This window comes from Phaseolus vulgaris, chromosome 10 (genome assembly GCF_051622355.1).
Source record: "Phaseolus vulgaris cultivar YP4 chromosome 10, ASM5162235v1, whole genome shotgun sequence".
NCBI classification, from domain to species: Eukaryota; Viridiplantae; Streptophyta; class Magnoliopsida; order Fabales; family Fabaceae; genus Phaseolus; species Phaseolus vulgaris.
Genome location: NC_143507.1, coordinates 42,518,226 through 42,662,404, shown reverse-complemented (window position 1 = coordinate 42,662,404; position 144,179 = coordinate 42,518,226). Strand labels below are relative to the sequence as shown.

At 31.1% G+C, this 144,179-nt stretch overlaps 9 protein-coding genes, 1 long non-coding RNA gene and 1 pseudogene across 23 annotated transcripts in view; 8 read left to right on the top strand and 3 right to left on the bottom strand.

Moving 5' to 3' along the window:
• LOC137818073 (disease resistance protein RPV1-like) overlaps positions 1-39,283 on the top strand; it is a 40,664-nt gene extending 1,381 nt beyond the window's left edge. Inside the window, exons 2-4 of the mRNA XM_090296182.1 lie at positions 38,038-38,175; positions 38,803-38,864; positions 39,096-39,283. Coding sequence (XP_090152308.1) covers positions 38,038-38,175; positions 38,803-38,864; positions 39,096-39,283 — 388 coding nt within the window. The remainder of the gene's footprint in view (positions 1-38,037; positions 38,176-38,802; positions 38,865-39,095) is intronic.
• Positions 8,628-12,422, bottom strand: LOC150024822 (uncharacterized). 3 transcript variants are annotated; one of them, XR_016516390.1, is made up of 5 exons: positions 11,774-12,373; positions 11,495-11,562; positions 10,176-10,356; positions 9,298-9,410; positions 8,628-9,167 (listed from the first exon to the last, which is right to left on the bottom strand). It is a non-coding gene; the product is annotated as an uncharacterized LOC150024822 (long non-coding RNA). The 3 variants fall into 3 exon arrangements; XR_016516389.1 differs by having other exon boundaries at positions 8,628-9,410; positions 11,774-12,422; XR_016516391.1 differs by lacking the exon at positions 10,176-10,356 and having other exon boundaries at positions 8,628-9,410; positions 11,774-12,379.
• Positions 14,403-21,034, top strand: LOC137819715 (uncharacterized). 6 transcript variants are annotated; one of them, XM_068623665.2, is made up of 11 exons: positions 14,461-14,747; positions 15,077-15,239; positions 15,621-15,664; positions 15,967-16,141; positions 16,723-16,766; positions 17,777-18,757; positions 19,159-19,290; positions 19,819-20,109; positions 20,243-20,305; positions 20,623-20,764; positions 20,854-21,034. In XM_068623665.2, exons 3-11 carry the CDS (start codon positions 15,623-15,625, stop codon positions 20,898-20,900), a joined length of 1,917 nt encoding a protein of 638 aa, XP_068479766.2. In that variant the 5' UTR covers positions 14,461-14,747; positions 15,077-15,239; positions 15,621-15,622; the 3' UTR covers positions 20,901-21,034. The 6 variants fall into 6 exon arrangements, with proteins under 6 accessions (XP_068479761.2, XP_068479765.2, XP_068479763.2 ...); XM_068623660.2 differs by lacking the exon at positions 15,621-15,664 and having other exon boundaries at positions 14,403-14,747; XM_068623662.2 differs by lacking the exon at positions 15,621-15,664 and having other exon boundaries at positions 14,448-14,747; positions 17,789-18,757.
• Positions 23,010-28,576, top strand: LOC137819717 (developmentally-regulated G protein 2). Its single transcript, XM_068623667.2, has 12 exons — positions 23,010-23,134; positions 23,220-23,301; positions 23,514-23,581; positions 24,759-24,835; positions 25,057-25,237; positions 26,076-26,132; positions 26,736-26,810; positions 26,942-27,061; positions 27,341-27,511; positions 27,645-27,758; positions 27,883-28,053; positions 28,231-28,576. Exons 2-12 carry the CDS (start codon positions 23,232-23,234, stop codon positions 28,324-28,326), a joined length of 1,200 nt encoding a protein of 399 aa, XP_068479768.1. The 5' UTR covers positions 23,010-23,134; positions 23,220-23,231; the 3' UTR covers positions 28,327-28,576.
• Positions 39,284-40,476: 1,193 nt separating the features above from the next.
• LOC150024821 (disease resistance-like protein DSC1) lies at positions 40,477-45,890 on the top strand (annotated as a pseudogene). The gene is made up of 3 exons (XR_016516388.1): positions 40,477-40,690; positions 43,222-44,547; positions 44,642-45,890. The product of XR_016516388.1 is annotated as a disease resistance-like protein DSC1 (transcript).
• Positions 45,891-56,083: 10,193 nt separating this feature from the next.
• ELF4-L4 (ELF4-like 4) lies at positions 56,084-57,873 on the bottom strand. 5 transcript variants are annotated; one of them, XM_090296738.1, is made up of 3 exons: positions 57,627-57,873; positions 57,021-57,070; positions 56,084-56,906 (listed from the first exon to the last, which is right to left on the bottom strand). In XM_090296738.1, exon 3 carries the CDS (start codon positions 56,869-56,871, stop codon positions 56,527-56,529), a length of 345 nt encoding a protein of 114 aa, XP_090152864.1. In that variant the 5' UTR covers positions 56,872-56,906; positions 57,021-57,070; positions 57,627-57,873; the 3' UTR covers positions 56,084-56,526. The 5 variants fall into 5 exon arrangements, with proteins under 5 accessions (XP_090152864.1, XP_068478652.1, XP_068478650.1 ...); XM_068622551.2 differs by having other exon boundaries at positions 57,165-57,629; XM_068622549.2 differs by lacking the exon at positions 57,021-57,070 and having other exon boundaries at positions 57,627-57,766.
• Positions 57,874-64,420: 6,547 nt separating this feature from the next.
• Positions 64,421-72,352, bottom strand: LOC137819761 (P-loop containing nucleoside triphosphate hydrolases superfamily protein). 2 transcript variants are annotated; one of them, XM_068623741.2, is made up of 8 exons: positions 72,191-72,352; positions 69,642-71,188; positions 68,316-68,504; positions 67,902-67,997; positions 67,653-67,815; positions 67,413-67,542; positions 65,574-67,340; positions 64,421-65,461 (listed from the first exon to the last, which is right to left on the bottom strand). In XM_068623741.2, exons 2-8 carry the CDS (start codon positions 71,068-71,070, stop codon positions 65,036-65,038), a joined length of 4,200 nt encoding a protein of 1,399 aa, XP_068479842.2. In that variant the 5' UTR covers positions 71,071-71,188; positions 72,191-72,352; the 3' UTR covers positions 64,421-65,035. The 2 variants fall into 2 exon arrangements, with proteins under 2 accessions (XP_068479842.2, XP_068479841.2); XM_068623740.2 differs by having other exon boundaries at positions 67,653-67,818; positions 72,191-72,350.
• Positions 72,353-95,195: 22,843 nt separating this feature from the next.
• On the top strand, positions 95,196-104,029 carry EER4 (Transcription initiation factor TFIID subunit A). Its single transcript, XM_068621545.2, has 9 exons — positions 95,196-95,796; positions 96,934-97,152; positions 99,889-100,455; positions 100,530-100,604; positions 101,385-101,463; positions 102,213-102,277; positions 102,379-102,414; positions 102,516-102,754; positions 103,648-104,029. The coding sequence occupies exons 1-8, from the start codon at positions 95,266-95,268 to the stop codon at positions 102,699-102,701; spliced, it is 1,758 nt and encodes a 585-aa protein (XP_068477646.2). The 5' UTR covers positions 95,196-95,265; the 3' UTR covers positions 102,702-102,754; positions 103,648-104,029.
• A 2,872-nt stretch (positions 104,030-106,901) lies between these two features.
• On the top strand, positions 106,902-108,985 carry LOC137818764 (transcription factor MYB1). The gene is made up of 3 exons (XM_068622366.2): positions 106,902-107,573; positions 107,860-107,989; positions 108,197-108,985. Exons 1-3 carry the CDS (start codon positions 107,444-107,446, stop codon positions 108,720-108,722), a joined length of 786 nt encoding a protein of 261 aa, XP_068478467.2. The 5' UTR covers positions 106,902-107,443; the 3' UTR covers positions 108,723-108,985.
• A 13,486-nt stretch (positions 108,986-122,471) lies between these two features.
• On the top strand, positions 122,472-124,038 carry LOC137818759 (transcription factor MYB1). Its single transcript, XM_068622358.2, has 3 exons — positions 122,472-122,672; positions 122,832-122,961; positions 123,258-124,038. The coding sequence occupies exons 1-3, from the start codon at positions 122,540-122,542 to the stop codon at positions 123,871-123,873; spliced, it is 879 nt and encodes a 292-aa protein (XP_068478459.2). The 5' UTR covers positions 122,472-122,539; the 3' UTR covers positions 123,874-124,038.
• Positions 124,039-140,124: 16,086 nt separating this feature from the next.
• On the top strand, positions 140,125-142,652 carry LOC137819258 (ubiquitin-like protein ATG12). Its single transcript, XM_068623051.2, has 5 exons — positions 140,125-140,259; positions 140,335-140,393; positions 141,814-141,882; positions 141,964-142,026; positions 142,308-142,652. The coding sequence occupies exons 1-5, from the start codon at positions 140,226-140,228 to the stop codon at positions 142,365-142,367; spliced, it is 285 nt and encodes a 94-aa protein (XP_068479152.1). The 5' UTR covers positions 140,125-140,225; the 3' UTR covers positions 142,368-142,652.
• The last annotated feature ends 1,527 nt before the right edge of the window (positions 142,653-144,179 follow it).

The following is a 144,179-nucleotide window of genomic DNA, read 5'->3' as shown; positions in this document are numbered from 1 at the left end:
AATTGGTGTTCTTGGTTGCCTGTAGTGCTGGAGAAATTGCAGTTTTCAGCACTGCTTGGGGGATCCAAATATATGTTGATAAAAAGAAGATGTTTTTCAGCTAGTTTTTGCTGTTTTTGGATTGTACTTAGGTAGTAAAAAAAGGGTTAGGGTTTGGAATTAGTATTATTGGAGGAGAAGAAGAGGATGAAGGTAGCAAGAATATGTGTCCTTGGATGGACCAACATCATGGTACTAAATCAGACACCATGTGTATTTAAAGTACAACAAAATCTGTTGTCACTATAACAGTCTCAACATTCAACCAAAGTTGAAACTGAAGATTAAAGTGAGATGATGAACTTTCTTATCTGGGTTTGAGTTGGAATGGAGTGCTGGTGTGATTTTTGTAGCTTCTCTTGAAGCCACTAGACTATGTTTTTGTTTTCAGTTTGGTTCAGAGTTTTACTTCTAGCTCTAATCATCCTAATTATAATTATGTGTATGTTTTGTGTTTGGTGGGTGTGAGTATATTAATCATCTTAATTTTAATTAATTATAATTAATTATGCAGTCTGTTTGAAGAATTATGTAGTGTTGAACCCCACATCCTAATCATTTATAAGGATGTGTGTGTTTGGAATCCAACCTCCTGCAATAACATATGATGGCTATATTATATTGCATACTAACTTAGAAGAAAGAGTCGCACGGAGAGCCCTCAGTGGGGAGAGAGCGTGATTGGCGGGGGGGAATGGCACAACGAGAGAGCACACATAATGAAAATCGTGGGACCCGATCAAGTCATAGGAACACAAACTCTCTCTCTCTGTCTTTCGACATAACATCTCTTTGAATTGCATGTTCTAGTCACAACATAGCAATGGAAAAATATTCAAAAATTAAATAACTAAAATGAGTTAAGTTATAAATAAAGATCATTAATTAGTCATATTATTATAATTGATATATTAAGTCTAATTTTTTATAATCAATATTAAAGAATAAGCCAAAACCCAACCCCTTACCTTCCTCATTTTTATCAATATTAATCTTAAGGGAAGGGAATATGTTTAGAAAATCCAAGTGTTATATATCCTAAGTATGTAGAAATTAAAAAGGGGCAATAAATAAATCAAAATTCGCAAACTTAGCTTGATGTTTTAAGTTAAAGATAGTGTTAATTTTTTAAATAGACTGATATATATGTGTGTGGATGTGTGTTTGATATAAAGAATATGAACACATGCGTGATATGTTTCATATATCCCACATCCTACCTCTTTTATGCATTTGTTATAGTGCATGAGATTATTATATAAAGTGTAGGAAAAGTGCCAAAAAGAAGGAAAGGGAGGAGAGATAATGCAAAAGTACGAAAAGGATAGGTTTCATTTAGGATATTTGGCCATATATAGTCAAATTCATAAAATTCCGTTAAGAATATTTCGCCAACCATACCAAAGCTTCCTCCACCAGGGATAAATTAACAAGCCCTTTACAGCACACAAAATTAACGCATAAACCATCACCAGGGATAAATGAACCTGCTAAGACAGCAAAGAGAAACCAGAAAAAAAAAAAAGCCAAGCCAAAGCCTCAACAGCACCAAAAAACAGTACCAACAGCTAATGAATTTAGCAAGGATGCCTTTCCTTAGCAGCACCAAACCAGGAACAAACAAAGGAGGATCAACAAACAGAAACAACATCTCAAGCTGCTTTATCACAGTAACTGTTCCAGCTTCAAAAAATTCTCATGCTGTTCTTATCATTATTCATAACTCATTTCCACTATCCCTGTGTTTTGGAAAAGTCCACGATAGATTAACATATTATGATTAATAAAGCTACTTAAATCACTCCAAACTAACAACTTAAGAAAGATGGAGAAAAGAAAGCAATAAGATAAAAGAGGGGAAAGACCTGGCGTTCTGTGCACAAAGGGGGATTGAGTGGGGCTCCAGTGTCGATAACACATACATTCGTTCGAATTGACTATGGAATTATACTTTTTAGATTTACATCAGATGACAAAATGTCCTTTTCATAATTGATTGGCACAAAAAATTTCAAACCAATGATTAAAAAATTATATAACCATCAAATGGTTTATTTAATTATTTTGAAATAAATAATTTATTTAATTATTCATTTTATTAAAATAAATATATACATATATCCAATCTATTTAAAGAATATTAACACTATGTTTAACTTAAAACATCAAGCTAAGCTAATAAGTTTGAGAATTTTATTTTATATATTGTCTCTTTTTAATTTCTACATACTTAGGATATATAACACTTGGATTTTCTAAACATATACCCTTAAGAATAATATTGATATGAAACTAGTGACTATATTCTAAAAATAGGAAGATAGGGGTTGAGTTTCGGTTTATTTTTCAATATTAATTATCAAAAATTAAACATAATATATCGATTATAATAATATTATTAGTTAATGATCTTTATTCATAATTTAACTCATTTTAATTATTCAATTTTTGAATATTTTTCCATTGTATGTTGTCACTAGAACATGCAATTTAGAGAAGGGCAAAGACATGTCACGTGAAAGAGAGAGAGAGCCAAATTAGTTTGGGTGCCTATGACTTGATCGGGTCCCACGGTTTTCGTTATGTGTGCTCTCTCGTTCTGCCTTTGCCGCCGCCAATCACGCTCTCTCCCCACTGAGGGCTCTCCGTGCGACTCTTTCTTCTAAGTTAGTATGCAATATAATATAGCCATCATATGTCATCGCTGGAGGTTGGATTCCAAAGACACACATCCTTATAAATGATTAGGATGTGGGGTTCAACACTACATAGTTCTCCATACAGACTGCATAATTAATTATAATTAATTAAATTAAGATGATTAATATACTCACACCCACCAAACACAAAACATACACATATTTATAATTAGGATGATTTTTTGTTATAATTATAATAACATCCACAGAGCTAGAAGTTAAACTCTGAACCAAACTGAAAACAAAAACATAGTCTAGTGGCTTCAAGAGAAGCTACAAAAATCACACCAGCACTCCATTCCAACCAACTCAAACCCAGATAAGAAAGTTCATCATCTCACTTTAATCTTCAGTTTCAACTTTGGTTGAATGTTCAGACTGTTATAGTGACAACATATTTTGTTCTACTTTAAATACACATGGTGTCTGATTTAGTACCATGATGTTGGTCCATCCAAGGACACATATTCCTGCTACCTTCACCCTCTTCTTCACCTCCAATAATACTAATTCCAAACCCTAACCCTTTTTTTACTACCTAAGTACAACCCAAAAACAGCAAAAACTAGCCGAAAAACATCTTCTTTTTATCAACATATATTTGGATCCCCCAAGCAGTGCTGAAAACTGCAACTTCTGCAATTTCTCCAGCACTATAGGCAACCAAGAACACCAATTATGCAGCCAAAAACAAATTTTCCAGCACTATATAAATTCCATCTTAGCAGCTGATATGCTCTTGCTACTACCTCAAGCACACCCTCCCAAAACCTTTCCCTTAAAAGACCTCTATTGATGCTCACAAATCCCTTCAGAACTTCTAAAAACTTCTGCATAACCTTCATCAGTGGTAGCACAGCTCTACGGGACTTCTGAAACAACCAAGTAAAAAACGAAAGCCAAAAATCAATTGTCATGTACTCACACTGGCCTACTTTTCTTTCATAACACTCCTGGTATTGCATTTTTATTTTATTTAAAGCCATTCAAATTCAAAATTTATAAGGATTCATCAATGTTTAATTCTCCACCTTTATTAGTATCAAACACTCTACAAAACACATGTTTTAAAGTCTAAAAAAAACACAATTGTTATATATTTCTTCGAGGATTATCTTACCAATACATCCAATAACTGGAAGATCTTCTGACTTTATTTGTAGCAATGTTCTGCATGTGGAAACTGTGTACCAATTTCATACGCCTCTTTAGAATTAACTTTATGTTTGAGATTCAACACAATTGACGACACAAATTTAACAATCTCTTTAACAAGCATGGCATCATCCCTGAAAAATTCAAATAATATATATCAACTACACCTCAATTATAATTATTTTGAAAGTTCAAGTTTTTAACGCTCAACTTTTTGCAAGTTCAAGTTCGAACTATAAAGAAGAAAAAAGCACAAAAAGTTAGACATTTTTTATTGAGGAAAAAACTAACCGAAAAGTAGATGAATGAAATCCTGCTACATTTGCAGATTCCTTCAAAGCAAATCTCCAGGTTTGCACAGTGGTAAGATTGTATTGTCTTTCATGAGCAACAAAGGCCTCTCCATAACTTCCCCTCTGATGTCGCACATCTGAAGGATCTATTTTGTAGAAAATAGGTAGCAAGATGTGTCCATATTTTCTACTACACTCAACAATTTTCACAAGTTCTAACAAACACCAGCTTGAAGAAGCATAGTTTTCTGAAAATATAATCAAAGAAATAGATGATACTTCAATTGCTCTTAGAAGTGCATCAGATATTTGATGTCCTTTGGGAATGTTGTAATCAACAAAGAAAGCAATCCGATTTAGAGAAAGGGCCTCGATCAAATGGCTAAGGAAACCTTCACGTACATCTGGACCTCTAAAGCTAACAAAGACATCGTAATTTGATTGAAGGGTGTCAGTGGAAGAAGCAGAAGATGTCAGTGGACACCACAAACTATTTTCTACTGTTGGCTTTGCCGGGAAGAGACAAAGAAAGAGAAGAAATGCGATTATATTAGAAACGTGAGAAGAATAACTGTAAGGCATTGGTGATATCTTTCTTCACCTCTGAGCCTTAACAATATATATAAAAAAAATGATTGGCAAACAAGAGGCAATTCTGAAATAGTTAGTTGGTGGTGAAGATAAGAAGGGCAGTGTAGGAGGGAAAAGTCGAAAAGGAAACTTTGGGACTATAGAAGTTGTTGTACAAGGGTTTTGGGACTATGGACTCCTTCTTATTCCATCACTTTGGGAGTATGGGTTGGGATTATATACAGAAAAAAGAAGAGGGAAGGACCATGAAGCACTAAACTTATAAGAGTGAAGAGTGGTATTGAGAGTGAAGAGTGATGAAATGAGAGTGTGAAGAGAGAAATGAAGAGTGAAGAGTGATGAAGTGAGAGTGTGAATAGTGAAGAGTGATGAAGTGAGAGTGTGAAGAGTGGTATTGAGAGTGAAGAGTGATGAAATGAGAGTGTGAAGAGAGAAATGAAGAGTGAAGAGTGATGAAGTGAGAGTTTGAAGAGTAGTATTGAGAGTGAAGAGTGATGAAGTGAGAGTTTGAAGAGTAGTATTGAGAGTGAAGAGTGATGAAGTGAGAGTGTGAAGAGTGAAGAGAGAAATGAAGAGAGAGTGTGAATAGTGAGGAGAGAGATGAAGAGTGAGTGTAAAGAGAGTGAAGAGAGAGAGTGTGTGTAAAGAGAGTGAAGAGAGAGAGAGTGAGGAGTGAAGAGAGAGTGTGAAAGAGTGAGTATATATAGAAAAAGGAGTGAAGAGTGATGGATTCACAAGGAGTATGTGGGGTTTAGGTTTGCTTTTCCATCATGCTGTGGTAGTTTGAACAGGGTGCAGGTTTTATTTTTTTAATCCCAAAGAGAGGAATAACAGGAGCCAGTAAGCTGTGTTTGGATTCCCAAATAGAATAATAATGTACAACATTTAGTAATTTCAATCATCTTTAAATTTAATAATGAAAAAAATAATAGATAAAATTTATATCTTGATGGTAAAAATATTTTTTTAGCTGGGTGTCAAATTCCATAATAATATCCAACAATTTGTTCTTTAGAATAGTATTTTGAAACTTGTTTGAGCACTTAGCCTACTTCAAACACGTTTGTTTCTACAATTAATGAACTTTCAGAATATGGAATTCTTAAGTACAATAATTGTTTTTTAAATTTATTTGATATAAATTACTTCAGTCATGTCAACATGCATGCAGGAAATTTTTTTTTCTTAATCTATAAGGAAACATAAATCTGTGTTTAAAATAAAATCTATTGCATAATTAAGACATCCTAAACATCGTTTTCATTGATTTTTATCTTTAATTCCATTAGGAAAGACTTTTCCACAAATTCTAAATACCTATTGATAGGAGTTACTGAACTTTTATACATATATTGTATATCCTAAAAATGTAACCTTTGAAATTTTCTTAATCTCTTTTGCATAAATGACCTAAAGAAAAATACTTATATGGAATAAAAATATCATTCATAATATTTTAGAATTCATTAACTAGGTGATTTTTTTTAAAATAAAAAAATAATTAGTTGTTATAGTTAATAAATTAAAATTATTTTAGAGATTAAAAAAAGTTTTAGTTTCTAATAAATGATTTTTGCATTGGTATCTAATTAGTTATATAAATATTTGATAAAAGCTTTTAATACTTGAAGTTTTAAACATGCAGGAATTTTTCTCATTACTGTTTTTATTATCTTCAAAAGCAAAATTATGTAATTAAAAAATCACTTCAATGCTCTCTACATTATCCATTTCTTATTTGTAAGATGTTTCTTTTTATTGACCCATTTAAAATATTTTTCTTAATTTTTTTATTTTATTATAGCTAATTTTTTTGTTGTTGTAACCTAAATTTAGTTATTGTATATATTAAAGTCGCTACAACAATTTGTTCTTGAGTTGTTATTTCAACAAAATTTTAGATCAATTATTTTTCTTCTAAATTACATTAAGTATACCACCAACATTTTAATTGACATATTAAATATTATAGTTATGGTTGTATATCAAACCCAAACATGTTTTAGCTTTATAGGCAACCAGACATTTAAAATGCCATATATAATATACCTTGTTAAATTTGAATGATATGATAAGTGGGTCTTGGATAATAACTTCTTAATTTTGGTAATTTTTATTTTGAAATTTTATTTTATTTACATATAAATCCATTTTTTCTAAGGTTTTCACAAATAATTATTATAAATTTAAATTTTCTAAACTTCTTTTAATATTTTCAATGTGTAATTCAACATCACTCCTAAATGTTATGTTTATAGCACTTTCGGGAAACATAGTTTAGTTTATATATTGGTTTTAAGGGGACATTAATGTCATATTTAATTTTGAAAAACCCAATATAAGTATGCAATTTTTATTTTCTATTTTATTTAGTTCTTTTTTACATAAGGTCTAAAACATTATTCGAATAATTTAGTTATTGATGCAATTTTTTGGTATATTTTTTGCTTACAACTTTTTGTTCACCACCTATATGTTTATAAGGGTTGTTCCTACTTCTAAATCTTTTACTTGTATTTTTTGTCCTATAAAGGATGATATCTCTTTATTATTTACTCTTCAAAGTTTTCTAAAAGTGTTAAAATTTTGTTCCTATAAATGATGATACTTTTCTATTATTTTTTTTTATTGTTCAGAGTTTCCCAAAGTGTTAATTCTAAAGAGTTTATTCTTTTTCATTATTAATAGGTTGATTTAATAATTTATTGTACAACAATCTAAAAACCAGTCAAAAGAATACAGGTTAATTTTCTTATCTCCTTAAGTCTTGATAAAATATCTTAAGATTAAGAAAAACTATTTTTTTGTCTTTGTTATATTAAACTTCAAAACTCTTTGTTTCATTCTTCATCTATAAGTGGGTATCTAGCAAGAGTATTTGTGAAATAGTGGATAAATAAGGAAGAAATTCCATTTTACTAGGCACTTGAAATCTAGATTTACTTAGTTTATTTTTTGGCAGTGGACTTATAGCCTAGAAGAACAATTAATATTTTTATACACAATAATAAATTAATATAAATAATTTGAAAGAGTCCAATATTCTTTCATCTAAAGTTTGGTCAAAATATTTTATATTTAGTTTTATTGGTTTGAAAGTGTACTCTTCAATGTCATCATTTATTATTAAGATGAAACTTCAAATCTGGTCAGAAAATAACAGCAATAATACCTATAGTCCTACATCTAAGTTTTATCCATAGTCAAAATAATGCAAAATGTTAAGATGCAATGCCCGTTTCCTTTTACTTTCTGCTTCTCTTCAAGTCATAGATGCACACTTCACAATTGAGATAAAAAAAAAACTATTATTTGATGGGGGGATTGCTACAACAGTTGGGTGATAAAAACATAGCTGCCTTTCTTTGGATTGAGGAGGGGAGGGAGTGGATTTGTAAGGATTGGAGAGGATATGTGAGGTTGTTTAGATTGAGGGATGATAGAGTGGATTTGTGAAGATGGTTTATTGTAAGTTTACAAAATTGTCCTTATTAAAAAAATATTTAAATAATAAATTATGATTTTTTTTTTTTGGGTTTGAATTAATTAAATATTTTTAATGTATAATATTCATAATTATTTATATTTTTAATAAAAAATTAAAAAATATAATATAGAATATTTTGGTGTTAAATTGAAATAAATTTATTAAATACATTAAAATTTATGAAAATAATATTCATTTGTTAATTTATATAACTATATATATTGTTGATATTATAATTTTATTTTATTATTTTATTATTTATAATTATATGTTGTTATTAATAGTATAATTAAATATTTTTGAAATTATAAATAATAAATAAATTTATGTAATATTTAATTTTATATATTAAAATAAAATGCATGCACAAGGGTATTTTGGTAAAATGCATTAATCCTACTAAATCCCCACAAATTTCTTCATTTTGTGAAGAATGAAAAAAACCCTTCACCCTCACCCCCACTCTCAAAACCATGGAAACAAACACAAAAAAACACCCCCTCCCTCCTCCCACTTGGAAACAAACACACCCTTTCAATCCTATGTTCCTTTTGGATGTTTTATCAACTCTGCTATTTTTTCCCATCCAACAGGCAAATCAATGAAATCACAGGTAGTGTCATCTAACAAATTATGTCTTCAGTGGTGCCTTCTTCTCTCTGTGAGATATCCGAGCAGGTGCATTGGAATGTGATTTGAATCACACACGCACACAATCTCTCAACATGGCATATGTAACAGAGAATATGAACAATGTTGATGTATCAGTCAGACAGCAGAAAACAAGATGAAGGGTGGGTAGTGCCTTGCACTAGTGCACCAGACCAGAACATATTTGACATCCATCACCAAACTTCTGTGAATATGGTTGCAGAAATCTTCTACAGTGCAGCCTCCTCTATCCTAAAACATATTTTGCAAGAGAAAGTGATATCCTTATTATAGAATGTAGGATTAAAAATCAAAGAAGCCAAAGGTTTTCAAGCTAGTTATAAGTAAGTAGAATAAGGGACACAGAGATTATGCAAGATACAGCAGAAAGAACCACAGGATCAGAGAAATCAGGCTGCTGGGCTTGTGGTTTTGTGTAAATCTAACCAGACTCATTTCGTCCCACATCCTTGCAAGTAGTCTGTCTAAGTTCAGCTGACAAAAAGACAAATTTGTGTTAGATACATTAGTAGCAACATGCAATAAAAGGGTGAAAAAGAAAAATAAAATAGAATTACTAAAATCTTATGGTGTCTCGTTCTTCTTCGGACAGTGAAAATATTAACCCACTTTCAAATTGCAGCTAATGACAATAGAATTGGGTTGACCAGCTAATGTGTCCACATCATCAATACCCTCCACAGGTAGCATTTTTCGAGACACTAACAGCCTACTTTAATAGACCACAATTAAGGAGGCTTAGGGGTGACTGCAAGCAAGGCAACTTTCCAACATACACCCAGGGTATAATAGACCTAAAGTGTGACAGTAGATCTAAAGAGAAGCTTTTATGTCATGTTAGATTAAGGACTATGGGTGTAATTCAAAAGGTCAGGATAATCCAAGCCTTATAAACATATAATAGTCATCTCTTAATGTGAGATCTCAATCAACCTCCCAAAGCTAAAGTTTGGTGGTTGCACTTTCCTATGCTGAACTAAACCTTTCTTGACAGCCCCTTTGTGGGTAACCCTTCTCTAGACAGTGGCAACCAATTCAAATAGGCTGCAACAAAGTATGCCTAGCAATTAAGGATACTCTCCAACAGATCACATTCAGCTAAATATACACTAGATACCTCAGTTTGCTGCATTAGTCAATCTCACAACAACACTATTTGCATGTTGCTTATCAATGAAAAGAAAAAAGAAAACACTACCCTATCCCTTGAATGATAAAAATCATCAATTTTAGTTTAACCTGTCTCCCTCGTCCCTTGCCTTCAGAAGCACCTTCAATAATTCCAGGAAGATCAAGTAACTGAATTTTAGTATCGTTATAGTGTATAATCCCAGGAATACAGGTCAGAGTTGTGAACTCATAAGATGCAGCTTCAGAGTGTGTGCCCGTTAACATTGTCAAAAGAGTAGACTTCCCCAAACTGGAGTATGGAAAGCCAAAAAAATGGAAAGGGTTAGCACCAAGCCATTTAACTAACCCAAATAAAATTTAAGCAGATGCCTAAAACATGTATACACACATCCTACTTACATAGGCAAATTTCAACTTACAGAAGAAGTCTATTTTATTTCACTTTCTTTCATATTTTCTCCTCCTAGAAGTACTAAGAAAAAAATGTATTCAGACAGACATAAAGAGGATTACAAAACGAGAATCCTCCTAAAGAAAAGAAAAGTAAAGGGAAAAACATAAAAAAAAACCTGAAGGAAACAAAAAAAAGAGACGAATTGAAGTCAATAAAGAACTTGTACCACTCAAAAGTTAAGGGGGAGTTTAGATAGAAGAATCCGGTATCAACTCTCCCTCCATAAACACTGTTTTCATACAAAAACAGAACATTACTATAAAACCTTATTCTTGTTCTTCCTACTGATTCCTTCAAAATGAATAGATAGGAAGAATTTTGGAATCCAAAAAAAGCAAGACTGGTGTAAACAAGACCAGAGACAGAAGAAAGCCCCCAGTGGCCTCTCGCTAGGCATTTCTTACTGTTCTCTATTCTAAGAATGTATGCTAATGAAGTGAGGACAGCAGTATAAATTCTTCAGTCGCTCAAACAGTACAGCTAAAATAATAAAAGTGTAGGTTAAGTATTTTTTTTAACCAACAATAAAGAATAATATAAATGGGAGTACTGATACTCCAACCCATTTACAAAACGCCTAGTTCTTAGTCAAAATCTGCACATATACAACATACTATAATACAAAAAAATAACACAACAACATAACACATGTCAAGGATATAAGCTATGACATCTCCACAAAAGCATGTTGGTTCCTTACTTATACCCAGCATTCGAGGTTGAATCACACTCAGCAAAGGCTAAGTGTCTTAATCTAGCAAAGGCTGAAATACTGTCATAACACAAAATTGGAGTACGAACTTTCCCTCCTTTTCTAACCAACATAATAAAATAGACCTCACAATCCAAAAAGAAGTTAAATATCTAATATCTAATGCTAAAATGTATGAAATCAATATCATATTGTTTGGATTGTGAACTATATCAGGTACAGTGACACAATACGATAAAAACAGTAACTATAAAAACTTACTTGCGGAGGCTCCAATAATTGTGTCCTTAGTTTTGCTATCTTCGCCTTGAGTTGCCCAAGATGATACTCTGCACAATACAAAAATCAAAATACATTCATAATCACGAAATTATTAAACACAAAAAGAGGTAGAAGATAAACCCGAACCCAAAATTAGACCACAAGACCAAAGAATTATTTAAAAAGGTAAGAGAAAAAACAAACACCCAACCAAAAAATACACTTTTTTCGGGAATTCTATGGCTAGTAGAATGAAATCAGAGGGTACTAAATGGGTACCTGTGGCTTTGTTTTTCTGGGTCCCAGAAAAATATTTCACAGTCAATACAAACTACCTCTGCCCGCTCTTTGGCAATTAAATTCCTCATATTTCTTCTTTTTGTTCCCCTCTGATATTTATGCTTATTATCTTCCACCCTTCCACTTCCAGGATCACTAATTGGGCCGAACCCAAAGAGGGATTAAGATTAACACTTTGGACAGCCTCCACCGCCTCAATAAGGTTTGCCAGAACCACTTGTACAGTATGGGAAGCACGTGACCTCTGACTAGCCGTTGAAGGGACCTCCACACTTTTTACATTCTTAGAAGATTCCCCATACAGGGTTGCATCGGAGAGAAGGTTGTTCCGGTCATATTCCCCCTTCTGCACCTCCTTTGCTCCTTGTTCAATGTTTTCTTTTACACTGTTGTTTTCCGAAAATACCGTATCCTCCACAAATGATTCATTTGAGGAAACGCTATCAGAGTAATCGGAGTTACATTGAAAGAAGACGTGTCGCGGTGGCTGTCGCCGTCGCGATGGCCGTAATGCCTGGTGAGGTGGGTTAAAGAAGAAGGATCAGTTATGTAAAATTGTATTTTTTTCGTAATAAATGGTGGTTCTTTTTAAAATTGATTTTTTTTTCCTAATAAATGTGGTTCTTGTAAAATTATCAAAACTACTATCTTGTAAAATTATCAAAACTATCTTTTCAAATTTCAAAACTAACTAATATTTTTTTCTTTTATAATTTATTTTTTAAACTAGATATATGCCACGTATGTTATATATATACACCTTTTTAGATCTATTGAAAGTATTAGATAACTCATAGTTTTTTTCCAGTTGAGTACCAAAATAATGCTTTAAGCTTGTATTTAATACTATTATTAATATTTTTTAATGATAATAATAATATTAAAAAAAAATAATAATAACATTTTAATATTAATAATATTGATAATATTAATAACATTGATAATATTAGTAAGATTAATAATATTGATAATATTAATAAGATTAACAGTATTAATATTAATTGGAATAGTGATTTTATTATTAATAATATTATTTTTTTAAGAAATAACTCTAAATAATATTATTAAAAATATTCATAATATTAAAATTAATATTAATAATATGAAAAAATGTATAATAATATAAAAAATAAAACTAAGCTTGATATTATGTTGTTAATAAAAATATTTCTAATATAAGAATTTATAATAACAATAACAATCATAATATTCATTATAAGGACCATAGTAGGTATAAGTATAATAATATACAAAAAAAAATGGTCTGTAGTAACTGAAGATTTCTTGAATACTTAAATTGAACAATGTTTTATTTTTTAAAATTAGTAAAAATGGTTAGTGTAAAATATATTTTATGATTAATAATAAATAAATTTATTTTTAACTATATTATTAAATTTAGAATGATTGAAAATAAAATGTTTAAAACAAAGGAAAGAACTTAACAAATCAGTTCATATTATATATATATATATATATATATTATATTATATGAAGTGTAGACATAAACTTTCCAATTTTAACATATGCTCCATAAATTATTTAATTTAAAAATTACTACTCATAATATTTTTTTAATATGTATATACAGTTATTGGCTGTGGAAAAAAAATTATTTGATAATATTTTTTATATGTAGATTTATTAAAAAATAAGAAAATAAATTAATGTATCTATATATATTGATGTCTACAAGTATTAATTTTTGTAGTAATATACTTATTTATTAATATATTTTAAAATAATTATAAATTATATTTCACAATAGCAGTAAACACAGTATTAATGCTTTTATTCACACGTTTATTTTAATCATATGTTGGAGTACCTTTTATTCAACAAGAATATTCGTTTATTTTTTACTTTTCGCCATTTATATTATTTATCATTATTCATTGAGTGTAATAAATGCACATTACTTCACTCTTACATTTTACTAACTGTAAAGTTAATTCACAATTCACATCTTTTCATGGTTGAATATAAGCCAAGATAGAAAATATAAATATTCAAATAAAATGAGAACAGATATAATAATTTAACCTTTTTTTTAAAACTTTTTGCATTAGTCTTTGATGGACAAATACATAAGTAATAGGAAGCAATAATAGAATATACAAATATGCATATATTTAAATAACAATACAAAACACAATTTATTAAACCACTTAAATAGTTTAATGGACATAAAGTTAAAATGCTTTGAAAATAATTACATATTTTTTATTATTTTATATAGAAATTAAAAAATATAATTTTAAGTTTAATCTTTCAAATTCCTAACTGTAATCTTCATGCATATCTCTTTGAAACTGTCATTAATTAACATAAAAAAGAGTAAGTAATGAGAAATAATTTTCAAGATCTATAGAACATGTTTCAGTCTCAGTTTCAATGTGAAGGAAAATGAAATTGTTTGAAATTCAAAGGTATGAGTGAACAAAGAAAGGGGAAATTTATGGGTTGATGAAGAATGAAAGGAACCTTTTTTTTCATCAAAAAACGAAATCAACTTTACCAAGATATGTTTTTTGAGAGATGTGTAGAGACAGATGCAGAGTGAGGAAAGGAAAATAAAAATCCGGATTCCACATTCCCAATTCAATTTAGTTCACAAAATAATTTTGGAATCCGAAACTGAACTCACTTGTTCACTCACTAACCCACCACAGCGTGATGGAAAAGCAAACCTAAACCCATACACATACCACTCTTCACTCTCTCTCTCTCTCTCAACACACACAATTAATTGCAAAATTAAATTAAATAATATTGCAATTAAAAAAGAAAAAACCAATCCACTGTGTTCAATTTCATTTGGCTTTTACGTATCCAAGAAGTTTCTAAGAGACGATTCCTCATCCCCGAAGAGGATTCAAACCATTTTTCAACTGGTTCACTGAGTGGGGTTTTGCTGCTTCAGCCACTGAGTCGAATCGTTCTATACTCTATGGTCAGTCCAATTTTCAATTTTTATCATGTGGGTTGCTTTTAATTTAGTTTTTCATTGACCCCAATTGTGCATTTCTTTGTTTGAGAAATATCTTGTGACGTTTGTGAATTGGGGTTTCAGTTTTGTTGTGTGTGCGTTTGTGAGTGTTTAATTGGTTGTTTAGCCTTCAGGGGCATGCTTTATTTTTCTGAAAGTTTTGATTTTTAAAGGTTTAAGGTGTTTACTGTAGCAATTTTTCAGTTTCTGTTATCTGGGTTTGAGTTGATTTGTTTGAAATATGGAATTTTTTGTAAGTTGTTTTCTTTCTGTTTTTTTTTTTGGTTTGGCAGTTTGTGTACTTGAGGTGCATGTGGTTGATACTCCATGGAAACTGTGGTTGGAATTGAGGATAATGATGATGGGAAGTTTGAAGATAGTGGGCTGGATAGAAGCAGTTCTGCTCTGTCTTCACCGAAGCAAATTTCTAACCCAATTGTATACAAGCTTGTTCGGGTATATGTTTAATTGTTCATTTATTGACTTTTCAGTTTCTCATTTGGATATGCAAGTTTTTAAGGTCTTTGAGTTTGATACTTTGATGACAACAATCAAGATGGAATGAGTTGTCATGGAACCTTAGTGGTTTTCCAGCATACTGGTATACTTAGCCATATAATTCACCTGTTTATTAGACTAAAAACCTAAACATTGTCCCGGAAGTGTTCTAATATTTCGTTCGTCTTTGATTTATTCAAAGATGGAATGTTTGTGGCAACCCTATATGTACACCTTTTTATCAGCATGAGTGATTGTTGTTCTAGCTGCACCACTTTTTTATTGCCTATTATTTGCTATAGCATTTATAATACCTCGATACCTTTTTCTCTTTTCCAGAAATGTCCAGCGATCTCCACTACAAATTAACAAAATTCCTGACGGTTTCCCATCTATCTTTATAGCATAGTTGTTCTATAAATTACTTTCCTTTGATCACTTTTTTTATGTAAGGAAATTAACTCACTTTACACAATCTTCTGTAATGGCTAAAATGAAAATGTAGAAAGTTAAAAATGGAATGTGACTTTGTGTTAACATTTAGTTTAATTAGACCAAAGAAAAGGGGAGGTTTATTCATAAGAAAATATTTTATTATATGGTTCTACATTTTCTTTTGTGATTTATACTTTTGTTCAGGCTATATCCATAATTCAACCAGTTGTCCATCTGATATAATCTTTAGGTTGAAGGTGATGGAAGGTTAGTGCCTGCAACAGATGATGAAGTAATGGAGGTGGGAGATTTTCTCGAGTATGAAAACAGTGAAATGCATGTTGTCGCTGACACTGGACAGAGTTTAGAATGCATATCGATTGAAAGATCATCTTCTGGGAAGCTTCGATTGGAGTGCTCTGAAGGTGCATACTCAATCTTTCGTTGTTATAATTGATTCTCAACATGTTAAATGTCACGCCAAAGCAATAGCATTTGTAGTAGTGGTTATATCAGACTATATCATGGGATTTCTTTGCTGTGTTACTGCAGCTTTATCTCTGCCTAAATGGATTTGAGTGTTACCTATTTCTTTCTTTTAGTTGTTCTTAAGACCAAAATTTGTGTTGATGTCTTCAGTTTTTTTAATTTTATAAACAGTCTCTGTTTTCAAATTTCTTAATTTAGGGTCAATGATCTCCGGGGTTTAAAGCTGTTGAACGCTTGAGACTTTGTTTCCCTATGAAATTGCTTTAAGTGTTTTTTGTTCAGTTGACATGTTCTTGTTATGTTTCTGTGAAATTATTAGTCTGTTTGTAACTTTAAAGGGTATAATGCCTATTGTCTAATTTAAAATGTTGATGAACTCTTGATGTTCTCGTTAGTTATGTGCCATACTTTTTTTTGAGTTTAAGCAAATGCCGTGATGGTTAACCTATTCCTTTCTCTTTCAAGGTTTTTTTTCTTGTATTTTCTTTCAACTAATGCTGTGGTGTTTCACAATTAGGCTCTGCAGAGGCTGATTTGGGGAAACTTAATGCAAAATTACAGGTAATTGGATCTCTTTTGTTTTCTCTCATTCATTTCCTCTCTCTCTAAGGATTTCAACATTAGTGAAAAGAAAAACTAAACTTCGAACTATGCTTTGATCTATTTGAATAGATGAAAGAGTTGGTCTGTCCAATATGATATTTTCTTCTTGTTAAAGAATACTTAATAAAGATGTTATATGTTTCATATCCGTTGTTAGTTATGAAATGTAGAGCAAGTGATGGCATATTAATTACTTGATTGAATTTTAATCATTTGTGTAGTCATCATGGCAAGCTTTCTCCTGGTATAAATACATTTGTGCTTTCTTTAGACTAGATGTAGTGGGTCTGAGATGTATTCTCAGATATTGTAATCCTTTTATGTATCTATAGTTAAGGCATGCATGTTCTGATTCTGAAGATATTAGTTCCTAGATTCTTCTTCACTCATGTTAATCATGCACTGCCAGTGTGTACTTCCCCTGTTGCAATTTTCTTCATTATTGACTGATAAAATTTCTTCTTCTATTGGAAAAGTAAAGAAAATGATAAGTTTGCCTTGTATGTGGTAATGCAGTAAGATGTAGCTTAAACAATATCTTTCTACATATGCGAACAAATGACTTAGGTTTGTCCAATTAAGAATTGTTGCTTTGATTAATGGCTGACACTTTAGATTGGCAGAACTACTGCAAATATTTATACTTGAATATGTTTATGTATATTGTAAGTTTGAAACCTTTCGTCCTGGACAGAAGAAGGAAGTTAAAATAGGTTTCATTGAGCATTGGTTTTTTTCCTAATCATGAGTATATGCTCTTGTTTGGATTTAACATTTCACATGAGTCTTTTACCATTGATTTTTTTATCCTTTACAATAGGTATGTGGTTTTCATCTAGGAAGTGATTAATTGCCCCATATTTTCTTAAAAACGTATGGTCCCCTACCCTGGATCATTGCCACACATTTTGGTATCTTCAATATTTTGTTTCCATGGGGTCTTTCTTGACCTCTAAAATTTCTTGTAGTACATTGAGCAGATTTTGCAAAAGGTCAAAGAAGAGGAGAAACAACGCATATCATGTGGATCACCTGTTCATTCTCATGTAAATGTAGACAGCCAGTGTTCAGCTGATAAATGTCCTGTCATGGATGGGAAGGTTCAATCTGAAACTCCCTACCAGGAAAATCCTTCTATAGCATCGAGTTTAAATTATACTCATAGCAATCAATCTGGGAGTATGGATCAGTGTTCTAGACCTTCAGAAGGAGTAATAGAAAGTGGGTCATCTGCTTCTGCTATCCATTCCAATTTGAAGCCTGACCTTTCAATGTCAGATGGAGAAATATGCTTGGACAAGCTATCAATCAGAGAACTTCATGAACTGTTTAAGGTAACTTTTGGTCGAGAAACTACTGTGAAAGACAAACAGTGGCTGAAAAGGAGGATTGCCATGAGTTTAACCAACTCTTGTGATGTTTCAACAACAAATTTTATTATTAAAGATAACCAAATAGTTAGAAAATTTGTAGAAGAAAGTTCTGGAAATATGAATATTTCATCCTTAATTTCTTCGGAAAATATGACTGAAGAAGAGGATATCAACTTGAAGGATTCATCTGCTGTAAATGCTTGTGGAATTGATGATAACCAAGTTATTTCTGAAATAAGACTGAGAAATCAAAATACAGAATATGGATTGGAAGATGAGAATAATGAGACAGAACAAAGAGCTGCAAAAAGAATTCGGAGACCTACGAAGAGATATATTGAAGAGCTCTCTGAAAATGAATCTAGAGAGCAGAATCCTAGGTTGCCAATTTCTAATAAAAGCATGGGACTTGGACAAGTTTCTTCAGCATCATATGTCAGGCCTGGTAGAAATACTTTTTCAGAGGTGAGAACATATGGCATGAGGTTTGACTCTCTTGGAGGTTCTGATGTTCAAATTCCTTGTGTGTCTTTGATTCGGAGAAGTCGTCCAAGGAAAGATATGGCATCTCTTATGGTATGTGATACTGTTTCTTGCATGTATATTAAGCTTAACTCTGTAAGTAAAGCATGATTCTATCTTGTTCCCGTTCTTGTTCTACTATAAGATAAAGAAAGTAATTCAGCAAGTTAAATGTATCTTTTTGTTTGAGTTAGATCATAATACATGATTTTTTCCCCTTTTCTTCATTTTTTTTGGTTGAAGGAAATGCTATGTTATCTTCAGGCCTTGCTGTGTATGATAGCATGCCTAGGAAATGTCTCTTTGCTACATGATTTTCCAATGTTGCCTTTCTACTCCTGCTGCATCTTTCCGGTGCAAGTTTGTTGATAGTTCTGGAAATTATATTGTTATGATTGTTTTCAAAAGTGCTTTTATTTTCTGATAATCAGAAAACATTATGCTCTTTGTTTCAGAAATTCCATCCAACTGCCACGAGTGAGACTGCAAAATTGAGTAATAAGCTCATTGAGCATAGTTCTGATGCTGTTGGTGAGATTCCAGAAAAAGTTTTCAAGCCTAGAATGCCTGCTAAGTTTCATCAATCAGTAAGAGCAACTTAGCCTCTGCTAATTATTGAAAGTATAGTTTATTGAAATTGATTGCGACAAGAAAGATGAATTTTATAGGAAGGAGATGAAGTAGAATTAATACACCATGAAAGGGTCAGCAATTAGCTAACTCATGGGAATTGGGAAATTATAACACCTGGAGAAATTGCTAATGTGTTGATTTTGTTAACTTCTAATGTTATATTATTAAAATGTTTATTGCTTCTCATATTTGTTGCTTATGTATATTTCTTTTCTTGAATGCTTGAACTCAAGATGGTGGTGATTACTATTACTATAATGCTTCCTGTTTTCGTTTGTAGTTAGTCTAGTGCTTCCTTGATGTGGGATTGTGACATGACATGCAATTGAAGCATTGGCTTAATGAACTATGCAACTTTTCACAAGTTTTACCTTGAAAAAGAGATGACTGACTTCTTTTGTATGACATTGTTTCGCTATTTTATTCTATGCATAATAACATCATGACTTTTTCGCTCTGTTGTGGGTTGGTGTGTTTGATAGCCTTCTTCTGAATCTGAGAAAGAGAAGCAGTGTCCAGTAGTAGGCACAATTGAGCCATGGCAGGAATTGAGGCCAAAAAGGGCAGATCTACCTGGCCATACTTCAGATGACAACATAGTTACTGTTCCCACTGCAAAAGGAGGGATGAGGAGGAAGCATCATCGGGCATGGACTCTTGTTGAGGTCATAAAATTGGTTGAAGGCGTGTCACGGTGTGGAGCAGGGAGGTGGTCTGAAATCAAACGGCTCTCCTTTGCATCATACTCATATCGTACATCTGTTGATCTTAAGGTAATATTTTTAAAGTCCATTAATAAGCCCTCTCATGTGCACTTCTGATCATGTTAAAGGTGGTAGAGTATATGCAAGGCTATATCTTTTGTCTTTGTGCATGCCCACATTGAAAACACATTTTACCTTGCAGGACAAGTGGAGGAATTTGCTCAAAGCTAGCTTTGCAATGACACCTGCACCTGCTGATGAGGGGGTAAGAATTTATGATAGTAATTATTAATTTGACATTGTAGAGGTGGGTTAACTCAGGTTTCTTCTTCAACCTCATGTCTTGTGCTGTGCCTATGCATGCATAGAACTGTATTAGCATGCATGCTTGACATTTATGATGCCATTAATGTTTAAGTAATGCTCTTCACCTGCATGCTTGTGGGGGTTGCAAATTCATAAAGTTCCTGTTTACTATCTTAATTGTCCTTAAGTTACTTCACTGAAGTGGGAATTATTACAGTTACAAGTTATAGTTGATCTACTATTACTATTATGAAGAGTTTTATGTTGATGTTATAGATAAATTCGCGGAAGCATGGTACGGCACCGATTCCTGAGAAAATTTTACTGCGTGTAAGAGAGCTTGCTGAGATGAATTCTCAGGTTCCTCCAAACATTAGCTCAAACAAGGTAGCAGCTGGTGCAGGGAGTGTGCATGAAGGTAGATCAGGGTACTTGTAAATAAATACCACATTCCTTATCAGTCAGCAATTTTTTTGGTTTTGAAAACTGATTTCTGCACTTTGTTAGACCAATCCTTTCTTGGATGCATAGAGAGAGTAGATGCAATCTTGTAGACAGCTGAGAGGAGATTGATTAGATGTTTTATGCCTTCAACAAACGTTGAATAGAATGATGTCAGGTTTTGGTTCTAGCCGTTTTGATGGTTGTAAATTTTGGTCTTAGTTATATACCTTAATTTTAGTTAGAATCACGTTGTTTTCTGTTCTAATGCTCTGTTAATACAATAATAGTTTAACCAGTTTCACAACTAGCTGAGCTATAATATAGAAAAATATGTGCCATTTTTTTAATGTTTACACTTTTCGTGTTCATTTAGAAAAACAATAAATTGTAACAGTTGATGATATAAGAATTAATTAGAATATATTGTCAATATCTAGTTATAGATTGTTATAAAAATTATTTAAAAGCCAATTAATTTTTTTAAATGGCTTCATATTTTAGCATATATTGCCAGCGGTGCATAATCTCTTCAATATGTCAGAACATTATTTCAGCTTAATTATTTTTTGTCCTATTTATTTTGTTTGATTCCGTTCCCTTATTTATAAATGGTTCAATTTTATATTTACATATTTAATGTTGATCCAATTTAATGATATTGTCATTGATTGACACAAATTATTAATGTTAATTCAGAGTAAAGGTATAAAATTGTATTGATTTAAATACGAAAGGACCAAATTTATCAAGTTTTAAAGATTATCAAAACTAAAGTACAAGCAAGTATCAAAAACACTTTTTTTTCTTCCTTTTATAAATTAGGTTATATTTTATAATATTAAAGGCTTTAATCGATATTTTTATTTAGCTTAAATTTCAAATGTATTAGTTTAAGATGATTTGCTCTCCAAAAAAATATATTATGAAATATTAGTTTTATTATTTGATAATGTATTGTTTGTTTTGTAGAAGATGGTTAATATTTTCTTAGTTGGAATTTCACTTGAATCATAATTTCATGTTTTTGTAACAATATATAAAATTACGTGATCAAAGATAAATTATATAATTATGTGAGCTTAGCATTTTAAAATAAGAAAATTAGGAAACATTTAATTGTGTTTTATTTATAACTTTAATTTTTAATTAATATTAAAATTTTGTTGAATTATTTACGAGAATATAGTGAAACTATAATTTTATACATTGATTTAACGAATTCTCTTCCTCTATCTATTGTGTGATATGTAAAGTAAAAAAAGTGTGATGCCTTTTTATTTTAACTAATCAATATTATATATTTTTCCTTTTCCTAAATTATAAAAATTAACATCACAACAATTTCAAAATGTTTAGGCAATTGCCTCTACACCCTGAATCTACACTTTAACACTCATACCAAATACCAAATGATCAAAATGTTTTTTTTATAGTTTTTAAATAGAAGTGAGATGCAAGTAAAAATGTATTTAAGATTTGATATTCTGAATTTTATTTTCAAATTTCGATTTCAATAACACTTTTCTAGATTTTAAAATCTCTTTTTTGGAATATCTTTCTGGATGTTGTTTTCAATACTTTTATTTCTGAAACATACAAAAATGTACTTCAGATTTCCTTTTCTAGTATTTTTTAATTACGAATTTTCAATTCCAAAATAAGAATAATTTTGAAATTTCAAAAATTGATTTAATAATTGTCAAATATTGGGTATATTCATACATTTCTCATCCACATCCATATTAATTAAGAAAAAAAACTTAACTTTAACTTTTTAAATAACCTCAACTTCACACCTCCATATCTCTCTTCCAGTCACAACATTTTCAGATGATTGACGAGAAAATTCATTGTATTTGACGTTCCTCAATACGAAAATATTTTTTTTAAGTTTTAGATTTCATTTTTGCACCTTACTATTTTTTTTTAGATTTTGGAGCTTCCAAAAAAATGAAAAAAAAGGGACAAAAACACAACTACAACAAGTAAAAACATTACAAAAATTATCTAAATCACCAACGTTTATTACTAACCACCACAAACAATCACCACCACTTGAAAATAAAGAAGAAAACACAACACTTTCCACCATACTTAAAATGATATTATTGAAATTAAAAAATATATTTGAAAATGCAGGGGTGAGGGAAAAGATATGGAGGTGCAGGAAGAATTTGGCTGATGTTAGGGTGCCCAATAAGAGTTCTGAAACAAAAAGGTTAGTCCAATGAGATGGTGTTAAAGCTGGGCCTGAAATAATTCTTCAATCTTCTCTTCTCAGACCTACTCTTTTCTCTCTTTCTCTCTCTGGGTTTTCGACGACATCGTGTGACTGTGTTTTCCGGTCAGTTAAGATCGTACCTTGTTTCTGTCTCTCTTGTTTGATTCTTCTGCATTAGCTTAGCTGATTGCCCTTTTGATGGTTACAGCGGAAAATAAAAATGGGTATCATTGAGAAGATCAAAGAAATTGAAGCCGAAATGGCTCGGACCCAGAAAAACAAAGCCACAGGTACCCATTTAGTACCCTCTGATTTCATTCTACTAGCTATAGAATTCCCGAAAAAAAGTGTATTTTTTGGTTGGGTGTTTGTTTTTTCTCTTACCTTTTTAAACAATTCTTTGGCCTTGTGGTCTAATTTTGGGTTCGGGTTTATCTTCTACCTCTTTTTGTGTTTAATAATTTCGTGATTATGAATGTATTTTGATTTTTGTATTGTGCAGAGTATCATCTTGGGCAGCTCAAGGCGAAGATAGCAAAACTAAGGACACAATTATTGGAGCCTCCGAAAGTAAGTTTTTATAGTTACTGTTTTTATCGTATTGTGTCACTGCACCTGATATGGTTCACAATCCAAACAATATGATATTGATTTCATACATTTTAGCATTAGATATTAGATATTTAACTTCTTTTTGGATTGTGAGGTCTATTTTATTATGTTGGTTAGAAAAGGAGGGAAAGTTTGTAGTCCAATTTTGTGTTATGAGAGTATTTCAGCCTTTGCTAGATTAATACACTTAGGCTACAACTTTTATTATTTTAGCTGTACTGTTTGAGCGACTGAAGACTTTATGCTGCTGTCCGCACTTCATTAGCATACATGCTTAGAATAGAGAACAGTAAGAAATGGCTAGCAAGAGGCCACTGGGGTCTTTTTTCTGTCTCTGGTCTTGTTTACACCAGTCTTGCTTTTTCTTAAGAAGTAATGGATTTTTCTGGATTCCAAAATTCTTCCTATCTATTCATTTTGAAGGCATCAGTAAGAAGAACAAGAATAAGGTTTTATAGTAATGTTCTGTTTTTGTATGAAAACAGTGGTTATGGATGGAGAGTTGATACCGGATTCTTCTATCTGAACTCCCCCTTAACTTTTGAGTGGTACAAGTTCTTTATTGACTTCAATTCGTCTTTTTTTTTTGTTTCCTTCAGTTGTTTTTTCATGTTTTTCCCTTTTCTTTTCTTTTCTTTAGGAGGATTCTCGTTTTGTAATCCTCTTTATGTCTGTCTGAATACATTTTTTTCTTAGTACTTACAGGAGGAGAAAATATGAAAGAAAGTGAAATAGACTTCTCTATAAGTTGAAATTTGCCTATGTATAAGATAATAATAAGATTTTGGAGAAGCTAATATGAGAGTTTCTACAAATTAAGTTATGCATGAGTTAATTTTAGCTTGTGAAGAGATTTATTTCAGTTTTCCTTTTTATTTTCTTCTCCTAGAAGTGTTTAAGAAAAATTTACTCAAACATACTTTTCCTCCCAACAAATAATTAATATGATAACTAAGGTACTTGGATTCTGGTTACTGAATCATTTACTTGGGATCTGGTTAGTGAATCTCTTACATTATTTATGTATTTCAACAAGCCTAGGTTTATCGTTATTTTTGTCTGCCACAGTTGCTGTTCCTTAGTAAACATTTTTTTAAGGTGTGGTATACTATCTTATTATCAAATTCTTTAATAGGGTTCTAGTGGAGGTGGAGAAGGATTTGAAGTTACAAAATTTGGCCATGGACGTGTTGCGCTGATCGGATTTCCAAGGTCTGCCTTCTAAAATAACCCTTTGCCTTTAGTTTTGATAATTGGTGTATTTTATTTACTACCATTATCTAAACTGATTACAGTTCATTGGGCTATATTTCGTTGAATCATTGTAATTTGGATGTGTGTATACATGTTTTAGGCATCTGCTTAAATTTTATTTGGGTTAGTTAAATGGCTTGGTGCTAACCCTTTCCATTTTTTGCCTTTCCATACTCCAGTGTGGGGAAGTCTACTCTTTTGACAATGTTAACGGGCACACACTCTGAAGCTGCATCTTATGAGTTCACAACTCTGACCTGTATTCCCGGGATTATACACTATAATGATACTAAAATTCAGTTACTTGATCTTCCTGGAATTATTGAAGGTGCTTCTGAAGGCAAGGGACGAGGGAGACAGGTTAAACTAAAATTGCTGATTTTTATCATTCAAGGGATAGGGTAGTGTTTTCTTTTTTCTTTTCATTGATAAGCAACATTAAAATAGTGTTGTTGTTAGATTGACTAATGCAGCAAACTGAGGTATCTAGTGTATATTTAGCAGAATGTGATGTGTTGGAGAGTTTCCTTAATTGCTAGGCATACTTTGTTGCATTGCAGCCTATTTGAATTGGTTGCCACTGTCTAGAGAAGGGTTACCTACAAAGGGGTTGTCAAGAAAGGTTTAGTTCAGCATTGGAAAGTGCAACCACCAAACTTTAACTTTAGGAGGTTGAGATTAAGAGATATGACTATTATATGTTTATAAGACTTGGATTATCCTGACCTTACAAGCCAATTGTGTGTGGTTGAATTACACCCATAGTCCTTAATCTAACATGACATCAAAGCTTATCTTTAGATCTACAGTCACACTTTAGGTCTATACCCTGGGTGTATGTTGGAAAGTTGCCTTGCTTGCAGTCACCCCTAACCCTCCTTAATTGTGGCCTATTAAAGTAGGCTGTTAGTGTCTCCAAAAATGCTACCTGTGAGGGTTGACTAAAAGGCTGGGTGAAGCATTTTATAGTGCCAGCTTTTGAGATGGTGATTCTGGTGGTTGAGGTCTTACATTAACCAGAGATATGACTAAAGTAGTGTTTATACGACTTGGGCAGTCTTCATCTCAAAATTTTTTTATCGAATTGAGTTAGACTCTAAGTCCAGTTTTTTATGATGGCACTTTGTTCTTTTCACTTACTGTTTGGCTTCCTTGTTATTAACAGTGTAGGATTTTTGTTTTCTGAATGTTCTCTCAGGTTATTGCTGTTGCTAAATCTTCCGACATAGTGTTGATGGTTCTTGATGCTTCCAAAGTAAGTTTCGTTTACATTTCCTAATCCAGTCTTTTACACTTTATGTCGTTAGTATTTCTAGTTGATAAAGTGGCATGTATGTAAATGCAGTAAATTATTATTTAAGCTAGAGACAATAAGTAGCTAAGAATGTCTAGTCTCAAACATTATCATTTAAGACACCCAACAGGCCCTCCTAGAACTAAACTAGTTGCTTTTTTTCATTATGCAATTTTTCTCACTGGCACTGCCACTTTTAATTTTTCTTTGTACATATAAATTCATTTGCACATCTCTTCTATCCTATTACATCAGATAATATTAATCCATAGTGTTTCCTACCCTGTGTTCCACGGAGTAAATAATAAATGCATGTTCTTCATATTCTCATTTTTCCTTTTTCTTTTCACTCCTTTAAAAGGCCTCCTACCATGCACAGGGTACACCAGCATACCACAATGCTAGTGTGTCTGCTCACTATTTTGTTGTCCATTTTCTGGATCAATGTTGCATGCAAAATTGATTCAGTCACGTTTAGATAGATTAATTATATTTAAATTTAAAATTTAAAACTTACATCTTTCAATCCATGACCTTTTTTTTTCTGTGTTTCCAATGTGTCAGAGTGAGGGCCATAGGCAAATATTGACCAGAGAGCTGGAAGCTGTGGGCTTGCGGTTAAACAAGAGACCTCCTCAGGTATGATTGTGCTCCAATACGTTGGGATGTGTCATGAAGCATGTATTATATACAGCATATAGGACCAAGTTGGATATATATGTTTTTGTCATCATTTTCTCATTAATTTGGAGCTTTATGTTTCTTGGCAGATATACTTTAAAAAGAAAAAGACAGGGGGCATTTCATTTAACAGCACTTTGCCTTTGACTCATGTGGATGAGAAGCTTTGTTATCAGATCCTGCACGAGTACAAGATTCACAATGCAGAGGTATATATCAAACTGTAAAGTAATCAGTTGCAATTCCTTTCCGAGGACCTTTAGTTGTGGAACAATATGATCGTGCAGTTGTAATTTTCAGCCTGTGTAGGGTAGTCTTGATATAACTGGCTTTTATCAGTATTGGAACCTCACCATGTTGATAAATTATGTAATATCCATTACTACATTTTTTTTGGTGACTTACCACATTTACTATATGATATAATGGAACTTTGTTTTCTATTACCAACCTATGTAAAGGGAGGTATCTGACAATTTGACTTTCAGGTCCTTTTCCGTGAGGATGCTACAGTGGATGATCTCATAGATGTCATTGAAGGAAACCGAAAATACATGAAGTGTGTGTATGTCTACAACAAGATAGATGTCATTGGTATTGATGATGTGGACAGATTAGCTCGTCAACCCAATTCTGTTGTCATTAGCTGCAATTTGAAGGTGGGTTAATATTTTCACTGTCTGAAGAAGAATGAGACACCATAAGGTTTTAGCAATTGTGTTTTTTTTTCTTTTGACCCTTTTATTGCATGTTACTACTAATGTTTCTAACACAAATTTGTCTTTTTGTCAGCTGAACTTAGACAGACTACTTGCAAGGATGTGGGACGAAATGGGTTTGGTTAGAATTTACACAAAACCACAAGGCCAGCAGCCTGATTTCTCTGATCCTGTGGTTCTTTCTGCTGTATGTTGCATAATCTGTGTCCCTTATTCTATTTATAACTAGCTTGAAAACCTTTGGCTTCTTTGTTTTTTAATCCTACAATCTATAATAGAGATGTCACTTTCTCTTGCAAAATATGTTTTAGGATAGAGGAGGCTGCACTGTAGAAGATTTCTGCAACCATATTCACAGAAGTTTGGTGAAGGATGTCAAGTATGTTCTGGTCTGGGGCACTAGTGCAAGGCACTACCCACAACATTGCGGTCTTAGTCATAATCTTCGTGACGAAGATGTGGTTCAAATTGTTAAGAAAAAGGTCAGAAACCCACTCTTCATCTTGTTTTCTGCTGTCTGACTGATGCATCAACATTGTTCATATTCTCTGTTATTGCTACTCGCTAAACACCTATACATATGCGATGTTGGGATATTGAATGTGATATTATGAAATATATGTGTGTGTATAATATATATGTATCTATGTGTTGTTCAGGAAAAGGAAGAGGGAGGAAGGGGAAGATTCAAATCACATTCCAATGCACCTGCTCGGATATCTGACAGAGAGAAGAAGGCACCACTAAAGACATAATTTGTTAGATGACACTACCTGTGATTTCATTGATTTGCCTGTTGGATGGGAAAAATGACCAGAGTTGATGAAACATCCAAAAGCAACATAGGATTGATCACTTACTAAGTGGGACACCTATATTTTTTGTCACCCAAGTGTTGTAACAATCCCCCCTCGAAATAATAGTTTTTTTTTATCTCATTTGTGAAGTGTGCATCTATGACTTGAAGAGAAGCAGAAAGTAAAGGAAACGGGCATTGCGTCTTAACATTTTGCATTATTTTTACTATGGATACAACTTAGATGTAGGACTACAGGTATTATTGCTGTTATTTTCTGATCAGATTTAAGTTTCATCTTAATAATAAATAATGACATTGAAGAGTACACTTTTAAACCAATAAAACTAAATATAAAATATTTTGACCAAACTTTAGATGAAAGAATTGGACGCTTTCAAATTATTTATATTAATTTATTTGTGTACAAAAAATTAATTATTATTTTAGGGCTACAAGTCCATTACCAAAAAAATAAACGAAGTACATCTAGATTTCAAGTACCTAGTAAAATGAAATTTCTTCCTTATTTATCCACTATTTCACAAATACTCTTGCTAGATACCAACTTATAGATAAAGAATGAAACAAAGAGAGTTTTGAAGTTTAAGGAGATAAGAAAATTAACATGTATTCTTTTGACTGGTTTTTAGATTGTTGTACAATAAGTAATTTAATCAACCTATTAATAATGAAAAAGAATAAACTCTTTAGAATTAACACTTTGGAAAACTCTGAACAATAAAATAATAGAAAAGTATCATCATTTATAGGAACAAAATTTTAACACTTTAGAAAACTTTGAACAGTAAAATAATAAAGAGATATCATCCTTTATAGGGCAAAAAATACAAGTAAAAGATTTAGAAGTAGGAACAACCTTTTTAAACATATAGGTGGTGAACAAAAAGTTGTAAACAAAAAATATATCAAAAAATTGCATCAATAACCAAATTATTCGAATAATGTTTTAGACCTTATGTAAAAAAGAGTTAAATAAAAAAAAAAAATTGCATAGATATATTGAGTTTTTCAAAATTAAATTTGACATTAATGTCCCATTAAAACCAATATACAAACTATACTATGTTTCTTGAAAGTGCTATAAGCCATAACATTTAGGAGTGAGTTGAATTAGACATTGAAAATATTAAAAGAAGTTTAGAATATATAAATTTATAATAATTATTTGTGAACACCTTAGAAAAAATGGAGTTATATGTAAATAAAATAAAATTTCAAAATAACAATGACCAAAATTAAAAAATTATTATCCAAGACCCACTTATCACATCATTCAAATAGAAAAAAAAGAAGAGAATTTAACAAGGTATATTATATCTAGCGTTTTAAATGTCTGGTTGCCTATAAAGCTAAAACATGTTTGGGTTGATATACAACCATGAGTATAATATTTCATGGGTCAATTTAAAGGTTGGTGGTATAATTTATGTAATTTAGAAGAAAATTAATTAGTCTTAAATACTGTTGAAATAACAACTCAAGAACAAATTGTTGTAGCAGCTTTAATATATACAATAACTACATTTAGGTTACAACAAAAAAAATTAGCTATAATAAAATAATGTAGAGAGCATTGAAGTGATTTTTTAATTACATAATTTTACTTTTGAAGATAATAAAAACAGTAAAGACAAAAATTATTGTGCAAGTCTTAACCTATATGATTGATCAGATATTGAAACATTTAGCATTTTAATTAGGGAACAAATCTCTACATTAATTTTCATAATGGATAAATTGGAAGACTCACTGTTAAAAAAATGAATTTTTATAACCATTAAACGAGTTTGTTCAAAATGATGAATAAAATAGGCAAGAAATATAACTAATAAACATGAAAGAAATATACAATAAATTATAAAGTCTAGAAAGAGATATATGCTTTGATTTTATTATACCCTCAAATTAAAATAATTAAACTTATTACAAGAAGTCTCTAAAACCAAAGTAAACCTAATTAAAAAATATATAAATATAATAAAAAAATTTGAAAGAATTAAAGAGAAAATAAAACTTCTTGTATTAAAAGCCTTTATCAAAGTATAAAAATGGATATAATTAAGACAACTACTACATATAAATTTGTCCTTATAATACCTTTTGAGCACAGTGAATGGAACATAATTTCATTAAGCTTAAAAAATGCACCTAATTAATGAATTCTAAAATATTATGAATGATATTTTCATTCAATATAAATATTTTTCTGCAGTACATTTAGGTCATTTATGGAAAAGAGATTAAAAAAATTTCAAACCAAGGTTACATTTTTAGGATATATATATATATATATATATATATATATATATATATATATATATATTTCGAATTTGTGGAAAAATCTTTCCTAATGGAATTAAAGATAAAAAAACAATGATAAAGATGTTTAGGATGTCTTAATGATGTAATAGATTTTTTTTAAAGATAGATTTATGTGTCCATATAGAAGATTAAGAAAAAATTTCTTGCATGAATGTTGAGATGACTGAAGTAATTTATATCAAATAAATTTAAAAAACAAATTATTGTACTTAAGAATTCCATATTCTCAAAGTTCATTAATTAACTGTAGAAACAAATTTCTTTGAAGTAAGCTAAGTGATATGATTCCAATAGCACAATATGAATGATTCTTTGACATTCTTAGGAATCAACTTGAGTTGGACATGAGATAGGCACTTTTTGATAGAATTAGATCAATGTTCTATGTTCAAGAACTCACCAAAACTAGTACCAAAACCCAAACTCACATGGAAGATCCATGTATTGCCAATTGAATCAAAACAACAACTAGAAAAGAAGAAGAAGCAAAGAGGAACAACAAAAAGTAAAAAGGACCGAAGCAAAAAGCAATGGAAACTAGAAAACCGAAACTGAAATTGCAAAGAAAGCAAGCTAAGACATGAATATAAAAGGAGAAGGAAGGAAGGAGAAGAGAAAGCTCATGAAGATGGATGGCTTGGTTGGATGATCACGCCACTTGGATGGTGAGGGCTCCAAGATGAGTGTGCTATGCTGCCACTTGAGGTAACCAAGAACACTCAAGATAAGACTAAGTGAGGAAGGCACAAAACTCTCCAATTCTCTCTCAAATTGAGTAGAGTTTCTCTAATTCAAAATTCAAATATGAAAAATACAAAGAAAACACCTTAATTTATAGGTTTAGAGGTGCTGAAATGTAAAGCTAAAACAAATGCAAATTCCCCCCCAAATGACATGAAAGTGGCGCCAACTATAGTCACGAGGAAGGTGTGACTTCCTTTCTAGTTTGGCACCACTCCTATTTACGTCTACACCTCTCTACTAAACGCACACCCCCCAAGTTTCCTACTATCTTCCTAAACTAAAGACCTAAAGATGTTTTTACAAAAGAGGTTTCTCATGTTTCCCTCTAAGCACCCTCTAACACAAAGAATTTATAAAAAGGGAAAACAAACGTCCATTAGCCCCTAAAGCCTTGAACATGCTCCTTGTAAGCCTTTGAGGTGGGCTATTAACTCCATGAGCGTCCTCCACTTGAGCCTCAACCTCTTCTTGCTCTTGATGATTGGCCTCCATGTCCACTTGAGCTTGATCTCCATCACTAAGTACTCAAACAAATTTCAAAATACCATTCTAAAGAACAAATTGTTAGCTATTATTATTATGGAATTTGACACCAAGCTCAAAAAAATCTCATTTTACCATCAAGATATAAATTTTATCTATTATTTTGTACATTACTAAATTTAACGATGATTTACATATATATATATATATCCAGTCTATTTAAAGAATTAACACTATCTTTAATTTAAAACATCAAGCTAAGCTAATAAGTTTGTGATTTTTTTTATATATTACCTCTTTTAATTTGGATTTTTTTAGACATTTTCCCTTAAGAGTAATATTGATAAAAATAGGAAGGTAAGGGGTTGAGTTTTCGCTTATTCTTCAATATTGAGTATAAAATGTACTAAAAGATTAGACATAATATATCAATTATAATAATATGATTAGTTAATGATCTTTATTTATAACTTAACTTATTTTAGTTATTTAATTTTTGAATATTTTTCCTTTGGTATGTTGCCACTACAACATGCAATTTAGAATTGGAGTTGCAAAGAGATGTTACGTGAAAGAGAGCCAAATTAGTTTTGTCTATGACTCAGTGGGTTCCACGATTTTCATTAAAGTTCATTTTGTAATATGGTATGAGTGACTCACACTCACTCCTAGTATTCCATTTTTATTTTATTTAAAGCAAACTTGGTATGTGTGTGTATGTGTATATATATATATCTGGTTTGTAAATTCTATGAAATAATGAAGTTGGATGACCCAATGTCACACAAAAGTTGGTAGTCAATGGTCAAAAGCTGAAGCCTTATTTAGGTGATGAAATTGAAAGGATCATCATAGAGATTTTGTTGAATGAGCTATAAAGAAACAAATGTAAAATTATATGACGTTAAACAAATGTTTGCTAGGAGGCAACCCAATATTTTAATTACTATGTCTTCTTTTTTGTGTATTTTGTTTAGTTTTTGTTTAAGTTGTGTATTGTGTGGTGAAATCAGGTTTGATGACTCCAGAACAATTTGGATAGTATGTTGCATGACATGGGGACAAATATTATTTTTTTGGAGGCGTAGGTCCAACAAATGAAGCTGAGAATATTAATTTGAATTGTAGGGAAATTATATAATTTATTAGCCAATATAACATTACTCTATGAGTGTGGTGATGTATAAAATTATCAAACAAAACTATCATACCATATTACAATGGTGTGAAATCAATTTTAACTTGTAAAGTGATTTTTAACTCAAATTATTGGTAATAAACTAGTTGTAAACCAGTTTTTTTAATTGAACGGTTTTGTGAAATCACGAGAAAAAATGTTGTTGGTGAAATTATAAAAAAATCTCAACAAAATAAGCATACTAAATTATAAGAAGAAAATAAATTTCAATTCAAACACTTATAGAGATAAGTGTGTATACAAATAACAAACAAGGTGAAATTAATCATTGTAGCTATTAATTTTATCTTCTCAATTTCAATGAACAATATACAAAGTAATGAGAATGGAGAAAATAAAGAGATAAAAAAGAATGGGAAGGGAGAGATGCAGTGAAACTAAAGAAAGAGAAACAAAAGAGATATGTAATGAGAAGAAAAATAAAATAGATACGATTAGAAAATGTGAAAATGCATCTAGTGTTGGAACAAATACTTGGACCACGTGTTCTGTTTCTGTGTTATGTACAGACATCAACTATGCTTAAAGTTAAAGAATTTTTTATTGAATTGAATGAATAAAGATGGTGAGCCGTTGGATTATTGAGAGGGTAATGAATTAGTGGTTGATGATTGCGCAAGTTCAAGGCCATGGCTATTGGTCACCCCTTTTGGAACGGTTCTTCAATTTTTTATGGAACGTATGCCACATTATGCTATTTTTCTCCAAAATTAAAATAAATTTTATTTAATATAAAGAAGTGGTCATTATATTCTAATATTTGATAAGGACAAAATATAATAAGGACAAAGGTATATTTTAATCATTCAAAATTAAACTAAATATTATTTAATATAAAGAAGTGGTCATTATATTCTAACTATAGACATTCTTTACTATTTGTATTTCAGAAACTAAAACCATTTGATGAAAAAAATATTTAAGATGTCACTAAAATAGAATTTGTTTGATGTTTATAATTTTAAGTGATTATAAATATTTGATAATATTGAATATTATTTAATAAACGTATTTAAGATCAAGACTTTTTTATTTGTTGGAATTAAGAGATTTATAGGATTTTTGATCATGATGAAGTTATTTTTTTGCTTTTTACCAAAATGGGGTCCGTTTTAAAAAAATTACAAATTTAGGCAAGTCGTGTCAATTCGGCACAACTTCATATGCACAAATCGTTCCAATTTGACACGACTCTGCCATGTCATACAGAAGTCGTGTGGCACGATTTCTGCCACGCCATATATATATATAATTTTTATTTTATTTTTTAAAAAATTTGTATTGTTTATATATTGGGTAGTAAGTTATGTAATGTTACCAATTAATTTGATACATAACTTTCTAAGAGTATTAGTTTTAAGGAACAAAAAATTGGATAATCGTGTATGGATCATGTCCGGCGCCATTAAATATCAAAATATCAAAAAATTTGCATACATGAGACATTAAATATCAAAATATACTTTTTAGCTAGTGGGAAACCATGTCCGGCGGCAATGTCCTCAGGAGTTAATGTCTCAAAGTTTGAATAAGCTGATTATCCAATTTTTTGTTCCTTAAAACTAACATTCTTAAAAAATTATGTATCAAATTAATTTTTAACATTACATAACTTACTTTCCAATATATAAAAAATAATTTAAAATAAAATTATATATATATATATGACGTGGCAGAAGTCGTGTCAAGTTGGCACGACTTCAGTATGACATGACAGAGTCGTGTCTAATTGGGACGATTTGTGCATATGAAGTCGTGCCAAATTGACACGACTTCAGTATGACATGGCAGAGTCGTGTCTAATTAGGACGATTTGTGCATATGAAGTTGTACCGAATTGACACGACTTGTCTAAATTTGTAATTTTTTTAAACGAATCCCATTTTGATAAAAGGAAAAATAATAACCAATCATGGTCAAAATTCCAGATTTATAACCATTCAAATAATATGTTGAAACAACTGATATACTTTTTGATTCAAAGATAATATAAATAAGTTGAAAGTGTATTTAATATGAATTATTCGATATTTGTAATTAAAAATTTTAAACTTCTTCTCATTACTAAGAATTAGAAATATATAATTAAAATTTTCTGATAAAAAATAAAGTGATTACTACCCTGTTAAACACATATACTCTCTGATAAAAGTCATAAACAAATTATAAATTTTACATTGGAAAAACGAGTATTAGTTGAAAAAGAGTTACTGAAAAATAATAATAAATTATAAATTACGAGAATGATCATGTTAAATAAATATAGTAAGATTATGGATGGTTTTTATGTTAAGGGTTTAGTGAAAATCTTGTGTGAATAACTATCTAAGAAGACTCACTCTTTAATGAGGACCATATGTTGACCCATAAGTAGTAAAGTCAAGATACTCTTTTGGAAATGTACCATGAGTACCTTGAAGTGGGTTGGTTATAGAGTGACGACAGCCATGGTAGAGGGCTCAAGATGGGATCATAAAGGTGGACAATTCATCTAACGTATACTTGATATTGAGCTATCAATAACATATAATAAGGAGGCTAACATGGACTTGCTTGAACAAGTCCCTACCTAAGATAATCCAAGGAAGAGGGTTCTCAAGAGAATCTTCAAGTGCTTCTATCTATATAATATATTAATATCACATATGATAATAGTAGTAGTAAAACAAAGATAACCCCTCTTGCATATATGGGGATGAGTTTGATGAAGAAGAAGATGATCCAAGACTTCTGTTTTGGGGCGATCAATTTGGAGGTAAACCTTCTTCCGTTTGAGATCATTTGCTTTCTATTGCAGTTCTTCTCTGCCTCGCGAGGTTCCTGACCTCGGCACTGGTGGCGGATAGGCGACAGAGCTCCTCCTGAGTGGCGGCGAGGCACTCCTCACTTCCGCTCTCTCCGCTGGCGGTGGCAACGACAACCTCCGCAAGAAGGTCTCTCACCAGAGACATGAAGCTCGCCCATTACCTTCTCTCTACAATAAACAACTCTTAACGTCGTAAGCTGAAAAGACCAATTTAAATATATTTTAAAAAACATAAATATTAAATTAATTTTTTTAATAACGAAAATATCCTTTCCATGTTTACCTTTTGATTTCAGTTTGGTGTTGTCGAAATGACGAAAATATCCTAGGTTTTTTCCCATGTCCACCATTAAAACCTTGCTCATTAAAAAAAAAACTTTGTTCCTTGCTAGCTTACCACAGCATGATGAAAAGCAAACCTAAATTCCACGTACTTCCCCCTTCTTTTTTCTATATATACTTGTGTTAACTCTTCACTCCTCACTCTCTCTCTATGACATACCACTCTTCATTCACTCTCTCTCTCTACTCTTCACTCTCTCTGTGACATACCACTCTTCACTCTCTCTCTCTACTCTTCATTCCTTACTATTTCTCTCGGTGACATACCACTCTTCACTTCACTCTCTCTCTCAATACCACTCTTCACTCTTATAATCCCAAACCCATAGTCCCATAGTGATGGAATAACAAGGAGTCCATAGTCCCAATACCTCTTCACTCCTCACTATTTCTCTCTGTGACATACCACTCTGCACCCTCAATACCACTCTTCACTCTCTCTCTCAATACCACTCTTCACTCTTATAATCCCAACCCGTAGTCCCAAAGTCATGGAATAACAAGGAATCCATAGTCCCAATATCTCTTCACTCCTCACTCTCTCTCTTCACTCCTCACTATTTCTCTCTGTGACATACCACTCTTCACTCTTCACCCTCAATATCACTCTTCACTCTCTCTCTCTCAATACCACTCTTCACTCTTATAATCCCAATCCATAGTCCCAAAGTGATGGAATAACAAGGAGTCCATAGTTCCAATACCTCTTCACTCCTCACTATTTCTCTATGTGACATACCACTTTTCACTCCTTACTCTCTCTCTCTCTCTACTCTTCACTCTCTCTGTGACATACCACTCTTCACCCTCAATATCACTCTTCACTCTCTCTCTCTCAATACCACTCTTCACTCTAATCCCAACCCATAGTCCCAAAGTGATGGAATAACAAGGAGTCCATAGTCCCAACCCTTGTGAACATCTTCAGTAGTCCCAAAGTTTCCTTTCCGACTTTTCCCTTCTACACTGTCCTTCTTATCTTCACCACCTACTAACTATTTCAGAATAGCCTCTTGTAGCTAATCATCTTTTTTATATATATTGTTAAGGTTCAGAGGTCAAGAAAGATCACCAATGCCTTACAGTTATTCTTCTCGCCTTTCTGATATAAACGCATTTCTTGTTTGTCTTAGTTTGTCGATTCCACTGACACCTTCTGCTTGTTCCACTCACACCCTTCAATCAAACTATGATGTCTTTGTTAGCTTTAGAGGTCCAGATGTTCGTGAAGGCTTCCTTAGCCATTTGATCGAGGCCCTTTCTCTAAACCAGATTGCTTTCTTTGCTGATTACAACATTCCCAAAGGACATCAAATATCTGATGCACTTCTAAGAGCAATTCAAGTATCATCTATTTATTTGATTATATTTTCAGAAAACTATGCTTCTTCAAGCTGGTGTTTGTTAGAACTTGTGAAAATTGTTGAGTGTAGTAGAATATATGGACACATCTTGCTACCTATTTTCTACAGAGTAGACCCTTCAGATGTACGACATCAGAGGGGAAGTTATGGAGAGGCCTTTGTTGTTCATGAAAGACAATACAATCTGATCACAGTGCAAACATGGAGATTTGCTTTGAAGGAATCTGCAAATGTTGCAGGATTTCATTCATCTACTTTTCGGTTAGTTTTTTCCTCAATAAAAAATGTCTAACATTTTATGCTTCTTTCTGTGTATAGTTCGAACTTGAACTTGCAAAATAATTATAATTGAGGTGTTGTTGATATATATTATTTTGAATTTTGCAGGAACGATGCTAAGCTTGTTAAAGAGATTGTTAAATGTGTGTCGTCAATGATGTTGAATCTAAGACATAAAGTTAATTCTAAAGAGGCGTATGAAGTTGGTACACAGTTTCCACATGCAGAACCATTGCTACAAATAAAGTTAGAAGATCTTGGATGTATTGGTAAGATAATCCTCGCGAAAAATATAACAATTGTGTTTTTTTATCTGATAATTTTTTGTTGTAGTCTAACATAAGAGAAGACATGAAAATAAGCTCTTTAAAGTAATTGTTTTACTTATTTTTCAACAGAGGGAAAAATGATTTTTCAATTCACATGTTGTATTAATAGGTTGAGGGAAGAATTCCTCATGTAAATTTATTCCTATATATGAGAATTATAAGAACAATTAGAAATTTCAGGTGAATACATAATTGATCGGATTAGATAATATAATCAATTAAGGGCGTGTTTGAATTTTTATAAGAACATTTAAATTAATTTTCAGTTTTTGTTGAAGATTATGATAATATATATTTTCCAAATTTAGTTAAAAGTAAAATTCTCTTAATCTCTAGTTGATTTACAAGAATTATTTTCTTTTTCAAAACATGTGTTTTGTAGAGTGTTTGATACTAATAAAGGTGGAGAATTAAACATGTTATAAATTTTGAATTTGAATGGCTTTAAATAAAATAAAAATGCAATACCAGGAGTGTTATGAAAGAAAGTGAATCATACATGACAATTGATTTTTGGGTTTCATTTTTTACTTGGTTGTTGCAGAAGTCCCATACAAGGATTAGGGTTTGGAATTAGTATTATTGGAGGTGAAGAAGAGGGTGAAGGTAGACAACAAAATCTGTTCTCACTAACATTGAACCAAGGTTGAAACTGAAGATTAAAGGCAGATGATGAACTTTCTTATGTGGGTTTTAGATGGTTGGAATAATGGAGTGTTGGTGTAATTTTTGTAGGTTTTCTTAAAGGCACTAGACTATGTTTTATGTTTTGTGTTTGGTTCAGAGTTTTAGTTCTAGCTCTGTGGATGTTACTATGATTATGCTGTCTGTTTTAAGATCTCTGTAATGTTGAACCACACATCCGAATCATTTATAAGGCTGTGTGTGCCTTTGGAAAGCAACCTTCAGCGATGACATATGATGTTTATATTATATTGCATGCTAACTTAAGAAAGAGTCACAGGGAGAACCCTCGGTGGAGCGTGATTGAGGGCGGCAAAGGCACAACGAGAGAGGAGACATAATGAAAACCGTGGGACCCGACCATGTCATAGGCACATAAACTAATTTGACTCTCTTTCACGTAACAACTCTTTGAATTGCATGTTTAGTCAGCAAAGGAATTGCCTGTTTAGTCACAATATACCAATGGAAAAGTATACAAAAATTAAATAATTAAAATCAATTATGTTATAAATAAAGATCATTAACTAATCATATTATTATAATTGATATATTATATATTATGTCTACTTTTTTAGTATTTTTTATACTCAATATTGAAGAATAAGCCAAAACTCAACCCCTTACCTTCCTCATTTTTATCAATATTACTCTTAAAGGATATGGATGTATGTTTCATATATCCCAAATCCTACCTCTTTTCTTTTGCTGCAATTTATATGGTCCTTATTAGTTTCTACGATAAAATATAGTCAAATTAGATGGTCCTTATTAGTTTCTACAATAAAATATAGTCAATTAGATGCTCCTTATTAATTTCTACAATAAAATATAGTTTCTAAGATAATACTTTCCCTCCCCTCACTCCTTGTTATTTCATAATAACTCACTCTTTAAATAAATTTAAAATTTTAGAAAATTAATATATATATATATATATATATATATTTAAATTATATTAAAACTATGTTAAAATTGTGAGAAATCCAACAAATGTTTCTTTAATTTGACACTTCATCGATATATATTCTATAAATGTTTTACGAGATACGTGTGTTGCACACCAAGACGCTATTTATTTAAGGGAGAGTTTGAAACTCATAATTCGTTGTTATTGTTCACTTACTATGTCCTATAATAACTCACTCCTTGTTCCATAATAACTCACTCCTAACACCGTGGTATCCACTCAGTCCTCCAACTTGTTTTGTAATAATTTAAAATTAAAAAAATGTTATATCCGAAAATCATGAGAGAATCACCTAAGAAAAAGTAGAAAAGGAAAAGTTCTCTATCATTCATTTATGCTTTATGCTAGACTTATAATACGTACGTAGAAATAAGTACAAAAACACAGGGATAGTGAAATGTGTTGTGAATAGAACAAGATGAGAATTTTGCAATCATGCAATCAAACAATAAATGATTATGTCATGTCCACTTTGCAATTCACTATTTGTCTTATTATCCTTTTTTCAATTCAGAAAACATATCTATCTACTAAACTAAAACTGACTCTTGCCGTCAACACAACATTGAAGCTCTTTCAAGGAATTGCACAGCTTTCAGGCAAGAGATTAATCTCTCTTCTTTTTTTTCCTTTTCATTCACTTTGCATGCTGCTACTTCTCAAGGATCTTAATTTATATTTTCTCTCAATTTGACTGAGAATAATCACAGTTTCTTGCATCTATTAAGTTCAGTCCTTTATGCGGTTAATTAAGAGAGATTTATGAGGATTTCTTGAGGTTAGACTTCCATAACTTTCTTCTTCAATCTCTTACTTCACCTCAGTTACTTTATTTCTCTATTTCTTCTACTTATTCTTAATTATCAACAAAATATAAACACACCTTCATTTTTTCATTTTAAACGTAGTTATATTAGTTACAACCTTTTACATAAAAAAACAAATGATGACATTTTTTAGTCTTAATTATAAAAGGCCTATTGTCAAATTATTAGTTATTAATTTTCTTATACTTTTTAATATATTATGAAAACGGATGCATTGGTTAGACTATTAATAATATAGTCTAACTTTTTAGCTTATGAATCCATTTATACTGATATAATGATCTGTTTTTGATATGCCATAATGTTATTTATTTTTAACTTTGTCTTTTTCTTTCTATGCCATACACGAACAACAAAATTATATTAGTGAGTGTTTATATTTTTCCAGTAAAAGAGGAAGAAGGTTCTTTATATTTTTTTCAGAACTGGATCAATTTTAAAATTGAATTGGGTGACATTAGGGGTGCTCATGGATTGGACAAAATTTAATCTAGATCCAATCCAAATCTCAATGGCAATTTCTTCTTGCACTTCTACATTTTTTTTTCTGCACTCCTACATTCTTCAAAAATACCGAAATTATCCTTTACAGTTTTAGGTGTTTCCGAAATAGTGGTTCCATAAGCAAAGGGTATTTTCATAATAGAAAATCCCGAAGACAAAAAAACTCATTCCAAAACAAAACACATTTTTTATTATTTTCATATTGATAAATTCAGAATTCATAAAACATGTTCCAAAAATATTTCAGAAAGAATAATCCGGAAGTCATTTTTTAAAGGGGCCAAAACAGTCTTCTCCAAAAATGATGGGGTGCAGGAAGAAATTTGTAGAGGTGCAAGAAGAAGTTGCCAATCCAAATAAATGGATCGGATTTAAAATCCATTTTAACTAGATCAAATTTATTTGGATTTTTTTAAAATTCATTTAAAGTGGATTAAATCTAGATTAAATCCACTTTCTTAATTAGATTAAATTCACTTTGTCAATTACATTAAATTCATTTTGATATGGACACAGACTAACTTGGCTCGAACTGGGCCTAAGCCAACTCAACCTAGGCGTGGACCAACTCGGCTCGACATTGGTCCGGGTCCGCTCGGCTCGACATCGGTCCAGGCTCAGAAGACTCGACATCTGCCTGAGCCCGGACAACTTGACATCGGCCCATGTCCGAACGACTCGACATCGGCCCGGTCCGCTTGACTTGACATCGGCCCGGGACAGCTCGGCTCGACATCGGTCCCAGCCCACACGACTCGACATTGGCCCGGGCCCGGGCGACTCCACATCGGACCGGGCTTGGACGACTCCACATTGGCTTGGGCCCGCTTGACTGGACATCGGCCAGGGACCACTTGGCTCGACCTCGACATGGGCCCACTTGGCTTGTCATCAGCCCGGGCCCGCTCGACATGACATCGCCTGGGCCCACTCAGCTCGACGTCGGCCTGGGCCCGCTAGGCTCAATATCAACCTTGGCCCGCTCAACTTGACATCAGCCCGGGCCTAGACAACTCAACATCGGTCTTGGCTCGTACGACTCGACATGCGCCTGGGCCTACTCGGCTCGACATGGACACGGGCGCGCTCGGCTCAACATGGGGCCGAGCCCGCTCGACTCGACTTCGGCTCAGGTCCGCTCGACTCGACATCGACCCATGCATGCTCGACTCTACATCGGCCTGGGCCCGCTCGTCTCGACATCGGCCTAGACCTGCTCAGCTCGACATCGACCCGGACCTGCTCGGCTCGACATCAGCCCAGACCTGCTCGACTTGATATCGGCTTGGGCCCGTTTGGCTTGACATCAACCCTGGCCTGGTCATCTGGATATTGGCCCGGGCCCGCTCGACTCGATATCGGACCCGAAAGACTCAACTCGACATGGGCCTAGACCGGCTCTACTAAACATTGGCCTAGGCCAACTCGGCTCGATATCGGCCCCAACCGACTCTGGTAGACTCAATATCGGCCACTCAGCTCGACTTGGCCAAGGGTTGACTCGGCTCGACTTTGGCTTGGAACGACTTGACTCGACTTTTGCCCATACTGACTCGATTTGACTTGGGCCCGGACGACTCGTCTCAACGTGGACTTGAGCCGACTCTGCTCAACCTAAGTCAGGATTGTCTTGGCTCAACCAGGATCGGATCAAGTCACAATCCAACCCAAAATGCAATTTAGATAATCAAAAAATGTATCCAATTTATATCTAATCTATATCCAATTAAATGGATTGGATTTAAAATCCAAAAATATGGATTTAGATTTGAAATAAATCCATTTAAATGGATTAAAACTAATATGAATTAAGATAATTATTGATTGGATTTTGTAATTTGGATTTTTTTTATCCTTCTCTTATATGAGATGATAATTATAAATTGGTATCTTTTTGACTCACGTTGTCAAATTGTCAATTGTCAAAGTATCATGTTTCTTCTATTGTGGCTGATAATTGTTTTTTTATATTGCAAAGGTGTAGGGAGAAGAAGAAATTAATATGCAGAGTGTAGTCAATCCAATGTGATTCCGAGTTTCTCATAGAATCAAATATGTTGAATTCATTTGTCTGGTGTTTGTAACATCTTCTACTTGTTCCAATCACACTTCTCAAATCAAGTACGATGTATTTGTTAGCTTTAGAGGTGTAGATGTCCGTCGAGGTTAACTCCAAAGGGCTTGTTGGAATTGGTAAACGGATTGCTCATGTTGAATCATTGCTGCAATTAGAAGCAACAGATGTTGGCATGATTGGAATTTGGGGCATGGGTGGTATTGGTAAGACAACTATTGCACAAGAAGTATATAATAAACTGTGTTTTGAATATGATAGTTGTTGTTTTCTGGCTAACATAAGGGAAGAGTCAGGAAGGTCAGGAAGACATGGAATAATCTCTTTGAAGAAAAAGCTTTTTTCAACATTATTAGGAGAAGAACATTTGAAAATTGACATACAAAATGAGTGGCAGAAGTTAGTTGAGAGAAGACTTCATCGCTTGAAGGTTCTTATTATTCTCGATGATGTCGCTGACTCAGAGCAACTAGAAATCTTAGCTAGAACACCTTGGTTTGGATCATTGTAACAACCAGAGATAAACAGGTTTTTGCTAAAGAGTTTGCTAATGTGTACCAAGTTGAGGCCTTAAACTTTGATGAATCTATGCGACTTTTCAATTTAAATGCCTTTAAGCAAAAACATCTGCAAGCAGAGTACCAGGAGCTGTCAAAGAAAGTTGTTGATTATGCGAAAGGCATTCCTTTGTTCTTAAACTTTTGGGTCACCATCTTCATGGGAAAGATAAAGAGATATGGGAAAGTCAATTAGAAGGACAAGTGCACAACAAAAAGGTTCATGATATTATTAAATTGAGTTACAATGATCTTGAGGAGGATGAAAAGAAGATTTTTTTGGATACTTCATGTTTTTTTATTTTTTTATTTTGTGATAATATTGATGTTTAAAAATTTTCTACTACTTTGCTTGCAGGGTAACGAGGCTATCAGAAGCATAGTCATCAACTTGTTGAGAATGAAGCAACTACATTTAAAGCCACAAGTATTTACTAAGATGAGGAAGCCCCACTTTCTAAATTTGTACACTGCAGGAACTCGTGATATTCTCCTCTGTGAACCGTGGGGCTTGTATCTTCCTCAAGGGCTTGAATCTCTTTCGAATGAGCTAAGATATCTTGGTTGGACGAATTATTCTTTGGAATCTTTGCCTTCAAAGTTTTCTGCAGAAAATCTAGTCGAGTTGCACTTGCCATATAGCCGGGTGAAAAAACTATGGCAAGAAGTGCCGGTAAATATTATATACTTCTGTACCTTTTAATCTAAAATTAACATTAGTCCATGCAGTGTCTTCAATAATCTGTTTGTTTTGACTGCTGCTACAGGATCTTGTGAATTTAAAGGTCCTTATCCTGCATTCATCCTCAAACATAAAGGAGCTGCTAGACTTTTCAAAGGCCCCAAACCTTGAAGTAATAGATCTTCGATTCTGTGTAGGGTTGACCAGTGTTCATCCATCACTTTTTCTCTCTAAAAAATCTTGAGAAGTTAGATTTGGATGGATGCACGTCCCTCACAAGCCTTCGAAGCAATATCCATTTGGACTCTCTTCGTTATCTCTCCCTCTACAGCTGCATGGAACTAAAGAATTTCTCAGTGACCTCAAAGAATATGATAAGGTTGAATTTAGAACGCACCAGTATCAGGCAACTTCCTTCATCTATTGGATCTCAAAGCAAGCTTGAAAAGTTAAATCTTGCATTCACTTACATTGAGAGCTTGCCTGAAAGCATAAAAAATCTTGAAGGGTTGCGACATCTAGATCTACGATACTGTGAGAAGCTTAGGTCCCTACCAAAGCTTCCTCCATCAATTGAAACACTAGATGTCCGTGAATGCGTATCACTGGAGAGTGTAACGTTCCCTCCTATTGCTGAACAATGGAAGGAAAATAAGAAAAAGGTTGTCTTTTGGAACTGCTTTAAATTGGATGAGCATTCTCTCACGGCTATTGAGAGGAATGCTGAAATCAACATGGTGAAATTTGCACACCAGCATTTGTCTACATCTGGTGATGCTCAAGGTATTTATGTGTACCCAGGAAGCCAAGTTCCAGAATGGTTGATGCATAAGGCCACACATGATGATTACATAACTATTGCTCCACATTCTTCTCACTTGGGCTACATCTTTTGCTTCATTTTACCGGAAGTGCCGTATGGGGAAAGGGTCTTGAAATTGAAGATTAGTACTGAAGGTGAAGGTGAAGATGAAGGTGACAGTATGATTGTGTACTTGGATAGACCACATCATGGGATTAAGTTGGATCATGTTGTTCTCGCTTTCTACAAAGTCGTGCCAAACATCAACCAAGGTTGAAAATTAAGGTTACAGTAGCATCACTAGCACTCTCATCCGAATACATACAGGTGCAGATAAGAGGGTTTGGGGTCAGCACAATCAGCAATTTTCTTCAAAAACAAGAATTGGGTAATGCTGGAATTCCAAAGGAACATTAAGAAGTCTACCCTGTTGCTGTGTGGAACAGGTGAGAGGGAAGAGAGAATATTAAAGAGGAGATATGTGAGTTTATGTATATATCATTAATTTTCAAATGCTGAGATTCTTCTTATAGTTTCCGGATTTTCTGTAGGGTTGTTTTGACTGGGATATATTAAATATTTAGTTTATAAGGATTAAAGAGTTAATGTGTGACATTTTTAATTCATTAATTCCTCACCCATTATGTATTAAATCAATTTTGAATTATGTAATCTTAATTTTCCATGTAGAAGGTTTTGTTACAAATATATAAAAAAAAGTTTAAAAATAATTTTTTTAATTTTTAAATGAGACCAATAATTTTAAGATTATATGTCAAAGATAGGTCGAACTCAACCATTTATCAGATGAATCAAAATGGATCTGTGGAATTGGTCAATTTAACTACAGTAATACAAATTATTGCAACCAAATAACTTTTTTAATGAAGAGATTAAAACATAATATTATCCAATGATTATATATGATTTTATATAAATATAGTTTTTTAATTATATGTTTAATTTTTATATGAATTTAAAAACTTTACTATGCTACTCGGTAAGTTTCATATGGATTTGTTTTGAAATTGAAAATATTCAAATTGAATCAATATAATTAAAGAATGATTGTTCGTTAAAATGCATTATAAATTATAAAACCTCTTAATTTAATAAATATACATTCCAGAGAGATATGAATGAAAGTATAGAGAAAGTAAGAAAAATAGTTTAGAAAATTCAAAAGATACATTAACTTGTACTGTGAATTTTTCACGAAAGTAGACTCCTCAAAGATGAAAGTCAAGTAAGAAAGCTCCTTACTAGCTACTCTTATATTGTCTCTTTTTTTTTAATGAAATTCTCTCATCAAAGTTCTTGTTAGAACTACATTCTTATTCTACATCAATCTTCTTATACAAATATTAAAAGTCTCAACTAAAACAAAAATGCAGAAAGTATAGAAAAATCTTAATAAAATTGGAATATTTGGTATACTATTTTTGAACAAAATTGTGAAAGTATTTAGTATTGATCATACTGGTCCCAAAAGCTCTTAACTAAAATGGTAATTACTTAGATGTCAAAAGCAATCTTAATTTTTTTGTGAAATGTGTGTGGATTGACAATAGGGATGACAATGCAGGACGATTCATGCGGACTGGTTCGCAGCCCGATAGATAAAAGCATGGGGCAGGCTCAGTAATTTAACCCGCTAACCTGCTTAAGCCCGATGGACTGGCCCGTTGACTCACACAAAAAAAATGTAAAATTGTGTTATGTGTGTTGTGTGCTGCTTTGTCACTATATAAGATAAAGACTTCTTCTTTCTGCACCTCCACGTTTTTCTTCCTGCACCCCCATCATTTTAAATATCCCAAGATTAACCTTGACCTCTAATTTGAAAAGGAGCACCATGCTGGACTTCCTTTGTCACTGATCATCTTTATCATTGAATATCAATCACTGGAGGAGGGTTTTTGTAGTTGTTCGAGGCAAGATTGAGGATTACGCTATGTTGTCGAAGTGTTGTTTGGGTTGTAGAGGTAAGAGTAAAGTTTTTTTTAGGAGCATGGTGGTTATGGAGATTTTGGGGTTACCGGATATCAGGATCCGATAATGTATTCCGGATTCATGAATCCGGAATTGATTAAATTGTGTTTTTTGGAAGAAAATTTTGCATAAATTGTTGATTTCTGGAATGCTGAATCCGGAAGTCTAATTCTGTTACGGATTGGTGAATCTGGAATGTTTTTTTTTTTAATTATGAATTCCTGAATCCGGAATGCATATTTCTGTTATGGATTGGTGAATCCGGAATGTTTTTTTTTTTAATGAAGGATTTCTGAATGTGGAATGTATATTTTGAATTACGGATTGGTGGATCTGAAAATTTACCGGAAGGGTCAATCCAAAAAAATTTCGGATTCCATATTCCAGAATGTAAAAAAATAAGTACAGTTTAAGTGCATTTTGAGGTTTTTAACAAATAATAGGGACAATATGGTCTTTGCATGATATTGTGGGGGTGCAGGAAGAAAAATGTAGGGATGCAGGAAGAAACCGCCTAAGACAAAATGTGATTGGAACAAGTCCTTATGATGCAGAAGATTTTGGTAGTACATAGTTAACTACTGACAATAAACTAATTGTGGAGTATGTCAAGTATCTATGTTTGAATACATTCAAAATATAGAAAAAGAAACAAACCAATAATATTTTTTCAAATTGGACTGAATTATTTGATCCATCATTTCTTTCTCCGATTTATTGTGGGAGTATGATTATTTTATTTTATACCATGACCAGACTAAACCATTAATTTTAATTTACACAGATTAACAATCGAAAACATGACATTTTGTTATCATTGCATATCAAAACCGAATATGATTGGAATAAACCCTTATAATGTAGAAGATTTTGGTAGTACATATTGAATTATTGATAATAAATTAATTGTGGAGTACTTATGTCAAACATGTTTGAATACATTCAAAATATAAAAACGGAAACAGACTAATAATTTTTTTCAAATGGATGATTGAATATACTTTATTTTATACGATGACCCCATTTATTTTGTACGGTGATCACGAAACATTTTAACTTTATTAATCTACAAACATCTCTTTCATTTATATGCTTGTTTGTGAGTTTGAAATTGAGAAGATGATACTGAAAACAATATGTAGCAATGGATGAGGAATGCCTCAATTTTTCAGTAACAATAAAAAGGTAACAAATATTTTAATTGAATTCCTTTAAATTCAATTTTTCAATAGTAACATAAATTAACAAACAATTTTATTGAATTTCTAAAAGAAACATTGTACGAGGGTTGGCCCGTGATGTGACACTGAGAAATTAGCTCGCGTTCATTACACGGGGTGAGCCGGCTCTATCGCAATCCTTTAAAAATTTATACTTAAAATGCATGAGTGCTCAGAATGCATGAGTATTGTGTTTATATAGGAGACACTAACCGCATAGTCGAACCAAAATTAATCATTGTCAAAGTAATCAAAAGAAGATATCTTTGTATATGTGTATACTTACTTGCACTCAGATGGGTCGTCGATCAAGCAATCTTCACCGAAGAAGAGCGTCTCGTGATTGTTAACTACTGATCTATTCTGTCTTCTTAAAATGAAATTCTCTTTTCAAAGTTCTTATCAGATGGACAGTCTTATTTTACACCAATCTTCTGACACAAATATTAGTAGTCCCAACCAAAACAAGAATGGAGAAAGTATAGACAAATCTTAATAAAATTGTGACATTTGGTATACTATCATCAAATTTTACTTTTTTGAACAAAATTGTGAAAATTTGTAGTATTGATCATGTTGATCCCAAAATCTCTTAGTTGTAACCGTACATACTTGGATGTGACCGTGATGCCAATACAACCTTAATTTTGTCAAATGTGTGTGGGTTAACAATAGAGACGACAATGCAGGATGGGTCATGCGGATCACCCCGCACCCCGCTTGCAAAAAGCGCGGGGCAGACTTAGTAATTCAATTCGCTAGCTCGCTTAAGTCCGTCCTACATAACCCGCAGTCCACGTCGGCCAACAGTTGAACGAAGCAAGTTGGGCCCGCTAACCCACACAAAAAAGGCAAATTTGTGTTTTGTATGTTGTGTGTTGTTTTGTCACTCTCACAACAAATTAAAACAAATTGTAATAAGCACTTATGATGCAGAAGATTTGGGTAGTAGATATCGGATGGTTGACAATAAACTAATGGTGAAGTACTATGTAAAGCACCTATGTTTGAATACATACAACATATAGAAAGAGAAACATGTCAATAATATTTTTTCAAGTTGGACTGAACTAGTTGAATTGAACTAATTGAACCATCATTTATTCCCCCGTTTATTGTGGGGTAAGATTATATTTTATTTTGTACAATGACCATATTGATTGAACCATGAATTTTAATTTACACATTTGAACAATTGAAAACATGACATTGTGCTGTAATTTTTTATCAAAACAGAATCTGATTGGGATAGGCCTTTATAATGCAAAAGATTTTGGTAGTACATATTAAATGGTTAACAATAAATTAATTGTGGAGTATGTCAAGCACCTATGTATTCGAAATATAGAAAGACAAACAAGTCAATAATTTTCTTTCTACATTTAATTTTATTAATCTACTTACATCCTCTCACTTAGTTTTTATTAAATATTATTATTATTATTTCTTATAATGCGTAATAATTTTTTAGAATTATTTTTAGATCATATGTTTATTCTATATTTTTCGACATGATCTTAATTTGCAAATTGAATTGGAATGGATGAGGAATGTACTAACCTGCATCTTTGTGAGTTTGAAATTGAAGAAGATGATATTGAAAAAATAATATGTAGCAATGCATGAAAAATGTACTAGCATGCCTCAAGTTTTTTAGTAGCAATACAAAAAGTAGCAAATATTTTGATTAAATTTCTTTATATTCATTTTTCAGTAGCAAACATTATTATTGAATTTCTATAAAAAAAAAACATTTTATGCGGATAAGCTCTTACGCAATGTGAGACAGAGAAATCAATTTGTGTTCACAATGCGAGGCGGGTTAACCCGGCTCACATTTTGCGGGCCACGGGGCAGGTCACGGGGTGGGTCAACTCGCATTGCAATCCCTATTTCCAAGGTGGCTACAAAGAATAATTTTCACCACTCTTTTCTCTTTTAAATCCTTAAATAATTTATTGTTAATGGACTTGCATACTCTTTCTATATCGGTTAGATCGAGCATTCACCACTAGGTCTTTATAGTTGATATTCAGGATACAACTCCTTTTACTTAAGAGCGTAGCATCTCAAATGTCATGATTCGATTGTGACTTAGTTCACCTGACCTTCGCCACAGAACAATTAAAGTTACTTCAACAATCTTTCCCTCAGTAATTGTCCCACTGGGAATCAAGACCATGACACTAGCTCTGATACCAATTGAGCGCTTACTACTAAGATAAAAGTTATAACTCATAATCAAAGTGCAAGTCTTTCTACTTAAGAGTCTAGCAGCCCAAACATCATGATTTGATTGTGACTTGTCCTACTTGACCTTCAATACGAGACCATTAATGTCACTTGTAATAATATATATCTCAAAACTAACACATTCCTCATTTGACCTTCATGAACACTTATTGTGTAGGTAATTATTATTTTTTTAATAGATAAAAAAAAAAGTACACATTTTTATTTTTATTTTAGTTGTATTTACTACCTTTGTAATAGTGCATTCAACAACTCAACGAAAGAAGACTTGTTAAATCCTTGAGATCTATAGGGAGACAAATGTGGCTTCAAAGTCTTCAAGTAACTATAACTTTTTAAACAACTATATCAGAAGAAGATCCAGTCACAAGAGTCTTACAATTACAAACTATGCCAGAAATCTTACTAAAATATTCCTTAACTGTTTTTTATTTCTTCATTTTCTGCATCTTAAATTCTTGAATCCTTTTCTCCTTCCATTTTCATCACACTCTGCTTTAAAAAATTCTCAAATTTTCATTGGGTATTTTGAGCATCATTTACTTTGATCAACATAGTGGATGATGACATACAATAAACAATGTTGTTCTTACTTTTGACCTTCTATGTTGCTTTTTTTTAACAAGAGTATATAGGTGACACTGCTTACTATCAAACAATGGAAGTGTAATATGAATGGATGAACCTTCAGAATCCATTCTAACAATATTATATTTGTGTGTTTACTCAATCCTTCAGACTCTTTAGAAAATAACCCTGATACCCATTTGTTGATTTTTATGTTTAAAAAATATATGCTAGAATGATAAAAGGAGCTTCAATAATATTTTATTTATGAACTCTTTCTATATACAGAAAAAATATAACGAAAATCAAATACTAATAATATCTCAATATTAACTTCTTAAATTTAAATAACAATCTAATATTTTTTTATCTTTATCTAAACATTTTTTAATAAGTGAAACATAACAAAAAAAAACTTCTAAAAATTAAGTCAAATTACATATATTTAGGCATATATCTTAAACAAACTTGGTATTTTTAAAAGAATTTCTCTTCAAAGCCTATTTTAATTATAGGAAAAAGGTAGTAACAAAGAAAAAAACTAAAAGCAAAGAGTTTGAATTCTGCAAGAAACGGTTGAAAACAAGTTGCAAGGAATCTAACAACAAAGTCAAATATTAAAGTTTTGAGACTGCAAAAAATGTAGTCGAAATGCAAAAATCTAACAACAATAAAGCATAGTCATTTCCAAGGCGGCTACAAAGAAGAATTTCCACCACTCCTTTTTCTTTTAAATCTTTAAATAATTTATTGTTATATAAATCTAAGCTTCCTGATACTGATTGAAAGAAAGTTTTATATCACTTATCCTCTTATATCTCAAAGTTCTGTAAGTTTTTTTTTTAAGTTATCTACAAATTTTTATTAGTTTTTACTTTTCTATCTCACAAGTTTATTTAAATATACGTCACATTTATCTAAATATGATCATGTACATCACTTATTGTTATTATATGTATATATGTTTGTAAAAAAAATTATTAAATAAAAATTAATTAGTTATTATATTCAAATTATATATTATTTTAGAACTAAAAAAATATTAATATTTAATTATATTATTAGAAAATTATTAAATAAAAAATATTTTTTAAAAAAAAATTATTATATTGACTAAATTAGATATTATTTTATAAATTAAAAAATTATTTATCAATAATAAAAACTAATTTAGATATCGGTAACTTTTGAAATCTTTAAAATAATTTAATTCAATTCATATAATAATTAATTATTTTTTATTTTTAAAATTAATTTTTATTTAATAATTTTATTATAGTATTGCTTACCAAGATTTTAGCTATCAATTTTAAAATATAAAATAATTAATAAAAAAAACTTTGATAATTAATTAGATATTAATTTAGAAATTATTTATAATTAATAAAAATTTATTTAAATATTAATATTTTTTAGTATCTAATTTAATATTAATTTAGTATCTAATTTAATATTTAGAAACTATTTTTTAGATATTAATATTTTTAAAATAATATCTAATTTAATTAATAAAATAATTAATTATTTTTTAGTCTCTAAAATTATTTTTTATCTAATAATTTTTCTGTAGTGTGTAAAGTAGAACAATGCATAAAAAAATTGTTGGGATAATTTTTTTTTGGTGTATTACTGTTTGGATCATTAGCTTCATCTAAAACATTAAGTCTGTTTTAGAAAGTTGGAAAGATAATTTTAATATTTTAGTGAAATATTACGTGTTTCAAATTAAACAAGTTCATAAATGTCCTCATTCATGCAGGCAACAAGAAGCACCAGGACTTTGGAGTTGTTGGTAGTAAAATAGTCTGAGTTTTAGTTTTCCTTTTTTTTTAACAAATACTATAACTATACGAGTATTCGTTGTACTTTTGGACCACTCTACAACTTTGAGTTATTAGACGTAGCTACATAATTATTTTTAAAATTATAAATTTATCTTCACAATCTTTATAACAAAGGTAATTGTTTACATTGATGTAAACATTTATTTTTAATCAAAAGGATGATAATAAAAACAATTAAGGTTTGGCTTGTGTTCTATTATTTTACTTCACTAGTTCTTTTTATCTAATTTCCACTTAGAAAAAATCTCTCTATTTACTTATTGCTTAAAAACTGGTTTCAACAGAAACAGGCAAGGCAAAATAAGAGAATGAAAAAATAATAATCTTTTAACTGTTTTTCTTTTCTTTCAAAACTTGTTAAATTTTAGATGAAGAATTGATTGTTGAATATATTGCATTTGTTTAGATAATAGTTTTTTTTCCTTAAAAAGTAAGAATGTTTGATTCCATCAACCAAAGATGCTTTCATTATTGCTTGTGTTTTTTTAGTCACTAAAGGTAATAATGAAATAAATAAATAAATAAAACTGATAGTTGAAGCAGAGGGCTTGTAAAGACTAAAGAGAATTAAAATCTTATTTGAATTACATTAAAGTTCTTTCTTTAACTCTCTCATAAAGCTCTTTATTAATAAAAAAAATTGTGTGCAGATGGATCCTAGGCTCTCACCAGCACATCAACCTCCAAAGAAGACTTTTAAATTAATTATTGCTACTTTTTTATGTTTGGTACACAAGTATAACACGTTTTTTTAACAACGGTTTAAAATAGATTTTGTTGATAATTTTTAAATTATTATTTTTTTGGAGATGTCGTTAAGAAAACTTATAGAACAATTTGGACTGTCGTCATATAGTTCTATAATAACGAAGGTTGGTTCAAAAATTATTGTTAGTTATATAATTTGATAACAATAACGATTGAATAAAAAATGTTTTTATGTAGTTTGATACGATTGAATAAAAAATCGTTGTCATAAATTATCTAAATGTGTAAAAAATTATTTATGAGAGTAATATATGATGGCGTTCTTGTAAATAATTGATGTTGTTAGATCTTCTTGGGGTAAAAATTGTCATTGTTTTGCATGTTTTATTTTAAATTTTATTATTTTATGTTTTTGCTTGTCTGATAATTAATCAACCTATATGTAATATATATTCTACAACCAACCATAATGAATAATATACTATGAAACCATAACGAAAAGTAAGAAAAATAGAAATTAAAACAAAATATCTCAAGTTTAAAGGTAAAATTACAAAAACAAGTTTACAAATTTTGAAATATCATCTAACTTAATGTGTTATAGAAGTTGATAAAATATGTTCTTCGTGTGGATCTAATGTAGTGTATGGATTTAAAATCAAATGGTTGAACATCCATGAAATACTATAACAAATAATAACTTGAATTAGTACATAAAATACACATGGGTTATTTAATTATGAATTAGTTAAATAATAGTTTAGTCCAATCTCTTTCAATTGGCTTGAAAAATGGTTGTCTCCATTGCATTAGATAATATTCACACTCATACCCTTCAATTTGTTTATTGCACTCAAATTCAATACCGATATAATTAACATAATTAATTAACAAACCAAAAACAAGCAAACAACTACAACTATATTTGGACCAAAATTAATAACCTTGAGTTGCAACCATATCAACTTTTGCGATCTTGCACTTGGTTTGCCCTTCAAAATATTATATCTGAAATACACACTGATAAGACAAAAAAAAAACACTAGTTAGAAAAGACTAATATAATGGAAGTACATAAAAAGATGATAATTACCATTCCATTGTTTGTCTGAGATACGTTGGAGGTCTTTTGTACAATGAACAAAATCAGTAGTGTGATAAGTCAGGAATATGACAAGTAGTTGTTAGTGACACCTGAACTATCCCAATACCAATACATTCAAATAATTCAACATTACAACAATAAATATATAAACAAAAATAACTCAAAAACAATCCATCCACAAATATAATTTTTTTTAAAACAAAAAAAATAGAGGAAAAAGAAAATGAATCCAGGAACAGTGAGCAATGACAGTGGTTGAGGAGCTGTTAGCAATGGGTAAGGACTGATGACCAATGCCAACAGGAGGTGAGAATCAATGATAGTAAGATCCACACGGCATGATAGCAAAATGGCAACAACGTAATACCTTCGTGATGTTCCAAGACAACTAAGAAAGATTTAAAATGACCTATATGATGACAGTTAAATGAAAATCATTGTCGTATAAATGAACAGCTATTTTTAGTACTAATCGTTGTTATTCTGATCTACAACTACAGAATCTCATTTAATTGTCTTAGTATAGATTGTTATATTTACAAAAGAACCACAAGTCAAATATAGACCACAGTCTCAAAAGAACCATCATTATTTTCTATCATCAGTAACAATTTGCAGCAGTGATAGAATGCCACCTTTGCTTATTTTAGTATTCTTACCGCAACCATCATGTCGATTACATTATAAGTCCACCCAAAACCCAAAAAAGTGTTCATATCGAATAATTCCAATGATATTTCATGTGATTAGGAACAAAGAATAGTCGTGGTCGTGTTTGGTGAACAGAATCGAGTAAATCGTCTATGGTCGCTTTCTTTCAACACCACCAAACATCTCAAAACAAATAACGAAGAACAATATCTCAAAGTTGTTATTCATCGGTATTATTGAACATGCTCTTGTTTCCCCAGACATGATGAATCTGAGGAAAACAAATGAGCAAATCATTTTGAAGTGATAAAAGATCAGCATATAAAATCACTAGATTTTAATCCTTGCAGAGTGTTGGTTAAAGACCGCAATCATCAACATATGATGGCATTAATCAGGCAGTAAATTAGTAATTGGATCTCAGGCATCAAATATCCAATACAAAACCAAAAGGAGATCAACTAACAACAACTCACCAAATGATCAACATGCAGAACAAATGAATAACTATCCAAAATTTATCACTAAATATCAATATCAGTGAGATCTAAGAAGTTCAAGCTTGGAAACTTGACTAAATGGTCCATGAACATGCTTCATTTCACCAAGCTAACAGGGTTACACAAAATCACAATGGTATGGTCCTCAAATTGATGCTACTTTCATAGATCAGATGATTAACTAAATCTCTGGCCCTCTAAACATAAACCCAATATGGAAGACTTGGCACAAAAATAACCTGAGAGGATGTTACTCAGTTCTACCGAACAAATTCCTTCTAGAATCAGAATAAACTTGTTGATTGCAAGAAAGATCAAATTCAATCAATTAGCTGGATCTAATTCTCTTCTGGTTGACTTTTCCATCAGACTTTAAAGTCCCACTGGAGTCCCCTTCAGAAGAAGCTTCTCTGGACTTGGTAAAGGAGTTAGAAAGATCTGCATAGAGATCAACCACCCTTCTGATATTGCTATTCAGTTCTCTGATCAAACCCACATTTCTACTTAGATTATCAGGCATCTTGGACTCGTGGTTTTGGTTTATCTCATTGATCAGCAACCGGTTCTGATTCAAAATATCTTGAGCTTGCAATAAGCTCTTCTGAAATACCTGTAAAAGCCTGCTATCGACTTGAGTTGAATTCCCTAGCCCTCCAAATATATCACCGTCCATCTCAATTACACCAAGGATTCAGTTAACTAGTAATCCTGCAAAAAATAACAATAATAACAAACAACAAGAAGTGAATGAAAAGCCAAAACGAAAAACTCTGATCAATACATGAAGAAGAAAAAGAGACAAAAGTGTGTGAGAATTCTTACAAAATTAAAATACAAGAGACAATCAGATAGGAATAGGATGCTTAATCTACCTGATTGCAGACGAGAAAAGCAATTTAAAAAGTTGACCCAGTTGGAACAGGAATTTTGGGAAACACAATTATCAACAACACGCATACATTTTACCTATTCTTTCCTCTATCTCCTAAGCAAGCAAGGAAAAGGGAAGGAAGGGTTTGCATAAGATTCCACAGACCCATCAAAAGACATCATCAGGAAGAAATACTTTTCTCTCTCACTGCCCTAAAGCAAGGGACCCTTTTCCACAAGAAAGAACCTTTTCCTTTTACTGTTACCAATGAAATCAAGATGGTACAGAGGAGGACACAGTGACACACAACACAACACAAACAAACACCTAACCACCCTAGTAGTGGGAATCCCAAAAGCCAAGTCAATACCACAATAAGTCTTCCCCTTCCAATAAAATAACACCACCCCATATAAATATAAATATATATAATAGGTTTAGTTGCACAATTTAAATTAAATTAGATTAAACACAGCTGAAGGATGAATCGAACAGACCCATCAGACCCAGAAACGAAAAGATGGAAACTTTTGAAGAACCCAGAAACGTGATCTTACCTTGAGAAAGAGGAGCATCCCAGTTGTGGTAAGTGACGTGAAAAGGAGAGGTGGAATGTTTGGAATTTTGTTGGGGTTGAGAGGAAAAAGAGATATTTTGAGGGGAAAAAGAAAGAATGGAATATGTGGAGTGAAGAAAGACCCTGAAATGATGGAGAAAAAAACAAGGGGAAGAGATGATCGATGATATGATAGCGTTAAAATAAAAACCTCGTTTACATCAACAACAACCGCAGTGAGTGTGTGTTGTGGGCACAAACTGAACAGCGCAGCACTTAACGGGGACAGACAAGTTTGCTCTTGCAAGTTGCCCCACACTCAAGCCTTATGCCAACACCACACATGTAATGTGTAACATGCAACATGTCATTTACATAATTTTAGTGTAAGATCATTTTTAGTTTTTTTATTTTATTTTATTTTAAAATTTAATATTTTGTTAAGCTTAGTTTAAAAGTTTATTTGCATAGTAGTGTTATAATACCAAGATGTTAGCATGAAAGATGGTAAAATAATCCATCAATCCTTCACTCGTCCAATTCATTAATAAGTAAGTTTATCATCAAAAAATAAATAAAAAATAGATTTGATTAAATTATCATTTCAATTAATGATGGTTAATGATTTATTTATTATTTTTCAAAATTTAATGGATTCTCTTCTATATATTTAATTGATTGAAATCAATTCGACTTCTTTTTGTAATTAAATATTTCTTAAATTATTCTAATCAATTTATTGTAACAAAAATTATAGTTTATGCCACTTGCATTTTATCACCCCGAAAATGATGATAGGATAATGACAAAGTTAAAAAGCCTTATGTCCATTTCAAATATTAATGATAATAATAATGAAGATGTACCTAGATATAATAATAATAGTAATAATAATAATTTAATAATTAGAGATAAAGACTTGTAACACTATCATCAATTAATTAATAATAATAATAATAATAATAATGACAGTAATAATAAACGAGTAATAATAAACAATGATCAATATCTAAGTAAAAGTCTCTTCTTTTTAACTAAAAGCTAAATTCAACAGCAAAAACTGTTAGTTTTAAAAAAAATAATGAAATAGTGTTATTACAAATTGCATTAAAAATCATTTCAACTCATACGTTTTATTTTCAAAAATACACTTGTAAACTAAAACCTTGCTTGGGAAACAAAAATGAGAGTGAGTATAAAATTGTTTAGAAAGCAATGAAAAAAAGTTTAAAATTGAGATTAAATTAGAAGGTTTTAGAAAATATATTATAAAAAAGAGAGAGAGAGAGAGATATATTTATTAAGAGTCTTATTAAGATACCTAATTTAAAATGTAAAAAAGAAATTGATTGACTTAAATAATTTTGAGATTATATAATTCAAAAATTTCCCAAACCACTCAATCTAAAGTTTTCCTCATAAAACTTCGTGGAAAAATATTTTTAATATTTTTCACCTTCCATAAAAGTGTAAAAAGAAACTATGAGAACAGAAAGAAAAAAATTCATACTTTAAATATTTATATGTTTATATGTTTTTTAAAGTATAATTATTACTTATTATTAATAACGAAAAAATATGAAATACTTTACTATATTTTTTTAAGATAGCAAATATTTTACTTTTTATTTAAAAAAAAAAACATGGTCTGAGAATATCAATTAATATAACTATTATTGTCTTCTCTCTTCTTAATCAAACGTAACATTTAAATATAATTGAATAAAACAGTCCTAAGTAACCTAATCTACAATATTGCGTACCAATGAGCACACTATTTAAAACAAAAAGAGTAAAAAAACACTCAACATAAAAAAATAGGACATGTTTGAAAGTAATTAAGGTTTTGGGAAGGGAAAGAAAGACATGGTATTTTGAATTAAGAGAGCCATACAATGTTCTTAAAAGATAAACAAAATATTATTACAACATTAAATTCATGATATTTTATCATTTTATTTATTTCATTTAAAAAATAAATAATAGTAATATATATATTTGTTTCTCCAAATTTTTTCTTGTAGGGCGTATTTAATCAAAGTAATAGCCACAAGCATAGTTGAAAGGTGGTTGGAATTCTTTTAAGTCCTCCCTTCTAGTTTTTTATTTCTTTAGATACTTTATTGATTCACATAGATCCTTGAAGAAATGCTATATTGAAACATTTCCTCAACTAATAGACTATGTTTGTAAATAGCAACAAGTTATTAGAAATTCATCTAAAAAACCAATAATTTGTTGTGGTTAATTTTTTAATATCCACATTGTTAAATTCATTCTCATTAAACTTTATTCATTTATATAATGTTAGAGTAGTGTTTTTTTTTATAGAAATGTTACTTAATTAACATTAGTTTGCTAGAAATGTTTGTTAATTCCATTAAGCTCTATAAATAAAGCATACTCACTCTCTCATTATTATATTTTCAGCATGAATTAATGTGAGATTTTTTAAAGATATCCCAATCATTTTGCAAAAAGTGACTATGTATGAGCATAACTCTCAAAATCAACAATGACCAATAGAACCTATGTTTATAATAAACAAAAAAAGACCATCTCTTATTATTCTTTTCCATTCAACCAATAACAATGTAATTGTTTTATGGGAACCAATTTCTTCATTTTTTTAATGATGTTTGCTTCACCAAGTTGAGGTCAAATAATTTTTTATAAGGTAGGAGAGATTTTTCATGAAAAGAGTATTGATTTGATTGTAAAAGAAGAGAAGAAAGAGATTAAAGTTGTTGTAGTTGTTGAAGATCCTAGTTCAAGAAGTTATTTCTTTGCCATATGTAAGCACCTCTCACACTCATTGTGGCATAGCATTTATATTGGTCACCATCAAACAAACCCCATTTTATGAATATTAGGTTAGGCTTCACTAGCCAAAGTGAACCTCGTCTGTTTAGAGCCACATTATTATTTTTTAATTTTTTGTCTTTTCAAAGATATTTATTAACTTCAATGTGATACCCGTGCAATGCACGAGAATTTTTTTAAAATATGATATTTGCATATTATATATATATATATATATATATATATATTACATTAAATTTGTTTTTCTCACCTGTAATATATTAAATTATAATATTAGTTATACAATCATTTATAAGTTAAAATTAAATGAATTAAGAATGATGGTAAAGTTTATCATAATTATAAATCAAAATTAAATGAATTAAATCATTTATAAGTTAAAATTAAATGAATTAAGAATGATGGTAAAGTTTATCATAATTATAAATCAAAATTAAATCAATTATTACTAAATAATCTAAAAATAGATAATTGACCAAAAGCAAAAGTATTATTATAACCAAAATTATTGATCAATTCAAGATGATGATGGTTGGAGAATATCAGATTTTCATGAAGATTTAAATTATTATTAAATTTGTTTTTCTCACCTGTAACGTTAGAAAATTAATTAATTAAATATATTAAATATGAAAATAATAAAATATTACTCTACATAACAAAATGAACTCTTTAGATGAAGTTAAATTGATCTTCATATATTAGAACAAACACATGAGAAATAACAATTTTTTTCATTAAAGAATGTTCATACGGGATATATATGGCTGTAACAATATGTTACAAACATCTTCAAATATTTCTTTCTAAATCACATTAGAAGATGAATTACTTGTATTTCCATTATCATCCAAAATCAAGATTTTCAACCATTTCTTTGATTTCACTCTAGAAACCGCAACATATAATTGTCCGTGTGTAAATACTAAACGTGATAGATATAGGTCAATTAAGCGTTTGACCTTGGATTTTATTTATTGTCATATCAAAGCACAAAAATATTGGAAATTGTCTTATCTAAAACTTAAAAGGCAGGCCTAATTCAGAAGGAGTCAAGTTCATTTTAGGAATAAATATTTTATCACCAATATTTTTTTCAGTAATAACTTTGGCACCAATAACATTCTTCCCTAAGTCAATTACTTGTAATCTTGTTCCATTGCAAAGTCCATTGACTTTATCAATATTCTTTAGAAGCATTACCGGAACTCCAACTTTTAATTTAAGACAATGATAGGAATTCCCAACATTTGATATCATTAAAAAATTCTACTGTAAACCACTCAACTTGAGCATTTTCTTATTCTTCATATTCGCAAGATTTGTCTGAACTTAAATAAGTAACTTCTTCTCGAGGGATTAATGATAAGATAAATTGATTTACTTGTTCCACACATTCTGTGGTAGGATACACTATTGCACCCTCATAAAAAAAAAATCTATCAGAGGTCAGATTCTGCATGTAGCCTGGACAAACAAATTCAACCAATTGCAATAAAGGTTGTTCAACATGTTCAATTAAAAAGTCTTTTGGTATTTGAATAGTTGCTTCTCCAACCTCATTTAAGTCCATATCTTCATCTCCAATATGAAGGATCCAATCAGCGAACTCTTTTATTTCTATTATAGTTTGCATTGATTTTTCAATGCTTAATCTTATATTCTTTGTAAGTTTCAAGACTTTACAATGTTTTCATAACTTAGAGTAATTTATTGTTGTCTTCACAATGTCATATCTTAATCATTTTTTACAATAGGAAATATCTACCTAAAATCTCCTCCCAATACAATGACTTTACCACCAAAAGGTTTATGAGAGTTTTCTTCACTTTTAGCCCTCATGAGGTCCCTTAAAGTTGTTTTTTCTGCAAGAAGTAACAAATAAGTTATACTGCTAGAAGCTACATTCAACCTAATCAACCCTTTTGATCTAATAGGGTAGACAAAGTTTTGAAATTTTATTTATGTATGACATAAAATAAGTTAGGATTTGTGTTTATTTAGTAGGACTTTTGGATATTTTAGAAATTGTATTTATTTCAAATTTTCACTTAAGTAGGATATTAAATTATTTAGAATTATTATTTAGTAATATTTTGAATAATTTAAGAATTTAATGTAATTCAAAAAAATTAATTGAGTAAAATATTAAATCATTTAGATTTTGTATTTATTTAGAATTTTGAAAATTTTAGAAATATTTAGGCTTCGCTGGCGAAAGTGAACCTCGTCTGTTTAGAGCCACATTATTATTTTTTTAATTTTTTGTCTTTTCAAAGATATTTATTAACTTCAATGTGATATATGAAAAAGGCATTACACAGTTTTCAGTTTATCTATTTTGGTTGAATCAATATCATTGATGTTCTTTTATAGAAGTCAAATTCTCTATTTTAGGTTGTATAATATTTGTTCTCACTAAATTAGAATCACACATACCTTTACAGAACATTCAACATGTTGAATGTCCACATAAGGTTTGGGTTCAACAGTGTCCATTTCAAAAGAAATCTCTCAACATATGTGAACAGAGGAATTTTAATCAGATGCATATATACCACAGAAATGGGATCATAAAATGGAAGTAGTCAACACCCGAATGAGGATTCTGATTCATTCAAGATCTTAGATCACTGCCATGAAATTTGGAAGTACCTCCATGCCATGATTTTCTCAGTTGCTGATCATTCTGTTTGATTTTTAAATTTAGATTCTGCACGTGAGGAATACGGAATAAAAAATATGTAATCAGGGGATCTTATAAATGACAAATCAACAAATTATTTTTTATAGGGAAAATTCACAACAATATCTCTAATTATATTTAAGCTAAACTGTATAAGATTCTCAATCATGCTGCTAATTTACTGAGATCTCGATCTAATTCACGTGCAATACAATACAATGTATGCAATTCACTTCAGCATATTAAGAACTTGGTTGGTTTGAAACTGATTTTTTTATTTTAAAAATAAGTATGAAAAAAAATAGATATTATTTGGATAAGAATGCAAACAACAGAACTTAGTCCACAATAGCAACCAAAAAGTAGTGTGTATTATTATGCAGCCAACCTAATGAGATAGAGAGAGAAGCATTAATATTATATTTGACACCATAGCATGCTTCAAAATCTAACGTTAAAATTCAGAAGTAGGAAGATGAAGGAGCCTATAAAATTTATAGGTTTGTGACATTGGAGTTGAAGATGGTGCACGCGCCGTGCCATGTGCCGTCACCTCGTTAACAAATAATAAGGTAGCCGCCAGATAAGGTCACTCCAAACACGTGCCCCTTGTCCATATTGTACCACCAATATTTCTGTATTTCATTTACATTTTCTATCTGCTAATCTACTTAATTTATTGTATACATATACTGTAGAAATGAGGGAAAATACTAAATATTACTGCCATTGATACCTTCTATTTTATATCCTGACTACAAAATATAATGTATGGGTAATGGGTAATAATAATAATATAAATGTTTATTAATGTTTGTATTCAGAAACAACTAACCAATGTGTATTTACCAAGCTTCTTTAATGCGAAATTCAGTCAAGTCAACCTGGATCTGCCCAATGTCATGTCCTGCAAATAGGGAACCCATGATATAGATGATTAAAAATTTATGCCACTTCAACTAGGAATTTTCTTTCATTTACCTTACCAACATTGACTAAATTGCATCAAATGTTTACCAGCCAAGTAATAAGCAACTGCTTCTGAGTTGTCCCAAATGCTACTGGCGCAGGTCTTGCTACTATCAATTTGCAATTTTTTCCTTTCATCGGTTCAGCCCTTTTCTTCCAAGGAAAATCCATCATTAAGTGCTCCTTTGATTCAGATATAGTTATTTAGAAAAGTCAGACATTATCAGCATGTCAAGAGCACCCCATCAGCATAAATACAGTATACAAACGCTGATGTTGGTATGATGTAACTCATGTAACTTTCTCAAGACAGAAGATTTCAACAAAATAAATTAATTAATAAATAAATTATAGAAGTTTTCATACAAGCAGATTTCAGTGTATAGGAAAGTAACATAAGAACATGGGTAACCCCTATATTTCCTTTCTTCTCCTTTGGAAGTGAAACACTTGAGTTTGTCATGAAATGATGAAACACAAACAATTTGCTAAAAAAATGTTGTGAACCCATCTATGTACAAAGTCAGTAGTTGACAGCAAACTGCCTCCTTAGATCCCTAAAATCATGTTTTTTCCTGTCGTTCTGATACAAAATTGAGTATTCCCCCCGCTTTCCAGCGGGTTGTCTCCAATCCATTCACTCCATATAAATAAGGGTTGGCAAATCTCTGCAGTCTTCAACCCACAAATCCCATCCCAGCTATGTGCCCAAATTTGTCAGAACCAACACAAGCATCTGTCCAACACATCCATCCATTGCATGCACCTCCCTCTTCCAAGGCTGAGAATCTTGTGGCTCATACAGCTTTGCCGAAAGCCCCGATATCACGGCCGAGACAAGCTTTTGACTCTGGGAGATCACAGTTTGAGGAAATCAAACAATCCACAAATCTCCGCGTGATGCAGAAGAAGAATCTGCAGATAAGGAATGGTTATACGTCTCTCTTTCCCATGGGTCCAGATGAGTTCTGTTTCTTCTGTATACCATACTGCCAAGAATCTCTGGATTTGTCACCCCCGTGATCAAAATCATCGAAGGAATTCTCCATTGAAAACCGTGATTGGCGATGGTTCCCGTTTCTAGAGCCAATTGGAGCACCCATATTCTCGTCATCTTCAGATGGTGCTCCCGACCTGGACTCCATATGCATATCCATTGATCTATATCTTGGTCCAGCCGATCTCATGCCCCTCATATTTGAAGAAGGCTTGGGCAATGATGTGTAAACAGGTCCCTTGGACACCAGGAAGTCTTTAGGAAGAGAGTCCATGTCCATATAGCATTTTCGAGATTTTGCATCATTAATCAATGCAGCCCAATCTTCAGATTGCACCAGAGCATTCGCATTTCCCATGACCTGTCAATGGTAACAAACTATCAATAATATTATCAATTAAAACATGTTTTTTCTAATTAATAAATACACAAATTTATCACTGAAGAAGAATGCATTAGAATGGTATCCATACCCAGAGGGCCCTTCTTGCACGTGTAAGGGCAACATTCATCCGCCGAATATCTGCAACAAAGCCAACACCATGACTAGATGCACGCACACAAGACATTATAATGACATCCCGTTCTTGACCTTGGAAGGCATCTACGGTATTGATATATAGATCTTTCCCTTCTTCTGAATTTAACACTTCGTCAAACTCACGCTGGAGGCATTTCAACTGCAGCTTATAAGGAGTAATTATGCCAACAGTAATTTTTCCTACACCCAAAGACTTGACCGTTTTCTGAACATGCTCATACAATCTGAGACAAAATTGTGCTTCATGTATGTTTTGATAAGAGACTGATCCACCTCTGTGAGATTCGCGCCCATGTCTGATATCATAGAATATATAAGGTTTAAGTAAAGGGTCCTTGTAGTATGGCTCGTCAGGCAGTTTAACGACACTTTCACTATCAGTAAGGCGCCCCTGATAGAAGTACCTAGAAGGGAAATCCCGAATATGAGGGTGCATTCTGTACTGCACAGACAACAACATTGTCGGGCAACCTGCTTGTTGGAACCTTTCGAAAAGACTCCTACTGTACATCAATGTTCCAGCAGCCTTGCTTATAACTGTAGCGGGAAGCTGTTGAGGATCTCCAACAAGGACACAACGAGCTGCACCAAGAGAGAGGGGAGGCAGAATTGCCACCTCACTGGCTTGGGCTGCCTCATCAATGACCACCATATCAAAACCATGGGAAAGGCGAGAAAACAACTTACGGCCACTGCTAGAAACTGTAGTGAAAACAATCTCTGCTTCATTTGCAAAACTGGCCTCCAAACTAGCACGGGCCTCTTCCAAATTAAATCCACTACCAGGTCGAAACCTACTTTCAAGAAGGGCTAGGCGAGACATCTCAACCAGAACCTTGTCCCGATTTTCAACAACTGCAGCAAGGTTCTGCAGCAAAGCATCTCGATTCTGATCTCGGGCCATGAGAAGGTCAGGATCAACACCAACAGACCCTTGGGAACGAACAGCAGCAGCAGCTGCATTAAGTTCTCTATGAAGACAATGCAACTGCTGAGTCAACTGCGCCTCGCGATTCTTTAACTGGTGCATCCATCCCATAATTTCTTCTCGACTCTTGATTAAAAGCTGTTCAGTTCTGCGCTCGACAGAAACTGCTTGGGCAGCACGTGTCTGAGAATCAACCCCAACTCGAGCTACATCAGGTCGATAAACTTTCATCTCCCCATCAATAAATCCACGATCAAGAACACGGGCAAGAAGCTCATCAGTGGCAGCATTAGACGGAGCACAGACTAACATTCTAGGTTTTGGGACCAGTTTAGGTAAGGTTCGCAAGAGATTCTGGTCCATGTTTTGAAGAACTTCATCAATAGATCCAGTGGGGATATGATCAGAATTAATCTCATTGACTTGCTTGTAGCTCTCAGGGGCTACATGCTTTAGCAAAGAGGTGTAGTAGTGCTGATACTGAACAAGGTGAATGACATTCAACATTCCCCACACTGTATGTGTTTTTCCTGTTCCTGGAGGTCCTTGAACGAGGGTAAATGGCCAAGGTTCTTGCCTTTTTGTTGATCCACTACTTGTGCCAGCAGCTGTATGCGTAGCTGCCCATTGGATTGCTGCTAACTGGGGTTCATTGAAGGTCCTACGCAGATACTCAACAAAGTTCTGAGTGAAGCATTCAGGCATGGCAGGGGTCTGTTGCTCATATTTAGGGAAGTGTTCAGGACTAGGCTGAAGGATTGCAGTTTGCATCTGAAAAGTAAAAGTAGTTAGAATTGAAATCCCGCAACACTACTTTACATCAGAATAATTTTCAGCATATACCTGCAAATTTAATCGACGAAATGCATGTAGGGCAACATACTCCCTTTGTGTGGTAGCAAGAGAACCGAGAACAGTGAGGTACCAGATGCTTCCACTTAGAAGCTTTCTTATGATATGATCATCATCAACCCTACAGGAAAGACCAATTATATTTGCGATGAATATTGGAACCAAAAAAGTACATAGCAACACATTCATTATAAAGAAAACTCAATTGGGAAAATTCTAACAAACACTTGCCTGCTGGGATCATAAGAGTCTCCAACATAGTAATGAAGAATTGCACCAGGAGGATCACGGGTATCAATAGGTATGTGACGCCTAACTGTACCAACCACTCGTCCAGTGACTTCTGATTCCCCGTCATCCTGAGCTACAGATGAACTGTTCTGCTTGGATCTAACTGCTAGCATAATGAAACTATTAACCCAACTGAACACAAAAAAAAAATAGAACTGACTATACTGTACTAGATATTTGACAACAAACCTGATCCAGGCCTGGGGGATGAAAGAATTGCAACATCGCCCTCCTTAAATGACCATTTGAACTCATGTACTGGAAGAACTTTAACATCATACCATCCTAAACAGAGATTCAAATAAATTAAACCCACAGATTAAAAAAACAAAAGCAATAAGAAGCAGGAAAGTAAGGGACTACATATTTGTTTGTTGAAGTTACAGAGATAAAGCATGAAACACGGTTTGTAAGGATACAAACATATTTACAAGCAGGAAAAGAGAAAATTAAATTCCATGAACTTAGGAGACAGTTTCCATTATACAGATGGAGTGTTTAAAATAATGCAGCATGTATCAGTTTACAGCAGTGAAACTGCTGAGCAAAAGATGTAAAATATATATCTAACACAAAACAAGCACTGAAAGTTACAAGATGTACCTCTTTCCCTTGACTCATTCGCCTTCACACGCACCATAATATGAGTATCCCTTGACACTGTTTCAGTTGATTCTTCCCAAGTACTATAAAGTTGAGCACGGCATTCCTCAAAAAGCAAAGGCTCAAATACTCTAACATACTCTTCCACTGATTCAAACCGTCCAGGAACACACTGAAGCTCAGTCTCCTCTGAATCACAGGATCTTAAATTAGTTACCAACAAATAAATAAACAATAATTTCAAAAGGAACCAAAGGATATATCTGTATTGATGATACAGAGACAAATGAAGAATGAAGATCAATTCATTTACTAGAAGCAAATGCGTTCAAGCTTAAATCAAAAAGCACATACTACAAGATAAAGCCTTAACCTACAAATAATAGGAAACATCTACATGAAACAATGATTGATACATGTTTTTTCATTTGTTTGCTCATCTGATCACAATAATTCACGTATGAGAAAATTGTCTACAAGTTTTATTACATAAAGAATAACAGAAGGTGAAAATAAAATGTTAGATTATTTAAGCTACAGTCAAATTGTTCAGTGGTACTGCCATACTTCCATCCACAATAGCCAAAGATCCTAATATCGATGAAATGACATTCTAATAAACAACCTTGTATTTGAATGGAAAGATAACAATTTCTAATTAAGAACATGTGAGGAATCCTTCTCTACAGTATGTATATTTTGTAGGATAACACTAACAATCTAACAGTTGACCAACTTTGCTTTGAAAATGGTCAAATAACTGTCATTATCCTTTTAAAGAATCTAAAACTATGGGTGACAAAATTGAGACAACATGAATATTTTGCATTTAGAAAAACCATTCATAAAATCCAAATCACAGAAAACAAAACAAAACAATCCAACATATTGGATAAAATCAGCAATTAGAGTAGAGAAAATAGAACAATAGTGCAGATAATAGTCAAAATACTGAATTGAAGTAAAGCTCCAAGTTTCCCTTCCACCGGTTATCTTTCAATCTCTCTCAAGAAACAAGACAACTTGAGAACCATAACACAAAAGAGGCATATGATGGCAACTGGATTACATAAAGAATTCATGTAAACCAGAGGAAGCTATCAAATCAATATCAAATTTCATTCCAAAAACAACTGTCATCACCTTTGCATGTCTCTCCAGTGTTATGAATCTCACAGTGTGATAACTGGAGGAAGGGAGCAACAAGTTGAAGAATCAGAAACCACTCGAGTGCAAAGAATCAAGTGAATCAAATCCAAAGAAACCATAAAGCTTAGCAATAATAGTATATATCTGCACTATGGTAATAATACAATTACTTGATACCTGGGTGATGCCAAAACTTTTCACTGGTCACCTCCCGTATAAGGCGCTCAACAGAGGTGTCCTGGGACTGGCTGCTGATAGGAGCCTGCTTCTTGATAGAAAGATGTTTCTTGTTTCCTAATTTAACATCATTAGAACTTTGACTACTCAGTCCCAACTTCCTATTAGAATGGAGTGCGTTCTTCTGCTGCCTCGAATCTGTCAATTGTTTCCATGAACCCTGTCTTGGAATTGGTGGCAAATTGGCCTCTGCAGAAGGTTCTGCCTCACTGTTTAACCTCCTGGATCTAACAAGTGGTCCAGAAGTATCGCCATTACAATCAGAAGATTTAGGTTCTTGTGCTTCAGCATGGTTGCCACCTTCACCAGAAGATGTATCAGTGAGCTTCTGATCCTTAGCTATTCCAACACGCTCAACTTGTGCGGGAATAGTGCGGACTTCCTTTATTGTTCGACTAACAACAGATGATGATGAGAAAGTTTGCCTTCTAGGGGTTGAGGTTTTAATAGGACCTGCTTGCTTAACATCTTCTAAGTTAAGAAACATTGTCTGTCTATTTCGTTTCTTTCCCAACATTTCCTCTTTACGTTGGTCAATCTTCCTCTTACCTGGATTATTTGCACACCTAAGTGCATGACTTGCTTCAATACCTTTCACTTCTTTTTGCTTGGGAACTAAAGTGGGTTCCTCCAGTGCATCACTAGAGGTTTCACTTTTTATATTGCTTTCTGAATTTGGAATACTATTGTTTTTCTGCTCACTCGAATTTGATTCTAGACCTATAGAAGCATGACTACCCCTTTCATCATTTATACTATCAGAACTCTTAATATTTCTAGGTTTACTGTCAGACGCAACCACAACACTCACATCCACCATTCCAGATGTTGCTAGCTCTTCTGAAGCTTGACCTCGTTGTGGCAAATTATTACCTATATTTGCATTAGCATTATTACCCCCATTTGCATTAGGATTATTACCTCCATTTGCATTAGGATTATTACCTCCATTTGCATTAGCAAAAACGTCCTCATCAGACCATTCCCCTTCTTCCCTCTCAGTAGATTGGGCATTTGTTGAACTTAGTATCCGTGAATCCATAACTTTCACATCTTCATCTTTACTTGACTTGGAGGAAACCTTTGTGTCCTGATCTCCTACTCTCTTCAATTCAGCATCTGATTCAGGCACACCAGTGGATTTAGGCCGAACAAAAGGTTGAAATCCAGAGACAGATGAGGCATGTGAAAAAGCATGATTATTTATTATTCCTTGGGCAGCAGTTGATGTTGGAAATAAATCAGAAGCATGGGGATTTGTCGATGGGTGTGTCTTTTGGGGCTGGATGCAGACAATACCATCTCTATCATCATTATCCTCTGCAGGCGGTTCATTGAGATCAAATAATGGCCTTCCTCGAGAGCCCATCTCATATGCATAAGGATACAAACTAGACTCAGAATAAATTGTTGAACAGAAAGGATGCCTTTATTTTTTTTAAGAGACAATATCCATGACATGCCCACAATGAGGACAGACAGTGCACCTGCAAATCGAAAGGTACAAACTGTAAGACTCGAGGTATGAATTATACTACCTCAAAGTGTCAGGTAACAAGCAGCAACATGGGAGTTTACACAACAAGTAAAAGCACATACAACCTGGATGCAATATAACCGAAGATAATCACAATAATCTATGTCTGACAACTACCCCAAACCCAAACAGACAATTATACAAACAGACAGAAGGAAATCTACAATTTATCAATTTTTGTAGCTAGTGACGACTTGTGTACAAGTATAGGTTGATCACTGTGCATATAATTGATGATGAAAATTAAACAAACAAAAGATCCACATAGAACAACAGAGTCAGATATCCCCAATAGCAAATCAAAACCTAACACCACAAACAACTTAAAAACAAAACTTAGCAGTAAGAACACCCCAAAAGCCAATCTTCAAGAAACCATCCAATGCCCACCAATCCACCTATCAACAGAACTCCTTTCGAGAATCAGATGACAAGGGTCAAATTAGACCCAGCCCAGCAAAATACAAGCAGAAGAAACAGTCCTGAACTCACACCACCCCAGATCAAATGACCACTAATTTGTCGTCCCAAAACCTAAATCAAAACACTTAACGTGGAACCACAAAACTCCATCCACCGAGTGACCTAATCATCATATCTAGGGTTTCAATAACCAAAACCAAGTGAGTACCTTAACCAACGTCCCCATCCACCAAGATTCCAAATTCCCAAACACCCCTTAACCAAGATCTTATCCTCACAGACACCCCACGTTCAGAGATCAAACCAGTTGTCCTCCATTCTCCCAATCACAAACCATCAAACCAAATAATGCACAAATCAAAATAAACAGTCAACCCTGATTTCCTCATTCACTATCATAATCTTTTACTGATTCTTTACCCTCCCAGATTTCCACTACTGAAATTATCAACAACCCACACCACCCCAATTTTTTAAATATTAAAAAATAGAAAATTAAATTAATTAGTCCTGGAGAGAGAGAATTTACCTCTTCTCACTCCGCACAGAAGGGGGCGATTTATAGAGAGAGAAAGAGAAAGAGAGGAACCGATGTAGAGAGAGAAAGATAGAAGAGGGTCGCTCTATAGGTGCAATTTAGAGAGAGAGAGTATAGAAAGAGAAAGACAAAGAGAATGCAATTTGATGAGGGAAAGAGAGGGTCTGGTGACGGGCTTTTATAGGAAAACATGGATCGCATCTCGCCGCCGGAGTTTCCACCGGCCACCGTTAAGTAATTTCCGTCTAAGGATATTTTCGTCATTTTAATTTTTTTTAAAAGGTGACAAAAACGTAAACTTGTTGCCTACTGGGGGTAACTCCGTATTTTCCTCTTTAATAGCGAGTATAAAGCATAGATATACCTAAGCGTGACCAAACGAAACGGATTCAAATTCACAACCACGGCTCTGGACGGCGGCGAGTGGAACCCACGCGAAACGGAACGCGTGGGAAATTATGGTCCGTTAGTTTTTCCAATTAATTTATTAAGAGCAATTAAAATCCTAATTTCTCTCCGTACTTTTCCGGTGACACCTTCGTATGTCTCTTCGCGTAATACAGATCCCTTCGTATATTTTTTGTCATACTTTTTTTTAAAGAAAAATATAAAAAGGGAAATTCATTAAAACATTTTCTTTTCTATAATTTGATGTTCTCACTTTAAATGGTCCATCATATATAAACAAATGTTTTTTAGAAAATTAAATAATTTTTTATTAATTTATACTTTTAATATATTTCCTTTTTCTACAGTATAATAGGATAAGATTCAGAAAGCTTATGTATAGGCACAAGTTATTTTGAGATTTTTTTTTCTTTTACAGAATATTGATATATTCATTAATGATCCTTATTACATTAAGTATTCCACTTATTTTCAAAAGCATAACATGAAAAAATTGTATTCTTTTCTCAAAAACAACCATTTATGTTTTAATTTAAAACTCATCCGCTAAAAATGTGACTAAAATTATAATTACTAGAAAAAATAATAAAATTATTATTTTTAAGATTTCTTACGATTAAATTTATTTTAATTAGTTAATAATGTAAAAGTCTTTGAACTAATAAAAAATATTAAATATGGTTTGTCAAAATTCTTTATAAAGATTAATAATAAACAAAGTTGGCATGCATTGCATAATTACAGATAACTCTATAAAAGTTTTTGCACCTGTGCTTGGAAATTAAATTTCTATTAATTTATTATATTGTATAAACATGTTCAGAGAATTTATTTACAACGAAAAAACATGAATATGTCGATGTTTACTATTAATTAAATATTTAACAAGCAGAGTAAAATTAAAAATATTTATTATTTGCTATTTCTTCTACATTTAAAAAAAATAACTTTTGATTCTATCCATGGCTAATAACTAGTATTTTAGTATACGTATTTTATAAAATAAATATTCAAATGTGTTTTTAACCTTTTTGAAAATATGATTTCGTCTATTTTTGACTATTCAATAATATTTATTGTTTTAAACTGTGACATTTTCTAACTATATTTTTTTTAGTTCTTATTATTAATTATAATTAGTTCAATACTAAAAATGGAAAATATAATTGAGATATCATTAAAGTAAAATAATTATATGTTTACATAATTCAATTAATAATATATTCATTATTCAATACAAAAAGATAATTTTGTCATTTTTTCATTCAATAATTTACTTTTAACATTATGTTTTTATTAAAAAAATATTAATTTACTTAGACACGCATACAAATAATTTAATTTTATCTATACTAATTCTATTACAATTAAAATTGAAAACTAAAAGTTTATTTTTATATGAAGTTTAGATAACATCGTTATATTTATCATATATAAATCTATAAGATGATTAAATAAATATTTACATAAATATACGTATTTGTTATATAGTATTTCAAAATATATCTTTTCTCATAACGATTTTAATATATACACATATCAAACAAAAATACTCAATAAAACCAAATATTTTCTTAGTTCAGTGCGGAGCTCTCTCACATGTAGCATCAGATGTTCCGTGTAAATGCGCATCTCTCTCACTTGTAGCATAACATGCTCCTATGTAAATACACGATCATTACAGATCAGAAAAACAAAACGAACAACATAGTAAGCTAGTTATTTTTAAAATTTTAAACATAAATATAATGTAAATTAACAAGCATAATTGCATCAATCCTCATATTTTTTCACAAAAAAATCAAGTGTCTATAAAATTCATAATTCATCTTTCTCATGTCAAACTTCTACTAAACCACAACACATAGACACTTGACTCTACTTTTGGAAGACCAATGTATTAAAATTAACACTCAGAGACATGCACATGTCATACTATCAGTTGTGAAACCACACAGTCATGCACATAAAAATACTTCAACCACAACTTTCTCATATGACATGGTTAATTCATATGACCTGAAAGACCATGTTTTTTTCACACCCCAAATAGAATCACATGAACCTCATTCAACTCTCTCTCACCATCTGGTACTTTTCCTTTATATGATTCTAAGATATTAGTAGAGTCAGAATCGTCATTTTTCTTAATACATCACAAATCAATACACTCTTCTAAAAATCTTAACACGATATTTTCTTTCCTGAAAATATTATGTCTCGATCATATTTTTACATCATTGTATACTCCATTTAACGCATCAATACACCATTAAATCACGTTAAAGTTTAAACTTCCAAACAATTCAATATATATCACAAATTTCACATAAATGCATAAATACTTACTTTTAATCACATAATTAAATAAAAAAAATATACTCAATAACAATAAAAAAATATAATAAACTAGACTTCCATAGGGGAAAAATTAAGTTTTTTTTTATTTATTTTTTAGCTTGAGCAAAAATAATCTCGTTTGAGTGAGAGTGTGTCTCTCTTGAGCGAAAATCAACCCAAGAGCACCCCAAAGTTCACTCAATTTTCGCTTGAGCGAGATTCCCTCTTGTTTGGACGAAATTTGGTCTCATCTAAGCGAGATTCCCTCTCGATTGAGCAGAAATAAGTATGGAACTCACTATCTCAAGTTAGCTCGAGCGATAATAATTTGCCTAAACTTAATTACCTCGTTTGAGAGAGATGTGCACATTAAAACTACATAAAACTGATACAATTCAAGTTTTTCAACAATTTTTTTCATACTGAAACATATTGGACCAAAAATAATTAAATTTTCATTCTCATAGTTGGATAGTAATTCTAATAAAGTTAATTTATCTATATGTAATATCACATATATTTAACATTTCTAAATCAAAATCAATAACCAATACTCACAAAATTTTTAAATTCAATTATATCATAAAACAATTCAACTAATTTATACTATCATTCAAACACTTCCAATCTCAATCAAAACACATCAAATAACTAGATTCACATCAGAATCAACATAAATACAAACAACACTACAAGAAAATTTAAGACTCATGACCACGTCACCCCACATCCAGATCTTTTAACCTAGGGTTCTATTTGAAAATTTAAACTAGATTCCCTTACATGAGTTTGAGTAGGTGCTCAATAAGAGCTTCAATCCTCAAAAGTTCAATGGTAACTTAACCTACACCACAAAATCTTGATAAAAAATCTAACTCTATGACTAGGACTCTGAGCTAAAGAGAATATTCTTGAAGCTAAAAGTGTCACGTGCAAAGCCTAAACTAAGACAAACCTAACAAGTTCAACATTTGACTCAAAGAAAAATAGCAAAAATTAACTTACTCTATGAGAGATTTTGATCAGACAATCTTGTAGTTTTTGTTGTCAGGAGTCCAATGGCGGACTCGTCAATTTGATGAGCGAGGAAGTCAGAATTTTAGATAGAATGTAAAGGAAAGGAAAATAAAAGTTTTAGAAAGAAGGTGATTCTTTTAAAATGAAACCTGAAAAACTTAATTTTCTATTTATATACTCTTTTCACTTAAATAATAAAATATTCAATTGTCATTTAAAATGTATCATTTCTATTCTAAAGTTATTTTCTAGATCCTTACGCTTATCATGAATTGTACACACATTATTCAAACATATTTTTTTCAAGAGTAGTGATATTTATCTTTATCAAATAAATAGCTTTTCTTGGTAATAAATAAATCTTTTGAATGTATAAATTATATTTTATATTTGTGAAAAATATATCCGTCGTGATGCATTGTTATTTTTAATTAATAATAATTTAAAAATATTTTAACAAAACTTACTAAATTAGTTTTTTCTTCCTAATTGAAGTTGTTGCCACATTTAAGTGAATTGTGAACAATATATATCTTAAGGTATTTACAAATTTATAATATCTTAATTAACTTGTTTAATATGTTTTTTTAGTTTAATAGATATATTTCTTTAAAAATTAAATAAGAGTTAAAATTATATTTTTATGCTGAATATAAATTATAATTTTAACTATTTAGTTATTTATCTAAAAAAATTATAATTTTTAATTTTTTAAAAAAATTGTCTTTGACTTCTTTCTATTATTTTGGATCTGGTTCTCGCCTTTTTTTTTTCGATCAAACAACACATATGAATAGATGACAAAGTAAGTATTACTTCTAACCGATTAATTTTTTTTATAAATTTATTTATACTTCATAACTTATTTTTTTAGACTTTTCTAATTGTAGGTTGAAGTTTTAGATTCTCAAAAGTTGTGTGATATGGTTTTTCATCAAAATCATCATTTGATTAAGATGTTTTATTGTTTTTTGTGTTTACTATGTGTTTGGAATTTTAAGAATTTTAGAAGTAGATTCATTATCAAGTCAAGATTTGGTAGGCAAGCATTCTTTGGATAAGTAAATCAATAACTATCAAAGATGTATGGTTGAGATGTGATGTAAGTATTAAGCTAAAGAATTGATTGAGATATCAATGTTTTAAGCATTAAGCTAAAGAATTTATTGAGATATCAATATTCTAATGATACATTGCGTTAAATAAATGAAGGTATAATATGGTGAAGAGTCGATAGAGGTTTTATATATTAAGTTAATGGTGAAAGTTACCAATATTCAACTACAAGTTAGAAATCACTATGTCATTTGAGGTTGTTAAATTATTTATACCAGATAAGGATTAAATTAATGGACTTCTAGAGTTATGGATAAGTGTTAGTCTTTATGTCCTAACTTAGTGTTAGTATTTATGTCCTAACATAATGTTGGTCTTTTGGAAGCACTCAATAGTTATTTAATTGGTGAAAGTGTTTATGAGAAGGTTTGGTGTTATTTAAGACTTTTAACTATTATGATTATTAAAAAAAAACTTGTATAATTTGTTTGATAAAATATTAACTCACATTTTTGTTTACATTGTTGTTATGATTATGCTAAGATCGTGTTTTTATATTATGATTTCCCAATTTAAGTTTTTATTGTATTAAGATATAGTGATTAAACCTTCACATCCACCTCTAACCAATTATATGCCTAGATAGCTAAATTCATTAAAATGATGGTTGCAACTTTACAACATTGTGTCACTATATCCCAACAACCCTAATTTGTTATGCATTAATTGAAAAATGTTTTAGTAGTAGTAAAAGGATCTTGTGTAGTTTCTTCTCCGACATCTCTAAGCCTAAATGAATTCACGAGATACAAACTTCCTAAGTTCATTGACAAAGTAAGAAGGAAAATTAGGTTAGATTTTAAATTTGAATTTGAAAAATGTGAAGTAGAGAAGTAACAATTTAGTGTAAGTTTCATAAGTTGTTTAAGTTATCAAACATGCAACAACATCCTATGGCATAAACAAGCGGGTGGAAAGATAATACAAGGTTGTGCCAGTTGATTTGGAATATACCTCTAAGACTAAGAGGTTGAGTTATCTTATACCTTAATAAAAATATCCAAGAAGTGAGGTCGAATAAACGATAATTAAATATTTATGAATGATCAAAGGAAAAGAATGTGATATACATATTGAAGGAAACTCGTATAGGGTACATAACCTTTTTTCACGCATTCAATCATCAATGCTTAAGAGTTATATTAACACTAAAGATATGAACATTAAGTGCTCACACAAAATCATCTAACCATCTTTTGTTTAATTGTCATTTCTCATACAAAGTCTGACAAGGATAATACTATCTTGTAGGTTTCTTGCATGCTTTACTATATAACCTTCAAGATAAATTTTGTTAGCACAAAAAGATTTTAAATTGAATAAAACATAAAGGACAATATAGTTATAATGTTGTGGTCCATATAGTTTTATAAAAATGTAAAAACAAATAATTTCTAAAATAGTTATAAGTACAATAAAGTTAAAAATTTGGAATTGGGTCAAAACTGATTTTAATAATATATTTTCTTTTTTTAGGGTTTAAGGTTTAAAGTTTATGGTTTACAAAATTTTCTAACCCTTTTCCAGGTGATTTTTCTTAGCAAAGTATCGAAGGAAAAGTAAAGGAAGAGACTCTTTTTGTTTTGATGATTAAGGATTTAGTTATTCATGTTTCAATGGGACACATATCATAACATTGTTGTCTTGTGGAGGCATGAAAAGTTTTACTTTATCCCATGATAAATGTCAATGTTATAGTTCAGAGTTTAGATGAATTCATTAAAGTCAAGTTCTCTTCTTATAGTGAAAGATGTATTTGATAAACACGAATTAGTTGTCTATTGTCATATCATATAAATCTTAATTAATATTATACAGTCTTTCAAGTTAATATTTATATCAATAATTAATTGATCATATAATAAAGTTGTATATAATTTAATAAGGGAAATAATATATTTAAAAAGATAAAATACGTTGAAGAACATACTTCATATTTTATTGTTTGTTACTTCCCACAACTATAAAATTTTAACATTTGTAGACATTTTAATAATATACTTCTTACCTATTAAAAAAACTATATTAGAATTGTTATAACTCGTTCTAATTTACTAATTACAGATAAATTCCAATTCATCAAATATAATGTTCTGCATTGTTTTAAAAATTAATTATTTAAAATAACTATACATCTGTATTACAACTCCTTAATATCTATATAATTTAATATCATATTATATTATATTTAAAATAATACTATTTGTCTTAATAAAGATTTTATTAGAGTTATATACATTTTTAATTCTAAAATTTATTTCCATACAATGTTAATATTAATATATTTTAAATTAAATGTAATAATATTAAAAATAATATATTGTGATGTAAACACAATCTCTTATACTTTTTTTTATCAACTTTCAGTATGCAAAATTAACATCATCAAATGTTCAATCAAATAAAACAAAAGTACGAAACTGACAAAAACTCCTAATTATGAAGTCAAAAGCTAAACAAGAATTATAGCTAGAAGTTGGTTTTAAAAAGTTGTATCCATAATTAAAAGATAGATATAGTCTTATTGAAAGTGTATTTTTGTGCAAATGTTTTTAAGTTTTTCATTAAGATTTTTTAAACAAAGTTATGTGTCGGGAGTTTTGCTATTTTTGTGTTTGTTTTGTGTACACTTTTTATTCATCTCATTTTTTTCAAGATGGTGATTTGTGTGAAATTTACATAAAAAATAATAATTTAAACCACTTTTAGTTACTTAATTAATGGTGATGATTCTCAAGAGCTTCATGGGAATCCATTATATCAGCTTTCATTTGTGACTTTTTATGAAGTTGGATGGTACATTGTTTGCAAGCATTGGTGCTTTTGTGGGTGATTTAAAAAATAGTTATTTGTGACTAATTTGATATAAGAGTATGAATGAAAATAGTGAGTGGTTTAAAAAATGGTGGAAAAGAAAAAAAATATATGCTAAAATGAAAAAAGAAAAAGAAAAATAGTCTAGTAAAATGTGAAGATCAATCAATAAGATGCATTTCATGTACTATTGTTTTCTCTACACGTTTATTCTTATTTATTACTCCCTCTATTTTTGCTTAAAGGACAGAATAAAAAAATAGTTTTATTTATTTATTATTTTCAAATTTTAAGATGGTATTAATTTTTAACTGTTTTAAATATTTTATTTAATATTTAATTAGTTTACACATATTCATTTAATAAATGTATAAATAAAGACTGGTAGAATAGAAAATCTCGTAATTATTTTATTAAAATAAAACTATTATTATAATTTTTTTATCTCTCTAAAAAAATATATACTTCAAAAAATATGAAGGAAATATATTATAGATAGTCTGGATAAAATATAACATGGTAAATAAATCTGAAATACAAGTTTTGATGCCTAAATGAAATTATGATAAAACTTGTTCGCAAAATTAGAATAACTATTTGTATATCGATTAAACATATTGAATGAAAGGTTTAAAGGAATTATTCTTTTATAGGAGTTTTTCTTTTTAAATGTTTTAGGATATTTTACTTCACCAACATTGTTTTAAGGGAAAATGTTCATAATATTTTATATCTTTCGATATTATTTTTCATTTTCATTTTTGAATTTAATTTTAATTTTTAAAAATTATGAAATAAAAAATTGTGTCACAATATGTAATGGCCGTAAAAAAAATATAAGCCTCTCAATTTTTATTTTATTTTTATTTTCTCCATCTTTCTCCAATATCTCATGTTTGGATAATTTGCTCTAGATTTCTAAATTTTGGAGTGGCCTGTTTGAGATAGAATTTCAATCAAAGTAAAAAGTTTCAGGTAAGGGATCAATAGTACCCTTAGCTAGAAGATCTAAATGTGAAGGGAACATGGTCATAAGTTTCAATTTCTCATGTTATTTGATAAAATTGTTTGATTTTATGTTATGTGAACATGTATAAATGTTGTGTTTGAATTGCGATGAGTGTACTATGTACACGAGCAAGTGTTCATACATGTACATGTGTAGGAGATAAGACTTTAGAGTTTTGTTTTGAGCTATGAATTGTACATATTTGTATTTTTATAAGTCCTAATTATGTATTAAAATTGTACATTTTTGTGTGTGTATTGTACATTTTTATTAATAGATTTTAAGAGTGAATTTAGATTGAGTTTTATATTAGTTTAATTTTATTTATAAATTAAGAAATTTCAAGTTATATGGATTGATTCTATTTTATTTAATTTTATAAATTTCATTCCTCTCTTGTTACCATTTAATTTATAATCTATCAGACTCTAGGCTGACATAATGAATTATTTTTAAAGTATTTTATTTTATTTTAATTATTATATTAGTATCTTTATTATGTACAATACACACACAAAAATGTACACAAAAATGTTTGTATAGAAAGATACATAACTTATATTGTAAAGTTATATGTAATTTTGGGGTGTTATATATTATACATTACTTATTGAAATCCTAAAATGTAATTTGTTCATTATGAATTGGAATTATAAGATTATTTATAAATTTAAAAATAATTATTTTTTTCTAAAAATTATTCGTATATGTATAGACATTTTTGTGTGTGTATTGTACATAATAAAGATACTAATATAATAATTAAAATAAAATAAAATACTTTAAAAATAATTCATTATGTCAGCCTAGAGTCTGATAGATTATAAATTAAATGGTAACAAGAGAGGAATGAAATTTATAAAATTAAATAAAATAGAATCAATCCATATAACTTGAAATTTCTTAATTTATAAATAAAATTAAACTAATATAAAACTCAATCTAAATTCACTCTTAAAATCTATTAATAAAATATTACTTGATTTCATAAAAACTAAAATAAGATTTAAACCCTAAACCAAAGAAAAAAAAAACTTAAAAAAACTATTAAATTTATAATTTGTCTCACTTTTATAAAAAATTATTATCTCATCCATCATTATTTTACTTTTGAAATAGTTTTTTTATAAACCATTTTACCAATATACACATTAACATTGTAGTGTATATTATGTAGTAGACTTTAAGCCTAAGTCAACCTCATAAAATTGGTTTATGATGTGAGGTTTGCGCCTACTTATATACTATGAAATACTCTAATCTCTAGTCGATGTGAGATCTTCAACACATACCCCTCACATCGAAAGTGACAGCTCATACGTGAGACAACATATTATGGGTGGTCCGATAACGACTCGATAGCAGGTGACTTGATAAACCTAACAAACTCTCATAGACTCAAAATGACTTTGATACCATATTATGAAATGGACTTTAAGCCTAATTCAATATCATAAAGTCAGTTTTATGATATTGAATTAGGCTTAAAGCTTAATAGTGTATACATAGTATACTTTGTGCTTTTATATTATAAATTATGTTTTAATTAAAGCTTGTAATAGATAACTTGAATTGTAGTATAAAGTTATTTTTATTTTGAAATGTCGATAAAGATTTTAAATTTGAAGTGCATGAAGAATTGAGAAAACAAAGTAGACAAATGAAGATAAAATAGAGTAATTTAAGATGATTATTCTTTTTAACTAATAGTGTATAAATGATGTGAAATACAGATCATAAAAGTATATTTATTTATAGAAAATAATATCTAACCAAAATAATCCTCTCCTCTTTTTCTTTTTATCCTCTATGGTTCATTAAAAACTCTTATATCTTTAAGCCAAACATATCCTTAGTGAATAATGAAAAAAAAAGTTAGTTTTTGCACTACAATTTTCTCACTTAAAATTTAATAAGTAATTAATTTGAATTAAACATGTGTTTGGTAGTAGAATAATCCTTACCAAATGTGGCCTAAAATTAAGCATTTTGTTATATATTGAGTAAACATAGCATGTAAGAATATAAGTGATTTTATATGATTAGAAGGAAATGAAAAAGTTGGTAAGAGAAGAAGGTGGTAGTGGGAAGGTGCTAGAACTTTATAGTAATGTAATGTAATGCAGTAATAATTGTGAAAGTTGAAATCATGCATGTTCATTACTTAATGACTAAACATAGCATGTGAATTCTTCTGCTGCTACTGCTATGTAGTCACATTACCCATTCTAAACCACCATTCACACCAATCAATGCAAAAGCACCATTAGAGACAACTATTTTACTTTTAATTTTCAAAATTAAATAAAAAAAAAGAGATGCTAAATGATTTCTAAAAATATATTATTATTATTATATAAAGAATATTATTTATTTCGTAACATTTTTATGTTATTTTTAATTGAACAATTTTACTTTTTAATAAATAAAAATTATTTTTTTTAGTTCTAAAATAAATAAATATTTTTTCTCTAAAATTAATGATTATATAATTTTTTTAATACTATTTTTAAAAATTACACACATATATATATATATTAAATTACATAACTTCGTAGTTAATTATTTATAGAACAGTAAAATTAAAAAAATAATAAAATTATAAAAACTTTAACATTATATATATTTTAGTGTAATAAAAATATGAATACTATGCGCGAAATTATAATTGTTTTCAGTAGTAATAAAAGGTGAGAGCAGGTTGAGAGTTATAATTACTAATTTTGCAGTCTTTACTTGAAAATAATTTAGGATACAATTATTAAAAAATATACTCAGAATTTGGTATCTTTATCATGATAATAATTATATTAGGTAGTAATTTTATAAAAAAAAAAAAGTGCTGAAAGGATAGAAAAAAAAGAAAAAAAACATTGAAAAGAGTAGGGTAGTGGAAAGTTAGGCCTAACAAAAGGCATATAACTTTTGTAAGCCTAACGTTTATATTTCACTTTATTTATGCCTTTGTCAATGAACAATAGATACCAAATCTCTTTTTATATTTATTAATTTTTTAATTATTTCACTTTATATATATATATATACATATATATATATATATTTTGATAATTATTAAGTGTTTAATTGATAATTACGTCTTATAATCTAACATAACCTTGTGTTTTTTTTTCTATTTTTGTTTTCTATAGTTCTCAACCTAAATGTTATATTTATCTTTTATATGGGTTTATAATTTTGTCTTTTGATGATGTTTTGTAATACGTAGAACATTTGTCTTAACTATTAGGGTGGAAAAATCAGGTTTAAGATTTTTCATATTTTTTATGAAGGGAATGTATGTGCTGATAAACTTGTTAATTTAGACTTTATTTATAGAGAGTATTTTTATTGGTATAATACACTTCAATTTAATTTTTTTCTTATAGAGTTTTTTATTAATATATATAAATTATATATGTATATTTTTTGTTAATATATATATTTTGATTTAATCCTTTGTATTTTTTTTTATTTTTTTAATAATATTTTTTTTTCATGTAGTAATAGATAATGTTGTTAACTAAACCCTAAACTAACCGAAATATCAAACATTATAGCTTTTATATAAAAAAAAACATATTATCCTCGGCATACTATTTATGGAAGTTTATTTCCTTACTCTAAATTAAATAATCGTTTGAAAACTGCATCAGTCATAAATTCATCTCAAAGATGTACTCTTACAATTTTATATCCTACTAGACAAGACATGTTGTTTCACAATCACAAACTTCATAACATAATACTGAACAATGTAATATGTAATGATTATACTGAAACTTTTAAACCTGCAATTGTTCGTAGCATCTTCACGCTTGCTTTAGTCCAGGAAGTAGTAATTAAATAATCTATTTAATATTTTTTTTTTATAGTGAGTTATCTTAAAAAAAAAATAGTTTTCTTTCTTACTTTAATTAAAAAAGACATATGTTTTTTTCAGAAGCACGTAATTAATAAATTATTATAAATTAATTAACTATTTCAAGTAATGGTTAATTATTGCAAACATTATAATTTCAAACATTTAAATAATCCATTAAAACTTATAATCAAGTATGGACTTGATAATCTATTTATCTCTTAAGAATTTTTTTTACAAAATGATGATGTTGTGTGTCTTCATTTCAAATTGATTTCTTTGAATTTTATGTGGTTGGTGGAAGCTTGATAGTTCCAATGGAACTATGAATTTTTTGAAGGTGCACGAAGAGTCTGATTGGTTAGACATATCACTTGGAGAGGTGAAGGAGGAGACCAAATGTGTCCAACCTAAAGAGATTTAGAAAAGAGAGTGCAAGAGCTAGCAACTTGGCATCATAAAACTCATAAAAATGATCTTATTAATTCACGAGTCAAACAACTCAATTTACAAGAGAGATGGCTGAACATTTTGGAGTCAAAATTTGAAAATTTAAAATAAAACTCTCTAATGAGAAGGTGTCATGTGGAATCATATTTTCCATGTTTAGCTCACACCTTCCATGTTTAATCCTCTTCACTCCTAGACTGCCACGTGGGATGTTCATGTGTTTCATGTCAAGTTAATTTTCGTCCTCTAATATACCCTAGACATTTTAGGGTTACATTGGGCTAAAAAAAACTCAATTGTTACATTACTCAATAGTAATATACCATAATTATACCTATTTTACTATTGGTCTAAATACAAATCTAAAAACCTATGCTACTTGGTCTAATTAGTTATTAATGTTTTAGCTTTAAAATAGTATCTAATTTACAATTAACTATTTTTTTTAAAATTTGTTTCTTTGTAGTATATATAAATTATATGTAGTATATAAAAATAATTACTATTTTTTTACTTTTACATAAATTAAAACTATTAGAAAATAATTTTTGAATAATATTTAGTAATATTTTTAATATAAAATTATCTTTCATTATACATAAAAAAAATAATCATTACATTATCTTATTTACATTATCTAGGTTTACTATAAGAACTAAAAAAAATAGTTACTAAATATCAATAATTTAAAACTAATAAGTATTTATGTAAAGACTAAGAATAAATGAGGTATATTTACGTAGACTAAAAATATGTTTAAACTTTATTTTTAATAAAAACACAACGTTGAAAATAATTTATTGAATTAAAAGCAAAAAATAATTACTTTATTCATATCAAGTAATAAATATAACACTCTATTAAATTATATATCTACAAAATTCAATTATTTGATTTAAAATATTATTTGTTATCTTAATTATATTAATTAATACTTCATAGTTTTTAGCAAATGAAACATAATCATTTATAAAGAAAAAAAAGAGGATCAGAAAATCTCCGCAATTTAAAAGCAGTAAATAGCACTGTTAGAAAAGAAACCAAACAGTGCGCAGAAAGTGAGACGCGAAGAACGTCAGGTCCTGCTTCAAACCCTCTCTCTTCTTCTCTTCTCCGGTTTCGTCAACCGCTTCTTAGTCGAAGTGGTCTTTAAACCTAACTCAACCCCATAAAACCGACTCATAGGGTAAGATTTGCATCCACTTATACACAATGAAAGACTTTAATCTTTAGTCGATGTGGGATTTCCAACATCTTCCGAGATAACTAAGGACTTTCACTTCTACAACTCCATTTTCTAAATTTCATTTTTCATGTTTCAAAGTTCAAACCATTCCATAATCAAAATGTGTTACTTAATCACTATCCAACACTACACCTTCACTTTCAGAACAATGTGTTTGTTAAAGAAGAAGGAGATGTCATGGCCCAAGTGGATTTTTCTTTCTGCACCCCCACTAATAATACAAAAGGACTGAAATACCCCACTTCCTGACTACACCAAACCATGGCTATCGCTGCTGCAGAAGAAGAAATTGATAACACTTCAAAGGAAGAAGAAATTGAGAACACTGCAAAGGAAGAAGGAGAGAGTGAGAACGCTGAAGAGGAAGAAAAAGGGAGAGAGAAAGAACCCATTGTGAAAAAAAAGAAGATTAGTTTTAAAAAACTTGTTCTAGAAAATTAATTTTAAAAGATATTATATGCGTTTTAGAAAGCTTGTTCCATAAATTTTGAAAATTTTGTTTTGAATCCTTCTGAAAATTCTAAGAAAAAGTGTTTTTAGTAATCAATCCACATGCATTTGCAAAATTAAGGTTGCATTTGTAAGAATTTTTTTAATCTGTTTGATCTTAGAACTATATGATTTTCACAATATCATTAACATAAATATGTGTACCTTGATCCATGAAGATTTGTTTTTCAATATGTTGATAAAAGATGATCACAAAACTGGTTTTTTCCTTCTTGACCATTTTCTCACTTTTACAAGACTTTCTGATGGAGAGAAAAATGTCTCAGCATTGGCATCGCAAACACTCATATCCAAGTATGTACTATTACAGCTAAGAGTTTTTGTAATAAGCATGATCAATACTAAATACTTTTCACAATTTTGTTCGAAAAGTGTACAAATGTTCCAATTTTATTAAGATATTTCTGTACTTTCTGCATTCTTGATTTGATTCGGATTTTCAATATTTGTGTCGAAAGAAGTGAATTTCATTGAAAGAAGAGAGGATAGAATTCAGAGAGACATTTTTATTCTACACCAATCTTCTGAATGCACGACTGTTTTATTATTTGGGTCGCCTAATAGACAATGATGACAATACAGGGCGGACTATGCGAGTCGATCCACAATCTGTTAGTAAAAAATGTGGGGTGAGCTCAATAATTGAACCCAGTTAAGTCCGTCTCTTATAATCTACCGTCTTCATGAGCTAGTAATGGGGCGGGACAGACTGACCCGTTGACTCGCACAAAAAAAGACAAAGTTGTGTTTTGTATGTTGTTGTTGACACAACAAATTAAAATAGAATCTGATTGGAATAACCCTTATGATGCAAAGATTTTGGTAATACATATTGAAATATTGAATGAGAGTAAATTAGTTGTGGAGCAATTATGTCACCGAAAGAGAAACCCAACCAATACCACAATAATGTTTTTTCAAAGGTAACTAAACTAATTTAACCATCATTTCTTTCTTTCCTGTCTATTCTTGTGAGAGTTTTCTTTTTGCAAGATAACCAAATATTTTGTACGGTAACTATATTGGTTAAACCATTAATTTTAATTTACACAATTAAATAAATAAATAACGGAACATTTAACTTATATTAATCTACATACATCCTCTCACTTATTGGTTATTAATAATTATTAATATTATTATTATTATTTCTTCTTATATGTAATACTTTTTTAGAATTATTTAGATTATATGTTTATTATATATTTTCCAACAGGATTTTACAAATTGGATTGGAATGGATGAGCAATGTACTGATATGCCTCAATTTTTCAGTAGCAATGCAAAAGGTAACAAATATATTTTGATTGAATTTATAAAAAAAACATTGTACGCGTTGACCTTTACGGGGTGAGACAAAAAAATCATCCACGTTCATTACGCGGGACGTGCAAAACGTAGGACCAGCCCATACCACATTGCCATTCCTAACCAATATGATCACTATACAATAAACCGAAAAAAAAAATGATGGTTCATTTAGTTCAATCCCATTTAAAAAATATTATTTCTCTGTTGCTTTTACGGATCATCAAAGGTTGATAGGAGATATTGCTACAAATTAGGCTGTTATTAATCCATAGAACACCATTTTCGGTATATGTTTAATCGGTAGGAAATACAATGACCATCTAAAAAAGATAAAATGTTGTGGTCCTTTAAGGTTGTTGTTGTCAATGACGTCAAGTACAAATGTCAGAAGAAGAACCTTTTGAATTTTGTGAATGAAGTACGTAGTTAAGAACTTTTTGGACAACTGAGCACTGCTTACACACTGTGGGAGTAACAAAGATGTTCTCAACCTCTTCACTAACACTTAAATCCTTTGACTTATATGAGATTGATTTATTAATACTGGTTAGAGTTGGTCTGAGTGTCAGTATGCTATTTTGGTAGAAACTTTATTAGGTGATTGATGTCTTGTTTCTCTATATAAGGGTTGGACCACTGCTAAAGTGGTTCCTGTTTATTTCTTTTTTTATTGTTGATAAAAAAAACTTTTCTATTGTTTATTTCACTGCTAAAGTGGTTCCTCCAATAGGTCACAGTATATAAAATAAATTATCATTGTACAAAATAAAATATGATCTTACTCCCACATTAAACAATTAATTTATGATTTGTGTGCAGTAACATAACTTACTCCCTCTTTAGAGAAACATAATGGAGTTGAAAGCAACAACGATTGAACTGAAATCAAGCAAGAGAGTTTGGATGATGCATCAGCTACTTTTTTTACTCAACATGATAGCATATAAGATGTGTCCTGATTTCGAGAATGATTATGGGATCTGTAATTATACCTCCTTTTTTGTGATTTGTGTGCAATAACATAACTTACTGCCTTTTTATAGAAACATAATGGAGTTGAAAACATTAGAGATTAAACTTAAAACAAGTAAGAGAGCTTGGCCATCAGACATATCTTTCTCCCTTGGCACTTGGCAGGTTTCGTTCGAAATTAACATTGCTAGAAATAATTTTGGATGATGCATCAACTACTTTTTTTTATTCAACATGATAGCATATGAGACTGCCTTTTTATAGAAACATAATGGAGTTGAAAGCATTAGAGATTAAACTTAAAACAAGTAAGAGAGCTTGGCCATCAGACATATCTTTCTCTCTTGGCACTTGGCAGGTTTCGTTCGAAATTAACATTGCTAGAAATAATTTTGGATGATGCATCAACTACTTTTTTTTATTCAACATGATAGCATATGAGATGTGTCCTGATTTCGAGAATGATAATGGGATCTGTGATACGACCATACGATATTGGTGCCTAGAATGTGAAAGTGTGTAAATTAAACTTAATGGTTCAACCAATAGGTCATAGTATATAAAATAAATTGTCATCGTACAAAATAAAATATGATCTTACTCCCACATTAAACAATTAATTTATGATTTGTGTGCAGTAACATAACTTACTCCCTTTTTAGAGAAACATAATGGAGTTGAAAGCAACAACGATTGAACTGAAATCAAGCAAGAGAGTTTGGATGATGCATCAACTACTTTTTTTACTCGACATGATAGCATAAGAGATGTGTCCTGATTTCGATAATGATTATGGGATCTATGATACGACCATACGACCATATTGGTGCCTAGAATGTGAAAGTGTGTAAATTAAAATTAATGGTTCAACCAATATAGTTTCACTATAAAATAAATTGTCATCATACAAAAAATAAAATATGATCTTACTTCCACATTAAACAATTAATTTATGATTTGTGTGTAGTAACATAACTTATTGCCTCTTTATAGAAACATAATGGAGTTGAAAACAGCAGGGATTGAACTGAAAACAAGTAAGAGAGCTTGGCCATCAGACATATCTTCTCCCTGTTTCGTTCGAAATTGACATTGCTAGAGATCATTTTGGATGATGCATCAACTACTTTTTTTACTCAACATGATAGCATATGAGATGTGTCATGATTTCGAGAATGATTATGTGATCTGTGATACAACCATATTAATGTGAAAGTGTGTAAATTATTGTGATACTTTTTTTACTCAACATGATAGCATATGAGATGTGTCATGATTTCGAGAATGATTATGTGATCTGTGATACAACCATATTAATGTGAAAGTGTGTAAATTATTGTGATACGACTATATTAATGCCTAGTGAATGTGTGTAAATTAAAATTAATTGTTTAACCAATACAGTCACAGTACAAAATAAATTGTCATCGTACAAATTGAAATATGATCTTAAACAAATAATTTATGAGTTGTGTGCAGTAACATAATTTACTGTCTCGTCTCTTTATAGAAACTTAATGGAATTTATAGCAACAACGATTGAACTGAAATCAAGTTAGAGAGTTTGACTATCAGACATATCTTTCTCACTTGGCTGACACTTGGCAGGTTTCGTTCGAAATTGATATTGTCAGAGATCATTTTGGATGATGCATCAACTACTTTTCTTACTCAACATAATAGCATATGAGATGTGTCTTGATTTCGAGAATGATTATGGGATCTGTTATTATATCTCTTCAGTATCATACTACCATATTGGTGCCTAGAATGTAAAACTGTGTAAAGTAAAATTAATGGTTCAACGAATAGGTCACAGTATAAAATAAATGATCATCGTACAAAATAAAATATGATCTTACTCCCGCATTAAACAAATAATTTATGATTTGTGTGCAGTAACATAACTTACTACCTCTTTATAGAAAATGGAGTTGAAAGCAGCATGGATTGAACTGAAATCAAGGAAGAGAGCTTGGCCATCAGACATATCTTTCTCCCTTTGCAGGTTTCGTTCAAAATTGACATTGCTAGAGATCAATTTTGGATGATGCATAAACTTCTTTTTTACTCAACATGATTGCATATGAGATGTGTCCTGATTTCGAGAATGATTACGGGATCTGTGATACGACCATACACGATATTGGTGCCTAGAATGTGAAAGTGTGTAAATTAAAATTAATGGTTCAACCAATATAGTCACAGTACAAAATAAATTGTCATCGTACAAAATAAAATATGATCTTACTTCCACATTAAACAATTAATTTATGATTTGTGGTCAGTAACATAACTTACTGCCTCTTTATAGAAACATAATGGAGTTGAAAGCAATAGTTGAACTGAAATCAAGCAAGAGAGTTTGACCATTAGACATGTCGTTTTCCCTTGACACTTGGCAGGTTTCGTTCGAAATTGACATTGCTAGATATCATTTTTTGATGTTGCATCAACTACTTTTCTTACTCAACATGATAACATCAAAGGAGAAGGAAACGGTGGTTCAATTAGTTTAGTTCAATTTGAAAAAAACATTATTGTTTTTTTGAATGTATTCAAATATAGGGGTTTGACATAAGTACTCCACAATTAATTAATTCTCAACCATTTAAATATGTACTACCAAGTTATGTTTTAAGTTGTTCAAATGTGTAAATTAAGAATGAATGGTTCAACCCAAGGTTATCAAACTCTAGGGTTAACTCCCTTACGAGTTTAAGAGTCAAGTGAAGGCTGGCGAGTCAACTCGGGAGCAAACTCGTTTTTGAGTAAACCCGAAGTTGACTCGGTCAAACTCGCGAGTTTAGGGCTGAGTCACCGAGTTGCGTAAAATGGCCCAAAACTGTGCGTTTAGGTTAGATTTTTAGCGTTTTACTTACCTGGTTCACGATCTCATCCTCTTCACTGTCGTCATCGTCGTTCTCGTCGCTCTGCACCGCATCGCACCGCATCACGTCGCTCCTTGCACCGCCGCTATCCTCTTCCCATTGTGTTGTTCTTACGAAGCAATTGGATTAGGGTTTTGACTGCTCTGAACAAATTGGGTTTTTGTTTAATTAGGGTTTAAAATTAGGGTTTTTTACTGCAGATTGACTAATTGATGAAGATGGAGATGATCATGAAGATCTTAGGATGATTTCCTCTGAGACTTGTGTTGTTTGATAACCTTGTTCTAAACTATAACATTTTTTAGTTATTTTATTGGTGTATGAACTTGTTTATTTCAATATTATGGATTTGTTATCATGAATTATTATTATTTTTTAAATTTTTTATGTGAAGTAGACTCTTACGAATCTACGAGTCGGGTTTACGAGTCGAGTTTACTGGACTCCCACGAGTAACAGTAGACTCTCGAGTTTGATAACCTTGGTTCAACCAATATGGTTATCGTACAAAATAAAATATAATCCTACTCTAGACAAAAGAGAAAAAAATAGTGGTTCAACTAGTTCAGTCCAATTTGAAAAAAACATTATTATCTATTTCTCTTTGTATATTTTTAATGTATTCAAACATATGTGACTACTTTATAATTAATTTATTGTCAACCATTTAATATGTAATTTCAAAATCTTCTGCATCATAAAGACTTATTCAAATCATATTCGATTTTAATTTTTTTGTGTGAATATTTTTAATTCTTACTTGTTTTTTTTTTTGTTATGAAACTTGTTACTATAATGTCATGTCATATGATATTTATTGCTAGTACAAAATGGTATATTATTATAGTATGGACCTTGAGTAGGATAATGATAATTATCTTTAAAAGTAAGTCTAGTTGAAATACCTCCCGACGCATATATTTCGTATCGATAGTATTGTATTTGAGACCCATTTGGAATGACTGTAATGAGAGGCTTTGGTTCCCAAATATTACTGTTACTACTCACAAATACACTTGCTTTAGATGGAAATATTAAGAGGTAACCTTTACTCACAAATACACTTGCTTTAGATGGAAATATCAAGAGGTAACCTTTACTATTAACAACTTTAGAAAATATAATTTAGATTTTTTAACATTTACTAACTCTAATTCTATTTTCAACATTTACTTCATTTTTATTTTAATTGTGCATTCAGAAGATTGGTGTAGAATAAGAATGTCCCTCTATCAAGAACTTTGAAAAAGGAATTTCATTTAAAGAAGAGAGAATAAAACAATGACTAATAATGATGAAATGCCTCGGTGACACGACTCAACCTGAGTGCAAGTGAGTCAATACATACGACAACATCTTCTTTTGATTTCTTCGACAGTGATTGATTTTGGTTGGACTATGTGATTAGTGTCCTATACAAACACAACACTAATGATGTTTTTTAGAGGATCACAATATGTTATCAACCAAGGATGACAATGTGGGTTGGACCACCCCGTGTTTGTCCTGCCTCGCATAATGAACACGAGCTAATTTTTCTACCCCACATACGGGCCAGCCGCGGGTCTGTGGGGTAGCCCGCGTATTACTTTTTGCTAGGGATGGCAAAGCGGGGTGGGCCGTGCGGCCTGGCCTGCGGCCCGCTGGTAAAAAACGCGGGGCGGACTGACCTTTTCAACCCGCTAACCCGCATTAGCCCGCAACCCGCGCGGGCAGGCTAGCCCTCTAACCCGCAAGAAAAAAAAAATTGGCACTTAGCAGCAGCAAGGCAAGGTAATTAGGTTTTCACAAAATTTCAAAGAAAGAAACACAACACAATCGCGTTAATAATGTTTATGTTTAATGTTTTTGAATTAATGTTTATGTTTAATGTTTTGGAATTAGGTATTTTTAATGTTTTGGAAGTGGAAGAATAGTGATATTTGATATTTATCTTAATGTTTAATGTTTTGATGTTTGACTATGTTTGAAAAGGAAGAAAAAGAATTTAGGTTTGATAGTAACAAATATATAGGTTTAATTTGACAATTTTTTAAGAACAAAATGTAAAAAAAATAAAAATACTTAATTTAAAAAAAAAAGAAAAAAGAACGCGGGCTGGCCCGCAAACCCGCGAGCCAGCTCTTATGCGGGGCGGGTTGAGAATTCTAGCCCGCAATAACTTTGCGGGGTGGGCCAACCCAACTCGCATTTTTGCAGGCCAAACACGGGGCGGGCCAATGCAGGACGGGCTGACCCGCTTTGCCACCCCTACCTTTTGCTACTGAAAAATTGAATATAAGAGGAATTTAATCAAAATATTTCTTACTTTTTATATTGCTACTGAAATTGTTAGTACATTCCTCATCCATTGCTACTACCAAAATCTTTTGCATCATAAGGACCTATTCTAGTATGATTCTGTTTTGATAAAGAAGGTAAAATATGATCTTACTCTCACAATTATCAAGGAGAAAAAAATGATGATGCATATACTTTAGTCTAATTTAAAAGATTGTTCTTCTTTCTATATTTTGAATGTACTCAAACATAGATACTTTGTTTGACCGAACTCCACAATTAATTTATTATCAACCACAATTTATATTTACCAAAAATTCTAATCTAATCAGATTTTATTTTAATGTGTTGTGACCATGACAAAACAACACACAATATAAATAACACAACTTTATGAGGAATTTTCCAAAATAAATAATCTAGAAGTTATTTTAAAGAAAAATATATTTGAGTCGACCCCTTAATTTAAATTATATTTTAATGGAATATTCATGTAAAAATGGGTTGAGAGAATTTGAAATATTGTAAGTTAATTTTATAATTGAAATTTTTCAGAAGAAAACGAAGTTATTTGGTTAAATATTAATTATAGTATATGGTATGAGAAGTTTGTTAAAAGAATGTTAATAAATATTTATGACAGGTGGCATGGAAGTGTGTTATGTAGATTAAGGATGATAAAGAAAAGTAAGAAATTTGATGGGAAAAATTGGTTATTGGATAAAGGGGTTTTTGAATTTTGAAGAATAGAAGAGATTGTGTGTGTTTGTGTCTTGACCCAGATCGATTCTTCTGCTCCCATGGCCGCAACATAGCAACGATCAATCGATCACATCAAAATCAATGGCGGAAAGCGCATCACCGTCGTCCAAACCCTCACCAATGGACCCTCAAAACCCCGCGCCATCTTCCAACCCTACAATCCCTTCCCCTTCCCACAACATGCCTTCACCCTCGCTCCCTCCGCTTCCCCAAGACCACCAGCACCAACAGCAGCAGCAAAATCTTCATCAACAATTGAGTCCCCCTCAACAACAACAGCCTCTCGTGTCGTCGCAAGCCATGAACACCATCAACGGCATCAACCCTATCTCCAATTTCCAACTCCAGCAGACGCTGCAGCGATCGCCTTCCATGTCGCGCCTCAATCAAATCCAGCCTCAGCAGCAATCGCAGCAGCAGCAGCAGTTCGGCGTCATGCGCCAGCAGGCCGGATTATATGGCGGACAGATGACCTTCGCCACCGCGGGCGGCGGAGCGGGCCAGCAGCAGCAGTTGGGCGGCTCCAATTTGTCGCGGTCCGCGTTGATAGGGCAGAGCGGGCACTTCCCCATGTTGTCTAGTGCTGCCACGCAGTTTAACTTGCTCTCCTCGGTATAATTCAACTTCGTTTTTCTCTGCTAATTGTTTTTGCATTTTGTCTTTCGCGATTGATACCGCATGGAGTATAATTGGTAAATCGCACTGTAGCGATTTGGATATAGAAAGCTCCTGCTAAGCCTGATTAATGGAAAAAAAAATTGAAAATTTTCCGTAACCTAACTTGTGCACCTGACCTTTATATAACATCTCTCATCTTATTTCTCCATGGCTTAGGTTCATACATTGATTTTAATTTATGATAGCTACTCAGTTCATTCTCCCTTAGTTTTCCTCCCTCTTGTTGTTTATGGGGATGTTGATCCAAAGAGGGTCATAGTCACGACACTGGTATAATTGTGCAAATTTTACATGATGACGAGTTTTTACTTTATAGAAGTTGTATCAGTCTATTAACCGGAGAGGATTGGAATCCATCAGAGCATCTGAGTTGCCTTACGGGTTTACCTTTTCAACCATGCTTGCTTCTGTCTAGTTCCATGGTTTGTTATTAGGTATTTGTGATAGGTTTTGTAGAAAATCTTTCCCAAGCTATAGTGTGGCTGTTTTGGAATACTACCAAGTTTTCTGTCTGGTAATACTGGGCAGTGTTATTGTTGGATGACATCACAAGTGCTGGTTATAAATGTGATTTGCGGTTTGTGTTTTTGTATGTGGATAGTTCTTACAATCTTGTGATTTGCTATACAATTAGGCTAGCCAGGAATTTGTATGTCTTCTTCTGATAATAAACTTGGAATCTTGTGATACATGGATGGGTGAGACAATCAGTACAATTTGATATACTCATACCAATCACACAATCGATGGCTCTTTATTTTTACTTTTCTTTTACCATTTTCCATTGGAAGCACTGGAGAGTAGGGTAGATTGGGTGAATTTTTGGTCTTGAGAAAAGGGGCAAAGGGAAACCAAGAGTAACACTAGAGGAAATTGTTAAAAGAGATTTCAGGTGAACAGTATCCTTTATAATTTGGTCTTTATCTGAGCCTAATTACAATTAGCTTGACAATTTTTGATGTGAATTTGTTTGACAACCTTTAATTTGGCTACTGCATTAATTATTGAAGTATCATGCCTTCTGTGTAAAGAATGCTATTTTTTTCTAAATTAATTTTCAATTTGGTATAGCCAAGGCAAAAAGGTGGGCTAGTTCAGCAGTCTCAATTCTCAGGTAATTCTGCTGGACAATCACTGCAAGGAATGCAAGCAATGGGCATGATTGGATCATCAAATCTCACCTCACAACTGCGAGCTAATGGAGCTGTGGCTTATGCTCAGCAGCTGCGAATGAGTCAGGGTCAAATCAGGCAGCAAATGTCACAGCAGAGTTCACTTAACACTGGACAGGTATATTCTGTTCTTTATATATTTAGATACAATTGGAATGAACTAGGAAATAATAATGCTTACCCATGTTCTGTATCATTGTATAACCAGTTTGTCAATATTATTCTCTTACATGGTTTAGATTTTAAATGTACGCGCAGTCAAGGTTGCTGTGTTTTTCATATTTTAAGATGTTCATATTTTAAAGTTCATGCTTCTGGACTTCCAAATATCTTCTCACTTTTAACACCATTTATATGCCCCAATTTGATTTTTTAGTTGTGAATTGTTCTTGCATGCATTGTGTTTTAGATTTGTGTAGACCATTTTTTTAAGAGGTGATATCTGAGTAGAATGTTTATCCTACTTTGACTTCCTCGGTTCTTCATTTTGCCTCATAATTCGGGGTTGGCAGGAGCCCCTGAGGGTAGACATTCTTATTAGTTGTTCCGTAGAATGTTAAATTTGATCTCTATGGCAGGATTTGTCTGCAAATTGTTTTCATTGTCACAGGAACACATGCCATAAAAGTTTCTGATACCTTCTATTTTATCAAAATGTTCCATAAAACTGAAACTGTATTCCACCAATTGTTTTGCCACCTTCCTTTTTATCTCGTTCTTGTCCTGTTGTTTTCAGCTTTTTTTACGAATAGCCAATTTTATTTAAAGAAAAAATACTAAATTCTTTTTAGAATTTTGTTTAAGCCTTTATAAGAAAAAAAACCAAAAAATATTTTTTTTATTGTTTTTAGAATCTATTTTTGAATAGTTTCTGGGAAAAGCTGTCATTATACATAACTTTCAAAATAAGAAGTACTTTTTATAATCATAACTGAACAAAAAGTATCTTCTTTTTATAAAATTTCTAAAAAAATAAATTTATTTTTTATATTTCCTTAAAATCACTTTTTTTTTTCAAGTTTAAACAAACAGGTTATTGGCTTTACTCATCCATGCTATCTTTCATTAATTGAATGTCCTTTTCAATTCTTATCATACTCGCTTACAATATCTTCAAAATGTCTTGTGCCCACTCTCTGGTTCATTTCAAATAGTTATCCTGTCTTATTCATTGAATCACTTCAAATTAGCCCTAAACAAATTGGCTGTCTCATTTGTTCCACATATTAGTGCCCATTGTTTATACTCAATGGGTGGATTATTACCATACACCCCAAACAAGGGGTTGGGCCAGGGATCAGGGGGGGTCAGCTACCTGTAGATGCAATGCGATACTGTGTTTATTCAATTTTTAAAGCTGATGCTGACAATGTTATTGACTGCAGCAGGAAACCCTGCTCCTTCACTCTTGATTTCTACCATTCTTTCTATTTTAATTTTCATTATTCAGCAATCAACACATATTTAATCATAATAATACTAGTTTGGTTTTATCATAATATCATATCCAGTTTTTCTATTTGGTACCCTAGGCAATGAAGTTTATGCTGACATTGTTTGATAAAGATAATTGTCCTATCACGCTGTTGTACATGAATGGTGCCATGTCCTCCACTTTAGGAAACCAGAATCAATTGATGGTATGGTTATAATATAAAACATTTAAACTGAAATATGAAATGATGAAGGATAGAATAAGTGTGGACTGAAGTGAGAATAATACCCAGGAAGATAATGCATTCTACAATCCCCTTGCTTTCATAAGATTTAATATATATATATATATATTGTTTTTTTCTTTGTCACTAGGTAATTAGGGATACTCACACCTTTGCTACTTTTATGTTAGTTATTTTTTGGATTTTATGGAAAAAATTTAGCTTAAATAATTGAAGAGTATTGAGAATAAAATGAGAAATTAAAAAGATTAAAATGACATATAAGGAAAAATATATGAACTAAAAGTACAAGTGAGATAAATTCAATAAAATTTTAAAATACTTGTTGAAATATTATTGATTGGGAATGACAAAGTTGATTTGGAATTTTGAAATAGTTCACTAATACTTAGCGGGTTGCTCATGGAACGAGCTAGGCCCCGTGGTTGTTAAAATTGCTACTTAACTCATAAGTGGCACAATTCTACAATTAGATAAAGAGCTCCGTTGCTGACTTGAATTGAAGATTTGATCAATTAAAGTAGAATCACAATCTTGTAAAAGGCATATGATTGTTGTTTAAAAGCATATTTGTGGGGTAAAACAAACCCTAAACCTTTTCTTCCCCAATTTGAAAAACACTAATATTCTGCTGTGCAACCCTTTCTCCTCACCCATTTGTGACTCCTTTGCTGTTTGCAACTGCCAAACTCTACATCACACTGCTACCCCCAATCTGTGCCGCCCTGGTCCATAGGGTTTGCTTGCAACTTGTTTCTAACGCAGTTTTGTATCCTAAATCATTGCAAACTGTGATTGTGCCACCACCACCACCACCCAGGTTTCTCTGATGTTTTTGCTTATAAGGTTTATCTGATGTATTTTTGCCTGTCTGATTTATTTATCCTCTGATTTGTGAATGAAACTTTTTTTGTTCATACAAGTTGTTTTTGGAATGGGCCAAGTGTATTTTTTGTTACAAGTGGGCTTTATGTATAACATATAATTCAAAATTTTCAGAGAATGGCTTTTGAGATGATTATAATATAGAATTATTTTCTGTTGAAATGGACATCTGTGTTTATCTTCATGCTCGAGATGTCAAGAATTACTTCAATTTACCTGTGTAAATATGTATAGAACTTTTCAAAATGAAATGAGACGAATTAGAGCATTGATAATGCTGTTGACTACAGGTTCAAGGTTTACCAAGGTCATCATCCCTTGCTTTTATGAATTCTCAGTTGTCTGGGTTGTCTCAGAATGGGCAACCAGCGATGGTTCATAACTCCTTAACACAGCAACAGTGGCTTAAGCAAATGCCGGCAATGTCTAGCCCTGCCTCACCATTGCGTCTTCAACAGAGGCAGCAGCTGGCTTCTTCTACTCAATTGCAACAAAACTCTATAAGCCTGAACCAACAACAATTGTCCCAGCTGATTCAGCAACAGAAATCGATAGGGCAGCCTCAGCTGCATCAGCAGCAACAACAGCAGCAGCCTCAGCAGCTGCAACAGCAACTGCAACAGCAGCTCATACATCAGCAGCCACAACAGCAGTCTCAGCCACAGGCTTCTGTTCATCAACAGCAACAGTCTCCAAGGATGCCAGGACCTGCAGGCCAAAAGTCATTCAGTCTAACAGGATCACAGCCAGATGCTACTGCATCTGGTGCAACGACACCAGGTGGTAGTTCTAGCCAAGGAACTGAAGCAACAAACCAAGTTCTTGGGAAGAGAAAGATACAGGATTTAGTTGCACAGGTTTTCTTTGAACTTTTGTCTTTTTTATAAAAAAAATTATTGGTTATATTTGATTCTTAACTTCTATTTTACAGGTGGATCCACAAGGTACACTGGACCCCGAAGTTATAGATCTTCTTTTAGAGCTTGCTGACGACTTCATTGATTCTGTAAGGATTCTAACATGTTCTATCTTTTTTTCCACTTCATGATAAATGTGTATATAGGGCATGCCAAACAGTTGATCCTTACCCAACAGCAGGCCTTGATTTTAAATATCAGGGCGGACACCATGTGAAATAAGCTTGCCTAACATCCAGGAAATTTATTATTGGTGAAGTTGTCGAGTGGATTGCTTTTATTGTTAGAACACACTAACAAGAACAGATAAGAATAGGGAAAGGGAACAAGGGATATTGATACTGAATCTGAAATCTTACATTTCACACACATTTATCACAATACATCATTACTATTTATGCAACTATGATAAGCAGTTAGTTAACAGCCCACTAACTAGCTAACATATACAACACTAACTGAATTTTCTAAGACATCTATTATAATTAGACTTATAAGGCATGCATGTTGATTAAAATTTGAAAGATTAATAATTTCTTAACTCTGGATTCTTGATATTATTAATGTTATGTGATCTGTCAAATCTATTCATGCCTCACTTTACAGCATTGAATTTTAGGTTGAGTGACTTTTTGACAAGATAATCTAATTGACAATTTTCCAGCTTTATTGTTAATTTGCTAAAATTTTACTGCTGCTCCTAGTGCATTACTTAGCAGTTCTTGTGCTTGTCATGGTCATGCAGGATTGTCCCCCTGATGCAATAAATATTTTTCAAATGTCTTGTATTCTATTTCTTTGTTTTCATGTGAAAATCTACTGTTGATAATTTTGTCTTCAGAAATGTACTTATGATTTCTTATACGCAGACAACTACACACGGTTGCATTTTGGCAAAACATAGAAAATCGCCGACTTTGGAGTCCAAGGATTTATTGCTACACCTAGGTATGTTGTTTGTGTAGCTTATTTTCAGCTCCTGTTCAAAAGAAGAAGAAACTGTTGGATATTTCAAAGTGATTTAGTTGAAAAAGTTGTTACTTGAACAAATTTGACCACTGGAGTATTATTGGCTACTTTAATTGATTATATTTATGTTTTTGCTTTCAAGTGATAAAGAGTTGAGCTTCATGGGGCTTTTGTCTAGGTGATTAAGTATGCTCTCTTTGTATGAATATTGTTTACTCATGCAGAGAGATGTGGGGGGAGTTATTTTCTGTATGTTGAGAAACCACCGTAATTGCATTCACCCCCAACCTGCTCTTTTAAGGGCTACTTTAATAATTGCAGCCTCAAAGGATATTAACTTACTCTCATATTGACTATTAAATAGAACTTGTAAAGCGTGTGCAAGGGTTGACTTAGGCCTTGAGTCTAAATTTTACTACTGTCGCTTTCTTGTGCATTTTTGTCTAATATATGTATTTGAACTTTCTTTGGGTTACTGACATACTAGATAAGTTGTACGTTATATTGGCTTTTACCAAGCCCCGCCTTAGAATTTTACTTTCAATGTAGTCCAGTCGACCTATTTGAAGCTTCTATGATCTATAAAAGATCGTGGATGTCCTTGATATCTTGAATGTGGTTTACATGTTTACATTTAATCTTGGATTGATAGTGCATTATGATTATGGTTAAAAAAGAATTGACATCAAAGCATTGCTGATTTATCTGTTTGCCGTGTTATTATGCAGAGAAAAATTGGGATTTAACAGTTCCGGGATATTCGAGTGAAGAGAAGAAGTATCAAAGCAAACCTGTATGCAATAAAATGTTTCTCTCTCTTCCCGCGTTTTTCCAAAAATAAGAAATCAATCTCATTATAATTGGATTCTTACATGCTATTTTTCAAACTTGCAGCAATTAAATGACCTCCACAAGAGGCGCCTAGATATGGTAAGTTTGGAGGATTCGTGCATATGGTTGATCTGTATTTCTTCCATTGGACAACAATATAATTGATTTTTCCTTTAACTTTCTTTTTTTTCAATGATCAGATTCGCACATTGATGGAATCTTCGGCCTCTGAGTCAAATATTAACAGTTCTAAAGAGTTGAGTAGACAGGGCATTTCTAATCCTACCCCTGTGGGAGCTCACCATCTAGTAAGACCCTTGAGTTCAGAGCAGTTGGTTTCTCATGCAGCTGGTTCTCAAATGCTACAGCAGATGACAAGGTTTTAATGAACTTTTGATTTTGGACTTCATGCTGCTAGGTTTGACTGCGTGTATGCCTGGTAAGATGCCTTCTTTTGGTTCATATTTTTTTTGTTTGCTTGACACATTCCCTTTCTCTCTTTTGAAGTCGTTATCTGTTTATTTTGCTTACCACCCGAATAAGTCAATCTATTCCCGAAATATATAATCATTATGATCACAGTTAATCTTTTCCTGTCTTCTCATGATCACTTAGGACATCTTTATTTCAGAAGTCATAAGTTGAAGACCTGGGTCTTTTAAGACTTTTCCATTGGAGCATGCTGACATGATATAAAATTTAAGATTCTGAATTTTAAATGAGACTCTTGGTCATAAGAATAAAAAGAATACTTTTATTTATTTATTTTGGAAACATCTTTCTGTCAACAATCAAATAAAATATTAATTAGAGTGTGAATCTTGTGAGACCCTTATAATGGAGTAAAAGTTGCAAAAAGATTTTTCAAATTTGATGTGGCATAGTGGAACCCTCAAAAAGCAGATTAAGATCTTGTAGAATGACTCTTCCATGAAGAATGACCTTATAGTTAGACCTTACTTAAATACCCCTATAACTGGCCTTTTCATCAGCTCTATTAGGACCAGGTCTCATAAATGCCAACCCAATACACCGTCCACTTTTGAGCCGAAAAGGACAGCAAGCACATACCTTTTTTGGGCTTAATCGGGTAATGCCTGATTTTACTAAAAGAAATTACTATGAAAACTTCTCGATGGAAACTGTAACAAGGATATGGATTTCTGTTAAACTCCAATTTTTCTTTTTTATTCTTTAACTCTGTTTATCTACTGATATTCTAAATGTCCTTATTTTTCTTTAATTTGTCTCTTTGCTGCTTTAAACTACCACTATTTGAGCGGATGGTAATTTTTCTAACCCAGTTGTCTTATGTTTTTTTTTTGGTATCAGGTCTGGGAAGAGATTGTTTGCTGAAGATGATTAGTATACAAGGGAACTGTAATTACTTAGTATTTAGACATGAAAAATAGTTGTTAAAAAGATCCCAGTAGTAACTCTTGTTATTGCCCCAACCCTCGATAGTCCTTTTGTTTTACTGTTTGATCATAATTATGGATTTTTAATGTCCATTGGTGCCTGTTTCCGAGTTCATTTGTAGTTTAAATACTAGGATACATGCTGTTTATGATTAACTAGACAAAACTGTTGTAAAGCTTTTCAATTTTGGATCGAGTGTAAAGCAACCATCAAATCGGGGCTTTGAATTTTAATGTAGTCAATTATAAAACGGAAACGAAACAGTAGTATATGCGCTAATTATAGCATTTGCTTTGGTTGTGGTGTCATGCAATTTCAGTGTTTTAGGCTCTGGCTTTCTGATTTCGTTCTGTTAAAACATAGTTTTCATCACTGTTCATTTTTATTTTTCTTGCTACTTTTCATTGATTTTTCCATTTAACTTACCATTAACAATATTATGTGTCATGTCACCAAAATGATTAAATTGGCAAGTCAAAAGTGGCTTACTTTTATAAACTAGAAATAAATAAATAAATAAATAATACATTCGCAAAAATCAAAGCAAAAACGACATATTTATAGAGAATACAAATAAAAGATAACATTTCTAGGAACTAAAAATAAGAAGGGAAAATAATTTTAAGTTGGTTTCAGGTAAAGTATTTATTTTGACTTTATCGAAAGGTTTTTTTTAACTCATTTTAAGTATTAATTTTAGCTTATATTTCTGTAATAAAGTAATTTTAATTTGACTTCAACGAAGTATTTCTTACTCAATTTTAAGTAGTAATTTTGTGATTTGACTAAAGAATATATCGGTCTGCATGACATTTTTTAATTGGTCTTGATTAAAACATATTTTTTATTGGTTTTAAATGAAACATATTTTACTTCGTTCATTATCAAAGTTTGTTTTAACTATTGTCAGCTTAACCATTTTTGTTTACTTTTAGTCAATCTAGATTAGTATATTTTTTTGGTTTTAGATTTAGGCATATCTTTCTTCGTCTTAGTTATATTGGTTTGGTCTTATTTAAAACGTCATTAACAATCTTATTAAGGGTATTTTCATTTGACTAAGGATCTTTAGCTCAGACTTTTACTAGAACTTCATTACAAGTGTGGTTTTATTTGAAATATTTAGATTTATTTTGACATATTTTAGTTAAGTTTGACTAAAATGTTTTCTCAGTTGACCTCAGTCTAATTGTTTTAGCTAGCCTCAATTAACACATTTTTTTATAACATGAGAGTGTCCATATTTTGAAAATATTTTTAACTCGAGTTCAGTTAAAGTATCTTACACTTAGTATTGACTATAATATCTTAAAGACAGTCTTAATTTTCAAAATGACTTTGAACAAAGTATTACAAAAGTAGGTCAAACTATTAAAATTTAAGAACCATTCCTCAACCCGCAAGGGCTTTGTTGGCGGGCCCTTGCATTCTGCAACCCCATGATTTGAAGTTGCACTCCCTTATGAATTGAAATTTTAATTTTACCCATCTGAAATTTGTATTCTAGTACATTTCAGAATATACTTTGTATTTCAGAATAAGTTTTTATTTATTTATTTCAGTTTATATATTTCAGAATGCATCTTTCTTTATTTTTATTTTTTATAAGGCACTTAATAATAAATTAATTTTTCTAATGCAAAATTTATTTTTTTAACAATAACTAAAGTAAACACAACACATTTTCATAATACAAAACCTAATTATAAAACATAACTATCTAAGATATATGCTTTTGTCGCCTCCCGCGTACAATATGTAGATGTTTGGTGTAAACGATCTCTCATTTATGATGTCATGGGCTAACTACAATTCCTTTTGAATCTATCTTATGTTGGAGTACCTTTTAATACATGTATAGAGTCGATTATGCATTGCAGGATACCTACAATCCTCATATATATACTCTGGATTCATTGAAATGACATTAGGCACTATTCGATCGATGATGTGGCAATACAGACAATTGATTCTTTAGGAAGTATTATGTGTATGACACTCATATGAATTAGTGCATATATATCCAACTGCACATGCTAATGGATGTGAAGTCAATGTCATACTGGTAAAAAAGGTGGTTAACATAGTGCAACCAACGATCATCAATAATAACCATTGCACCTCCTTAACTGATAAGGGAGGTCGATGAACCATCTACTCGTAACCAAATTGTCGCAGAACACTTTGAAAAATGGCAAGCATGTCCCGAGCCGGATGTATCCCAAGAACATGGATATTGTCTCAAACGGTCTACTAGGACAATGAACATCATAAGGGATCCAAATTACCCCAGTATGGGTAACACCATTCAACTGAACGCGCACAACACCAAATATATGACATTCGATCAAAATTTGACGTTGATATTTAGGATTCACATCCCCCTTCCCATTCCTAAGAATTGGTTATATATTCTTGCCTATTCATTCAATAATAAAATATTATTCATATATTCAATTGATAATACATCTAAATTGTTCAAATTATGTATATAGAAGCTTGACATAACCACCCAACTGCTTTGTTTAGGAAAAACAACATCCCTAAGTTGATCATACATGTGAGTGAATGTGAAAACTCCGATGCATATCCACTACATATCCTCATATTACTTAACAACACCAAATACAACATGTCACTTTTATATGTGAATATTGTGCCCCAATAATATTCACGAAATAAGTCTGAGCTACAAACTACCATTTTATTCATTGTTGATAAAAAAAAAAAACTACCATTTTATTGGACTGACGCATTTCTTGTACAACTCACGTAATTAATGTAATTAATTGAGTTTAACTTCTGCACCACAACACTACTAAAGGAGATACATGAATCTAATTCTTCAAAATTTATGGTGGAAAGAATAATTTGATTGTTTGTTCATGATCGAGAGATTCAAAATTAATTTTACTTATTTCACACATATCTTAAAACAGGGAGGGTTGGGTCCTTAGTTTAAAGTAGTCTTTAATGAGTTTTCTACATGTGGGAGGGTTGATTTTGTCACAGGTCACAACCTCCAAAGGGTTTCTCCAATTTGCATATATGCATGGAGGGACATCTTCAGTGTAGGTTGGTAATGGTCCATCAGTTGTTGGATGGTCCCCTTTGGACACTTCCAATACCATCCACAACAACACCACCCAATGCTCTCACCCAAAATCATATATCATTCATTCCTTCCCATTTTTCTTTTCCTGCTAACTGCATTCACATTCATCCATCACCCTTCTCTATTTAGGGCTAAATAATAATTTATTATTATGCCAACTCTCCTCACACTGTATCTTATTTAACCAAAATATTCTTAACAGTATTATTCAAGAACTGACTAATACTTTCATAATGCTTCAAAATACTAAATAGTTTAAGACAGAAACATATTTCAAAAGTAACAAATGTAGTCATGATAAATTATCTGTTCAACAAAAATATTGGAAAAAAAACAATTAATAGTTAGTACTATTAGCTAGTACTTTAAATCTATAGAATTATATGAATATAGATAGTTTTGAAAAGAAAAGAGACAAGACTCATATTTGAATAGCTACGGAATATTGAAAGTACAGCATAGTTCCTAAGATAATAACCTAATCATATTTGTAATAATAATAAGACTGGTATTTTATGCGTGCCAGGTGTTAATTTGAGTGCACTATGATAGTATAGGTAGTGTGTGTAGTGAGAAGAAGCAGTGGTAAAGAAGATGGGAAGAAGACCCTGCTGTCCCAAAGAGATCAACAAAGGTGCTTGGTCTCGAGAAGAAGATGAAACTCTCTCCAAATATGTTGCCATCCATGGAGAAGGAAAATGGCAGAAGGTTGCCCAAAATGCAGGTATATATATATGTATATATATCATTTTCTCTGTTGTACTTGATTACGTACATAAATGTGCCACGCTGGTTCATACACATTCATTGTAAATATCTATAAGCACTTGATTTGGTGGAGTTTTATTGGTGAATGAAGTTTGAAGTTGGAAGCTGATTTTGTCTATTTTGCATGTGGTGCCTCACAAAACAATCGTGTGTTCATTGACCTCAAATCCAATTATTAATACTTTAGTTTATTATAGACATTGGCATTTTGTTGTATACACACATTACAATGATGTCTGCAGGTTTAAAGCGATGTGGAAAAAGCTGCAGACAAAGGTGGCTGAACTATCTCAAGCCTGGTATTAAAAGAGGTGACATCTCAGTGGATGAAGAAGATATGATTATCAGACTTCATCGTCTTCTTGGTAACAGGTGATTTTTATTTATCTATTGAGTATTAATTAGCACCATTTTCACTCAATTTGAATATAAAATTTGAAGTAAAGAAAGAGGTGGTGTTATTTCTGCACAACAAATGTAAAAACATGGATCAGAAATTTGTAGTGAAGGCAACATTAGTACATTACTTACTGGTATGTGTATAAACCATAGTGGTTTTTTTTTATCATCTTTATGCAGATGGGCATTGATAGCAAAGAGGCTACCTGGACGAACAGACAATGAAATCAAGAACTACTGGAACACCAATCTGTCAAAGAAGTTACAGAAACACCCTACATCATCATCCTCTGTCTCTTCACTTCAACACAAACGTGGAGAAGAAGAGAAGATGAAGCAAGTGCATGTAGCACCAGAAGCTCCACGCCCTAGGAGAGTTAGTGCAGTTGAATACAGTAAAATGTGTAGTACCACTCCCAGTCCCTCAAATAAAGTGGAGGGTAGTAGTGATGAAGCTTGTTTTAGTGATTTCCTCATCGATATTGATCAAAACCAGTTGTTGATTGGTGATGATTCCAGCTCCAAGGTCCCACAAACAGATGAAGAGCAGAACAACAAACAGGTAGTCTTAACCAACAGTCCTAGCTCATCATCACCTTCTCATCATTGTGACAATCTCTTGGCAGAGAAATTCGACCCTCTGGAGACCCTCTTGGATGTGGAACTCAAGAGGATGGCTTCCTTTCTTGGACTTGAAAATGATTGATCAAGGGATTTTATTTATTTCACTGAGATGAAAAAGGTGAAGTACTTAGGGATCAAGTGTCATAGATAAATATGCTATCTATATATGGAACACCTAACTAAGCATCTAGCTCTAGCTAGATGTACACACAAATCCAAGGTCTCTTCTCTTTTTCCTTTTCCTTTTCCTTTCCCCCCTCTACTTACTTGGATTGTGAACCCTTGTGTTCCTCCAAAATCAATAACATTATTCCAACTAGACAGTACAATCTATTTTTTAGAATATGTTGGATTCTTTGCTACAATTTCCTTACTTTTGCTCAACTTTGATGTGTCACTCTCACGCACTACGCCAAAAGTTGCTTTAGATAAGAAGAAAAATATTTATATGCCCATGTGAGGTATCTAGCTTTCACAGCTTTTAGAAACAATGACTGAGAGGGTTTCACATTATTCAACTCATGCATCCACAACTAAGTACATATCTAAGTAAGTTCTATTCTGAACGTGAATATGGCGGCAAAAATAGGCTAAAGTTTATTAGTTCACTAACTAGTTAAGCATAACCTGTTAGCAACAATTGTTAGTTTGTCATTCTTTCATTTGAGATTTGGTTTGAAAATCTATTGAGACGGAATGATCAGTGCTGAGTAGGTTGGTTTTGGCAATTTTGTTTATAAGAGTTAGGACATTTTTAAAGTGTTTGTAAAAAGGTTTGAACACTCTGAACTCTGAAGTGTCTCATTTTTATTTTATTTATTCTTTACTTATTAGAATAACAATTGTTAGTTTGCACATGAGGATCTTCTCTTCTATCCATGGCCTACAAGGTAAAAATCTGCTACATATATATGAAAAGTGTTTGTTTTTTTTTTAATAGATATCAGATCAATATATAAGAGTTTAAACAAATTACTTTCAATTAAAGAGTAGAATTAGTCACACATGATGACGGTTACAAACAGAGAGAACATGAAAAGAAGATCTAAAATGTTTTTCTTTAACTATAGTCTCTTCTAATGTTTCTCACACCTCCTATTCTCACAATTGAGTTACAAATCTAGAGTAATTTTCTCATTCATTTACCACTTTGCTACACTTTCTCCCAACATTCTTATAGAATTTGACAGCTTGTTGGTGAAGTACCTAGTTTGAAGCTAGACATTTCTTGGTAACAGGTTCTATGATCTTATAAATTGTGGCATAGGATGTGTGTAGAAAATGCAGAAATATGAGCTATGAGGTCACAGTTTTACCCTCCGTTTTACCACGACGTCGCTACCAAAGTAATTTTGTGAAGTGATGATTGGTGTGATGGGTGAGGTGAGTAACAATCTATGTGAAAGGAAATTTATCCAAAAGAGAAGATAGTTTTAATAGTGTATGGTGTTCATTAATAAAAAATGTCCCTACCACTGCCTATGCAATTAAGTAGTTCTTTTGTTCTGTAATGCCATACCAGTTCACTTTCCAATTGATCTACTCTACGTGCCTTTCCAATTCAGTTCCATTTGCATATAAATCTCTTACAATAAGGAAACATTTCTTTCTCTCCTAATTACTCTTTCACCAACCAATTTAACTATTTCAATGGAGAATTCATCCTTAAATAAATTCAATGACACCTTTAGATTGGAGTATTTATTACTCATTTTTAAAACCCCTCTGTTTAAGTGTGCTTTTGAAAAACAATTAATAGAGAATTTAAGCTCTTTTACATCAACCGATCCAGTTTTCCTATTACATGACATCAGTTCATGTTATTTTAATTAAAAAGGAAAAAAATGTAAAGATTCTTTTAAATAGAGTAAGGAAAGATAAAACAACCGGTTCTAAATATTTATCCCAAAAAAATTTTAATGTTTTGTTTGGATTAGAGAGTGAATTTGGGATGGTTTGAAGAGAAAATGTGAAGAAAGTGATATTCTTGGATTAAGGTAAATAGAGTGAGAAGTGAGAGAAAAGTTTATGAAAGTTTGTAAGTGATGTGATTAAAATTATATTTTTTTAAAATTGATTAAAATGTAAATTTACAAATTTATCCTTGTATTTTAAAATTATTAAAAAATTAATTTGATTGATTTTTTTAAGACTATAATTATTTTTAATTAAAATATTATTTCCAGTGATTGAAATATAATATACAATCTATTATATTTATAATATGATTAATTGTATTTTTTTAATAATAATTATTTCTATACTTTTGTTTATATTTTTTGTGTTTAGATTGTAATTTTAGATTACATAAAAATTTACAATAATTTGAGTTTAAAATGAAAAAAAGGTAATAGAGTAAATTATAAATAATTATATATATATATATATATATATATAAATAAAAGTTTCCTTGCAAATCTCTTTTAAGATGAGAAGAAAATTTGAAAGTAAAACTTGTTCTCATTTTCCGTGATTTTGACATTTTATTCTCTTGATTTTATGTTTTCTTCATAAATACTCTCCTTTCTTCATGCATAGTAAATATTGTGTTGTTTGCATTAGAAACTAAATTTGAGGAAGTCAATTTGAGGAAAGTATGAGAAAATTGATGTTGTTTGTATTAATGTAAATAGAGTGAAGAAAAATTTGTGAGTATTATAATAAGTGTGATTGAAACTTTTTTAATTGATAAGAAAAATAAGTAATTTTTTTAATTAAAATAAAATTATTATTATTTAATTTATTTATTTATTTAATTATAATTAGCTTTTTTAAATTTATATTTATTATTATTATTTTAAAAAATATTTTAATTAATATTATTAGTCATAATTGTATTACTATTTTAAAAATTAATTTTATATATTATTCTTATTTTATAATTTTAATATTTATATTATTAATATTAATATTATATTATATAAATATATAATTATTATTATTATTATTATTAATTAATTATATATATATATATTATATAAATAATTATAATTTAAAACTTATATATGTTATAAATTATAGAATTATATACACAATCGATTAATCGATTATATGTTATAGATAATCCATTACGTGAATAAATTTTATAAAATGATTAATTATTTTATTTTTCTTTTTATTAATATATGTAATATTTTTATTTTTATTATAGATACATATAATATTTTATTTTTATTATAAATATATTTAATATTTTATTTTATAATGTAATTAATTATTTTATATGTGTATAAAGAAAAAACTGAGGATAAATTTAACTTTTTAATATGTATTACATGGTTTTTGTTTTTTTTATTGGCTTTGTATCATGCATAGAGTCGTTTTTGTTTCTCTCCCACAAATCAGCATTTTTCAAATCTTCGCACATTAACAAAAACAAACACATTTGGCACTTTCTTTTTTGACACATTAAATTATATTCATTCATGTAAAGAAAGAATAAATAAATTAGTAAACAAAATAAATGAAAAGATATATTGATATTTATATTTATATTTATATTTTATTTCTTATCCATTTCTATTTTTTATTTCCTTTCTCTCCATTAACGGGTATTAATAATTTTTAGGTAGATCAATATATTATAAATAAACACTATTATGATAATTAACTTTTTAGGTAACAGCACTGATTCTCAGGTACGAAATGGGCCTTTAGTGGATTCAAATTTTGAAATAGTTGTACTTGGTTTGGACTTTACGAACTAGGCTAAATAAGGTTATTTCTTTCTTCACCCTACAAATTTATTTAAGTAACGTCTCTATTTTTTGGAATCAACTCCGATTTTTTATTTTATTTTTATATTCCACTTTTATTAATTTCGAACAAAAAGAGGATTATGTCTTTTCCCACCAATTAATTTTATGTTAAAAGAACTAATTTAAACAAGAGGCCTTATTAATCTTATAACTTGATTTAAGAAATTAATCTGAACGGAATTTTGTTAATTGTTAAGGCTATTTAATTAATTAACTCTGTTCCAAATATAATTGCGTTTTTTTCTTCATTCCTGTCATATTTTCAATAGAGACAAATATTAAAAGCATTTTAAACATTTTATATAAATTCATATTCTTCTATCTCATTTTGCTATATCAACTACTGAAGAAAAAAAAAAGAACAAAAGTTGGTGTTATTAGTGAGGAATAAACTTATATGTCATTTATAGGGCCACTAGAGAAACAAAGAACATACTATATATAAACTTAAAGGGAGAATTTGTTGACCATAAAAAAAATAAAGAAATATTTGAAGATCCAAAAATGGAGGACAGAGACTCATGTGTGAGAAAAGGTAACAATATCACAAGGACAATTGATTCACCAATGTGTCTATTTGTAACATAACATATTAGCATCTCTTATTTGTCTAAATAAATTTAAAAAATACATTATTTTAATATAAAAATAGGCTAAGAAAACTTCTACCTACTACTTTTCGTAACTTTGTTATTTCCACTCAGATCAACAATTTCACTTCACACCTTCATTTTAGTCGAACTTTCCTTTTTTTAGCCTACAAAAGGTGTTCTGACGATCAAACAAATATTCAATATTTGAGACTTTGTATAATTAATGTCCAATGATGATGTATTTTTTTTCGAAACTTGTAACTATTTATATGATTATCATGAATCCATTATTATTGAGTCAAATTAACATTTAGATCTTGATGAAAAATATATTATCTAATATTTATTTAATATTTAAATTCGTTATTATCCTTCTAATATGTAATACGTTTAAAAAATGTTGGTTGACATTCGAACACCGAAATTTCTAGAATTCGTCCCATTCCTACCAAATACAAATACTAAAAAATATTAGCATTATTTATTTAAAATTGATTTGTTTAAAATAGCAACATTGTTTTACTTCAAAATATATTAAAACGAGGTTCTGATGTGACTGAAATGAAATAGAAGAATAAAGAAAAATAAATAAACTCTGGACAAATTTATCAATTTTTCTCTTTCTTAAAGAGTCTATAAATAAACTAACTTCAATTCTATAAACTACGTGATCAGATTAAAAGTTTCCAATCTTTATTCATCTTAAAATCGCGAAGAAGATACCTACTCATTGCAACGGTTCTTCAAAACAAAAAAAAAGTAAAAATAAAAGTTAAGCATTTATTTGGAATAAAAAGAAAATGAGCGGAAAAAAACAACAAATTAATAAAAAATAGAATAAAAAATAATAAATTAAATGAAAAAAGTACATTGTATAAATGACAAATATTTCATTTAAATTTACATACATATATATATATAATGGATTGTGCGGAAAATATGTTATATACCTTTTCCTTCTCAAATTAGTTTGTTAGAAAATAATTTTTTTGATAAAATATTTGTATCATTTTTGGTATTTTTTATTTTACTTTTTAACTTTTCACTTTAAATGGTACATTTCCGGTTTTCCATCACATGTCCAAATAAGGAGTAAATAACTTTTGCACATGTTTTGGTGAATTATATAGTAGGTCCAAAAAACAAGTAAATTGATTTGATTAAAAAAAATTAACTTAACAATTTATTTATATATTCAAGATCATAAGTTATTTTGAATAAATCCATAATTTTTTCATAAATTTTATTGACACTCTTTTTAGAGTTCTAATTAAAATGTATTTTTTTATTAAGAATGTATTTCGAAATTAAAAAAATGAATATATCAAATGATTTTGACAAGCATAGGAATAACCGAATTTCAGGTGACCATGTTCTCTGGTTACTGACATATCTATCTGCTGTCTCTAATTTTCTGTAACTTTTCACTTTTTTCTTTCTTCCCAATTGCAACTCTCCACATATGTCCCACACATATTATGTACTTATTAGAGAAAATTTATTCGGTACAAGTAATATAAAACTTTATTTTAGTATGTCAATTTTAAATTTAATTTAATTTTAGGTTGATCTTTTAATCAGGTTAATAAATCTTTGATATTATTCTGATGCTACACTAAAATAAAAATAATTTTAAAAATAAAAATAATTAATTATTATATTAATCAAATTAAAGATTATTTTATAAGTTAAAAAAATTATTGATATTTAAAATAGTAAATAAAAAGTTATAAAGAAGTTTTAAAATTAACATCTAATCATTAATTATTAAGATTTTAACTACTAGTTACTTATATTTTAAATTAATTTTTATTAAAATTTTAAAGACTAATTTAGAATGTAAAATAATATTAATAACTAAATTTTTGATAACTAATTTAAATACCAATTTTAAAATTATTTTATAAATTTTTATTAATAATAGAAATTACTCTAAATATTAATAATTGGTTAATTTTTAAGATAATATCTAATTTAATTAATATAATTTTTTTATTTTAGAATTGATTGTTATTTAATGATATTTTCTAATGCTATCAATAAATAAATTTTAAATATAATTTAATCTTATAAAATTCAAAATATATTTATAATATAAGATTTGTACCAAGATATATATTATGATATCCAGTATTTTATTTTATAATTCATTTATAATATATTTTATCTTTATTATTAAATCATTTATATAAATATTTAATCTTATACTTTAATATCAGTATTGAATATGCTTAAAAATTACATATTGATTAAAGATAATGTTGATTAAAAAATATAAACAAAGATAAATTTTAGCTAACAAATTAATTTGGTTAGAATATACTGTTAAAAAAAAGTTAAATACTTTAAATAATTATTTTAAATACTAAATATAATCCAGTGTCAATAGCTGATTAGATAAATTTCTTTCTGAATTAAATTTTATTATTAACTAGTTTTGGAACAAAAAGATCTAACATTTAAAAAATTGGTTCTATGATTTGGGGTTCTTTATCTGAAGAAGGGTATTGAAGGTTAAGTTCTTTGTTATGATGCAGTGAGTCCTTCAGAATAATGCAGAACGTACACCCAAGAATGTCGGAAATGCAATGATTCATTTGATGGCATAACAATTTCAGTGCCTATGTCCATATTTGGTACATTGAGGTGAAAAAAAGGTGACACATGTGATAAATACGACGTGATATAATAAAATAGAGAAAAAAAAAGTGAGATAAAGGAAAAAAATACATTAATGATTAATGTTTTTCTAACATATTCATGCAGGGTCAAATATGGATAAAAGAATGCATATAAAAAGAGGTGCATGAATACATTTTTTTTTAAATCTACTAGGATGCAACTTAATTAACCAACAGTTAAGAGGATAGCCTAGTGAAAGAGATATAAGGTAAAAATCAGTAATAAAATATAAGATAAAAAAAAATCTCTTTCATATCCTATATTTCTTTCTAAATTTTGATCTTTATACCTATTTATTTCAAACTCTAATAATTTATATTTAAATAAATTTTTTTTAAAAATTATTTATTTTAAAGATCTCTTATTTTTTATTTTTATGATTTTGTTATCTTAACAATGTTATTTGAGAAAAATGTTTCTCTCAACTTATTAAAACTCATACTAAAATTTGATTATGTTTGAATAACTTGTTCTAAGTCCTTAAATTTTACTTGAAGTGAAGTTTTCTTGAAACAAGAAATTAAGAAATTACGGGTAAGGTAAACTATCTATATTTTTTACAAAACCATAGGATAATTGGTTTAGATAATAAGTTAATCTAGTAAGTGCATTTGCATGTCAAGGTATAAAGTTAGTTAAACTGAATTTGATTATGGGTTGATGAGTATAAGAGTTTGAATAGTTGATATTACATTGAAATGATTGAAAAATCATTTTGATTGAATTTTATTTTGGATTTATCTTTTTTGAATTGTTTAGAAGTTGTATGGTTAGATTGTACTTGAAATGATCTTAAAAATAAATAATAATTAAATTTTCTTTTCGGGGTTTTGACCATTATGGAACTTTTTTTTTTCGTTTTGAAAAAATGGGGTCGTTTTCAAAAAAATTACAAATATGGGTAAGTTGTGCCAACTTAGCACGACTTCATATGTAGAAGTCGTGCCAAATTGGCACAACTTTGTCACGTCAGTCTGAAGTCGTGCCAAGTTGGCACGACTTCTGCCACGTCAACCCTTGAAGTCGTGCCAACTTGACACGACTTTGTCCACGTCATATATATATATATATTAATTTTCTTATTTATATATTGAATAGTAAGTTATGTAATGTTTAAAATTAATTTGATACATAATTTTCTAACGGTGTTAGTTTTAAGCAATAAAAAAATGAATAATTGTGTATGGATCATGTTTGACGGTAATGTAATATATTAATTTGGTTATTAGATTAATAAAAAATATGAAAAAATTGTTATTGCATTTGGAAATAAATAGAAATGAGAATTAATTATTTGGAAAATAAATAGAGAATTGTGGGGAATTTCAAGCTATACGTCTCCCTTGTCCACATTACAACTAATGACATTTATCGCCCGAGTGTACAGTCTCCACAATATTTCCAAGCTTATGAGGTCTAATTTAATCCATGACGTGGCAGAAGTCGTGCCAAGTTGGCATGTCTTGCCCCAGATTTGTAATTTTTTTGACAGCGACCCCTTTTTGGTAAAAACAAAAAAAAGGTCCCATGATGGTCAAAAAACTTTCTTTTTCTTGTATCTTCAATGAATTTGATTATATATGAATTTTCTTATAAATATAAAATGAATATTAGTTGATATATTCAATTGAATTGTGAAATTTATAAATGATATGGATTGGTGTTAATGATGGAATGTGTGTGTGCACGTGTGTGTGGTGTGTATGTGATTGATTTGATAAACCTTAAATGATGTATGGTCAATTGAATAGTGTAATTTTTAAATGATACGGACCATGTGAATGATGGAAGGTTATGAAATTAAGATATATGTCTAATTGATTTGAGAAATCTTAAATTATGTATGAGTGATTGATATCCATTGTATTTGAATGATGAAAGCTTGTATGAACTTGATGTCATATATTTGAGATAATATATGAGATGTTTGGTACATTAAGTATGAAAAACCTATGTTTTAACCGAGATAATCTAGTTTCACTGATAATTTAAGTCACATAGACTAAGATATCAAGTGTATGAGGAATTCATAACTACATACACCACTTGTAGTTATGAGGTATTAGATATTTGAACTTATCCTATTCATTTCTCTTAATTTTATAAATAAATCAAATATTAGTATCTAGTAAGACATACTTACTGAATTAGTATCTAGTAATTTTTTTGGCTATCAAACTTTTAACATGCTACTATGCAACATCTATGAATGAAAGTGGTATTTGCACTATAAACATGTTACTATTCAAATTTAATCTAGAGTTAATTTCCCGACTTTATATACGAAGATTTTAGGTAATAGTCTACAAAATATAATATATTTATTTTACGAACTTCATATTTTAATAATAATTAAAATAATATTTCAATAATATTTCAATAATATATAATAAATTCTTTATCAAATATTAATATAAAATTACTGAAACAAAACTTTAATTAGCTCTAGTAAAAGAACTTAAAATAAAATCATCCAAGTTTTATACTTTTTTTTTTCTACTTTAAATACTGTAAAACTGGTTTCTTTCAAAAGTAAATAACTAAAATAGATTTTGTTTCTTCTATAAAAGAATCATACTCTTGACAACACATTTAAAAAGAAATTAATTATCAATCAAACTATATACTGAAATACTTAATATTTTTTATACACTATCAAACTATAAATGAAATGAGTATGGATATGTTGAGAATCTTGTACTAAATTACAATTTAATTAAAAAACAATTTCTATTGAAATAAAAATTGATAAAATCACAATTTATAAACTTTTCTCTATTAATATACTATTGTTAAAGTAATATATATTTTTTACTTATGAAATAGAAAGTCACAGAATGAATTTTTTAATATATAAAGAACATGTGTAAATTTTACTTCAATCATTAAAGTCTTTTTACATATTGAAACATGAAGTGAATCAGCTACAACTTTAACTTGATTGGAATAATGAAACTAAACTGAGACATGAGGTTGGAACTAAAAATGTAGTAACTGTGATCTTAGAAACACTTTGTTTTACCGTTAGATGTGTGATTTTGGAAAATGATTTTCACTTTGCTGTTCACTTTTCAGATTTCTGGCTTTTGAGAAGTGGCTAATCCGTGGATCATTCATTCTATTTTGTCTGGTGCAGCGTATCTTTTTGACCGTCCAATCGTGAAGTTCATTGTTGGCGACAACGACATTTTTGTAAGCACATGTCTGAAATGTCTGCAAAATGTGACAGAAAAACATGTGAACTCAGTTCTGTTGTACACTTTCCTTTGATCGCAGCATTAGTATTTCACTTTCTGATTGTTGTTTTGTCCTTTTTCCATATTGCTTCTATTATTCTCTTCTTTTATCATATTATAACTTCGTTCTCTCACGCGGGAAACACCAAAACTTTACAAAAATTCAATTTAATTAAAAAAAAACTTGGAACATTGCGTCACGTTTTCAGAATTTCTATTTTACTTACTTCTCATTGCATGCTTCTTGGGACTGGACCGGTCTAATCAAGAACCGGTTCGCTTTAATTAACAACATTTATGCATTGTACTACTAACTTCTTTTTTTGTTTGTATATGAAACAAATTTGTTAATCTTATTTATCTTATTTTAAATAAAACATATATATATATATTATTGTTAATTTTATTATATAGTCACAATTTATTTAAAACTTTATTGTGATCCACTCATGTTTCATTTACGTTAAGGCATTAATTGTTCACTAACTTCATAACTTTCACTTATTGATTATAGAAGTTGTTTCTTAAATTAGAATTGATGTTATTAAATATAATATTAATTTCAGTTTATGTAACATTTAAATTTATAATATTATTAACTAAATCAACTAATTCATTTTTTTATATTAAATATTTATTTTGTTGTATACAAGATCGAACATAGTTTATGCATTTACAGTGTAAAACATTTTTACCATTGTCACTTAATTACAAAATATGTATGGTAAACGGTGAATAAATGAATGATAGGAAAGTTATAAAGAGAGAATACATTGCAAAAATGACTTTTGGCTTTAAATTAGGTACTCAATTTGTTTTGGATTTTTTGGTAGGAATATTTTGGAATTAATTCCTTGGGAATCCAAATCTGTTTGATGATGTTTCATAGAGGTGCTAAGATTAATTTGATCTCAATAGCTTGTAAAACGACTTAGATTTAATTATTAAAAACTGTGACTTAAAATGAATTTAATCATATTTAACTTCATGTTTGCCATTCAAATCGACTTAAATGAAGTGTTTTTGTTTTTAAAAATAATAATTAACTTTAAAAAACTTACGTTTAAAGTATGTGTTATAATTTATATTAAAATTATTATATTTAAAAATTAAATCTGATTTTATTGATGTGACTTAAATTTTAAATATATATATGTATTGTAATTTTTTAGAATTAAAATAATTATTTTAAATAGAATTAAAATTGTCCAATGGTTCGACATATGAACTCAATTAGTCTAACAATTTTTCTATTCAGAACATTAAGTTGATGTGGACAATTTAATTGTAATAAATGAATTTTACTTACATTTTAAAAACTGAACTTAAGATAAAAATAATATATATATATATATATATATATATATATATATATACACACACACACATAATATAATATACTGTGTAATTTGGTTTGGATTGGTTTTCGAACATGAACCAAATCGGACAGTTTGGAGGAAAAAATTCAAAACAGAATCAGATTAAATTCAAGTTTTTGCAGTTTACAATTTGTTCAGTTGGATTTTCGTCTGTTTGATTTTGAACACACTAAATGCAGGATCCAAAAACTAAAATAAATATAAAATAACTCAATGTATATATATTTTTAATTTAAACTAACCCAATTACATGACAAATTATTTAAATCTTAGTAAATGTTAGTATAAATGAACTTTAGATCGATAATTAGAATATATTTATTTCTTATTTTGAATATCCAATCCTAAATTAATAATTAGTTGATTATGTCACTGAATTGTTATTTTCATAAATAATTTTTGTATATAAGTAAAAAACTCTCTTATATATAATGACGAGTTATGTATAGATTCCGTTTATGTTCTTCCCAGATTTTAGAAATCAACATTACAGTAATTTCTACGAAAATAAAATTACAAATAATCATACATTTATAAAAGTTGAAGGACTAAATAAGTTTGTTAGGTAAAAAGAAATACTGGGAATGATTCATTATAATAATTTTCCTACTAAAAAATATTTAAAAGGTTTAAAATTTGGACTAAATTTTTTTTCCCTTTTCTTTACTCTCCAAAATTGAGATATCTCTCAAAAAAATCAAAATTTGAAAACTTAATTGTATATAAGCAAATGAAACAAAGATATAGATTTTACAAAGATAAAGACAATGAAACATAGATGATAAAGAGATTATTCTATTATTTCTAGAAATTTATTAAAAAAATGGAAAAAACTAAAAGTTCAAACAGTTGAGTGGTACGTTAAAAAGACAGAATTAAATAATAAGGTTGTCACAATTTATATAACATTTATTTAATAAAAAACTGGTATTCATAATGAGGAATAAAAATGTATTATTTTTTATTTGTAAAATTAAAGAAAATAAAATATGGATAATATTAAGCCTTCAAATTATCGTACCACTCAATTTTAACAAGCTGAAATATCTGCTCAGAAAGGACATAGTTAAAAAGTTGTTGCAATTTGATTAATATATTAACTTAGATAAATTTTGAAAACGTTACAAAAGATTAATTAAAAGACTATTTAAACTGTGATAATAATAAGTAAATAACTAAAAATAAACAAATAAGTAAAAAATATTAAATGAAAATAAAAGAATAAAGTAAAACTTACCATATACAAATATAACAAATTACTACAATCTAGTATTACACGCTTACAAAGAAGATGCCACTAAAATAACTCAAACTTGTTAAACTTAAATCTTAGTTAGTGTCACCCAAAGTTTTTCTATTTCTCTAAAGAAAAAAAAAACTAATTAGCTTTTATAAACAAAATGTTTTGTTGAAAATTAGCTACTGGCCTAACATTACAAGTCAGTCACAGTAATAGATACATACAATTTAAAGCTTTTGCTCATTAAAAAATCTTTTTATTCAAGGTTTTTTTTTTCTAAGCTATATATCATGTGTAAATTTTAATTTTAAGAGACAACAAGAAGAATAAAAAGAGAGACTTTAAAAACAGCAAACATAAATTTCCAATGTGGGAGTTAATTAGCAAAATACATTCCATGTTTAGTAAGAGTATAGCATGGGGGTAGGGTTTGACATAATCGAACACCAATGAACCGAAACTCAGGTTATTCCTTTCTTTCAACTTTTTTGTTCTGCTTAGATGAAATTACTTTCGATAATTCTCTTAAAACCCAGAGAAAATTAAGGGTTTTACAAAATCAATCTGAGTTTTATTTTCAAATTTTCAGACATTTGAAATCCAACAAACTTTCAGGAGCGTGGGAAAGTTAGATAGAAAGTAGCTAGAAGTGATGTGTATGAATGGCAGATGGGTGTATTCACGTATGGTGTGTTTCTTTTCTTTTGTAATTAATTAATCTCCACTCTCTGAAACATTCTCAAAACTACATGGCCCATATGAGGGAAGCTGATTTGAAACCCTAACCTTATTTATATTGAATGAAATTACTTTAACTAGCAAATTATTGGTGGTGGAGAAGCATAAAGGGTTCCTTTTGGGTCTTCCCTAATAAGAATAATGTATTTATGCATATTATATATAGCGCATACATGATTATGCACCCATCAGCTGCCAACACATATACTATCTCTCTCATTCTCTTGATCACACTTACATTTGTGACTACTTACTTACACGTGCTCAAAAGAGATGGGAAGAAGTCCTTGTTGTTCTAAAGAAGGTTTGAACAAAGGAGCATGGACAGCTCTGGAAGATAAAATTCTGACAGAATACATTAACATCCATGGCGAAGGAAAATGGAGACACCTGCCCAAAAGAGCAGGTGATGATGATGAATGCATGCATGTATATATATATGGATCCACTTACACAGTTTCATATGCATCATTGCTTGATTCGGTTGGAATAACTTGGAAAGTTGAATTGGTTAATCTCAACTTACATCTATATATAGCAGCTTTCTAATGTGGAAATCATGCAGGTCTTAAGAGATGCGGAAAAAGTTGCAGACTGAGATGGTTGAATTATCTCAGGCCTGGCATTAAGAGAGGTAACATCACTAATGATGAAGAGGAGCTCATTATCCGGCTTCACAATCTTCTTGGAAACAGGTATATATCAAAATTCTATAATAAGAAAGACGTAAACATAGATTAGAGATTATCAACTTTTTAATATGAATACTAATTCACTCATAATATGTTTGTATAATATGTTGTCTCGGTACGAATTGTCACTCTAGATGAGATGAGAAAAGTGTGTTAATATCCATATCTAGATAATATGAGAAATTATTTACTTTGAAAACCATGAGTATAGGAAAATTTGTTATTTACATGTATTGATTTGAAAATGGTAGTGTTATAGATTCATAGAATATATAACAGAAGTGTTGCATTGATTTTAGGTGGTCTTTGATTGCTGGAAGGCTTCCGGGACGAACAGACAATGAAATCAAGAATTATTGGAACACCAACATAGGAAGGAAACTTCAAAATGGCACCCCAGGATGCTCCATTACAAATGGTGGTGCAGGAAGCACTTTAAACACAGTTCAGCATGATGAAAACGTTAAGAACCAAGAATGGCACTACGATAAGGGTTCGTGTCTTGTTCAGACTAAAGCAACAAGGTGGACTAAGGTCACAGTCACTAACGAAATTAGTCAACACAATGAAAACAATAAGAGCAATAATGCTGGTGATCATAGCAAAATGAAGGCTTTTCTTGTGTCTCCGTCTTCAGAGAGTAACAATGACCCAGTGTTGAATTTCATGGAAAATCTTGAGATGGATGGCAATTTCTTCTCGGAGCTAATGAATATGGATTTGCCTGAATCATCTTGTCAAGGAAATAATATACTTGAAGATAATGATAACCATTGTTCGGTGGATAAAGGGTATTTATCTCCAAAATCATCCAGTGATACCACTCACTTTCCTTGGGGCGATTCACTATATGACCCAAATTTTGATTTTCTACCAGTGACAACTTTTATGGAGTCCGGATTTGATTGGCTATGAACCAATAAAAGAAAGTAAGAAAACTATAGACTGAGTTAAGCGTGTTTGGAATATTACTTCTTCATTATTTTTAAGACAGTGTTTTTGGCTGAAATAGGCTTCTTCTGATTGTAACATAGACAATATTTGCATGCAGATGTAAATGTTTCTTATCATTGACATTAATTCGATCACGTTACACCTCTTTGAATAAAACTTGATCTAGTTTCAATGCTTCCTTTTACATCAAGTTTCAAATCCTCTTTGTAACAAATAAATGAGAATAGTAAAATATACATATCTATAGAGGAAGAAAAATAAGTGCATTAATTACAATGTGATGATAGAAAAAAAGAAAATGGTTAGTGTTGATGATGAGATATTTGAAAAGATGAAGTGCTTTTATATGGTATATCATGAAATAAATAGTTTCTGCTTAGTGTAGTTAAAAACACAATTTTTGTCCATTCCTTTTGTTCTCCATGCATTGGAATTCGCTAACTTGCACAGAATGATACATGGAGAACAAAAGAACATTAAAAGGTGATATATTAATAAATTGGGTAATAGTTATTATCGTCATGAAAATAACTTGGGTTTTTAATTAGAATAAAAATGAATATGATGAAGGAATGTCATTGGCCCTGTTTGGAAAAGATATTTCTTTCGTGCAAGGGATTACAGAAAAGCTTTTTATGAAACCATCGACAAGCAAAAGGTAATTACGGATTTGGAGTCTTGTTTTTTCTAATTATTAGCTACAAACTCAGATGTTCTTGGAAAGGAACACGAAAGTACTGAAAATCTCTATAATTTGCAAAGGAATGAGATGAACAACTACAGCAGAGAGTTAGGCAGCATGAGAACAAATTCACTGGAAGTTGAACGTGCATATAGGTCGTGGCATTTGTACAAACACTTACTGTTCATTCATGAAATAATTCACCTGCTTTCCCATTCAGGAGACATTCCATTCCACAAATGAATGATTCCACTGTAAGAATCTTGAGTAACGTTACGGTGCCAAACCAATACTTTAGCAGTAATTGATGATGTTTCGATCAACAAGTGAATTCATCTAACTCATTCAGTACCATATATACAAAATTAGATTGAATCATATTCATCTATTTAATTCTATAATCAATAATAGTTCATCTATTAATTTTTTAAAATCTAATATCAATATATAAATCAGATCAAAATTAATTCAATCATTTTTTCACCTTTAAACCATTCTTAAATTTACTTTTTTTTTCACAATTGTTTTTTAACTTTTTTGAAAATATTGTTTTTATGGATGAATGGGATATTCCTCCGCGATAATTTTTTAATAGATGATTGAACTATAATTTTATTAAATAAATCATATTTAATCATATTATTTACTTAAATTTTTAATAAATCAAAATGAATTAATGAATTTTCTTTTACCAATAAAATTTATCTTGTCAACTTCAAATAACATTAACAGTTAACTAATTAATTTTATTATTTTTGTCCAACCGATCATAACAACTATCACCAGTCACCACAAACAATCACCATCACTTAAAAATGAAAAAGAAGTCACCGCACTCTGCACCATATTTAAGGATATTGTTGAAATTAAAAAAAAAATACACAAAGGATCAAGGAGAATATATGAAAGTGCATGAAGAATTTCCAACTTTTTAAATCCGTCCATCCCTATTGTGTTGGCCTACCTAACCTAGGAAGGACACAAGGTAGAATGTTTATTTTTTAAACTTTTAAAAAAGAATCTTATGTTTTTGGAATTAAAATTATTGGTGATCAATATTTTATATAGAACTTTATTTACATTATTTTTTTTTTTATATATTATTTCATTTATTGAAATATTTTTGATATTTATTTTGTTTTGTTAGACATTAAACATTCTTTTACTGGAATATTAAAGTTTGATTCAATTTTATTGATTATACTTACATTTTTATTGTCCAAAAAATAGATCTAAACACAACAAAATAAATTACAAAAAAAATTAAAAAAATTTAAAAGGTGGTAGATCAACCCGTCAACCTACCTTGTAATGAAACATATTACTAATTTCGGTTTGTATAACCTTAACAAACCAGTCTCTTTTGACTCAATCCGCTTTTGACAGGTTAGTGACAGATCGAGCAAAACACACACTAAACTAAACTGACATTTTTGTCATAGTGATATGATAATATTTTATTAAATATGTATATCTTAAGTTTATTTTTTAGTATTTTTTTTACATATTAATGAAAAACGTTTATAAGAGTGATAATACTTTAATTGTTTATTATAAAATTTTTTATTTCATAATTTTTGGAGTAGTTCTTCAAATACAGAAAATATAATAAATTGATGATTATTTTAAGAAAATGGTGAAGTGAATACTTTAGAGTCGATTTTAAGTATTTTAAACGCGGCAATATACTAAATGTTGAAAGCAAAATATTGATTACATTTTTATTTTTATATGTAATAAATATACTTTCTCAATAAAACTTAGCTTTTGATACTTCAGATAAACTTATGGTTTGATGTTATAACAAAAGTGTATTTTTTAAGAAAAAAATGATTTTATTAACACTTTATACATTTTTAGACTAGGATATAAATTTGAAATAAAACTATATAAAAATATTTAATAATTTAACTATTTAATAACTATTAAATATATATTTATAACAAAGTTTTACACATGGATTTTTTTTTTCAGAAAAAGTGTAAAGCGAATCTATACACAGAATAACCGTTTCATCATTCAACAGAAGAATATTTTAAATAATTTAATTTGTACTTTTTTTAATTAACAACAAATTTGATTCCTTTATATATTCTCAATAACATTTAGTGTCTTGTCTAAATTACATTTATTTAACTTATTTCAATTATAAATGATGGATAATAAATAACCCTTGACTACTTGATTTTAACTCGAACTATAGTGATTTTATCCATCTCCATTCTCATTCATTCGATATCCAAATTATTTTATTAATAAAGTTTACGTCAATGTAGGATTATTTTTAAATTCAAATTCTAAACTTTATTATGTACATTTACTGCATCAGCAACTTGCTACTTTTTTCTAAATAACTCCTTTGATTATATCTTCTAGCTTGCTATCTGTTAGATGTTTAAAAAAATAGAAGGCCCGACTAATAATATAATCGTAAATGTAGTTATGGATAAAAATGAAAATTAATATCAAGTCGAGTTAGTCGAGTCTCCCGGGTCCGGGCCGATGTCGAGCCGAACGGGTTCGGGCCGATGTCGGGTGGAGTGGGCTTGGGTCTGTGTCGAGTCGACTGGGCCCTGGCCAATTTCGAGTCGTCTAGGTCCGGACCTGAGCCGATGTCGAGTCATCCAGGCCCGGACTGAGTTCGAGTCGTTCGGGCCCGGACCGTTGTCGAGTTGACTGGGCTCGAGTCGATGTCGAGTGCAGCGGGTCCGGGTAGATGTCGAGTCGATTAGGCCCTGGCTAATGTCGAGCTGAGCGGGCTCGGGCCGATGTCGAATCATCCAAGCTCTGGTCATTGTCGAGTCGTCTGGGCCGATGTTGAGTCGTCTGGGCCCAGGCCGATGTTGAGTCGTCTGGGTCCGGGCCCATGTTGAATCGTCCGGGCCCGGGTCGATGTTGAGTCGATTAGGCTCGGGCTGATGTCAAGCCGAGCGAGCCCGGACTGATGTCGAGTCAAATGGGCTCGGGCTGATGTTGAATCATCCGGCCCGGGCAATTGTCGAGTCGTCTGAGCTCGGGCCGATGTTGAGTCGTCCACTTTAAATGGATTTAAAAAATATCCATTTAAATTTGATCTAGTTAAAATGGATATGGATTTTAAATCCAATCTATTTATTTGGATTTGGATTTAAAACATGACGAGAGCTGATTCAGTTTGTATTTTATATGGAATCTTTAGGCTGGTAACATGTTGAGTTTTATTACTTCTACTAGTTGATGCCTTATTTCCCCTGATAATTTTGACAGAAGTAAAATGTAGTTGAGCACAAGTTATTGTTGTCTTGCTTGGGAATCTCATATTGTTCTAGTCTACATTTCTGTAATGTTTTTGTTTTGTTTGGTGTGTTTAAAAGGATATATAGCAGGGAAGATTACCCTCCCCGAACACCAACAGTAGCTGAATTCCACCAACTTTGGAATCCAAGAGAAGTTTCGCTGTGATAAACCTGATTCAACCAAAAGATGCATTGAATCTATCTCAAGGAACATAGCTCCCAGAACTCATGTTGTATTACAAATTTAGGTTCTAATTCCTGAACATGTCCATCCTCACATGATTTTCTTCATTTTGTGACACATGGGTTCTGATAATTTATACTAAATTAAATTATTATTTTTTTCATTCAGATGAGTTCACAACATTCCGAAGTTTCTTGGCCAATGTTGAATTTTGTTTTCAATCAACACTAAGCATTATAGAATACTTGCAAATCCTCTCGAAAAGTTAAAGAAATACTTTCGATTTTTGATACACTCTTACTACTTAAGAGGAAAAGCTAAAGGTCCCTATAGAAAAAACTTAATACCATATATTATAATTAATATTTAATTAAATAACTTACTTTTCTTCGGATAAATTTCAATTTTAAAATATTAACTTACAATATTTTAAATTCTCTTAACCCATTTTTGCATGAATATTCCATTAAAATATAATTTAAATTAAGTGGTGGACTCAATTTCTACCAATATCAATTTTTCACTTCAAAAAATCAGCACCGATTATATAAAAGCAGTAATAAAATAAGACAACCTTGCTTAAATACATTCTTTTCCACTATTTCCTTTAGAATACTTAGTTTTTTCTATAGGACCTTCAGCTTATGACAGGTGCCGTGGAAGTTTGTTATGTAGATTAAGGATGAGAAAGAAAAGTAAGAAATGTGATGGGAAAAATTGGTTCTTGGATAAAAGGGTTTTTCAATTTTGAACAAAATAAGAGATTGTGTATGTTTGTGTTGTGTGTTTGACCCATATTGATTCTTCTCTTCTTAGCATCATACCAACAAGATAGATTTAGTACTAGTAAATATGTGCATATAATTCCTAAAATATTATGATCATTGGATAAAGTTAATGAATAATTTTCTATACTTTAAGGAGTATTGGCAATTGGTGAGACATGAGATTTAGTAGTAACAAATAAAGCCACTTCATCATAAGTCGAAATCAAACTCATGGAAGAACAACAAAAGGACTTGTATATTTCAACCGTTCAAATTATACTTATCATCTACTGTTGAAATTATACCTATCATAAAACTCTAACCCCTACAGGTAAAATGTAGCAGGTAACAGATAATAGGTGGCAGGTAGCAGGTAATAAGTAGTAACAGGTAAGAGGTAACATGTAACAACTAGAAGATAGCAGATAGCAAGTAACAACTAACAAGTAGCAGGTAATAGGTTGCAGGAAATAGGTAACCGATAGAAGTTAACAGGTAGTAGGTAACATGTAAAAGTTAACAGGTAACAAGTCACAACAAACACGTCACAACTAGCAGGTAGCAGGTAACATGTAAAAGTTAACAGGTAACAAGCCACAGCTACCAGGTAGCAGGTAACAGGTTGTAGGTTGTAGGTTGCAGGTTGCAGGTTGCAGGTTGTAGGTAGCAGGTTGCAGGTAACAGGTAACAGGTAGCAGGTAACAGGTAGCAGGTAGCAGGTAGCAGGTAAAAGGTAGCAGGTAGCATGTAAAAGTTTGCAGGTTGCAGGTAGCAGGTAGCAAGTAGCTGGTAGCCCGTAACAGGTTACAGGTTGTAGGTAGCAGGTTACAGGTTACAGGTAGCACGTAGCACGTAGCAGGTAGAAGTTTGCAGGTTGCAGGTAACAGGTAGCAGGTAACAGGTAGCAGGTAGCAGGTAGCAGGTAACAGGTAGCAGGTAGCAGGTAACATGTAACAAGTAGTAGGTAGCAGGTTGCAGGTAACAGGTAAAAGTTTGCAGGTAGCAGGTAACAGGTAGCAGGTAGCAGGTAACATGTAGCAAGTAGCAGGTAGCAAGTAAAAATTTGCAGGTTGCAGGTAGCAGGTTGGAGGTTGCAGGATGCAGGTAACAGGTAGCAAATTGCAGGTAACAGGTTGCAGTTAACAGGTAACATGTAGCAGGTAGCAGGTAACAGGTAGTAGGTAACAGGTAACAGGTTGTAGGTAGCAGGTAGCAGGTAACAGGTAGCAGGTAGCAGGTAACAGGTAACAATTAACAGGTAGCAGGTAGCAGGTTGCATGTTGCAGGTAACAGGTAACAGGTAGCAGGTAACAGGTAGTAGGTTGCAGGTAGCAGATAACAGGTAGCACGTAGAAGGTAGCAGGTAACAGGTAGCAGGTAGCAGGTTGCATGTTGCAGGTAACAGGTAACAGGTAGCAGGTAACAGGTAGTAGGTTGCAGGTTGCAGGTAGCAGATAACAGGTAGCACGTAGAAGGTAGCAGGTAGCAGGTAAAAGTTTGCAGGTTTCAGGTAGCAGGTAACAGGTAGCAAGTAGCTGGTAGCCTGTAACAGGTTACAAATTGCAGATAGCAGGTTGTAGGTAGCAGGTTACAAGTTACAAGTAGCATGTTACAGGTTACAGGCAGCAGGTAGAAGGTAGCACGTAGCACGTAGCAGGTAGAAGTTTGCAGGTTGCATGTAGAAGTTTGCAGGTTGCATGTAGCAAATAGCAGGCTGCTGGTAGCAAGTAACAGGTAGCAAGTAGCAGGCTGCAGGTAGCAAGTAACAGGTAGCAAGTAGCAGGCTGCACGTCCTGGCTTTTCTTCCCTGTATCTTCCTTTTGTGATTTGTTTATGGACGTGCCTCGTTATCTCGGTGCAAACAACATATGAAAGTACTTGTGTGAATTTTTTCAGCGCAATACGGATCCATAATAAAATAGCAGAATTTAGGGCAGAATTTTACAAGTTTTTGTAGAGGATAACCTTGGTTTGCATATAATTTCTAAAAAATTCTCCCGAGATAATTTTTTCCTGAAATTCCATGTAAGAATCTTCACTGAATTTGGGACAAAACGCGACGAATTTAAGGTCAAACGGGTGAGTATTCACCCACGAATAAAATAAAACAGTTTCACACACATACGAAACTTCCTTTCAGCCCTGGCAGTGATCGATAAAAAATTTATTGTAAATCTTGTGGGACGAATATGGGGCTCAAATCTCATCCAAAACTCAATCCACACCGTGACGAACGTGTGGTAAAAATTTCAGACCAAAATACCCAAGGAGTAAGGCGTAGTAAGTCCCACACCGAGAGTGAACAAAACTGGTTTTCCGAAAACAAAACATCCTGGCTTTTCTTCCCCGTATCTTCTTTTTGTGATTTGTTTATGGACGTGCCTCCTTATCTGGGTGCAAAAAACATATGAAAGTACTTGTTTGAATTTTTTCAGCGCAATACGGACATATAGTAAAATTGCAGAATTTAGGGCGAAATTTCACAAGTTTTTGTAGAGGATAGCCTTGGTTTGCATAGAATTTCTCAAAAATTCTCCCGAGATAGTTTTTTCCTGAAATTCCACGTACGAATCTCCACTGAATTTGGGACAAAACGCGACGAATTTAAGGTCAAACGGGTGAGTATTCACCCACGAAAAAAATCAAACAGTTTCACACACATACGAAACTTCTTTTCAACCCTGGCAGTGGTCGATAAAAATTTTATTGTAAATTTTGTGGGACGAATCTGGTGCTCTAATCTCATCCAAAACTCAATAGACACAGTGACGAACGTGTGGTAAAAAATTCATACCAAAATACCCAAGGAGTAAGGCGTAGTAAATCCCAGACCGAGAATGAACAAAACTGCACTTCCGAAAAAAAAAACGTCATGGCTTTTCTTCCCCGTATCTTCATTTTGTGATTTGTTTATGGACGTGCCTCCTTATCTGGATGAAAACAACATATCAAAGTACTTGTGTGAATTTTTTTTTCAGCGCAATAAGGACCCATAATAAAATTGCAGAAATTAGGATGAAATTTCACAAGTTTTTGTAGAGGATAGCATTGGTTTGCACAGAATTTCTGAAAAATTCTCCCAAGATAGTTTTTTCCTGAAATTTCAGGTAAGAATCTCCACTGAATTTGGGACAAAACGCGATGAATTTTAGGTCAAACGGGTGAGTATTCACCCACGAAAAAAATCAAACAGTTTCGCACACACAACGAATCTTCCTGTCAGCCCTGGCAGTGATCAGTAAAAAGTTTATTGTCAATCTTGTGGGACGAATCTGGGCTCAAATCTCAGCCAAAACTCAATAGACACAGTGACGAACTTCTGGTCAAAATTTCAGACCAAAACACCCAAGGAGTAAGGCGTAGTAAGTCCCAGACCGAGAGTGAGCAAAATTGGTTTTCCGGAAACAATACGTCCTGCCTCTTCCTCCCTATATCTTCCTTTTGTGATTCATTTATGGACGTGCCTCCGTACCTGGGTGCAAACAACATATGAAAGTACTTGTGTGAGTTTTTTCAGTGTAATACGGACGCAGAATAAAAATTGCAGAAAGTATGGCGAAATTTCACAAGTTTCGGTAGAGGATAGATAACCTTGCTTTGCACGAAAATTTCTGAAAAATTCTACCGAGATAGTTTTTTCCTGAAATTTCACGTAAGAATCTCCACTGAATTTGGGACGAAACACGAGAAATTTCGGGTCAAACAGATGAGTATTCACCCACGAAAAAAATCAAACAGTTTCACATACAAACGAACCTTGCTTTCAGCCCTGGCAGAGTGATCAGTAAAAAATTTATTGCCAGTCTTGTGGGACGAATCTGGGGCTCAAATCTCAGCCAATAATCAATAGACACAATGACGAATATTTGGTCAAAATTTCATACCAAAACACCCAAGGAGTAAGGCGAAGTAAGTCCCAGAGCCGAGAGTGAACAAAACTGGTTTTCCAAAAACAAAACGTCCTGGCTTTTCTTCTCCGTATCTTCCTTTTGTGATTCGTGTATGGACGTGCTTCCTTACCTGGGTGGAAACAACATATGAAAGTACTTGTGTGGATTTTTCAGCGTAATACGGACGCAGAATAAAAATTGCAGAAAGTATGGCGAAATTTCACAAGTTTCTGTAGATGTTAGCCTTGGTTTGCACGAAAATGTCTGAAAAATTTTCCCAGAATAGTTTTTTTTCTGAAATTTCACGTAAGAATCTCCACTGAATTTGGAACGAAACGCGATGAATTTTAGGTCAAACGGGTGAGTATTCACCCACGAAAAAAATCAAACAGTTTCGCATACAAACGAACCTTCCTTTCAGCCCTGGCAGTGATCAGTAAACAATTTATTGTCAGTCTTGTGGGACGAATCTGGGGCTCAAATCTCAGCAAAAACTCAATAGACACAGTGATGAACGTCTGGTCAAAATTTCAGACCAAAACACCCAAGGAGTAAGGCGCACTAAGTCCCAGACCGAGAGTGAACAAAATTGGTTTTCCAAAAACAAAACGTCCTGAATTTTCTTCCCCGTATCTTCTTTTTGTGATTCGTTTATGGACATGCCTCCTTACCTGGGTGCAAACAAAAGTACTTGTGTGAGTTTTTTCATTGCAGTACGGATGCCGAATAAAAATTGCAGAAAGTAGGACCAAATTTCATAAGTTTCGGTAGAGGATAGCCTTGGTTTGCACGAAAATTTCTGAAAAATTCTCCCGAAATAGTTTTTTCCTGAAAGTCCACATAAGAATCTCCACTGATTTTGGCACGAAAAGCGACAAATTTTGGGTCAAACGGATGAGAAATCAAACAGTTTCACACACAAACGAAACTTCCTTTCAGCCCTGGCAGTGATCAATAAAAAATTTATTGTCAATCTAGTGGGACGAATCTGGGGCTCAAATCTCAGCCAAAACTCAATAGACACAGTGACGAACGTCTGGTCAAAATTTCAGACCAAAACTCCCAAGGAGTAAGGCGTAGTAAGTCCCAGACTGAGAGTGAACAAAACTGGTTTTCCGAAAACAAAACATCCTAGCTTTTCTTCTCCGTATCTTCTTTTTGTGATTCGTTTATGGACGTGCCTCCTTACCTGGGTGCAAAAAACATATGAAAGTACTTGTGTGAAGTTTTTCAGCGCAATACGGACTCAGAATAAAAATTGCAGAAAGTGGGGCGAAATTTCACAAGTTTCGATAGAGGATAGCCTTGGTTTGCACGAAAATTTCTGAAAAATTCTCTCGAATGCAGTGGTTAAATTTTATGGTTTAAACCAGCAAAATTTGATAAATCACTACAATTAATTCAATTCATATATTATACTTTATTAAAGTAATAATACAATATAATTAATTCAATTCATATTTAATAAGGTTATTTAAGCTTAATGTTAGAATGTAAAGTTTATACTAATTTGACTTAAACAGGACATTCCTTTGAATATAAGATCTGATGCGATTCCAATTTCACCTTAACAAAAGGCTTGCAAAGTAGCAAAGCATTATTATTGGTGATGCATTTTCTGCTTCCAACAGTGATGCTACAAAGAAATTCCTCAAGACAAAACAAAGAAATTTTTTATAACAATGCACCCAAAGATATTTATAGGTATGTTCTTGTACATAAATTTTATCAAAGTTTATGGAGGATTTAATAATTAAACGATTCCAATCATGTAACTATTGGATTGTGCTTGTCATTTTTAAAATATCTGAGAGGATGAAAATCTATTATAAAGAAAAAAACTTCAAAATTTCATCCTTTTATAAAATTATGAGTACAAGCCATTAGTCACATGTTTTGAACGAAATAATTATAAATTTTTATATAGTTAGATTTAATTAATCATCATCTCTATCCAATATATGTGATTGTGCATGTCGTCATGAATCAAAATACCTCACACAACATTATCCATGAAAACACATTAAGAAAAACTATTGTTTCTTGTGTTTTACACGTTTCATGTCTTGTTCTGATATACAACTTTGGAAGATGACAAAATGACATGCAAACCATAAATGCATTACTCTTACATAAGTATTTTCTACAAACTGAGTCATGCAGCAGCTTCAATACAAATGGAACTCATGTAAGGTTTAGATTCAAATTCATTATTATGCTTTCCACACTTCTAAACTTTTCTAAAGTTTAATAGGTAAATGTAAGATATAAATGCATGATGCATTTATCTTATATCAATGCATAAAATATCAGTGAAAAACATTACATAGTATAAGGAATGTTATTTGGTTAGCATCCCAAAACTATATGCAATATAATAATATAAGTAAGAAAATTATATAAACTTTATTTTTGTGAGAAATGTTAAAAAGTTAAACATAATTATGTTGCATTAGTTTTGGATGCTAATCTAATGAGATTTTTTATACTATGTGACTTTCTTTTGCTGTGAAAGATTAAATACTCATATTTTTATGCATTGAGATAAGTTACACGAATGCATGCATTTGTTTTATATCTCACATATCCAATTTTACATTTACCTATACAACGTTAGAAGTGTGGAAAATTCAGTGATAAATTTGCATGCATGTCTAAAACATAGATAGACCCTATGGTGTATTCTAATTATTATGACAATTTATTAAAAAAAAGTGAAGAATAAAGAGATTTAAAAGTTAATCCTTTCATAATATGATTTATAAAATTCTAACTACAACTAATTAGTCACATGGTTTAGATTCAATTGGTTATAAAATATTACATGTTTAGATTTAATTAATCATGACATTTATTTTATACATATGTACCTATGAATCATAATAGGTTTACAATACATATATTAATAAATATATAAAAAAAATATGTTAAATGAAGTAAAATAATAATAAAAGATATCAAATTAACAAATTTTAATTGTTCATGTAGTGGAAATATTGTTCAATCTACACTATGTTGCATATATCAATATTTTTAATGATTATTTAGGATTTAAGGTTTAAGATTTTTTTTTTCTTAAAAATCTTTCTCTTCATTTTGAATTGGTTTTCTTTATAAGAAGGGTTTGGACACTCTTTAAATATCTGGTTTAATTTTTATTTTATTTTTTGATAAAAAAAATATTTCAATCTGCATTATATTTAACATTGTTTTTTTTTTCCTTCTGATATGACATAACAAGCAAAGTATCAAAGTATTATTGTCAAAGATTTTTTTTTTTTTCTAGTTTTAAAGAATTATTGTTTTGCAGAGAATTCCAGTTCCAACTGTGATGTATTTAAAAATTCTTCAAAACAGAACAAAGAAAGCTTCCAATAGAAAAAAAAAAGAATATAGGTGAGAGTTAATCACTTTATATTTTTCACTGTCAGGACCGAAAGGAAGGTTCGTTTGTGTATGAAACTGTTTGATTTTTTTCGTGGGTGAATACTCATCCGTTTGACCTGAAATTCATCGCGTTCTATCCCAAATTCAGTGCAGATTCTTACGTGAAATTTTAGGAAAACACAATTTCGGGAGAATTTTTTGAAAATTTTGTGCAAACCAAAGCTATCCTCTACCAAAACTTGTGAAATTTCGCCCTACTTTCTGCAATTTTTATTCTGGGTTCGTATTGCGCTGAAAAAGTTCACACAAGTACTTCCATTTGTTGTTTGCATCCAGGTAAGGAGGCACGTCCATAAAAGAATCACAAAAAGGAGATACGGGGAAGAAAACCAATGATGTTTTGTTTTCGGAAAACCATTTTTGTTCACTCTCGGTCTAGGACTTACCGCGCCTTATTCCTTGGATGTTTTGGCCCGAAATTTTTACCAGACGTTCGTCACTGTGTCTACTGATTTTTGGCTGAGATTTGAGCCCCAGATTCGTCCCACAAGATTGGCAATAAATTTTTTTATTGATCACTGCCAGAGTTGAAAGGAAGGTTCGTATGTGTGTGAAACTGTTTGAATATTTTTGTGGGTGAATACTCATCCGATTGACCTTAAATTTGTCGCATTTTGAACCAAATTCAGTGGAGATTCTTACGTAGAATTTCAGGAAAAAACTATTTCGGTAGAATTTTTCAAGAATTCTCGTGCAAACCAAGGCTATCATCTATCAAAACTTGTGAAATTTCGCCCTAGTTTCTGCAATTTTTATTTTGCATCCTATTGCACTGAGAAAATTCACACCACTACTTTCATATTTTGTTTGCACCCAGGTAAGGAGGCACGTCCATAAATGAATCACAAAAAGAAGATACGGGGAAGAAAAGTCAGGACGCTTTGTTTTCGGAAAACTAGTTTTGTTCACACTCGGTCTGGGACTTACTGCGCCTTACTCCTTGGGTGTTTTGGCCTGAAATTTTTACCAGATGTTCGTCACTGTGTCTACTGATTTTTGGCTGAAATTTGAGCCCCAGATTCGTCCCACAAGACTGGCAATAAATTGTTTATTGATCACTGCCAGGGCTGAAAGGAAGGTTCGTTTATGTGTGAAACTGCTTGATTTTTTTTGTGAGTGAATACTCATCCGTTTGACCCGAAATTTGTCGCGTTTCGTCCGAAATTCAGTGGAGATTCTTACATGTAATTTCAAGAAAAAACTATTCTGGGCAAATTTTTCAGAATTTTTCGTGCAAACCAAGGCTATCCTCTTCCAAAACTTGTGAAATTTCGCCCTAGTTTCTGCAATTGTTATTCTGCGTTCGTATTGCGCTGAGGAAATTCAAACAAGTACTTTCGTATGTTTTTTGCACCCAGATAAGGAGGCACGTCCGTAAACGAATCACAAAAAGAAGATACGGGGAAGAAAAGGCAGGACAATTTGTTTTCAGAAAACCAGTTTTGTTCACTCTCGGTCTGGGACTTAGTGCGCCTTACTCCCTGGGTGTTTTGGCCTGAAATTTTTCCCAGACGTTCGTCACCATGTCTACTGATTTTTGGCTGAGATTTGAGCCCCAGATTCGTCCCACAAGATTGGCATAAATTTTTTATTGATCACTACCAGGGCTGAAAGGAAGGTTCGTATGTGTGTGAAACTGTTTGAATTTTTTCGTGGGTGAATACTCTTCCGTTTGACCTTAAATTTGTTGCATTTTGAACCAAATTCAGTGGAGATTCTTACGTAGAATTTCAGGAAAAAAAAATATTTTGGGCGAATTTTTCAAGAATTTTCGTGCAAACCAAAGCTATCCTCTACCAAAACTTGTGAAATTTCGCCCTAGTTTCTGCAATTTTTATTCTGCGTCCGTATGGCGCTGAGGAAATTCAAACAAGTACTTTCATATGTTGTTTGCACCCAGGTAAGGAGGCACATCCATAAACGAATCACAAAAAGAAGATACGGGGAAGAAAAGCCAAGACTTCTTGTTTTTGGAAAACTAGTTTTGTTCACTCTCGGTCTGGGACTTACTGCGCCTTACTCCTTGGTTGTTTTGGCCTGAAATTTTTCCTAGACGTTCGTCACTGTGTCTACTGATCATTAAAAGTTCCTTATCAGGTAGAAGTTTATTCATGTGTATTCACATTTTGTTTTTATCATTATCCTATATCCGTATTTTTTTAGTTTTTCACTATCACATGCATATTTTAAATGTATTTTTTTTAATGAGATGAATGGTAATTTTAAAAAAAAAAATCAAATGGATAGCAGGTTCTAAGGTTTAGGAATCTATCTAATAATATAAGAGAAATTAATGCAAATAATATATTATGAGTGATTTATTTTGATAAGAATTGCAGGATGCACATAATTGTTGGTACTAGAATCTACCATTTTTGTTCTCTCTTTCTTCTAGGAATAATATGGATGGCACACACGGTTTCTCTCACACTTATGAGACACTCTCAATTGTTTCTCTTTCACACTCACGTTGTTGTTATCACACACTCACAATTGTTTCTATCAAATTTTCTGGCACATTGAGCTCTAATACCAATTGTTGAACAAACATAAGATATTTACGAAGCACGTGTTGTTGAATTCAAAATACAATATAGGCTATATAGTACAATCTCAAAACAAAACAAAGAAAATATCTTTTGCATTCGCTAATTTGATGCATTAAATAATCGATGGTTTCCTAAAAATATGCACTATATTTTAACATACATATCTCTAAAAAATTGATAAAGAATTAACCACCTTATTTAAAACATAAAAAAAACTCTATTTATTTAAATAAATTCAAAATAATAATTCTAATTGGTAGCACGTAGCAACCATCAATCCATCAAATCAAAACCATCACCGTCGTCCAAACCCTCACCAATGGACCGTCAATGCCCACCAAGACCAGTAGCACAAACAACAGTTTAACTCTACTTTGTGTTTCTCTGCTAATCGTTTTTGCATCTCATCTTTCGTAATTGATATTGAATGGAGTCAAAGGTAAATTGCACTGTAGCGATTTGGATATAGGTTTCTTTTTTTATAAACTCTTGTTAAAGCCCATTTAATGGAAAAAATAATTTAAGTTTTTCCATAAACTAACTTATGCATCTGATCTTTATATAGCATTTCTCATCTTACTTCTTTATGGCTTAGGTTCATAAATTGATTTTAAGTTCATTCTCCCTTTGTTCTTCCCCCTCTTCTTCTTGTTTATGAAGAGTCCTTGGTATCATCAATTCCCTTCATTTTTTAAGCTAATTATTTTTTCATTTGATGTTTGATAATTTATAGTGATTGGAACCAAAATGCTTCATTGCCCGTTTGTGATTTAGACAAACTTCTTGTAAGCTTGCTTGTTCCAAAAAAAGGAACAAAAAAATTAAGGTAAACCTATGAATTCAAATTAACTTATGCACTTCATTTTTATACAACATTTCTGATCTTACTTCTCTGTAGCTTAGGTGCATACTTTGATTTTAAATTATGGGGAAATTCATTTTATTTTACTTTAGTTTTACATGATGATGAGTTGTTACTGTATTTTTTATTTTTTATTTGATTTGTTTTAGAATTTTGTCTTTTTTAATCATCTTTTTTATTTTAAAATTAAATTTATTATTTTTTAACTAATTATCAAATAGTTAAAAGTAATTTTATACCACCATATAAATTATTATCGTAAATCTATAATATAGTTTGTATATATAAAAAAAATATTTCAAATTTTGATTATGATGAAAATAATCATTTATCTTTAGATTTTATAAACATTAAAATGCTATTAAATATTATTTATAATTCTAAAATAAACTTAAACAGACTTAGACCCCATGAATTTTGTTAGAGAAAATACTTATACGAACAGAAGAACGTGTTTTCTCACATATATATATTAAAATAAATTTTTGTATTAAAAAGAAAAATACTAAATCTAAAACCAAATTTAAATTTGCTTAGAGAAAACATATTTAAATGTATTATTAATAAGAGAAAACCTGCTGTGTGGATGGTTGTTCAAAGAGGAGAAACAGGGATAATTGTGAAGGAATCGCATCACATTACAGTGAACTGAGGACAATGTCTGCTGAATCGCCAAGTTCTGTTCGTAAAGGTACCATGTTCCTTCCTCAATCAATCAAACTTTTTCCCTTTCTTTTTCTGAATTTGGTTTTTCTCTCTGTTGCAGTGGTCATTCATCTCAGAGCCACCGGTGATGCTCCTATTCTCAAGCAATCTAAGTTCAAGGTATTTCCTTTCCACCTTCCTCTTTAATGGGTGTCTTTTATTTCTCCAAATTCCTCATCAAAATTGTAATTGAACTCTCTTTGCATGCTTTCCTCTTTTTTGAAATAAAGAAGAAGAAGGTTTTTTATGCCAATTATGATTTATTTGTTTCAAATTCAAGTTTGTGGGTGTGGGATGGTGCATAAATCTGAATAGATGGAAGGTATAATCTTGCGATCGGATTTAGTAAGGGTTTCAATGACCTAGGAATGCGAATTTTCATAATTGGTTATGTTAACCCAAATGAATTTTCACGTCTTAAATTATAGATAAGATCTTCTATTTGTGCCTTCGTTTATATTTACCTGGACGGTGATGAAGATATGCTGGATAAGTAAATAATGTAGTATTGACTGAAAAGTTCAGTGTGGTTTATGTGAACTGATAAACCAGGATAAACTTATTTATTTTTCTTCTGAGCATAAGAGTAGTAACTGAACGACGTTGTGATTTGGCTTGATTTGAAGATCCCAATTTGTGGTTCTTTTGAGCTTGAGAGGCTGTCAATTGCATTTTTTAAGGACTGCAGATAATGATTGCCTAAAATTAGATGAGTCGGGGTGTGTTCTAGGATCATGGCTGGTGCTTGCTTGAATTGGTTTGCAATGGTAACCCAAGATTTCGTGTCTTAGTTCACAGTGGTTGGTTAGGATGTAACTCGTGCAAGGAAGCAGCATGATAATCATTGTGAGGAACATTCTAGATGCAATTTACTTTGAAGTGTACAAAATAATGTTCTTGTTTCACATTTCTGCATCAATATTGTTGTATTTAAATATTTTTTACTTGTTCTTTTTCTGCTTCTATTACTTGCCAGTTGTATTTCTGTTCTTATTCCCTCTACCATCTACATTTGGAATGACACGAAATATTACTCTCGTGAACTCTTTCGGATAGGCCATTGCTGAATTTTTCCATTTCAGAATTTCACTCTATCCAGTTCTGTAACATGATGAACTAGTTGTAATTGAGTTAAACTATGTCAATTTGTTATTACTAAAAACTATGACCAAACTATATCTCACTGGGTGGGACTGGTTAAATGGATGATAGATTCTATTGGGATCCATAAAAAAATTCTGCAAAATAGATACAGCTTTAGATCTTTTTATGTAGTTTATCCTACCTTTCTTAGTTCTTCTATCCATTTAAACTGGACTCCCTTTTATTTAATATGCACTGTACTATCCATGTTATTTTCTCTCTAATTGAAATTACACTCCGAATTTTGTGTTCATGGTGGGGAAAGAAGAATACAAACTATCTTTCTGTTTGGCTTGTCTGTGCTTGTTGCTGATAAGAAAAAGTTGTCAATTCAAGTTTTAATGTCATTATTTTAACAATGCTTGCTATGAATTCTACATATATTTTTATATGGCAGATAGCAGGAACTGATAAATTCGCTAAAGTGATAGATTTTCTTCGCCGGCAGCTCCACAGGGAGACATTGGTAAAATGTCATTGTGTATTCTGTTCCCATCTATTTCTCTGAAGGTTTTGCATACTCAATTTTGATTTCCTAATTTTGCAGTTTGTGTATGTCAATAGTGCTTTTTCACCAAACCCTGATGAATTGGTCATTGATCTGTTTAATGTAAGACATCACCTGATCCCATCTTTTCCACTGATTTTTATATCTTCATTGAATGTAGATCGTGCAGATTTATGATTCTTGTGCTACAGTTACTTATATTTCTCGCAATTATAATATTTCTTTCATCTCATGTAGGAAAAATTTTAGGTTTATGCCTGACAGTATGTTTATTTGATGAAAGTAAATAGATGCTGTTAAAAAATTTAGCAGTATTTGTTAGAAGTTGTTTTTAACATTTTTTTATCATTGAGTTATTTATTTCCTTTCTCTTATTTTTGTAGAATTTTGGTTTTGATGGAAAACTGGTGGTGAACTACGCCTGCTCCATGGCGTGGGGCTAACCCTGAATGGTGGTTGCTGGTTACCAAAGCTCCAAATTGTGAATACATATTGCTTCATTTCAGAAACTGGGACATGCATATAATCACAGTACACCATTTCTTTTTAACTAGGATCTTACAGGATAAGTGAAGAAAACCTGGACAGGACTCTAACCTGGATATTTCTTATTCATTTTCTAATTGTTATTGTGTATTTTTGTATATTTATGCATGGCTACTAGAATCTTGTTTTGGTATACTTCTCCGTAAATATTTATATAGAAAAGTTAACAAAAATTGATAATATATGAATTATGTTGGTGTTTTATGTTTTTCTATTTATTCGATCTAGTTAACTACAGGACAAGGACAAATTCTTTCTGCACCTTATATTTTAATTCCAAAATATGGAATACAGAATTCATAATGCAAAAATTGTATTTTGTGTAATAAGGCAAACATTTTTCATAATGGAAAATTTGTGTTTAGAATTGTGTAATATGGAATGTAAATTTTCTATAAAGCTAATTGAGAAGGGTAATTTTGATATTTTCGACGTATGAGGTGCAGGAAGAAATGCCTGGAGTTGCAAAAAGAATTTGCCCAGGACAAGAATTTAGTAACAGGTTTTATGATCAGCCCACCTTTTATATGAGAATTTCTTTTTGCACCCCGATAATTTCCTTACGCACCCTCATAACTATGAAAATGTCCACTTTGTTTGTTTGTTTGTTTGATTGATGAAAAAAAGTTTTATGTATAATCTGAAAACTTTTTTTACTTTCATAGTGGAACGTGGAAGCTTTGTTTACCGAATTAGAAGTCAAAATTAATTTATCGATGTATACTGAGTTATTTTTTACATGAAAAAAGTTTTTTAATTATATAATTTATATTTTGAAAGTCATTTTTATATTAAAAAATAATCTTTTTAGGTTAGACAATTTGAAAGTCATTTAAAAAAATTCAGATTGTACAACCTAATTATATTTTTTTATTAAAAACTTTTGAAATGTATAACTTAAGAGTTTTTTTTATTGTAAAGTCTAGGAGTAATTTTTTAACTTACAAACTATACAATTTTAAAAAAATTATGTAAAAAATAACTTCTTAATTATATAATTTGAAACATTAGTTCTTTTGATACAACATAGACAACAATGAGAACAATGAGAAAAGGAGGTGATAGTGGCGATGGCAAATAAGCAATTTTATCTATTAACCAGCCATGAGGTGCAGAAAGAAATAACACTTTCACATTTGTTTTTCAAGGCACAGGACCCATTTTACAATAACACAAATTATCGAATTGGAGTCAAGAAGTTTATTAATAACTTTTTTTAATTAAATTCGTTTTAGTTTTACAGTTTGTATTTACTCCTGAACTAGAAAATAGAACCACGTTCGTTTAAATGAGTTTTCTGGAAGAATTTTAGAAGATTTTTTTTTTCTATATATTATAAATATAAGTAAGAAAAACTTGTATAATTTTTTAAAATTTAATTAAAGTCCAAAGTAATTTTAATTTACAAAATATTTTATTTCATGTTTTTTTATAGTTTTCTCATTCTTTAATAAACATTCTTATTTATTTATTTTTCTCATTTAGAATTTTTTTTGTTTCAAAACAAAGAAAAAACGAAGATAGAAAGCACCAAAATAAAAGAGAAACACGTAAAAAGAAAATATTAAATATTAAACTTTTCGCATAAATATGAACTTGTTTTAGAAAGTATATATACAATTATAAACATTCTGTTAAAATAATGTAAATAAATAATAGAATAAGATAATATTGTAAAGTTCAATAAATAGGTTTAAAAAATTTAAAAT

Bases quoted from the DNA above. Each gene is read 5' to 3' on its own strand.
- LOC137818759 (XM_068622358.2), top strand. From the start codon at position 122,540: ATGGGAAGAAGTCCTTGTTGTTCTAAAGAAGGTTTGAACAAAGGAGCA. The intron at 122,673-122,831 runs GTGATGATGATG...GAAATCATGCAG, and splicing joins ACACCTGCCCAAAAGAGCAG to GTCTTAAGAGATGCGGAAAA. The intron at 122,962-123,257 runs GTATATATCAAA...CATTGATTTTAG, and splicing joins CACAATCTTCTTGGAAACAG to GTGGTCTTTGATTGCTGGAA.
- LOC137818764 (XM_068622366.2), top strand. From the start codon at position 107,444: ATGGGAAGAAGACCCTGCTGTCCCAAAGAGATCAACAAAGGTGCTTGG. The intron at 107,574-107,859 runs GTATATATATAT...TGATGTCTGCAG, and splicing joins GAAGGTTGCCCAAAATGCAG to GTTTAAAGCGATGTGGAAAA. The intron at 107,990-108,196 runs GTGATTTTTATT...ATCTTTATGCAG, and splicing joins CATCGTCTTCTTGGTAACAG to ATGGGCATTGATAGCAAAGA.
- LOC137819715 (XM_068623660.2), top strand. From the start codon at position 15,111: ATGGAAACTGTGGTTGGAATTGAGGATAATGATGATGGGAAGTTTGAA. The intron at 15,240-15,966 runs GTATATGTTTAA...TATAATCTTTAG, and splicing joins TTGTATACAAGCTTGTTCGG to GTTGAAGGTGATGGAAGGTT. The intron at 20,765-20,853 runs GTAGATCAGGGT...GCACTTTGTTAG, and splicing joins TGCAGGGAGTGTGCATGAAG to ACCAATCCTTTCTTGGATGC.
- LOC137819717 (XM_068623667.2), top strand. From the start codon at position 23,232: ATGGGTATCATTGAGAAGATCAAAGAAATTGAAGCCGAAATGGCTCGG. The intron at 26,133-26,735 runs GTAAGTTTCGTT...CCAATGTGTCAG, and splicing joins TGGTTCTTGATGCTTCCAAA to AGTGAGGGCCATAGGCAAAT. The intron at 27,512-27,644 runs GTGGGTTAATAT...TCTTTTTGTCAG, and splicing joins TCATTAGCTGCAATTTGAAG to CTGAACTTAGACAGACTACT.
- EER4 (XM_068621545.2), top strand. From the start codon at position 95,266: ATGGCGGAAAGCGCATCACCGTCGTCCAAACCCTCACCAATGGACCCT. The intron at 95,797-96,933 runs GTATAATTCAAC...AATTTGGTATAG, and splicing joins AGTTTAACTTGCTCTCCTCG to CCAAGGCAAAAAGGTGGGCT. The intron at 100,605-101,384 runs GTAAGGATTCTA...TCTTATACGCAG, and splicing joins CTGACGACTTCATTGATTCT to ACAACTACACACGGTTGCAT.
- LOC137819258 (XM_068623051.2), top strand. From the start codon at position 140,226: ATGTCTGCTGAATCGCCAAGTTCTGTTCGTAAAG. The intron at 140,260-140,334 runs GTACCATGTTCC...TCTCTGTTGCAG, and splicing joins GCCAAGTTCTGTTCGTAAAG to TGGTCATTCATCTCAGAGCC. The intron at 142,027-142,307 runs GTAAGACATCAC...TTATTTTTGTAG, and splicing joins TGGTCATTGATCTGTTTAAT to AATTTTGGTTTTGATGGAAA.
- ELF4-L4 (XM_090296738.1), bottom strand. From the start codon at position 56,871: ATGGACGGTGATATATTTGGAGGGCTAGGGAATTCAACTCAAGTCGAT.
- LOC137819761 (XM_068623740.2), bottom strand. From the start codon at position 71,070: ATGGGCTCTCGAGGAAGGCCATTATTTGATCTCAATGAACCGCCTGCA. The intron at 67,998-68,315 runs GTACATCTTGTA...ATCTCTGTTTAG, and splicing joins GAATGAGTCAAGGGAAAGAG to GATGGTATGATGTTAAAGTT. The intron at 67,819-67,901 runs GTTTGTTGTCAA...TCATTATGCTAG, and splicing joins ATCCCCCAGGCCTGGATCAG to CAGTTAGATCCAAGCAGAAC.